Genomic DNA, 144,179 nt, shown 5'->3' on the forward strand with positions numbered 1-144,179 from the left:
TTTTTCTTTTTTATGCTTAGTCATTTTTATTGGATATTTTACTTATTTGCATTTCAAATGTTATCCCTTTTCATGATCCCCACCCCCAGAAACCACCTATCCCATCCCCCCTCCTCCTGCTTCTATGAGGGTGTGCCCCCACCCACCCACCCACTCCTGCCTCACCACCCTCACATTCCCCTTCACTGGGGCATCAAGCCTTCATGGGACCAAGGGCCCCTCCTCCAATAATGCCTGACAAGGCCATCCTCTGCTACATATACAGCTGGAGCCATGGGTCCCTCCATGTGTACTCCTTGGTTGGCGGTTTATACCCTGGGAGCTCTGGTTGTCTGGTTGGTTGATATTGTTGTTCTTCCTATGGGGTTGCAAACCCCTTCAGTTCCTTCAGTTTTTTCTCTAACTCCTCCATTGGGGACCCCATGATCTTTATTTCTATCCAATAAACACTGCTTAAATTTTTTTCAGTAGGGGTAAAATGTTAATATATAAAATTACCAAAAATATAAGATAGCTCCAAAAGACCATTCTCAAAGCCCTGTAACCACAGAAGTTAATTCAGTTTTATGCGAATGCAGTCTTAAATAGGATGGGGGTGGATTTTATAATTTCAACCTTGGAAGCAGTTTCCTAAAATTAACAACATGAAGAACTAATTCTTTTCGCACTTTTGAAATTAAGACACTACAATAGAGTTCAAGACATGTCCACTATCTCATGGTGAAGAAATCAGCTACAGGCTAGTGAAATCAGACCAGAGCTAATAAACTGACTTATAAATGTTTTCCCTTAATTTTCCCTGCACTAGCTACTGGTATAATGCTTAACACATATTAAATTTGATTTTTTTTTTAACTGGTTCCTTTCCCCACAGGGGATAAAATGTTTTAAGTGTAAAAGAGAAGGCGGGGGCGAGGGAAACACTGCAACTTTCTGAATCACCTTACAAGTGTAACATAGAGAACTTTGGCATGTATTATATGACTCCCTCCTTCTGTTTCTGATGCATAAAGCCTAATGTGATGAGGTAAAGGCAGATTCAATACTGAGTCACCTGATGTCACTAACAATTCAAATTATAAGAGACACTTGCTGCTACTGCAGAATGCAAAGCTGAAAGGCCCACAGATCACCTGCAATCCAGTTTTTAAAAACAGTATGAATACTGGCCCATAACAAGGCTTCAGAGAGTCTCATTAAAGGAAAGTTGTTCAAAAATTGAAGTGTGTTGCTGTTATGCACCTATAAAGCAGCTAAAGGAACAGAAGAAAAATATTAAAGAGGGTTCTAAGGCCAATTATTCATCAAAGTCCTATTTGTGACTAATACTTTATTCAAATGATTATAGAAAATTTGAAAAGTTTATTTTTCATTAGGTGGTATAAAGTCTACATTAGTCGATTACAAACTAGAATCTAACTTTTCTTAAGGTAAGAAAGTCTCTAAATAATGTCAGTTATAAATTTACTGACATTATAAGCTTATGGATAGTTGCGAACAAGCACCCCAGTGACCATATTAGAAGACAGACTACTGTCTGACTTTATAAAAAGCTGATATTATCACAGTAAATTTGCAAGAAGGCAGATATATATGTGAGTCATTACAAATTAATGACATTTCTAAATGTAAAATATCATAGGTATTGGTAACAAAATAAGGAAAGAACTAGAATTGAAAAACTCAAGATGTATCTTTCAGAATAAATGAAAGCAAAAAAGATTGCTTTAAATGGATTCCCAAAGAAAATAACAAATACAAGAAATAGAAATGTAGAATTTAATACCCCATTTGCAGCCGTTACTACAGACTGAGCCTTTTCCCAGTCTATGAGATATCCCATAAAATGTAATAAATTCCCCTTATTGCTTAGCCTGCTTCAGTTGGTTTTCTGACCCTTGAAATAAAAGTAGTGAGCATTAATAAAATCTATTTATCTCTCTGGAGAATTTTAAGAGTGTTGATTCCGGAAACATTTAAGCTTTGCCAGACACTATTATGTCCAAATGAAGTTTAAGACTGTAAACAGTATTTTAAAAAACACTTGTCTGTTTCACAGAAAGAAATTAATATTATTCTTTTAATAACCAAAGTATGTGTGTTTAGTATGCACTGGCAGAGAAGCACCCACATATAACTACTCAGAATCTACCTCCTAAGGTCTCCTATTGTCCCCCTCCCCAGGGTCTTCTCCAATCAAACCCAGCAGAGAAAAAAAAAGGCAGAAAAAAATCATGAAAAGTTTACTGGGGTGAGCCTAGAACAGAAGTTCATTCCGTCTCTCAAATGTATACGACAAGGCTTCATGGAACCAGGAGCAGGTCTGGGCCGAGTCTCACTGGAAAACCATGCAGACACAGACCACAAGATCCCCAGTGACATCTCCTGTCTCAGAAAAGAGACCGGCCGTTTCTGGCAGAGAGCCACCGATTTCACAACAAAAGCTGCTTTGTCTTTTGTGAAGTACACATACTGAATATAAGTTGCAACTGAATATTAAATAAATTCTAGCATTTCAAGAATATATGAAAGATGTATATGCATCAGCATTTCAGATATTAATAATCTTGATTCGTTATTGGCATCTGTATGTTCAGTAACCTATCCCAAGTTTTTTAAGAACCTAGAAATTGAAAGTCCTAATACTTTAACCTTAAAAAAAAAGAACCTGAAGATGTGTTTGGTGGTGAACAATTGTATACCAGCACTAGAGTCTGACACAGGAGAATGACCATGAATTTGAGACCAGCATGTATTGCATAGCAAGTACCAAACTTTGTCTATAAATAAACTAATTAATTAATAAGGGAATAAATAGCATCCAGGCCTAAACATATCATTTATTCATATAAATTTTCCCTTTTCCACTCAGCTAAATGCAGATACCATATATACAATGGAATATTAATAAAAATTTAATGAGCTTTTTCTGCATAAAGCTGTTTCTGTTCTCTTGGCAAAAAGAGATAAGTATAATTAGGGGGTTATGGATATCCTGAAGATCAAAAATTCAATTCAAGCTAGCACCTAAGCACACCCCCAGAAGCCGGTGGGAAGAGATGGTTTCCACATGAAACTCGGATTCCAGCTATCTGCCCTTTCACAAAAAGCAATAGGATCTTTCTGTAAATGATTTAGCAACAATTATCAATATTAACATATCTTCATTACAAATATCCATGTGATCCCAAAACTATAAACATGAATATTATCATTTCCTTAAATAAAACTATCTGTATTTACTGCACTAAAAATACCAACACTATAAAGCAGAAATACATAGAATATAAAATTGATGGGAGGGCCTTATGATACACAAAAATGAATATAAAAAGGAGAAAACAGCTATGACACAACCTTTCTTTCTGTTTTTTTTTTCTTTTTCTTTTTTTCTTTATGTGAAGCGAGGTTTCTCTGTGTAGCTTGTCTGGCTGTCCTGGAACTCACTCTGTAGATCAGGCTGGCCTCGAACCCCCTACCTCTGCCTCCTGGGTGCTGAGATTAAGGATCTGTGTCAGCACCACCTTTATAACTGGCACTATGATGCTTATTAATGGATTTGAAGATGAGCTGTAGCCAGGAGTCAGTGACATTCAACTGAAGACAAGTTGCTGTCTTCAGTTGCTGTGCTAAGTGCTTTAAACTGTAAACCATTATTATTGACAGTTTACAATCAAGGAAGCTGAGCTACACATCCTGCCCAAGATCACCTTACTGGGAAGCAGAGGAGGGAGAACTAAGCACAGATCTATTTGATGTGGACTCTGAACTCCTTTTGTTGCACAAGCTTCCCCTTACCTATCAGCGCTTCCTGCTCCGGAGTAAGCACAGAGTAAAGAGAGATTTATTACAAACGCAACAGGCCAACTAGTACAGGAATAGACGACAAGGTCACAAATACATCTAGGTGTTTCCATATGAATGACCCCACTGGATATTTTTAAATGATCTAAATGATCGCTCTAAAACACGAACTGTTGTTTTCCTTTCCTGTGGCGCAGTTGCGACTGTGATGCTGGATGGTGTGTGCAATGACAATGCGGAGGAGGAGCAGGCCGGCGCCTTCGCCTTGGCTTCCTGGACCTGCGCCATTGCTCCTTCTGCTTATCATGAGTCATCTACGACACGCCGCGTTCTCACTGACTATCTTTGTTCGTTCCTAATAAGCCAGTTTACCTTGTCTTCAGCTGGGTAATTAGTGAATATATAAGTTCTCACTGGCTCCAAAAACAAAGTAAACAATCACAAAAAGTGTTGTTCTAGTGCACAATTAAAATGATTGTCAAGAGCCGGTGGCGGTGGTGCACGCCTTTAATCCCAGCACTTGGGAGGCAGAGGCAGGCGGATTTCTGAGTTCAAGGCCAGCCTGGTCTACAGAGTAAAATGACTGTCAAAATATAAGCGTCCGTCCTTGAAATAATGACTTCTATTAATCTACTTTCTTTTAATGTGTTTTATTGGTTATTCTGTTGGCATACGAAAATAATTTTTCCTTGAGATCTTTTCAGACCCGTGTTTAACTGAACTTTTCGTATGCCTTTGCCTACAACCCTCCCTAAAATAAAGCAGTGGGAAGAGCAAGGAAGCAGAGTGAAAGCCGGAGCCCCGCGTCTCCCCATCTCATTTATGGTGGAAAGATGGAAAAATGAAACAAACAAGACATCGTGCCAACAGTAGAGGCAACAGCAAGGGCGGCTCCCTGACCTCGACTGGGGTGGGTGGTGAGCATGGTCCTAGAAACACCTGCTCCGAGCACAGTGTGCTGGCTGCACATCGTGTGACGTGAGCTAAAGGGGAAACACGCTAGCAAGGCAGCAACTTCAGGAAGGAGTAAAGATGGAGGGCAGCTTGCTCAGCAGTGATGACACAATTACTCATCCATGTCGGATGGGAGAACGGACACAAAGAACTCTCGGCATCACACCTTCAATGACAGAAGATGGGAGAATAATTTTTAAACTTTTCATTGACAAGGAAGCTTAAAAGCTAAAGGCAGTCATTGAGAGAACATGTGAGAAAGCTACCAAGTAAAAACAAACATTAAGTGTTGTAAGAGTAATGAGAATTCACAATATAAGAAATAACAAAGTAAATCAATACTGAAATGGGTGCTTGTATTCTAAATTTTGATATGAAATTAGACAATTAAAATTAAAACAATTTTAAATAAGAGTGCTGTTAAAAGGAAACAAGGCCTGACTTGAGCCTCATCCTGCGGGCGAGAGCCAACCCCTGACGTTATCAGTGATGCTCTGTTATCCTTGCCTTCGGGAACCTAGAGCTGTCTCCCGGGATGCGTCACCCAGCAGCAGATGGAGAGACGCACAGCCACACATCAGGCAGAGCTCAGGGAATTTCGGAAGGATTGGGGATAGACTTGAGCAAGCCCAAGAGTCAGAGAAACCACATGAAGACCTAGACAGTCAACCAACCTTGGCCCACTGGGATTCACAGAGACTGAATCACCAACCAAATAGCATGCACAGTATGGACACAGCCCCTCCCCCGGGCCCCCACATTTGCAGCTTGGTCTTCATGTGGGTCCCCTAACAATTGGAGCAGGGACTGTCTCTGACACTGTTGGCTACCCTTGGATTCACTTCTCCTTCCTGGACTTCCTGGTTGGGCTTCAGTGGGAGAGGAGATACATAATCCTGTTGAGACTGGATGCCCCTGGGTGGAATGGTACCCAGGTGCGGGCATGGGCTTCCTCTGAAGAGCAGGGGAGGGGTAATAGGAGAGAGATTTTCAGGGGCAGAAGTAGGAGGACGGGAGGGAAAGGGGATATGATTGTGATTTAATGTTAAAAAAAATTATGGGGAAAAAGGAGAAAAAACTGTGTAGCACGAGCACCTATTTATCATTTCATCTTTTTTAAAATATAATAGCCAAATGTACAGCCAGGAATACACTCACACATCAGCAAACAGAAGAAAATCAAAAATTAAGAATGATGAAACAGGGGCTAGTGAGATGGCTCAGCGGTTAAGAGCACTGACTGCTCTTCCAAAGGTCCTGAGTTCAAATCCCAGCAACCACACGGTGGCTCACAACCGTGTGTAATGAGATCTGACGCCCTTTTCTGATGTGTCTGAAGACAGCTACAGTGAACTTACATATAATAATAAATAAATCTTTAAAAAAAATAAAAAAGAATGATGAAACAGATGAACACATTTTTACTGTTATGTATAACATGTTCACATATTTTACCAACAAACAACGATAAACTCTAAAAAATGTAACTTGTTAATACTTGCTGCGTTGTTTTCCCGGACAACTGGGCAGCAGAAATGTCACCTGATCCAGGCTTGAGTTCTTGAGAGAGCCAAAGACATAATGGGTTTTAAAACACCTTCTCCCGCTGGTATCACCAACGCTTCCTGGCTGATTCTGTTGGACAACAGAGACAAAGCAAGCCCTGTAATTACATCCCAACTTGATCTAAGCTTACAGTCGTGTAATTAATACTTCCTCTGTAAAGCAATGGAATAATTTAAAGAGCAGATATTTGTCTTTTAAAAAAAAAGAAAAGAAAAACAAGAGGGGAATACATGTACATTTTAACTTCGTGCAGGCACTTCTGGGACCCCGTCTGCTAAAGGCTATTGTAACTGGACTCTCGGAGCTTTCGTGGTACCAGGAGATGAAAGTGATACTTCCTTCCTGCTGAAGGCAGTAGTGTGGAGTAGAGAAAGGGTGCTCGGAGCCTGTATGTATTCCATGTGGGTTTATGAAAATGGCAAACAATCTCAGCTCTGGCTACCTGAGCCACCCTGCTACACTGCCAACTGCGTTTTCAGTTTCAGCCAGGAAATTGGTGCAGAAATCTGGCACCAAAGGTTAGACCTCAGCTTACTCAGTAGAAATAAAACCCTACACTCCAACAGCATGACTTCTCAAATCTATTTACAGTTGCTAAGACTATTTATATAGAGACATTCAAAAAGTAAATGTAGATGCTGCAGAACTTAAAAATCCTATAAAATTGCTTTGTGATCCAACAATAGAAAATACAGTAAGAATATAAATTACTAACATAGACTTTATTACTCATTTCAAAACTTAATCCAGTTTTAAGCGTTTTGACTTTTTAAAAATTTATATAATGTCTAGCAAAATTTAATATTTTAAAAAAATCACTCTCTGTTCCCAATTAATTAAAAAAATAGCATTACCTCTTCTTTTTCAATTGTTTCTACTGAATATTTAAAATATGCAACAATGTTATAATATACAAAAAAACAATCAGATGGCCATTTCCTATTCTTGCCCTGACTTCTCATAACTAGACTACTTCATTCTTGACAAAAATAACAGATTTAAAAGGAAATCTTTCCTGATTGTACTTCAGTCTTCCCACATTATCCTGCAGGTATCCAATATAATACCTAATAATTTTGAATGTTCTGCTTATAAACTTGTCATAGATCATGTAAACTTGTGAGAATAATAAAGAATTTGAGTAGGCACATATATTCAGTCCACAAATCTTCACAAAATTTAGTCCTCTCTATAATAATACAGAACAAACTGCTTGATGATGTAATTGGACTACTCTAATTATCCCAGAGATAAGCTGTCCTTTTCTATAAGAACACAATTCCTATCTGCTAATATCTACTTCCAAAACAACCTACTTGACTCGGGTATCTTCATTCTGGTGCCTTGACTGATTCCAGTTTATATTTATGAAGTGAACTGGTTTACCATAAATTAGAGAAGGTTGTAATTCTAATCTATAAATTATGACAACAAACCATGAAGATGTTGACATATAAATCTGCATGAATATTTAAAGGCAATAAATGCAACTCATGTTCCTTTAAGCATAAAAATAATCTTAACAAAAGAACAAAATTATTGGTAGGATACATTATGACCACCTTTTTGGCAGTGGTTCTGAGCTCATATATAAATAACTTGTTTTGCAGAAAAACTCGAAAGAGGGAGTCCCTCTCCACTGGAGATCATTCTGTTTTTCCACTAGAAAAGAGCATATGTAGTTTTTAATATATTTTTGGCTTGGGAACTCTGAAATTCAATATGTGCTTCAATTTACAAAAAAAAAAAAAAAACTAGAAGCACAAAACTGAGCAATGGCCCAATTCCAAGTGCACTCAATTTTCCAGAGTTACAAACTAAAGTGTGATGAGAACACTAAGAAAAGTCTCACTGAATTTACTGAGGTCAGAGATACAGAAAGTCAACACTTTATTCACTCAAAGCATCACTTTTTATTTCATTTAATTATCAGTCTCACCTCAAAGATTAAATTCACTTTAAAATTATGAGAACTGTTATAGAATTAATGTAGAAGTGAATAGTTGCCTCCCTGTGCATATAGTAAACATGTTTATTTGAATAAACTTCCTAAGAGTGATGTTAACAGACCAATAAACATAGGAAGCCATCTTTAGTTATATCATGTATGTGTTTGACAAGCTGTGTCCAGAACAACATAGTCCAACCTACATCTAAACATGGTTTTTTACAGAAACAACTAACTATGGGCTAATATAAAAATGTTGAGTCAAGTGTACACAGAGAGAGAATATTTTTGAGGGCTTGGAAGTTACTTTCTAGCTGGAATTGTAGAGCACTGGCTTATTATGTGTTAAGACCTAGTTTAGATTCCCCAGCCGTGGACTGGGAAAAGAAATTAGTCTGTACATGGTAGAACATACCTGCAATCCCAAACCTTAAGATGCTAAAGTCTGGAAATCACACATGAGGGAGCTATAGGTAAGCCTGTACTCATATAGAACTGTCTCAAAAGGATGGAGAGAATAGAAAGAGAAGTAAAAACAAATTTGTATTTATAGATATTTTCCAGATAATAACAGTGAAATGTGAACATTTCATGGGCATTGCAAGTGGCTGCAGAAAACTCTCTATACACGAAAAGGAATGATGTTAAAACTCAGCCTGCCTTGGGTAACCTTCAGGAGCCTATAGCCACCCTATTCAAAGGCAGGTTCGGATCATAGTGAAGCGCCACTGTGATAAAATTCCCAACAGAGACATTGAACAAATCCTCTGATTTTGCATCCCGCTTGTAGCTACATTATGCCATACAATTATCACATGCAAAGGCTTATGCAATCCCCTAATGCATTCCACATTTTCTCTAACCTTCCATGACACTTTTGGTTTTGTATTAGTTTTTTTCTATCTTCTCTACAGCATATTCCATGCTTTACCTCTTTAAATACTGGAATCCTGTTCGCTAAAATTCCATCATATAATCTAGATCCACAGGCTCCATTTGAGTTCCAAGTGAAGCATTTAGTTCTTTATTGGATAGCTCCTTTTGGATTAGAATGGACAGGAAACTACCATCATCTGTGCCTTCAGATCCTACTAGGTTTCCTACTGCCCTGCTCTGTAAGCCATATTCCTGACCATCCACAGACACTGAACCAGAAATCTGCAGAAACGTCTCATTTATTTTCTTCCTTTCATATTCCTAAGAGAGGTCAGGTGAATAAAAATTCTCCTTCATTCCTCAGAAGCATTACTTAAATGTTCATATCTTTATTGAAATGGATTTTACAACCAATTGTCTAATATTTAAGTGAGTTATTTTTGAAAAACAAAATCTTTTGACTGTAGAAATTGCTCAGTAGTTAAGAGTGTTTGCTACTCTTCCAGAGAACCGGAGACTAGTTCCTACCATGAGGTACCTGTAATTCTGACTACAGGGGATTTGACATCTCCTGGGCTCTGAAATCACCCACAAATCTTCATATACACAGAAATACATATAAATGTTTTAAACTCACCCTTTAAAGTAAAAATATTTTTTTGAAAAACATGAAGATCTCATTATTGGGAGAAAGATATGGACAATGCAATACCCTTACTTATAAATGATGGCATCCTTTCTCAAACCATCCCAAGCTTTTTCTATCAATCTTTGATAACTATTTTCTAAGGATAATCCAACCAATCTATTGAAAAATCCTCAAATATATCAACTGGAGATCCCCGAAAGGGATATAAATTTACTTATGGGGTGTGTGTGTGTGTGTGTGTGTGTGATTTTGGAAACTGACTTTAATATTTTCCTAAGAAAACTAAGAAATAAATAACATGTAAACTGCAGTTGCTTTGAGATTTCAACCCTGAAGACAGGAAGGAGAAATGTTAGAGTTGGGATAAGCCAGTGCCAAAAACTGAGGATAATGGAATGTGCCATAGATATAGGTTGGTAGAAACAACACAAGACAGAACAAATCTGGAAAGAGCCAGAACTCCAGGAGCAAGAGACTTTGTAGAGCTAGCAACTGATGAAGGAAAGCTAGACATTGTGTGGGACTTGAATGCTATAAACAAGTATCCGGGTACATTTCTCTGCAAGCATAGTGGCCATCTTTCCAATACCTGACCTCTCTCTCTCCTCCTTCTTCACCCTACCTTCTTCCCCCAACACAGACACACAGACACACAGACACACACACACACACACACACCTACCTTATGGGTTTTGTGGCAACATGTAAGTTTTTTCAGCTACTGCTCCAACACCATACCTGCCTGTCTGCCTGTCTGCCTGTCTGCCTCAGTGCTTCCTGCCATGATGGTCACCACTTCACCCTCTCAAACTGTAAGCAAGCACCCAATTAAATGCTTTCTTTTATAACTTGCTTTGGTCAGGGTGCCTTGTCATAGTAGTAGCAACTAAGACACTTGTGTTAAAGAGACAATATTCTGCCTCTGTTTTTTTATGCTCACAAAATAAACTGCATAGCCATTGTAATTAAAAGTAGTTAAAAATATATTAACTAAATAAGTACGAATTGCTGACCAGATCTGTATTTCTAGCTACTAAAGAGAATGGAACAGTAGCATCATTATTTCAAGGCCTACCTGACCTACAGTTTTATCAAAACCAGTTTAAGAAATCTGGCAAGATATTACCTCAAAATACAAAAAAAAAAAAAAAATAAATAAAAAATAAAAATAAATTTAAAAAAACCCTGTAAAGGGCACAGGACATAACTCAATGATAGTATACTTGCCTGATAATGTTCAAGATTCTGTGCTCAATTTCCAGTACCAAAAGGAAAATTTTCTAGACCTAGTAAGTCTTATTTACCAGTATTCCAAATGGTGACCAAGTCAGGAAAAGGCTACTGGAAATCTCAAAAGTTATTGGTTCACTGTTCTTAAATCCCTATAATAAGCTGCATATTTTTCAAGTGATATTCAGTATTATGGAAACGCCTTTTAATTAATTTCCTCATTAAGTAGTTTGCAGTGCTCAGAGTGTGTTTTCATGCCAACACTGAGAACATTGCATTTTATAACAAAGGTCCATACAAATCAAATGTTCTTAAAAGAAGGCTGCAGTGGAGGTCGTGTTTCTAATAACTTACTTCAAAAGTAGTGAAACCTTTGTAGAAACATATGGAAAGTTTATTTTGACAACTAAGTAATTCCATCAAAATATTGAAAAAACAGTAGGACTATTTAAGTTTCTATGAGGAAAACTCTGTAAGCAAGCTTCATCAACACATTTTACAGTTGTGATCCATCCCACTGAAGAAAACCCAAGTTTCAACATCTGACAGTTCTAACAGTGTTTCGGATTACTTCACATTTCAAAGCATTTACTTGGGGCTTGCTTACAGTTTGAGAGGGCGAACCTATGGTCATGGCGGCAGAAGCACCAGAGCATACAGGCAGACAGGCGAGCACAGCGCTGGAGCAGTAGCTGAGAAAACTTACATTTTGATTTGGTTTTTGACAAAGCCAATAAAAGTTTCTTTTCCATTTGTAATCCTTAAAAAAATAACCAAAATAATTATAATTTTATGACAGTCTATAGAATTGCAGAATTCCAGTAACTGAAGTCCTGTGGATATCTTTTTCTAGTGAGAATTACCTATATGAACCCCAGTACACATTATTTTAAAGGAACACTCACGTGCTTTATCAAAGAATTCAAGGAATTTAAAGAAGACAAAGAAAAAACTACATGAAATTAAGGAGAAAGCTTAAGTAGCATAAACTCCTGAGTGATGTCCACTAAAACACATACCTACAGGCTGATGGAAATGACTACCACAATCCAACACTAGATAGTGGAATTCAATAAGAAGATAAAAACCTAGACAAGGACTCAAGCTGAAGATGGAATTAAAAAAATTCCAGTAACTCAAAGGAATACTTCACAAGTGGAATAAATCAAGTAAAAGATATAAGGACTCAAGAGCTAAACCAAATAAGGAATATGAGAAAATTTAACCACATGGAAAACAAACACAGAAGAATATTGAACATCATAAAACATATAACCTTCAAATTATAGACACAGATGAGGGAAAACAATATGAAGACAATGGCATAGACCAGATGTTCAACAAGATCATAGAAGAAAATGTCCCCAAATAAGAAAATATAGTCATATAAATACAAGAAGCTCATAGAACATCAACTAGACAAGACCGGAAAGAAAACTCCCACAGCATATTATAGTTAAAACACTAAGTATATGTAAGAAAGAACGAGTATTGAAAACTATAAGAGAAAAACTACCAGTCACATATCAAGAAAAACCCATCCGAATAACAGATGATTTATCAATGGAAACTTGGAATCCTTATAATCCTAGAGCAATGCTTTCCAGATCCTAAAAGACTATGACAGCCAACCTAGTTTAATATGCCTAGAAAAAAATGTCTATCATAACTGGAAAAAGAAAAACATTGCACAGTAAAGAAAACCTTAAAAATCCAATAAACAAAACCAAAAAATATGCAGAAAACAATCCTTCATACTAAAGAGGAATGGTCACAGCAGAAAGATTATATGGAAAGAAATATCAAACCATAATTATTAAAACACAAATTACGTCTAAGAACAAAAAACCCAAAAGATCAACATGATAACACAATTAACATGCCGATTGAATGGACTAAGAAATGAAATGCTTCTATTCTCTGGAAGGAACATATCTCACTTTTAAATATGGAAACTGCTATAAGTAACAGAATAGACAAAAGTAAAAGTACTTCAGTCAAATGGGACCAGAAATCAAGCACAAGCCTCCATCCTCTATGTAACAAACTTCAAACTAAAAGTAATCAAAGAGATAAGGGGGATATTTCATCCTAATCGTGGGAGCAGTGAACCAAGACTGTTTCTCACCATGTCAATGGACTAAACCTCTCAAACTGTAAACCTCAGAGCAAGATCCCACCAACTAAGCTTCCATCTTGTAAAAAGAAATTAAAAAATGGTTTAGGTTCGGGCATGGTGGTACACAACCTTATTCCCAGAACTCAGGAGATATCTAAATTCAAGGTCAAACTGGTCTACAAAGCAAGTTCTAGGACAGTGAGGCTTAGGCAGTGAAGGTGAAGAGATAACTGAGCAAGGAGGCCATGTTCCAGCCCTAGCAAGCAGCAGAACATGGCAGCTGTGGCCATGTGGTTCTGACTTTAGGGTCAAGAATACTCTATGACTCATGAGTTAAGAATCATGGCAGCATGCAGGCAGACACAGTGCTAGAGCAGGAGCTGGGAGTTCGACACTTTAATCAAGAGCAGAAGACTGTGTGCCATACTGGATGTAACTTGATGGTATCAGACATACAATATATCAAAAAATGGTTCTGGAAAAACTGTATATCCTCATGTTGAAGTACAAAATTAAGCACATTATCTCTCTCTTTGATGTCTTAAGCATGGTCCCTTGAATTCATATATTTGTGCTTCTGCCATAGTTAGTGGAATTTTGAGGGAAGAATTAGGAGGTATGGCCTTACTGGAGATTTCAAAAAATCTCTTTCGAGATTTCAAAAAATCGATTTCAAAAGCCCATGCTATACCAAATTAGCTCTCTATCTCTGCCTTGTGGTTATAAAACAGATATAATCTGTTACTTTTTTGTCATTTTTATTTTTGTCAATAATTTTTATTTGTCATTCCTACTTGCACGTATGCCTAGTGCCCATGTACCCTGTGCCCTCTGAAAGCCCCCCAATTAAATGTTTTTCTTTTAAATGTTGTCTTTATCATGGTGGCTCCTTATAGCAACTGAGAGATTGGTGCCAGGAGTGGGTATTGTGCTGACAGATATGCAAAGTTGTGGAAGACTTTAAGGCTTTGGACTAGAAAAACAGTTGAATGCTGTAAATTGTGTTTAATGGGTCATCCTGTCTGAAGCTTGGAAGACAATTGCTTGGAGCAATGTGAACTATAAAGGCCAAGTTCAAGAAGTTACAGGAGATAATGGCATTACTGACTGGGCTAGAGACCATTCTTACAATATTTAGCAAGGAACAAAGCTGCTCTTTGCCCTTGCTTAAGGCTAAAATAAAGAGTTTTAGATGAATTCTGTTGTCAGACATTTCATGACAGGATAAATGTTGACTCTATCCTGTAGTTGTTAGTCACTATTCTTATGCAGATCTAAAATGGAAAGAAAAAGAACCTACTGAGCAAAAAGAAATACAAAATACACAGTTTGAGGAGAATAAAAGCACCAGGCAATGTAACGTTGGAGCCTTGGTTGTGCTTAAAGAGAAATGGGACAATGAAAATGGTGCCCTTGGGTGAGATTCCACCCATCTAATCCCACAATTTGTGAAAAGCCCTAAGGAATTATCTGTTCCTAAAGAGCAAGAACAAAGGAAATCTTATGTAAATGTAGTTGAAGGAGGGAGCCAGTTTCTCTCCCAATCTGGCAGTTATATTTGGCAGCATTGGCCATGTGGTTCTAACTTTAGAGTCATGAAGAATATAGGAATAAAGGAGTTGCAGATTCTTCTTCTGCAGTTCAGAAAAAGCCTGTGAGGCCAGCTATGTGCCGTGGAGGCCACGAGAAGCCATTTCATGAAGCTGTGAAGATGAAGCCTAAATTGTTTTTGGAGAATTCAAGATGCTGGAGATGCCAGAGTTGTGATATGTCTGTTTTCTAGAAGAGAGGAGCCATCTACACCCTTGGACATCAGACAGAGTTGCAAGATGTAGAGTGTGGTTTGCTCTATGTTCAATGAGTGTGGATGTTCAATCTTGCTTTGGTCCAGTATTTCACTATTATGCCTGCTTTTCTCCCCTTTTGAAATAGTAATTTACAGTCTATGCCACTGTATATGGAAAGGATGTGATTTACTGTTTGATTTTAAGGGTATGACAGTTCAGAGATTGTACTGATCCTACAAAAACTTTGGATTTTTTAATGTGTAATCATACTGAAAAGACTGTGGGTACTTTTAAAGTTGGACTAAGTGCAATTTGCGTTACGATATAGCTGCAAGCCGATGGGGTTCAGAGAATGGAATGTCATAGTTTGAATGAGAATGACCCCATCCATAGGCTCATACATTTGAGTGCTTATGACACAGATAGACTTGTTTGGGATGGATTAAGATCTCTGTCCTTGTTGAAAGAGGTGTTTCACTTGCATGGGCCTTGAGCTCAGCTACCTTTCCAGCACCATGTCTGCATGCCTGATTGGTTGCTGCCAATATACAAATATACTCCCTGCCATCATGGTCATGGACTAACCCTCTGAAACTTAAGCAAGCCCCCAATTAAATGACTTCTAAGTTGGTCTTGCCATGGTGTCTCCTTATAGAAATAGAAAAATAACTACAGCATTCACCTGGCATAAAATCTACTCCAAACAGATCAAAAGACCTAAATATAAAACTCAAAACACTGAAACTCCTAGAAAAAAAACATAGGTAGTATCCTATGTATGTGTAGGAAAAGATTTTTTGAATAGAACTTCTCAAGTATTTTCCCAAGTATTTCCCCAAGTATTAAGGCCAACAAGTGTAACTAACAAGTAACACTTCACAAAACTGAAAAACTTCTGCACAGCTAAAGAAACAATCAAACAAGAGGATCCCCAGAAAATGGGAACAAATCTCTACAAAGTAAACATCTGATAAAAGATTATTATTAAAAATATACAAAGAACTCATAACTCACCCCCAAAAAAGTAACCATTGAAAAATGGATCTAGAACATATCCTGGAATAACTGAAACCAGAAAAATAAAAATGTTGGGCATTATCATGATAGGGAGTTGGGAAGCTATAAAATGGAGAACAGCAAAGTATAGATTATCCAATCCAGGATATGAAGGAAAAAAAATATTCTAATTAGAGGGGGAGGGAAATAAATACAGAAAAAGGAGAGATGAAGATAGTGATGACACCTGAAAAAGTCATAAGGAATCAGAATCACAGTTAACTACTTACCTAAGAATGAATGAATGAATATATACATATATATACATATATATTCTTTATATAGAATATATAAAGAATATATATAAAAGAATATTTATATTCTTTATATAGAATATATATAAAAGAATATATATATATATACGTATATATATATATATATTCTTTATCATTAAATTTCCTCATCTGAGCCAACAATCCTCCTTCCAAGAGCCAACGACTGACTACCTAACAAAACCCTCAACATCAGATTTGAGAAAACCGTGAATTGTCAGTCAAGGTTCTACCAGAGACTCACAAAACACACAGGCTATTGCTATTGCCTTTGCTGGACCTGCCCTAAGAGGCCGAAAGTAAGTTCCTATTGCTGAAGATGCTAAGTTTTACACAAAGGGCCCAGAAACCCCTGAGCTGAACTTACTTAAATGTCTGCTCCCTGAAGACTGGCATTCATGGTACCACAAGACACCATGTAAGCTGCTAAAGGAAGGAAGAAACCAACAGTCCTAAGCAACTCTAACTAGACTTAAGACCAGTTTAACCAGGGGGAGATCATGCCTTGAACTAGAAACCTAGCAAACTACCCAAAGCTAGTGAAGTCATGGATCATGGAGGAGAATCTACAATCACTTTATAAAACTAGCATAATCCTGAACTAAGGGTATACTAAGGGTGTACACTAAGAATGTGTCTTTATTTCAACCAGATCATATTGTAATCCAGAGTATGTCTGGATTCCAGCTGGATTATGTACACCTAGAAGGCCCTTGTCAGAGCAGCCATGTGGCTAGTTTAGAATTCCTCTACAATCAATCAAAATGCAGACTTGTAGAATGCAGTCCCAATGGCTCCATTTATAAAACAGTTCCTGCACGTAAGTTTCAGGGAATATTGTAGAAAAGGGGACAGAAAAAGTTAAGAGCCAGAGAATCAGGAAATTTACTGTGAGACTATGTCTCTTGGTAACATCAGAAGCTGCAACTTCAATTCTCATCAGCGTAAGTGCCTAAATATCAGCTGATCACGAACACCAACAAGCATGCCAAAGATGAAAGGGACTATAAGACAATGAGGCCTCAATTCTACACAAGAAACTGCAGGCAAATAAGGTAAGTGTGGAGAGTGTTAGAAATAAGTCTTCCCTTGAGAAAAGTACTCTAACTGGTTATCCAATTCCAAGTGGTCAGCTCAAAAACATATACAAGTAATATTATACAGACTGAGGGGGTTATATATACATAATACACATATATACACACATGTAACAACAATTAATGAAGAAGAGGCCATGAATTTAAAGAACAAAGAAGAAGCATGGGGAGAGCTTTAAAGGAGGAAAGGAAATGGAGAAATTATGTAATTACATAATCTTAAAACTAAAGCAAAAATAGTTTTTGATTCAGAGTCATGATTCAGTATCACCAAGGAAGTAAAACAGAACAAAACAAAGCAAACTAACAAAAAAGGTATAAACCCTGACCTGCAAAATGCATGAAAGAGCTGATAAAATAAATCAGAGCCAACTTTAAAATACGTGTAACATTTTAACAGGAATATATATATTCCTATTAAAATATATATATAAATGTATTTATTTATTTATATATATATATATATATATATATATATATATATATATATATATATATATATCTTAGGCCAGTTGTGTGGTGTGCCTATAATTCCAGCAATAATGGGGGAGAGGAGGAGAATATTAAGTTCAAGATCATCCTTAATTATATAGCCAATTTGAGTCCAGTTTAGCTTAATTGAGACCCTGATCAAAAAACTAAGTACAGCATTAAAAGGTAGAGAAAGCACCTGTACTACTAAAACAAAAAATTGTTATACTTTTAAGGGGAAAAAAATCAATCCATCCCCAAATCCAAAGAGGAAAAAACAAAGGCCAGCCATGCACAATCCATCCATTACTGTTTCATTAAAAATCTCTTCATCTACCTCCCTTTCTCTCTTCTCCTCTTCCATCTCTCTAAGCAATCTCCCTTCCCAAAATAGAGAACTACAGAAGGAAACAGTAGCACTTCCCTCTCTTAAAGTCAGTTATGAAAAAGCTTTCTCTCTCCACATTACACTTATTATCAGCAACCAAACTGTTTATAATTCACCTTAACATATTGTATCTAATTTGGTTAAGCCTTTCTAAAATTCTAAAAGCATACTATATAAAATATTATAAATTTCAGAAATTATTTCCTGAGAAAACTACCTTTGCCTGTCTTTTGATAAAATCATTTCCTCCAATATTAAAAAGTACTAAAGGGAATGTGATACAGAATCAATGTTTCTACCTTTCAGAGATGGTAACATTCTGAGTCTATTTGTTACATTGAAAAAGAAAATGGACACCATCAATCAGATGTTTAGATCATGTTTTAATCAGATCCTATTCAGGGAAACAGACTAAAGAGCCAGAACTCTGAACTCCCTAGCACAAATGGTCTTTTTCTAACTGACTTGCAGCCAACAGAGGAAGAACAAATTCTCGAAATGCTTTCTACTTAATTTGGTATAAACTCATAAAACAAATTGCCCAGATAACTAGACATGTCTTCAATACTATACTACATTTTCCATAGATATAAACTAGATTTATAACTTAGAAGTGAAGCAATAAATGAGCACTGCTTATAATAGTTTTGTGCCAAGTCTTATGTCAAAGTGAAATAAAAAATGAGACAGACTACTTTGAGTAATTAAATCTGTCAGCTCATTTAACTCCTTTAAAGTGTTGATGAGAAACTTTAAGGTCTGCAAAAAAGTTCATTATTTTTAGTAATACAAAACTATGTAAGTTATTACACGTAACTTATTTGAAAGAGTTTCCTTAAAAATATACTTATCCTAAATCTTATTTTGCAGGTTTTTTCTAATATTCATTTTTCTTCTTTGGAGAATTCAAAACTCACTTACACATGGAAACTACTATCTTGAAACTAAATTCCCATTTCCCTCTAAGGAATTTCTCCACCCCCACTAAATTCAGAGTTGGCAATTACACTTTTCTAGACTAGATCGTCTGGTCACCATTTGCTTAGTCCTTGGTGCAAAAGGAAAAAAAATGGAGGTTAATATGATCTATGTTGGGAAGCACAAAGTGGTTTTTATGCACATCTGGTCATCCTGTGATAACAAAATAAACCTAGTTCTTATAAACAAAGCTTAAATCTACAAGTATCCTTATTTCTTCCTGTCTGTAGTCAAGAAATGGAGAAAAATTGTAACAGTACTAAGATGAAGAAAGCAGAATTTCCATCTGCAAAAGACTTTGCTGTCTATATATTTCTTAATGCTATTTGCCAAAGGCACCAGTCCAGGCACAGTAAGCTTTAATAATGCTCATTCCAGGAACAAGAAAATAAGATGTATAAACTATATGACAATCAACTAGTACTAGTAACACACTTCCACTACTTGTTTTAGAAAGATCATTAAATTTAGAGTAATAACCATTTTTAAAAGAGTCTCACTATGTATTTAAAATTATTTTTACTCTACATGCTCAAACACAAACAAGAAATTTACTACATTCACTGGAGAAATTTACTACATTCCCTCTGCTTGGTCTTTTTCCCTCTTTATTGGCGGAATAAAGATAAAGTCCATAATTTAGTCAAACTAGAAACAAAGTTTTGACTCAGTTTTTCTTCCTTATCTCTGAACACAACTTATGGCTGCAGTTTGATACCCATATTATTTCTTAAAGCTAATCCAGTTCCTACTCCCTTTTCTCTCAGCATGCTATGTTAAGCAGACCAGTTTTGGACAACAGGAATGCACTGGTTGTTTTTGTGTCAAAAACACAAGTTTGAGCCATCAGAGAGGAAGCCTCAGTTGAAGAAATGTCTCCATGAGATCCATCCAGCTGCAAACCATTTACTCAACTAATCGTCAATGGGGGAAGGCCAAGCCCAGCATGGGTTTTGAGCAAGCCAGAGGAAGCAGGCCAATAAAGAGCACTCCTCCGTGACCTCTATATCAGCTCCCACCTCCAGGTTCCTGCTGTGTTCCTTATTCTGACTTCCTTTGGTGATGAACAGCAATGTGGAAGTATAAGCTGAATAAACTGTTTCCTACCCTACTTGATTTTTGGTCATAGTGTTTTGTCCCAGCAATAGAAACCCTAAGACAAGTTGGTAACAGCATAGTTGGGTATTGCTGTGACAGACCTGGCCATGTTTTGTGGAGGATTGTGGAGGGGCTTTGGAACTTTGGCCTAGAAGAGCCATTAAATGTTAAGAGCTCAGTGGGATGTTATTCAGAAGCTTGAACATTAAGAATATTGAGAACAGTGCAGATCATGGAGGCCCGACTTAAGTTTCAGAGGGAAGTTTAAAGTTTCTATGAGGACTGTTTGCTATTTTCAATTAAGACTCTGTCGTTCTAGTCAACTGGGGCTGGAGTCAGCTGAGATTAACAAGGGACCAGAATCACTGAAGTAAAACCTTTGCGTTACTGGGACAATTGATGTTGATTAGCTGTAGCTAAGAAATTAGTGGTGACTGAAAGGAGACTAGCATCATTGAGTTAAAATCTTTCAAGCAGTGTTTCATCAAAGTCAGCAAATGACCAAGGTTGTACCTTCTGCTGTCAGCCAGACTTGGTAATATGTAAGAGTCATTCAGGTATTACTGGTTTTGAACATATGAACTTGTCTGGGAGAACTGCCAAGGCTTGGCCCCATAACATGCCAACCAAGAGCAGCAGATGAAGCCAAATGAAGCTTCACTGGAGAAGTAACCCAAGCACTTTGGAGGAGTCCAGAAGATGGTGCGTGGATCCCAGATATTGGGATGATTGCAATTTGACTGTGCTTTGTGACTGTGCCCTAATTTTTCCCTCTTGGAGTAAGAAAAAAAATTTTGAGACCACAATTGAGTTTGGATTTTAAAATACTGTATTTGGGGGGAAAATGGCTATTTAAAGGGACTGAAATTGTAATGTTTGAATTTTAAAGACTATGGGTTTAAGGTGTTTGGAGATAAGAAAGGGTTGTGATGTGTGCTAGTGTATCAAGTTCACAAGGGTTCAGTTGCACTAGCTAGTTTTGGGTCATCCTGACAAACTAGAACTATTAGAGACAAGGAGCCTCAGTTAAGGAAATGCCTTCATAAGGTCCAGCTGTAAAGCATTATCTCAATTAGTGATCAGTGCAAGAGTGCTCAGCCCATTGTCGGTAGCACCATTCCTGAGTTCTAGAAGAAAGCAGGCTGTGCTGCAGCACTCAAGGAGAGCAGGCCCTGTATTTCATTCACCTAAGAAGTTAGAGCTGGCCCTTGCTGGCATGGAAATGGGTGAGATGGCCCCAGGGCATTAGAGAAGAAGAGATAGGTCTGCCCCTTGACAGCTGCATTGGGTGAGCTAACTGGGACAATACTGAAGGGCTCACCATGATGTAGGTTCAAGAGAGCCAACATGTTCACCAGCTCAACCAGCCCAGATCCAAAGCTTTGAGTTAGCCCACAACATCTACCAAATCAGTGAACTGAAGCATGTGAAGGGCTGATCCTGCAGATCCAAAGTTGAAGGATCTCCATGACATACAGCAACAATGGGATATCTGGGAGTAGTCCCATTAAGGATCCAGTATTGATAAGAGTTGCAGAAGCCAGAGGCCTCAAATAAGACCAATGACTCATAGCAATTAACATTTGCAAATAAAGTAATATTGACAGAATGATATACTGTGGGACACACTGTCACACACTACAACTTCCACTTTTTTTTCTTTTGTGTGGGGGGGAGGAGTTGCAAGGGCAGAGACTGGTATGAAGGGACAGAAAATGAGTGGAACTGGGGTGTATGATGTGTAATTAGCAAAAAATAGTTTTTTAAAAGTGTGTTTGTGTGTATGAGACACACTGGGGTGAAGCATGGAAAACAAACTGGTAAGCCGAACTCCTCCATGGCTTCTGCATCAGCTCCTATCTCCAGGATCCTGTGTTGTCTGAGTTCCTGTCCTGACTTCCTTTAGTAATGAAGAGCAGTGTGGAAGTATAAGTTGAATAAAATCTTCCCTCCCCTATTTGCTTTTGTTTTTTGGTCATAGTGTTTTGTTCTAACAATAGGAACCCTAAGACAAAGGACCAATTTTAACAAATTGCTAAAGTACATTAGCTTTCACTTGACAATGGACTCAGGAAAGAACACAATAGATTCAATTTGCCTAGCACAGCATAACATCTTTATAATTGGATCTGTGTAGTGCTTATGTAGTATTTTAACTGTTTTTCATTTTTAGTTTTTAAAACTCAGAACTGGATATAACTGCAAGATTTTATTTCCTTTTATTCGAAAGTATATATGAAGTGCTTAATGTTTTCCAACAAGGAAGAGCATGGATATGTTACATTTTCATTTCTTAGCTTAATTTTAGAAAATCTAACTTTCCCATTCTCTGAGCATTTTTTGCTGTTTTTGTTTGCTATGCATTGTGGTTTGAGTGCAAGTGTTGTTGGGTGTGTTGAAGGCTTGGTTCCCAGCTAATAATGCATATAACCCTTTAACCTTATCCCTCAGAATTCATAAGCTCCCTATAAAAACAGTGATGTGATCTTTTCTTACATTGAAATGAAGTTCCAGAATTGTTTTTAGTTATTGTCTTAGTTAAGGTTTCATTGCTGTGATGAAGGCAACTCTTATAAACAACATTTAATTTGGGCTGGCTCACAGTTTCAGAGGTTCAGTCCATTATCAAGGCAGGAAGCATGACAGCATCTAGACAGACATGGCACTGGAAGAGACAAAAGTTGATCTAAAGACAACCAGAAGACTCTTCTGCAGACAACAGGAGGATCATCTCCTCTACCCTGGGTGGAACTTAAGTGTAAGACCTTGAAGCCCACTCTCCTAACAGTGAACAACTTCCTCCAACAAGACCACATTGTTTAATAGTACCAATTCCCATGGCCAAGCATATTCAAACCTTCACAGGAATGGAGGCCATTCTAATTTAGATAGTAGTTACTCTTCTTCAGGCATACTATTTGTAGGCTCTAACCGCATTAGATTTTTTTGATCTTGTCTTCAATATTTACTATAATGTCTTCTTTCAACATTTATTCTTTTAAATTAAATTTTCATTCAATCTCTTTAAAATTTTAAAATAACTTTATTCAGATAATAAAAGCATGTCACTGTGAAACTTAAATTTTTCTTTATTGGATACTGTATAAAACACAATAAAACTTAGTCACTTTTAACAAGGCATTAACACTTTCCATTTAAAACAAAGGAAAAAGTAAAAACAAATGTAAGAAAACTGAAAAATAAATGCAATGCACATCTGCATTTACAATTTATACACAAGTTTCTCTTTAATTTCTAGTGCAAACAATCAGACTTATCTAAATTCCAGTCTTTTCTAACCCATTCAGTAAAAACTGGACAAGGTAAAACACATTTATCCTCTTAAAGCTATTACATACAGATTTTTAACTTGTTACAGACCACCAAAAAAGTATTTCTGAATAGTCTAGGTTTTTTTTTCCTTGAAATAGCATTGATGAGGGGGACTACACAGGAAAAGGAGGCTCTAAAGGGAAGGAGGATGGGGTTGCAAGAAAGGGCAATGGTGAAAAACATATTTCTCCTTTAGAATTCAGGCTTTGTAATTTTTTGTATCTGACATCAAGTGATATGAATAGAAAATAATTGGGAGAAAAGTACAACAGAGGAGCAAATATGAGCAAAGTACAATGATACACAAGTATAAAACTCTCATAATAAAATCCATTATTTTGTATATTAACTAAAATTTAAAGATATAATATTTACAAATCTTAAATTTGGTTCTGGGTCTACAAAATTAGGCTTTTTTTTATTAGATTCTCCTAACATACATGCTGGTTTTGGCAAGTTTTGCTTTAAATACTTCACAATGAAAATATTATTTGCCTATTGCCATTTCAGGGTCAGTCCATTTCAATGTAAAAATTTAGCCAAAAGTTTTAATTTTCAAAGTTTCATTATTTTCAGTTTCATAATTTTGATTGGTTCCCTAATGTTAGAATTGTTGTCCAAAAGCTGAATCCTAATGCTGGAATTGTCCAAAAGCTGAATGCAGTTCTCTTTAATGACCAAGGAATACTGAAAGAGCTCCACATCTTCAAAAGCAAACATGAACTAAGTATATTCTTCCTTAGTTTATGATGACAGAAAACTTGAAGATTTCCAAAGCAATCCAGACAGCACAGTGTAACCTGACAACTTTTCAACTTTTGCTAATACTCTAAGTATGACATTACTATGAAACTTCAACACATATTCCTATAAAGTATGTTCCCAAATCAACTTGGAACAACCTCAAAAATATTCTTAGTAGTCAAATACCTGGCTCATGAAAATATTCAGTTCTGAAAGCCTAATTTTGAAGCTAAGCAAAGCAGTTTTCCTTGTTCCCATAAGTAAATTCTCTGCTAATAGCAACAAAGGACTAATATTTCCCAAAACTGAAGCTTGATAGTCATTAATTCAAAACAAATTGGAAAGGGGACGGGAGAGCACATGCTAAGCAAACAGTCATTCTGCTACTGAGCTACATACCCAACTACTCTATTTCTGATTTAAAACTGCAGGCACTGATTAAGTTTAGAGTTTTTAATTTCTCCCCGAAACTGGGGTAGCACTCCTTGTTTTCTTTAAGTTCTTCATCCAATGGCACCACACTGTTATTTATGTGGTGCCAGCAACCTAGACGCACCCTACAGATGGGCTCTTTTTTCCACCTCACTGAAGAGATCCGGGGTTTCCTCACACGCTTTGCTGATTTCACGGGGTATGGCCAATCTGGCGAATGATACGCACCATGTTGGCAAGCTGCAAATTGGGTCGAAAACTGCGACTTGGGAAAGTCCTTCGGCACTGCGGGCAGCTGAAGACCTGCGGCATGGGGCGAGGCGGAGAACGGACGCGGACTTCCGGATAGAGCTGCCTACGCACGGGCGGATGTGGGGGACCGTGGTGGAAGACGGGGCGGTGACGGTAGCGCCCAAGGTGATGGTACTGGTGGCCGTCGTGGGGGCGTTCACCTCTTCTCTCTTCTTGTGGAAACACCCTAATCCTCAGGTCCTGGACCAATCCTTGTAAACTGTTCCAGTCTTCTTCCTCGTCATCCCACCCAGGGTCAGCGTTGCCTCGATGCCGTCTCCGTCTATGACCCTCCCGGTGGTGGTGGTTGTGGTTGTGGTTGTGGTTGTGGTTGTGGTGGTGGTGGTGGTGGCGACGGGCGTGCGCTCTGTACTCAAACGCCTCCCGCTCTGCGTACCTATGAACCAAAACCTCTCGAACCACGTGACCCGCTAGGGCAGGCTGTTCCCGGTCCAGTTCGTCGTCCTTGCCCCACAGCTGGGTCACACACCCTCGGCAGAAGTTGTGTCCACAGCCGATGGACACGGGCTCCTTAAAATAATCCAGGCAGATGGCACACACCGCTTCTTCCCGAAGTGACTGCATAGGGCTGGGAGGCCCTGTAAGGGCGGCCATCTTTGAGCACAAAGGTCCTCAGAAGCTCAGAGGCCCTCAGCTGCCCTGACAAGAAGCACAAAGCACGAAACTACAAGCGGAAGGTCTAGCCTTGACCATCCAAGAGCACAACGGTGATAGGACGTCCTTCCCTGCCAAGGGGTCCAGAGGCCCAAAGTCTCCCTGCGCGGCCAAGGGGCAAGCTAAGGCCGGAGCTAGGGCCGCAAGGCCTGGCTGTGCCTCGCCACACAGGCGACGGGCGCCGAGCACTGAAGCCTCGTCGCTGCCCGGCTGAGGGGCGCCGAGGACTGAGGCCTCGTCGCTGCCCGGCTGAGGGGCGCCGAGGACTGAGGACTCGTCGCTGCCCGGCTGAGGGGCGCCGAGGACTGAGGCCTCTTCGCTGCCCTGCAGAGGGGCGCCGAGGACTGAGGCCTCGTCGCTGCCCGGCTGAGGGGCGCCGAGGACTGAGGCCTCGTCGCTGCCCGGCTGAGGGGCGCCGAGGACTGAGGACTCGTCGCTGCCCAGCTAAAGGGCGCCAAGGACTGAGGCCTCTTCGCTGCCCTGCAGAGGGGCGCCGAGGACTGAGGCCTCGTCGCTGCCCGGCTGAGGGGCGCCGAGGACTGAGGCCTCGTCGCTGCCCGGCTGAGGGGCGCCGAGGACTGAGGACTCGTCACTGCCCTGCAGAGGGGCGCCGAGGACTAAGGCCTCTTCGCTGCCCAGCTGAGGCAGGCGACTCCAGCAGGTGTTGCGGCCCAGCTACAACCTGCGGCCACCGCCCTCGGCACCGGCTTTCCAGAGTCCACTCTGACCAACTCACGGCACAGCAGCCCTCGCTCCGGAAGCCACCGGCGCAGGACCACGCAGCTGACTGGAGCCTCCGAGAACCCTCGCGTGCGGCAGCGAGCAGCCTCACCCGGTGTCTGCCTCACGTGCACGCGTGCGCCGCTCCTCAATAAGAAGTAACCGGAAATGACATCAGCGTGCTCCCATCTAGGGTTTTCCTGGGGGTTAGGGGACGCTCTGGGCTATTGGAGGACCTCTGTCTTAATGGTATTCAAGTGAGGGGCTTTACATGATGGGAAAAGACTAGTGAAAGCTACAGAGTGCTAGAGAGCATGGCTATAATCATAACAGGTCAGGGCTGGAGAGATGGCTCAGCAGTTAAGAGCGCTGACTGCTTTTCCGAAGGTCCTGAGTTCAAAACCCAGCAAAAATCGTAACAGGTCGGCCGGGAAAGGTCAGGAGTTCAAGACACACTCAGCCGCATTGAAGCCTCTCTTAATAGATAGCCAAAAGTTCAAGACACTCTCAGCCGCATTGACGCCTCTCTTAATAAATAGCCAAAGGAACAGAAACATAAAAATAAAAATAAACTGGTGGGCCCAGAAAATATGGACGCATTTTTCAAAAGCTCTGTGGTGGTCACAACTGCTTCTCCTCACAGCTAAATACCATTTCCCATCAAAATTCATATTAGGACTCCACACTAAGAAGTGTCTGTTATCTTCCCCCACACAGAAAAAGGGTTTTGCGACGTTGATAAATATAGTTAAGTCATGCTGGAAAGAATGTTCCAGCACTGGGAATATGCAGCTGCAGTGAGGAGATATTTTGGCACTACCTGCATTATAGAAAGCTAAAATGAGTAATAAGTATGGAACTGGTCTCCCGAGAATATTGCAATATTCCTTCAGGATTATTAAGAGGCATAGTAAGTACATAACAATAGAAGTAGATTATCTGTTACAAAGGAGTTACTTTTAACACTTTTAGTAGTTTAAGTTGTTTGGGGGTTTTATTTTTGTTTTGGGGTTGTTTTGTTTTGTTTTTTTATCAATTTTGCAAAACATTCAGCATTGTTATTTCCATACTTAAGTCAGCATTTTAAAATGATCACGTTTTATTAATATGAAAACAGATATTCCAAAGGGTCTAAATTATTTATACTTTACAAATGAAGCACACTCTTGTTTCTTTCTAATATCTTACTTATATAAATATCCAGATTTTATTAAATCACAGATTTAATAAAATTAATAATTAAATAAAATTAAAAATTGAGCCAGATGTATTAAATCACAAATAACAAGCGCCACCCCAAGAAAGATAACAGCCACACTAATTTATAAGCTAGATAACTGCAGCTAAAGAAAGGCAAATAACAGTAAAAATATATATTTTTTAAAAAGTAATAAAAACAACCACAAAAACATTTCAAGAGTTAATAGAAAGTCACAATACCACAACAAGGGTGAAGAAAAAATGCGTAAAACTCACACATGGACAAATTAATGGAATGAAGTGACATTATAATTTCTGGAATGGTAGATTACAGACATCCGCAGAGCAACAAGATTCTAAAACACCCACTGACAAACCAAGCTATCCATAACAAAAGAGTTGAACTTCCACTAGCAAAGAAATACATACATAATGACATCACAGCTAATGCTTTGTTTTCCTAAGTAAAAAACTGGGTTTACCTACTATAGAGGATGAATCAGAGGAAAGTACAGAAAATGCAGGGCACACAGGAGAATTCTCTCACCAGATACGCACTGAAACATGAGAACTCCCCAACCTTTTTTTCCTAACTCTAATGCCAGCAAACAGTGACAGACTCTCCTGGAAGGAAATGGGTTTAATTTTTCTCTAAAGAATCTAAATAGATTAAAAGAAAAGATCTAGGTGGAAAAATAATACCAAACATGGTCAAGTAGTTCACTTACCAAACACGGAACTAGGTAGGAAGCAGCTTCTATCCCACAAGTTAGATAGTTAATGACTGATTTTCACACATTTATTGACAGTCAAAATTCTCTAGGTATCTGAAAAATGTTTCTAACAAAAAGCAGAATTTTTTTAAGAAAAGAAACAATTCTGGATAAAATAATGACATTGGGGGAAAAAATCACGTGTGCACATGTATATGTGGTTATATCGAACTCCTAACCCACAGATACTGATTTCACTAAATAAAACTAACTTATTTAAAAGGCACAGAAGGTAGAGAGCATAACAGTTAAAATCACATACTGCTCTTGCAGAGAACTTGAATAGTTCCCAGCAACCACATCAAACAGCTCACCACCACCTGTGATTCTAGTTCCTGAAGATGAACACCCTCTTCTGACTCATGTGCACATACCCACAAACAATACACACACTCATCATTTTAAATTTAAATCGTAAACTAAATATTAAATATTAGAACAAATTTAAATTTTAAAAAAGTAAGTCAATCTTTTAAAAAACATACAAGCAAGCAATGAAAATAAAAACAGAATAGAAAAATGAAAATAACAAATAGGCAATGATACACACCCAATTAAAATAAAAGATAAGGGAAACTAACTACTTAAAAAATATGGGTCACCAGCACAAAAGGGAGATGACAGAAGAACTAAAATAAGAATCGCAGACATAATTCAACAAAATGTTCCAAAATTGAAATTTTTTTATTTGATATATTCTTTGTTTACATTTCAAATGATTTTCCCTTTCCTGGATCCCCCCTCCCCAAAAGTCCCATAAGCCCTCTTCCCTCCCCCTGCTCCACAATCCAACCCTTCCCACTTCCCTGTCCTGGTATTCCCCTACACTGCTGCACTGAGCTTTTCAAGGACCAGGGGCCTCTCCTTCCTTCTTCTTGGACATCATTTGATATGTGGATTATGACTTGGGTAATCCAAGTTTCTAGGCTAATATCCACTTATCAGTGAGTGCATAACATGAGTGTTCTTTTGAGACTGGGTTGCCTCACTTAGGATGATGTTCTCCAGTTCCATCCATTTGCCTAAGAATTTCATGAATTCATTGTTTCTAATGGCTGAATAGTACTCCATTGTGTATATATACCACATTTTCTGTATCCATTCCTCCGCTGAGGGACATCTGGGTTCTTTCCAGCTTCTGGCTATTATAAATAGGGCTGCTATGAACATAGTGGAGCATGTATCCTTATTACATGCTGGGGAATCCTCTGGGTATATACCCCAGGAATGGTATAGCAGGGTCCTCCGGAAGTATCATTCCCAGTTTTCTGAGGAACCGCCAGACTGACTTCCAGAGTGGTTGTACCAGCTTGCAACCCCACCAACAGTGGAGGAGTGTTCCTCTTTCTCCACATCCTCACCAGCACTTGTTTTCTCCCAACTTTTTGATCTTAGCCGTTCTGACTGATGTGTGGTGAAATCTCAGGGTTGTTTTAATTTGCATTTTCCTGATGACTAAGGCTGTTGAACATTTCTTTAGGTGCTTCTCGATATTCCTCAGGTATAATAAAATAAAGGTAAAATAAGAATTGCAGAAATAATTCAACAAAATGTTCCAAAATTGAAATTAAGGAAGAAAAATAAAAAAAATGCTCAGCCCAGGGAGGTACAGGAGAGGCCTACTTCAAGGCTTATTGCTTTAAACCTTATGACATGAAGACAGTTTCCAAAGAGAAAATATCATAATGACACGGTGGAGCAGTGATACTAGGTACCAAATTAAATAAATAAAAGTATGAATGAATATTGTTCCCATCCCATACTTAATGACAGCCGAATTGGAAATGCTGTGTTGGGAGTAAAGACATTTGCATGCTTACAAACTAGTGTCAATTTGATCTCCCATGAAACTGTTACTCAAAAGTTGATAGAAGCCACAGCACCACAACAAGGGTGAAGAAAATAAAAGTGTAAAACTCACACATGGACAAATTAACAGAATGAAATGACATTATAATTTCTGGGATGGTGGATTAGGGAGATTGCAGAACAACAAGTGACCGACCTACAAATGGACCAGCTGAATAATAAGTATGGAGCGGGTAAGAAGAAAACCTCTCCCAGAGGGATGGCTTCAAAAACATGAAATCAATAGGTATCTCTGTAAGTTTATGATGCTGAAGACATATGCACTTCAGTAGACAGCTTAAGGGTGACTTACTGATAGCTGCATACAAACTAAAGCAGTCACAGCATATGCAGACGAGAGATGCTAACTCAAATTTTAAAAATTTGACGAAGAAGACTTCTATTGGAAAACAGGAATATAACAACTTTGGATCATCTCTGAAAGAAATATTTAAGCACTCAGAACAATGTAGGGCCTATTTACTAGTCATTATTTTAAATAAACATATTTGGAAAATATAAGAGTAAAATAAGCAAAACAAGTAAATATATCACATCCAAAACTAGAAAGGCATGGTAATAAATTACGTTAAAAAAATTTAAGTAATGTATTGTTAAAAGCCAAAGAAACAGACAAAGGTTAATCAGGATAGATTTAAGAAAGTAAACAACAGCAACATTTTTTATTAAAAACAAAAACAATCAAAAAACCAACAACCTCTGTAGATGTTGTTTCACTTCACTAATTAGGCTGTATTCTACCTTTCCCAGCAGGGCTTCCTCTTCTTGGCCTGATCTGAGGAAACCAACCCATACTCGACTTGGGGAATATCACACAACCCCTGGTGAAATGACAGGCTCAACTTCCTGGAATTCCTCTTCATGCAAATGAGGTATTCCCCAAAGCTTACACCTCAGCCAATGAAACTTTATCCTAAGGAAAAAACCCCTTCCCACTCTCCAAGGTTCACTCAGATTAAACTGTATGTGTACAAGTCCACGCCAAACAAACACAAGCTAAGATCATCCTAGAGAGCTGCTTCATTGATGATCATTAGCCAAGGCCCTCATCTAAAGGAGCTTAACAAGAGGTTAGCTTCTCTGAGGTCCTCAGAGAAGACCTTCATTCCCCTTCCCCACCCTCATAACAATTGACTCCCGACCCAATGGGAATCCTGCAGAACTCTACCTGTTCCACGGTCCATCCTTCTCACCCAGTTTGCAGTGGTGTCTGGACACCCTGAGAGGGAGGAAATGGAGGGTACAGCACCACAGCTGAACCCTAAAACACATACTGCAGAAGGGTTAGAATGGAAATCTTTATCAGAATTACACTTTTCCTTAGTCTACTTGCTACTATATGAATTCATTTTAACATCAGTTTTATGAAATAAGCTTACCAGGAAGCCAAGCCGGGTGGTGCATGCCTAAAAACTCAGCCCCAGAAAAGGAGGGGAACGGGAAATTCAAGATCACCCAAGGTACGTGGCAAGATATAAGACGTATGGGAGGGGAAAGTGGACAGAGGGCCAGGAAGTCTTATCAGCATGGAGTCTGGTTTTTTTCTTATGAGTAATGTGCTCATGTAGAACAAACTTAAAACAATCTTCACTTAAAAATTAGTCAGGTCCTCTGGTTTGCGTCTCGCTTGCTAAGATAAAACATTGACACGTTCCTCCCAAGTGGAAAAGGTTTATCAGGGTACAAAATTAAGGAAAACCAAGAAAGGAGTCTAAGGAGGAACCTGAAGGGAGAATAAAAGACCAGGGAGAAATGATAAGTACTGGCTTGCTTCCTGGGCCTTGCCTAACTACTTCTCTTATATACCCGAGACCTACCACCCCTGGGATGACACCATTCACAGAGGGCTGGACCCATTTACAACAATTATTTAAATTAGCATTATTTGAAAATGCCCCCACCAACCAGCCAATCTGATGGAGGCAATTCTTCAGTCAAGGTTCTTTCTTACAGGTGACTCTCATTTGTGCCAAGTTGACAAAAACTAACCACCACCACTCCAGGTCTGATACAGTTGAACATTGATGAGTAAGTAACAGGCAGCATACACATGTAACCAAAGCCAGGATCAATGCAAATGATTTCTTTTTCAGATGAATGATTTCTGATGCCAAGAAAATAATCAGGGGCAAAGAGACAAAGTTAAAGCTCTAAAAAGACAAAAGTAAGAATATTGAATTAGTATTAATCACGCTGTGTATGATAAGCATTTTTGTATATAACCTCACAGACTGCTCCCAGAAATTGATTTTAAACAGGATTAGTTTTTATTACACTTTTTCTCCATTTTCTTTTTTTTTTCTTCGTTTTCATGTGTGTGTGGTATGCATGTCTGCATGGGTGTAGACATATGTGTCTAGTTGCACATTGCGTGTGTGTGTGTGTGTGTGTGTGTGTGTGTGTGTGTGTGTAGTTGTAGAAGCCCGAGGTTAATGATGGGAATCATCTTTATGATCTTCTACCTTATTTATTGAGCCAGGGTCTTTCAATCAAACCTAGGGATCACTGCTATGGTTAGTTTCACTAGAGATCACTGCTATTGATTAGTTTCACTAGAGATCACTGCTATGGTTAGTTTCACTAGAGATCACTGCTATGGTTAGTTTCACTAGAGATCACTGCTATGGTTAGTTTCACTAGCTAACTAGCCCTGGAGCTCCCCTGTGTCCCTTGTCTCTGCCTTCCAAGGCTGATTAGGGTTAAAACTCTGATAGGAATTAGTTTAGGAATATAGATCATCACACCCACCTGGCTTTTATGTACGCCCTGGGGATCTGACTCTAGTCCTGGGGTGGCATGGCTAGCACTTCAACTCCTGACCCACTTCTCCCAGACCTTTTTGAACTTATCACAAGAGAAATTTGCCTGTTTGCCTTTCTACCTTCTCTTAGCTAAATTTTAATGTTGATACAGATTTAGCCCAGCAGACATTATGCTGTCTGCGTGGTTTGGCTCTGTTGTTGCTTGCTGGAAGTTACTAAGACATAAAAGCATTTGGAATGGCTTTCCAATTTTATGTGTTAATAGATTAACCAAGAAAGCCAGGCTCCCCTTCATGCACACCCATTCCTACAGCACACGCCACACTGGGGATAGCCTTCCAGAAAGCTTTAAATGACTTCTAAATAATCAATATTTTATTGAGAAATGTAGTCCTTAATAGCACTTTGTATTAAAGTTTTCTTGGGGGGGGGGGATATTTGGTTGTTTGGTTGGTTTGGTTGGTTTGTGTGTTTCTGATTTTGTTTTTTCTGTGCCATGGTTATATGATATCCATGTCATAGATTAGGTAACTTAAGTATCTTTTCATGTGGCAATCTGGAAACCAACTTACTAGGAAAAAGCTGCTGTGTTCTGTACAGTGTCTTTTTCTCTTCCTTTCATATTTATTTGCTTATTTGTGTATGAATGACTTCCCTCTGTGTATCTATGTGCCTTTCTGGTGCTCCTGGAGGTCAGAAGAGGACATCAGATACCCTAGCACTGCAGTTATAGAGGTTTGAAGCCACCGTGTGGGTGCTAGGAACCAAACACAGGTCTTCTGTAAAAGGATCAAATGCTTTCAACCACTAAACCATCTCTACAACCTTTATAACATAGTTATCTATTGATGTTAAAATTTAAAAGCGAGTAGTAGAAGGAGGTATAGTTATTTTAGCAGAAATGGGAGTGACAGGAAATAGTGCATAATGGGTGATGTTGAATGACTAAAAGACTTAAGAACTGCCAGTGGCTGGCAGAATAATAGATACTGTTGGATAACAAATAATATTACAGAGAGTAAAAGGGGAATGTATCCCACATACAAAACAAGCCAAGTAAGGTTCCAACTGGCTAAGCTGCAGCTGAGAGATTGCCATATGGTGTATTTTGAAATTATTCCATCATCACAGATGGCCATACACATTTCACAGCCTGGACTATGTAATAGATTATGAAATACAAGCATTATAACATTTCAACTATTTTATTATCAGAGAGCTTCACAATTTTACATTGGAGATACACAGTCAACTTAGTGAAGAAAAGACATAAATCCCCAACTCATACTTTTTCCTGCATGAGCTCTAGCTCCTTTGAGGTTTTCTCAGTTTATTTTTAGGTAGGTTTAAGTTTCCACCATGAGGTCTTGCTTCTATAATGCCCAGTTCACATTCTTCTTTTCTGACTCCCCTGTTTTGCCATCTCCATACATACGTATTAAAGTTGAAGGTGACATCAGACATAGCAAACTTCAATACCAGAGAGAGAGAGATGGCAAGAAATGGAATAATAGCTACAGGAATTCAAGAACGATGGGGATCTTGTTATAGATGTCATACAATAAGAAAAAAATTGACAGAATATATTAGACAAAAGGTCTTTTCAAGAGTGTCAAAATATACATTAAGAAAAAAATCTCGAAAAACCAAAAAAAGGGAAAAAAAAAGAAAAAATCTCTAACAAATAGTGCCAGGAAACCAGATGTCTACATGCAACATAATGAAATTTATATATATAGATATATATATCACCTTGCAGAAAAATATTCATGATATATCAAAGATCTTAGTGTATGATGCAAAATTCTGAGACTGCTAGAGGAAAGCACAGACAAGGCATTTGAAGACACTCAGGGGAGGACTCGAGTTGAACAGGAAACAATCCTAAGAATTAAAAATTAATTAACTTCTTCCTTCTCAAAGGAAGAAACACAAATGACCAATAAATATTTGGAGAAGTGTGACTAGGGAGATGGTTCGAGTGATGAAGTATTTGACATACAACTGTGAGGACTGGATTTAATGCCCCTGAGCCCACATTCATTCAAAACGTATATTTCTAGTGATGGAGAGTCAGGACACAAAAATACTTAAGGGGTTCTTAGCAAGTTTGGAAAAATTAATGAGCACAAGTTTTTACCTATCACAAAAGTAAACAAACAAGTACCAAAACTAATGGAGACTGAAGATAAATGACACACAATTCGATGTCGTTCTCTAGTATCCACATGTAAACTCTCTCTTTCTCTCTCTCTCTCTCTCTCTCTCTCTCTCTCTCTCTCTCTCTCTCACACACACACACACACACACACACACAGACACACACATACACACACGCACGTGAACACACACATGCACATGCAGTCATACACATACGCATGCTTGAAGTGTTTAGCATATAAATTGAGATTCTAATTTGCTCAAGTCAGAAACGTTGCCATCAAGAATAGAGAGGCAACAGTCAGGTGGAATATTCTTATAATCAAAGGATGATAGGGAAGAGTCCAAGGTTAGTTGTACCTACATAATTACTTTGAGACCAAGCTAGACTGTGAGATCCTATTTCCAGAAAGGAAGGAAAGAAGGGGGTAAAAGAAAGAGAGAGAGGAAGGGAGGAAGAGAGACAGGAAAGGAAGAAGACAAATACTAGAGACAATGTGTCTGAGAATGAGAATATGAACTGTATAAACTGCTACAGTTGGCCCACAGAATGACTCAGCAGCAAACGTACTTACTGCCAAGGCTGACGACCTTGAGGTCAATACTAAGACCTGCATGGTGGAAAGAGAGATCCAACCCCCAAAAAGCATCCTCTGACCTCCACGTGCAGATCGTGGCCCGTGTATAATCCTAACACACAACACACAATTAATTGTTCAAATAATGTAATCGAATGTTAATACAATAAAAATGATCAGTTTGTAAAATTAAACTATGACTGCTAGTATGGAAATCAGTACCACACTTCCTCAAAAAACTTTTAACAGAATTACCATGTGATCCTGCTGTATCATTCCAAAGAACTCTAAATCAGCAAAGCTACACATCTACATTTACTTAAGCAACGTTAACAACAACCAAGATAAGAATCAGCCTAGACATCCACCAAACAGGTGAATTAATCAGAAAAGCAGTAGTACACACACACATACACACACACACACACACACACACACACACACACACACACACACACGATGCTGGAGAGATGGCTCAGCGATTAAGAGCACTGACTGCTCTTCCAGAGGTCCTGAGTTCAGTTCCCAGCAACCACGTGGTGGCTCACAACCATCTGTAATGAGATCCGATGCACACTTCTGGTGTATCTGAAGACAGCGATAGTATACTCACATAAATAAAAATAAATAAGATTTTAAAAAATAAAATAAAATAGAATTACAGAACTGACAAAAAAGGGATGGCACTAGAAATAATTATGTTAAGCATAATAGGACAGCCTTAAAATAAAAAATATTTTTTCTCATATGTGGAGTCTAGACTTACATGTGTGTGTTTGCATGTGTGTGTAACAGAACAGAAATGAGCTATAAAAGGAGAAAGTGGGGACGAGACCAAAAGTGAAATGGAATCCTTTGGGACATAAACAAAGAGTCAAGGACCACTTAGCAAAAGGACAGGGACTGTGTAAGACAGGGAGGCAGGCAGAGCATGGATGGGCAAGTAGGAAGATAGAATTAATACAGATATAACATGTCAGAATTAAACCCACTACTTTGTATGCTACCTAAAACTTTAATAGAAAAGCAATAGTATTTTCAAAGACTATCTTGGACTTACAATACCTAATAGATGGAAAAATAAAAAATAATTTAAAAAATACTTGGTATAAGGAGAGGGCAGACATTGAAGCAACAACGTTCACAATCTTGAATCTAAAATGTTGCTATAGGACCCTAAAGGTAAAAGAGTAAAAATGCTAACCTGCGATGTTCCCAGGCTATGTGTGAAGCTGTATTACTGCTCAGCATCCAAACAACCTGTATAAAAAATTTCAATTATGATCACATTTATTACACAGTGATTGTATCATTCAGATATACTGGTTTGAATAAAATATGCCAGGAAAATTAGCAATGTCAGTTTCTTTGCCCTTTTAATTAATGTGGCTGTTGAAATCTCATGGCACCTTTTTTTATATTATGTATCTTCTGAGTATTACTAGCTAAAAAATAAATAGAAAGGCTGAACATAAAATTTGTTAGACATTTTAGGCAGTTTTTCACTTATTCTTAGAGTCATCACAACTACAAATCATTCCAGCAGCTATTCTTCTTGTGTCCTAGAGCTCACAGAACCTGCATAATGTCTTCCACTGGATATTGTAGGGCTGTGGAGATGGATGGCTCAGTGGATCAGAGTACTAGTCCCTCTGATGCAGGACTCGGATTCTGTTTCCAGCACCAAGCTTACGATTGTCTCTATCAGCCATTCCAGGAGATCCAAAACCCTCATCCGGCCTCTGAGGGCACAAGAAACACACATGGTACATATACATATACATGTAGTCCAACAGTATTATACTTAAAATAAAAAAGTAAAGGAATCTTTTTTAAAATTAAGACAAATAAAGTTAATTATAATTTTATCTAAAAATTTAACTCCTAATGTAAACATTTACTGTCATTCTGAAACAGGGGGATAAATCCAAGGCCTTCTAAGTAATGAAGATTATACCGTCAGTTGTTAAGGTCTAGAAAGTTTTCAGATGGTATATCTATCAACCACTCCAGGGCAGGCCTCATGTTCAGGAATAGTTCACCAACGTATAAAGGACTCCACAGGTTTGGTTTTTTTTTTTCCTGCTTCTATTTGCTTGTAGTTTGATAGTTTGGTTTTGGTTTTTAGTTTTTGCTTTTCTGTTTGAGTATTGATTTATTTTGTTTTCTTGTCTTTTGAAGGTTTTTTTGTTGTATTGAGTTTCTGTTTATTTATTTTGAGAAAGAACTTAAAGTTCAGTGGGTAGGGAAACGAAGAGGAACTGGAAGGACTTGGGGGAGGGGAAGAATCTGATCAAACTATGTTTAAATTTTAAAATTGTTTTAAATAATCAAGAAGATATTTTTTTTAAAGTATATTCTGAATGAAGTGAGGTCTTTAACGTTCTAATCATAAACAAAGGGAAAATTTCAGCAATCGATGGACGAATCTTTCCGTGTTGATCATTACCTAATAACTCTATAAACTAAAAATATCACATTACAATTCAAAAATACGTGCCTTCGTTACATGTTAAGCAAAATGTAAGTAAAACAAGATGGAGAACTGAGCAAAGTTGCACGGGGTTCTGCAAAGCTGCTCTTTTGTTATCCCCTCTGCTGACTGCACTGAGATAGCCTGTAGACAGCCGACGTCCCGCCCGCCCTTCCCGGATTTGTCTAACTGGCCAGCTCTCTGTCTTTCACTACTGTATCTTATTTCTAGCAGTATCTTTAAAAGAAGCAAGTGTTCTTTCACCTTGAAAGCTGAAATGCTTCTTCCTGATAACAATCAGATGCTTTCCAACCCCTTTTAAAGGAAAGGAAATTGCTTCCCTGGCTTCCAGCCACCACGCGGCTGAGAGCACGGCTCTCACCGAAGGGAAGGTTCCCGAATGAATGACTTCCTTCTGAAAACGAGACAGCCCCGACGCTTACGCGGTACAGACTGCTGTTATTGAGACACTAATGGAAAAAAACAAAGATAGATAAAGAAGGCATAGCTTCCCCTGTGTACCTGTCAGAGGAGCAAAGATAGAAAGCTATTTCCAATCGACCAAAGGGTGAAATTTAATTATTTACAGGAAACTGACCCAAACCTCTTTGTAACAATTCAATTCTTTTCTTTCATGCATGACTCGCCTCTCCTCAGCACAGGAGGAAGGGGCCGGGATGCTCTCATCACCCACACATCCTTTTTGAAATCTATTTTATTCCAAAAATATCTTCCTTCCATTACATTACTTGTCATGAAAAAACAAAAAAACGTGGATATTATTTGGTCTGTTGGTGTCACATTTTTTTCTAAAATGTCATTTAATATGTTACCTCGTCATCTTATTTTTCTTTCATTATAGATGGTAAGGACAAGTTGAGTAGGGTACACGCTGTCATTCCCATACCATTTTTATTGCTTTATTTCATCTTACTTATTTTACTCTAAAATCCAAAACACACTTTAGAACAATGCCATGAGCAGCCTTAGGCCTGCTGGGGTTAACTTTCCGTGTTCTTCATCCGTCCATTGCTTGTCTTCCGAACAGCTTCTCTGTTGTGACAGTGACTGTCTCTGAGGCTGATGACAGGACCTAGCTGTGACCAACACTGAGGAGAGTTGAGGGGGGCTTGGAGACTTACAAGAACAGCTACCATGGCCTTGTGTGATCCAGCCACTCGTGCAATGCCATGAATTCAACTATCAAGTCACAACAAAGCGGCCTTTCAAAATCACACCGACAGTTGCAGAACGTTATCAAGTTCATCTTGAGATATTTTCTAGAGACATACAAGGCGGAATTAATTCTGTTACAGCTGTTGTGTAACCAGAAGATTGCTCTGTGGAGAAACACCAAAACAATGCGTTCTGTATGATGCTGCCCCTGAAAAACATGAGGTCAAACGCAACAATGGAGCCCTGGTACTTACTGCTGCACACGGTCCCACTCCACTCTCACTAGCTCCAAGCAACCCCCACGGTATTATTCACAACCTTCCAGATAAGGAACAGGATCAAGGTTCATAAGACATATCTCATCTCTTGTTCTGTAGAGTGTTGGTGAGAGCACGTAACAAGGGCTGGATGAACCCTACAAGGTATTCTTACAGTTCTGGGGCTTAGATTCTTGTCCTTCTCTGTATAGCATGTCTACTTGATGGACTATATCTACGTTTTATCATTTGGTAGTTCAGACTAAGCCTTTTTCCAAGGATGCAAGTGGAAACTTCAAGACTTCTTCAGGCCAGGAGCTACACATTGTATCCCTGGTGTGCTCTGTGGCAAATCCGGGATCTCAGGATGCGCATATACGAATAGGAAGGGAAGGAGGCTTGCCACTTGATAAAGACAGTTGTAAGGTCACCTCACTGTGGGCAGGGCTAACTAACTGTAGCTAGCTTTTTCCTTTTAGCACATAAAGTGGTGGTTCTCAACTGTGCGTCGCAACCCCTAAGACTAATAGTAGCAAAATTAGTTATGAAGTAGGAACGAAAATAATTTTATGGTTTCGGGTCACCACAACATGAGGAACTGTATTAAAGGGTCACAACATTAGGAAGGTTACAAACCGCTGGTATAGAGTAACACACTTCCTTACGACATTTACATTAACATGTGGTTTGGGGGACTGTCCTCCCTGTTTGTCCCACCATTCTCCCTGTCCCTCATGTCATCTGCACTGTTCTGCTCTTCTGTTCTGTCACATGTATTCTACCATCCTTTCCACAGGCCTCCCTTAAGGATGCATGGATAAGAACCAGGAGCTAATGTGCACATCACATATTACAGAGCCTAAATCACCTCACAGAATAGACTATGCTCCAACACCACCAATTTTCCTGCCAATTCCATTTTATTTATGACTGAATAAAATTTCATCGTTTGTGTATACCTCTCTTTTCATTCTCTGTTCATCGGTTGTATCTGTCTTTTGATATCTTGCCAAGAACTTTCAAAAGTAGTAAGATTAAAAAAGCTAAAGAATGGATACTTCAATACACATTAATAAAGACAGGCAAAAAAAATTTAAGGAGATTGAAGGAATATGTAGTGCATGTAGTAAATATGTGTAATAAAAATTTTTCATGTAATATGTCTTGTCAACAATAAAACCTTTTTAAAAGGAACTGTGAAATAGGCAAGCATTGATGTATCAGAAATGTGTACAAAGTCCCTTCTGCACATGTTTACTTATAAATTGACACACTGGAAGTACAGTACACTAGCAAAGAAATTGCTTAACATGCACAAATCCTCAGGACTGAGGGGAAAAATTGAAAAGGCAAAGGGAAGGAAGTGTATCACAAATGAATAATCTGCTTGTCATAGAGAAATGTACAACACATGAAGTAATTTGACTTCTTTATATGAAGATCTTGATAGTGTTGAACTAGAAACTTCAGTTTTCCCAAGAAATACTCAAGAGACTTCTAAGAGATGAATTCTATGGACACACTTTGAGGGGCATGTGTTTGTTCTTCGTGTGGCAATGACACAAGAGTCTTCAGAACATGAGACGACACAATGAGGGTAAAATTTCTAGGTATTTCCTGACAAATAATTGTAGGATTTTCCTTCTCTTTGATGATCTGGAGACAAGGAAAAATCAGAGGAGCCACTTTGGGAGTGGTTTGTCCTCAAGAGGTTTGTGTGTTTCAAGTTTGGACCTCGGTTTGCCAGTGTTTACATAGTAGAACCCTTAAAAAAAAAATAGGGCCTTTATGGAAAGTGAAGTAACTGAGTCATCGGCATGCTCCTCTCTTGGGTGCTTAGATGCTGTGTCTCAAGTCCAGAAATGAGGGTAGCAGCTTTCTCAAGAGAAGGTTGTTATAAAAAGAGGAAACCTTGACACACCTCATTCTTTTGCGACACTTTTTCACCATGTGAACAATCCCTCTAACATGGGCTCCCACCATAATGTCATCTTAACTATTTTATAATGTAGCCAGAAAGCCTTCAACGGAGCCAATAAGCAACTAACAGAATGTTTTCGGTCCTCTAAAACTATGAATGAAACCTGTTTGTTGCATAAAATTCCAAGCTTTGGATATTTTGTTAGAGTCACACATAAATAGATGAAGATACCCAGAATATATAATTAAGTATAAGGATTATTAAAGCCGATTTCCAGCTGAACACATTCTCCTTCTTGACTAGTATTATGCAAGAAATAAATCATTGTATTTTTCAATCTATTATGGGTAAAGGTTTGAAAATAGTAAAATACACATAATTAACTACTACACATAAGCCCTGATGTCATCATCCATCTAAATAGGTAAACTTAAAAAAAAAAATCATTCACTTAAGAGAGATAGAAACTTGGAAGTTGTAACGGCTGACATCGTCCTCGGCCTGCAGCCCCATGGTTTCAAAGTCCAAAGCTGGAGTCTGTAGCAGTGATTCTACTGCTTTAACAATGCAACTCCAGTAGCTTCCCAATATTTTCAATCCGTTCTTCAGGGCACTTGTAATTATGAGAGTGGTAATTTGGCTAGTTCCATTACAAGCAATAAAACAATGGATCCAATTCCATAAAAGACAAGAAATTAATTTTTTCTCAAACAAGAAATGTTTTAACACCTTTAAAAATCCTATAGCGCATTCCAACCAGGGAAGCAAGCAGGTTTACTTAGGATTTTCACTTCTCTTTCTGTTCTTCTAAAACCAATGCCCAATCTTATCCCCAGTTCTCTGGAAACTATATGCTGCCACCCCGTCAAGTAGATTGCATAGATCTCCAGAAGCTCCTCCCCATACTCCCTGCTTTATCCGATCCCAATTTCAGCCCACAATACCTATAATACCTACAGGCTATTCTGACCAGGAAAGCAAATGGGCTATCTAAAGATCCTCACTTATCCATCTTCATCCCCAAATCCAGTCGCCCAACCTCATCCCTACCTACTGGGTAGCTAACTGCAGATCCTTACTTCTCCCTCCGTTACTCCAAATCCAACCCACCATTCTCATTCCCAGTTATGTAGTGGGACCTTATGCTGGGACCTTATGGGTCTTTACTACATTGTGAAAGAAAACATTATTAGTATAAAAAACACAATTAATAACAAAATAAACAAATAACCTAATTTAGATCAGACAGTGGACATGGGTAGAGATTTCTCCAAAGAAGTCGCACAAACAATGAGCAAGGATATGAGAAAAATACTCAAAAATGCAAATCAAAATCCCAAGTTACCATTTCACACCTCATTATTAAACACAAAAACAATTGAGTTAGGATTCATGGCAGGCACGATAATCCAGGCACTCAGAGGGTGGACAGGAAGGTTATCACACTCAAACACATCCTAGTCTACATAGGAAGAGCCCCCTCTCAAAACAAAAAAATAACAAAAAGACAACAAATGAAAAATGTTGTCAAAATGTAAAAAAGAAGAACTTTAATACTTTGTCAGTAGAAGCATAAATTGAATTTAGATATTACATAAAAGAGTATGAAGTTTCCTGAAAAATTATACAATTAAACATGATCCATCAATTCAACGTATATAATATGCCTTAGTCAACGTTCTATTGCTGAGAAGAGACACCATGACCATGGCAACTCTTATAAAGGAAATTCTTACAAATGCTTGTGAAGGAAAGAATTTAATTTGCTTACAATTTCAGAGGTAGAACATCATCAACATGGCAGAAAGCATGTTGGCATGCAGCTGGAGAAGCAGCTGAGTGTTCTACATCCAAATCTGCAGGCAGCAGGGAGAGAGAGAGCCTTTGGGCCTGGAATGGTCGTTTTGAAGCCTCAAAGCCTACCACTAGTGTCTCACTTCCTCCAACAAGATCACACTTCATATTCCTTTCAAGTAGTGCCACTCCCTGGTGACCAAGTATACAAATTTATGAGCCTATGGGGCTCATTCTTATTCAAACTACCACAATATCCATGTGTGTGTGTGTGTGTGTGTGTGTGTGTGTGTGGATTATACACACACAGATATAATCCAAAGTAAATAAAACAGTGATGTTGACATATGAATTCATATAAGCACCTCCACTCTCACTGTAACATTATCTACATCAATGAAGGTTTAAAAAACATGCATAACAATGTCTAAATAGGTTTTCTTTTTGTTGGTAAGTCTTTTTTTAATAGCTGTGTGGGTTTATTTCAACGCACATGGAATATTCCTTACTGAATGGAGTTTGCACAGTGTCTAGATGAAGAACATTGGTATTGAGAAGCCTTAGTGTTCATACAAAGGAATTAGGCAGGTCATTCTTTAGCACATGTTCTAGAAGCACTTCATAGACATGAAGAGTAACTGTAGTTTGATGATAACTTAAAAGATGGGCAACCATATGGAAAGGCAAGCAAAGAGGAGTGGGCAGATAGACAACCAAAATGCAAATAAGAAATAAAACTCTCTTATGAGAGTTACACACAGAGAGTAGGAAATGGTTTAGCAGAAATTAGTACTCTAGACAACACCTGAATGACATGGGACATATTATACTTTCTTTGAGAAAAAGACATTTGTTTTCACAAATCAGAAAGGTCAGACTGTGTTTGTGTGAACTATTTTAAGGATATATCAAGATACCAGGAATTTGAGAGAGATAGTAGTGCTCCAAAGTTGAAATCCACAGGAATTACTCCAGGAGAGCTTTCAGAATGCAGCCTCTCTTCCTGCTCTACAGACACACATTTCCATACATTTCTGACTGTGTTTTGCAACTGCTCCATTTGTCTGTCTCTTTTCCGTGGATTCCTTCCTGCTTCAGTTTGCCCCCTCTACACAATAGCAACTCTTCATGTACACTTTGAATACATGTCCCCAAGGTTAACTGCCTTAGGCAGGTCTGTTTCCAAATTCTAAATTCCAAAGAGATGGATCTGATTGGCTATTTTCCCAAAAAAAAAATAAATAAATAAAAAATAAAAAAAACTTTTTTTGAGCCAGGCAATGCAAGCCATAGGTTTCTTGCCTTGCTGAAACATAGCCTTCGGGTAGATGCAGCTCCCTGGTCCAATAACCATCAGCCAGATGGTGTAAGTCACAGGGTGCCTCACCATAACAAATCTACTCATTAGTTAGCAAGGGCCCCAGCAGCTGCCCTTCGAAGGGGCTGTGGAAATAGCAAGCCATTATAAACAAGTCTAGTACAGCTTTGATAATTTTGCTCAACTGAGAAACCATTTTCAGCTCAAGATACTAATCAAGAAACAATTCTTTCTGCCAAAAGCAGTATAATGAAATACGCTTGCAATTGCTGTAGTGGGGAGGAAGACAGAGGCAGCTGGCCAGAGCACATGGAGTGAAACCCTGGGGTTTGCAGAGAGACATGAAATACCAACAGGGGAAGAACTCTATATTAGACACATTCATCTAGTTTCAGCATAAAAAAACTTGTTCTGGCCAGTTCTTATTTTTAAAAAAGATAATTCATTAGATGGGTATATGGGGAATACTCAGAACTATGAAAAAAATCCAGCGAGCAATTGGGACACTTTCAAGTAACTAAGTTAGGAGGGACAACTTAATCCAGGTGTGAGACATCTAGGATGAGCTGGTTCAACCATTTTCAGCTCATTCGGGCAACAATTCAAATCTCAGGATCCTGGGAATGCTCATACGAGGAGAGAAAGCCACTTGATTGAAAAACTATGTGAAGTAAAAAGAAAATGCCACATAGGAAATTTGAAGGGTGTGTGAGTGTGCAAGCATGTGTGTGGTATACGGTGAAGAAGAAGAATTCACATGTGTGTGTTTATGCAATTTTATGTACATGCATGTGGATGTCAGAGGTTGAGATTTTGCTCAACCCTGTATTTTGAGACAGTCTCTTCCTGAACCTGAACTCACTGATTCACATAAACTGGCCTGGGCAGTGATGTCTAGTCCTCCCTGCACTGGGATTACAGGCATGAAGCACTTTGCCTTGCTTTTTTGTGGGTACTGAGATTCCAAACTCAAGTCCTCTTGCTCACTGAACCATTACCTCATCTCTCCCATCGAGGAGCCTGTGAGAGATTCAGTAGAGAAGAGTATTTGTGAGGATCCAGAGCTGGATCTCCAGGACCCTGTACAGTAGAAAGAAAATTGACCCCTCAAGTTGTTCTCTAGACACACTCTCTAGACACACACACACACACACAAAGTCAAAAAACTTTTACAAATAACATGAAGTGTCTGGTGGGCAGGAAAATGTACAGTGTGTATTACAGAAGCTATCCCTTGAATAATAGGCAATTAGTAGATGAAGTCGACAGAATACACTATTGAAAACACCCTTCTTAAGAATACTATCATAAACACTGGTTAGTAACATAAAATCTGAATCAATGCAGATGAAATGGAATCAAGTCTCCTACTTGAAAAGAAAAGGCTAACAGCTAAGAAAAACAAACCACTTCTTAGGTGACAGAAGCCCTCCCTAACACTGTATACTTTTTAACTCCTTTATTCTGCACATCCACATCAAACTCACCAGGTGAGGCCAATTTACATGAGTAAATGTGATTTACATGAAAATCTACTGGGGAAGTAGCTGTGCTGGAATCAAATCCCTGGCCTCAGGTTCCTTCACCTTCTTCTGTAGAGCAAAGACTGGAATGCGCCTAGCAAACTTCATACAAAGCAAAAAAGAAACTAAGACTAGGAAAAAGCAATAGCTCCCTACCAGTGCCACGTTAAAGAGTCCACAGATATTCTAAGTAATAGAATACAGGCAACTTTTGAAAAGTGAATCTATGGCATGTTGCTAGCATTTTCTCAGCTCTGGAGATTCTGAGGTTAATTACATAGTGGACTTTTTATTCCAACTGGTAAAATCAGACCTTCCCCAATCATTGTGTTCAACACTTCCCTAAGGGTTGGTACAGATTATTGAAGTGATGAGTAAAGTTTGGATGCTTTTTGTTTATGCTGTCACATAAGGAAAACATTTTGTCTGGCTTTAAATAACAAGGAAAAAACCCTACTGACTTGATTAGTCACATTTTTATCTGTGTCCAGGAATTAAAGAGTTAATGGAAAATGGAAAGCAGAATAGCACTGGTGAGCACCTGGATATAATGGTCCACAGCCCATCACTGGTCAGTTGTTTATGTAGCAAAGTTTTAAGCATTCCAATTCTTTCCCTTCCTGTTCGTCTTCATGGATAAATCCAACGGAATCCAAATTACAACTGTTTGTAAACAACTGAAGAGTATTTGGTTGGTAGGAAAAACTTGTCTACAATTTTAGATAAACTTAAGTCATGTTTACTAGGGGAAAAAAGCCAAAGTTTGTTCTAAACTAACAAATGCACCATGTTTTAATCTCCCACTCAGGTTTGATGCTTATAGTATGGCTAATTGCCCACTAATAGTAGACTAAACTGTGTACAGTTGGGGAATTCCACTAGCAATACACACTTAACCATATGGCAAATGGGAGTGGGAATTTTAATGTGTTCTGTTCCCTAATCCTTCTTCTTTCTTTGTTTCTGACTTTCTTTATACAAGTGAGAAAACAAATGAAAACCTACTACTATAGAAATTTCTGAATATATGTAGAAATTAAATTTACCCTTCAACAAGTTAAAGTTTCCCTATAACAAGGTCACAACACCTCGACCAGACATTGTAGGCTAACAAATATAACGCCTACTGCTAGAAGCAGGTTACCTCTTTTGCAGTTGTTAGCCAGGAAGGTCACATAGACCCCCCCAGCCCAAATATTAGACTATTGCAAATGATAACTACACTCCAACACTTGATGATAATACCTTATTCCTGAAGTCGACACATAATTGAGCTATAGAACATAAAGAAACCAAGCTGATACTCACCTGTAAGCTTCATCCCAATGGTTAGCTGTCATGGTACAGAACATGCTACCTATACTAACTGAGGAGGAAAATAATGAGGAGTATCACCAAGCTGTGAGTCTTGCAAGGTACTATGACTGGCCTGGCAAAACATACCCACTAAAACAAAAATAGCATGACCGTCGTGGGAGCAATCAACAACTGTCTAATTGGATTTAAGGCAACTCCACAAGATGAAGCTATCACTGGCATTATTATTATCAGGACAAAAATTTGTGGCTAGATAGGTCCTATGTGAGACCCTACTATTATTACTCTGCTAATAAAAATGGCATTAAACTGATTCTTTGTGACTTATTGTTATACCCATAGATTAATACATCCCTCAAGATTCATCAGAGAAGCTACAATTTTCAGGAGACAGTGATTAACACAGAGACACCAAGACAACTGGTCAAGGTGCAACAAACTAGAGACTATAAGTTCTTGGTCCTAAATGGAACATCTATACCACACCCACTTCTCTCAAAACTCATGGATCATTGAGGAAGAAGGGACAGTGGATGACTTAGGAAACAGCATCTTCTGAACACAGCATGGCAGCTGCACATATGAACTCAGAGCGTTTATAGCATTAGCCACAAGACCGGTGTACATGCTACCCAGACAAAACTCTAGTATGGTGAGGAAAAATGAGCACGGAGTCCCACACCTAGTTGGGAAGCCAGTGGCAGCAACAACTGCTAGAAGAGGGAGAGTCAGTTCTTTAAGAATATGAAGAATATAAGAATATAAATCCAAGAATATAAGAAGAGGACTAACGGGAATTGATTGGTCCAAATGAAAGAAAAAGAACAAAAGAATATTTGCTGAGTAGAAAGGGGTGGTTAAACTTGGAATTGAGGTTAGGTGGATATAATCAAAATACATGAAATTCTGAAAGAACTGATAAAGATGAGAACAAAACAATTGAAAGAGACAACAAATCAAGCCGAGGACAAAGAGGAAATCGGCCTTCTAAGCATTGTCTTTACTTGTATACTCTGAGGCTTCTTCTTAAAAAATAAATTACTACCTCTACCAAAAAACAAAAAAACAAAAACAAAAACAAACAAACAAAAAGAACACCTGAACTAGAACTGTAAATAAGAAGAATTTAGAGGCCCTAAAACATCAAATTTAAAAACTGTCATTAAATCTTAACCCCTTTTATTTCTTCATGTTTTTCTTTTTTTGAGGAGCTATTTATTTCCAGTGATGACAACTCTCAGCATCCCAGAAAAATTGTCTACCCAGCAGCACACAGTCACCACACTCTCCTAAGAACCAGAGAGGGCAACTGAAACCAAGGAAGAAAACACCCACTCAACAAAGACAAGAGCAGATATCAGTACTTAGAATTACAATCTTCCCACACCCTGAGGCATTTAGATGCAGCATAAAAACACAATCAATAACAGGCAGAAAATGTCTCTGTTAGAGCCCAGCAACCCTAGCCCAGCAACCCTAGGATTGTTACAAAACTGAAGCTCAGAACAAAGGCTGTAGATTTGGAAATGAGAGGGGTACTTAGAGAAGAGATTAATAAATCCTTTAAGCAAATCTATGAAAACACAATTAAATAGAGAAAGAAAATGAATAAAACAATTCAAGACATGTAAGTAGAAACACAATCAAAGGAAGCCCAATAAAGGAAGCCCAAACTGAGGGAAATCTGCAAAGAAAAATGTAGAAACTAGAACAGGAACCCCAAAGGCAAGACTCACTAAAAACTACAAGAGATAGAAGAGAAATTCTCAAATGTTGAAGTCACTATAGAAAAAATAGATACCTCAGTCAAGGAAAATGTAAAATTTAAAAAAATTCCTGCCCCCCCTCCAAAAAAATCCAGAAAATTGGAATAAAAAGACCAAATCTAAGAATAATAAGAATAGGGAAAGAGGAGAAAATATTTTTAACAAAATCATAGAAGAAATTTTCTCTGACCTAAAAAAAGACATCTATCAAAGTGCAAGAAGTATCCAGGACAACACATAGACTTTACCAAAAATAGAAAAAAATAGTCCCATCTGAACATAATAATCAAAGTGCCAAATGAACAAAACACCGAAAGAATATTAAAGACTGCAAGGGAAAAAGATCAAGTAACACACAGAGGGAGACCTATTAAAATAACACCCAACTTCTCAAATGAGATTTTAAAAGCCAGAAGAGCATGGACAGATGTTCTACAGACAGAAGAAACCATAGATATCAGCCAATAGTATTATACCAACCAAAACTTTCAATTACAATAGATTTGGAAAATAAGGCATTTCACGAGAAAATCAAATTTAAGAAATATTGCTCTGCAAATACAGACATACAGCATGTCTGGACAACTACAATGTAAAGAGGTTAAGCACACCCAATGAAACATGGGGAATAGATGTCCCACACCAGAAAATGAAAGAGAACACACACACACACACACACACACACACGAAAAAAGTCATCAAAAACACTATTTAATAACATCCCTCAATAACAATGGTATCAATTTCCTGCCCCCCCCCCAAAAAAGGCAGGCTAGCAGAATAGATGTGAAAAGAAGATCTATCCTTCCGCTGGACAGGAGAAACACACTTTAACATAAAGGATAGACTTCACCTTAGGGTAAAGGATGGAAAAAGATATTCCAAGTAAGTGGAACTAAGAAGCAAGCTGGGGTAGTCATTTTACTATGTGAAGAAAAAAGACTTCATGTCAAATCACAAGAGTAAGGGAAGCACACTACATACTCAACAAAAGAAAACTCTAGCAAGAGGGCACTGTATTCACTGAATTCTCAACATTTATGATCCTGATACAAGGTCACCCAAGTTTGTAAAAGAAACACCTTAAATCTGACCCTCACACACTGATAGTAGAAGATGTCAACACCACACTCTCATCAATAGGTAGGTCATCTAGACACAAATCTAAATAGAGAAAGCCTGGAGACAATTGACACTATAAACTAATGGGTCTAACAGATATTTTCATAACATTTCACTCAAACACCAAATAATATACCTTCTCTGCACTTCATATAACTTTATTCAAAATTTATCACACTCTTGAACACAAAGGAAGTCTCAATGGACAGAAGAAAATTGAAATAACAGCCTGCATCCTATTTGAACACCATAGATAAAAGACTGGTGTTTTATCACCAACAATTGAAAGCTTGCAAACTCAAGGAAACTGAAAAACTGAATAAAAAATGAGTCAAGAAAGAGTCACCTACAGTAGACAGACAGAGCCTCAAGCAGAGAGGCAGGGTTACTAACCCACAGTCAAATTTTCTGACCCAGAATTGTACCTGTCTAAAAGAAATACAGGGACAAAAATGGAGACGAGACTGAGGGAAAGGAGGTCCAATGAACAGCCCAATTTGGGATCCACCTCATGGGGGAGCACCAAGTCTTGACACTATTACTGATGCTATGATATGCTTACAGACAGGAGCAGATTACAGTGTCAGGGATTAGTGCTTGCCCATGGGATGGGTCTTGAGTTGAACACCTGATTTTTGATAAAGAATCCAGAAATGCCCACTGGGGGGGGGGGGGGGAAGACATCATCTTCCACAAATGATACAGGATGGTTGCATGTAGATCCATACATATCACCCTCCACAAAACTCAACTCCAAAATGGATCAAAGTCCTCAACATAAAACAAGATACACTGAATCTGATAGACGAGAAAGTGGGGAACAGCCTAGAATTCACCATGATATAAATAGACTTTCTAAATAGAATATCGCTAGCACAGGCACAAAAATCAACAATTGATAAATGGGACCTCATGAAACTGAAAAGCTTTTTGTATGGCTAAAACCACCATCAGCTGGACTACAAAATGGAAAAAGATTTTTCCCAACTCCACATCCGATAGAAGGCTTATACCAAAAATATAAAGAGCTAAAAACAAACAAATGAAAAAACTAGACATCAAGAAAACAAATAGTCTAATTTTAAAGTGGGGTAGAAATCTAAACAGTAATTTCTCGAAAGAGGAAATTCTTTATAGAAAACTCAAGAAACACAGAAATGATAAACATCCTTAGTTATTAAGGAAATGTAAATTAAGCTACTTTGGGGTTTCGTCTTACACCTGTCAGAATAGCCAAGGTCAAAAAACAAATGACAGCTCGTGCTGACAAAGCTGTGGACTAAGGGAAGCCTTCACCCATTGCTAGTGAGAGGGAAAATGTGTACCACCACTGTGGAATAGGTGTGGCGATTTTCAGGCAGATGGGACTTGATCGACCTCAAGATCAAGCTATACCACTCCTGGGCATATATTCACAAAGGAACTTTAAGCATGGGACAAGATTTGAACTAATTAAATTAAGTTAAAATAAATGATAAATGGATAGATTTATATGTTAGAGATGATAAATGTTAAATATATATATTGATAAGTAGTAGATGACAGCTTGATTAAATAGAAAGAGACAGGTTGATAGGGGTAGTAGATCATTGATAGTTATAGAAGATTTATAGATTAAAATGGCAGATGATAAATAGGTAACCACTAGATATAAACAGATGATGGATGATAAATATATAAGTGATATATGCTGGATTAATCATAAATAAATTATTGATATATGGCAGATGAATTAGATGGTAGACAAGCAAATAAATTTATTGAATGCTTTACTGATAGGTTGTATATAGATAACAGATAAATGTGTTTATAGGAGAACAAAGATGCGTCTCATTGTAGCTCTTGGCTGGCAGGTAGAATAAAGAGAGCAAGAAATGCAAAAACCTCACAAAATGTTCTCACAGTTCCCCAGGCAAGAGCTGCTCATGACTTTGATGGGTAAGTAGTGAGAAAAGGTTGTTTTGTAGTAACATCTGTTTCTTAGCAATATGGATTGTGCCCATGACCTGAGAAACATGCAAAGAGAAATGAAAAAAGAGAGGTGTAGTTCATCTTTACCATGATGGTGTGACCCGGAAGAATTCACTTAACCTTCCTAACCCTTAAGCATAAAACTAAATTGAAAGATTAATAATCTTCTGTGGCTATTCACACAGTAGACTCCCTGTGTCATAACTCCCTGTAATACCTTAGGGGACAAAAACGACTAATACCTATTGCATTTTAACTGAAAGGTTCAAGAAGGCAGAGACATGAAGCTGTATCATTAGCAGCTGTGACTAATCATGGCAAGTCTGTCTGTGTTGTACCACCTTGTAAAGATGCCATCGTCAGATACATCTTGTTCCTGTCTCATTCATGAACTGTCACCACTATTTCTATTAGTGACCCTCCACTTCACCTCCTCCAAGGAAATTACCTCCTGACTATAAGGACATTTACAACGTCAAGAACTGCGAGATCACTACATGACCTCCTACAAAGTCAATTGCACTTTGTTCAGAAGACTGAACTTTAAACTATTTTTTAAAAATTTACAATAAACTGTCTTGTCTCTAGTTATTCTCCAAATAAACCTCAATGTGTAATAAAATTAATACTGTGAGTTATATACAAACTCACAGTTATGCTATTGACACAGAAAGTCATCTATATAAAAATGATATAGACTGGAAAATTAACTTTAAGCATAAGTTGATATTGTTTAATCATGTTTAAACTGTAATGAAAACAGCAATGATGACATATTAAGTTCTAACACCCTATTCTTCAGGCTTACTAAAACTTGACAGATGAGATCTGCTTTTTAATTGAAGAGTCAACTAGTTCCTTCTTTTTTTGTGTGCTAAAATTCTATCTTAATAATTCCTTAAATGTTAAGGAATTAAATATATTCAAGGTAAATAGAAAAATATAAAAAGCAAAAACATAACAGTAAAAGATAGTACAGAAGAACAAGTAATAACTTTAGATCTGGCAAAGACCGTATAATTAAAATATAAACAAAAAATTTACCAAAAAAATGTTAAAATTTGTCACATTGTAACCTTTTTATGTACCAAGACAGCATAAAAGGTTACTTTGGAAAAAGAAAGAATAAATGGAGAAAATCAAGTGCATAACTTCCAGGCTCTTATATATAATTCAGTAAGATATGATTAACCTGCCTCAGTAGCAAAAAATATGGGCTAGAAAATGTGAAATAGAGGAATATAAATTCCAATAGACCCTCGAAGAATATTAGCTAGGAGTAATAAGTAGGAGACAGAAATAAAATACATCTTTTTCATGCATTTGACTGAAAGATCTTTTTAAGTGAAAATAACTTTTCAATGAAAATATATGAAAAAAGATAGTTTCATATACTATAGATGAAAGAGTTAAAGAATAATACATGGATGGTGATTAGACAGACTGAGACAAGCATGATGATGTACACGTTTACTTTCCAGCACTCAGGAGGCAAAGGCAGGAGGATGGCCCCCTTAGGGACAGAGCTCACACTTGAGGTACAGCTGAAAGGACTCTGTGGGGAAAGACACAGGCTGTGTAAGCCTGACAACCCGAATGCCCTGACACTTGAGCTTCTCCGCCACACAGCATGCACACACACATGAACACACATTCTTTTCTACCCAGGAATATATGGTAATCAATACGCTATAGGAAAACCCACAACTTCATAAGATGATATATTAATTTCTTCAAAACAAAAAAAATCACAATTTCTTTCATTTGTGGATTTTAAATTTATATATGTGTGTGTGTGTGTGTATACATATATGTGTGTGTGTGTGTGTGTGTGTGTGTGTGTGTGTATGTATGTTTTAGAGCAGCCGATATATATATTTATATCGGCTGCTCTAAAACATGCATCTGATAATGTAGAATGTTAGATGATGTAAATGCCATCAATAACTGAAGGATCACACAAACTGTAACAAAGTAGTGATTTTTAGGACATGAAAATGTAGAAGGACTTCCACAAGACACTAATTATAAAGAGAACATTGCAAGTCAGTATGTGAAAGAGCATTTACATTGAAAAACTTTTTTATATGTACACATGTATAGCATGAAATGTCTTAAAGGTTTTCATATATATATGGCATAATTATTGTTAACACTGAAAAGTAAAATGAGATTAGAATGCAGGGATTATACAGAGTTCTATTGCATGGATCTTGGGATTACCCTAATGGGGACAATAGAGAAGGAAGAAATGACATATACATAGACAAACGGGAAAGCTGGGACTGAGGAATCTGGGCATACAAATAGAGAAACAGCAGCACCGTGGAAGCTCGGAGTGTTTATTATATACAGCCGAGAAGGAAGAAGGGGCTATTGCACACAGCAGAACAAAGAGGCAGTGTTGTCATAATCAAATAAACCAGGAGGCAGGGTTAGTACATAGCACTGAACTAGGAGGCAGGTTTGGATAACCTCAGGAGGAGCGATCTCTATAAGGCAGCAGTCTTCAGGCCATAAGCTTCCAGAGCAGAAAGCTATGGTAGACATTTTAGCACATGCTGTCAGCATTCACACTTGGACCAGAGGAAAACTTTGTCACTCCCGTGAGTCTGAGGCCCTGAGGTCCTTGACACAGCTCTGCCCATTTCAACCACTACCCAATTACTCGGAACTCCACTCACTCCCTACAAGAATTTCAAATTAAATGAACATTTATATTCAAAACCGAACATGAATTATCAAAATATCACTATTTATAGAATAGGTCAAACTTAAAACGTTAGCCTCAGAAAAGAAACATTTATAAATGACTTTAATCTTTATTTTTATTGGTATTGTTAACTCTGATAACATCTATTTATATTCATTATAAAATATATGTCAAAATATTAATGGCATGATATCTACTATTCCCCATGGAAGAGATAATGATTAGATATTTTAGAATTGGAAAATGGCACCTGACATGGTCACAAGTGGTACGGCTACTTGCAAAGAAGTCATCCTGCTGCAGAGGATAATAATTCTTTCATTTGATTCAGGAGCAAAAAGGAACTCTTCTGAGTTGAATGTGGGGGTGTATCACTTAGGGTGTCTTCCAAATGGCAAACTGGAGATTCAAAGTTTAATATTAATCTAAAGTTTCCATGAAATGCAAAAGGCTAAATCCTTAGAGATACTAAGGAAGATGAAGAGTTAAAGCAGCGAAAAGGCCTCGTGCATTTTTAAGACCTCAACTACTTACACGCACATCATACAAGCGTCCCCTGAGATTGAAAGAAAAAGAACATCCCAAGAATACACTATTACCAGGAGACAGTTTGTCCATATTTAATAGTAAGAGAAAACCACCTGAGTATTTCTAAGTCATCCAAAATCTTAATATTATAATAAATAATTTATTAGAGCTGCTGCTTATTGAACTAAGTGCTATGTACAGACTTGAGAGAGTCTGGAAAGTGATCACCGTACATTATGAAATATTATCCAAGCAAGGCCTGGGGCATACATAAACTAAGGAAGGAAAGATTGCATAGGACACGCTTGGTAGGAGCTTAAATGTTAAAAAGAAGGTAGGCTTAAAGCAGCCACCGCAAGAATAACTGATCAGTGGACTGTCTTGTACAGAGAGAATGGGTAGTCACACTTATTCAGAACATTACAACATAAAAAAAATGAAGTCGGCAAAGGATCCCAAATAAAACTACGTGTCCCCAATCTCCTCCCTCTCCACTCCTGACAACCTCATCCACTCCCCCAGAAATTCTCACTTGCATCTTGATAGCACGCGCACGCGCGCGCACACACACACACACACACACATACACACGCACAATTTTTATCTATATAAAAATCTAAAATCCAGACATTGTGATGTTTGTTTTGAAGGAATTAATAAACCTGCGTATAAAGTTGCAGGTTCTCATTTAGGATTGTTCTGCGTATGTCATTTTGGTTGATTCCCACCCACAGCTCTCTGTCCTGTCCCTCCCTGTCCTAGCTGTAGGAAACTTCCCCGTTTGCTCCCACCAGCACCCATCCTGTCAATTTTCTTCCTTTCTGTTTTCTCTATTGTGCCCCCACTAATTCATTAAAATTTCCTTTTTTCCTTCCTTGTCTCTTGACATTTAGCCATGTTTGCTCCCACCTGGACATAAATATTTGGAGGCTACCATCCGAGTATGAAAGCAGTTATAACCACTTGTATTTGTGGACCTAAGCTGCCTCAGTTAAAGTGAGTTTTCCAGCAAAATTCTTTTTTTGCCTCTTTGACTTTTGAGCATTCCACACATATACACAGCGTGCTGTGATTGCATTCAACCCCTTCTGTTCTCTGGAATCTCCCTTCATTTCAGTCTAACAATGGTGTTCTTATCTAGTCTCCTGGTGGCTGCACGGGCCATCAGAGAGGTGACACCCCTCCTCCAGCCACCCTTAGACTTATTTGCCCCTCAGCTAGGGAGGGTGCTTCCTTGGCACTTCTTCTCTTCTTGCTGGAAAGTGAGAAGACACCATCTTGTGTAGAGACCTAAAGGTGCTATGTACTCAGGTCACCACAGCAGTATACCCAGAGGGCAGTGTTTGGTGCCGCTTTTCCTCATCTCTACTCTCTTTTTTTAATGATTTTTTATTCGATACATTTTTTATTTACATTTCAAATGATTTCCCTTTTCTGGCTCCCCAATACCTGAAAATCCCATAAGCCCTCTTTCCTCCCCCTATTCCCCATTCACCCCTTCCCACTTCCCTGTTCTGATATTTCCCTAAACTGCTGCACTGAGTCTATCCAGAACCAGGGGCCACTCCTCCATTCCTCTTGGACATCATTTGATATGTGGATTATGTCGTGGGTATTCCAAGTTTCTAGGCTAATATCCACTTATCAGTGAGCGCAGACCATGATTGATCTTTTGAGACTGGGTTGCCTCACTTAGTATGATGTTCTCCAGCTCCATCCATTTGTCTAAGAATTTCATGAATTCATTGTTTCTAATGGCTGAATTGTACTCTGTTGTGTAAATATACCACATTTTTTGTATCCATTCCTCCGTTGAGGGACACCTAGGTTCTTTCCAGCTTCTGGCTATTATAAATAGGGCTGGTATGAACATAGTGGAGCATGTGTCCTTATTGCATGCCGGGGAATCCTCTGGGTATATGCCCAGGAATGGTATAGCAGGGTCCTCCGGAAGTGTCATGCCCAGATTTCTGAGGAACCGCCAGACTGATTTCCAAAGTGGTTGTACCATCTTGCAATCCCACCAACAGTGGAGGAGTGTTCCTATTTCTCCACACCCTCCCCAACACCTGCTGTCTCCTGAGTTTTTAACCTTAGCCATTCTGACTGGTGTGAGGTGAAATCTCAGGGTTGTTTTGATTTGCATTTCCCTAATGACTAATGATGTTGAACATTTCTTAAAGTGCTTCTCAGCCATCCAAAGTTCTTTTTTTGGTATTTTTTTTTAATATTTTTATTTTCTACATTCTTTGTTTACATTCCAAATGATTTCCCCTTTCCCGGATGCCCCCTCCCCATATGTCCCATAAACCTTCTTCTCTCTATCCATTCTCCAATCACCTCCCTCCTTTTTCTCTGTCCTTATATTCCCCTCCAATGCTAGATCAATCCTTTCCAGGATCAGGACCCTCTCCATACTCCTTCATGGGAGTCTTTTGTTATGCAATTTGTGCCTTGGGTATTCAGGGCTTCTGGGCTAATTAATATCCACTTATCAGAGATTGCATTCCATGTGTATTCTTTTGTGACTGGGTTACCTCACTTAGGATGATATTTTCCAGATCAAACCATTTGTCTAAAAATTTTGTGAATTCATTGTTTCTAATTGCTGAGTAGTATTCCATTGTATAAATATACCACATTTTCTGTATCCATTCCTCCTTTGAGGGGCATCTGGGTTCTTTCCAGCTTCTGGCTATTATAAATAAGGCTGCTATGAACATAATGGAGCATGTGTCTTTATTGCATGCCGGGGAATCCTTTGGGTATATGCCCAGGAGAGGTATAGCAGGGTCCTCTGGAAGTCTCATGTCCAGTTTTCTGAGGAACCTCCAGACTGTTTTCCACAGTGGTTCTACCATCTTACAGCCTCACCAGCAGTGGAGGAGTGTTCCTCTTTCTCCACATCCTCGCCAACACCTGCCGTCTCCTGAGTTTTTGACCTTAGCCATTCTGACTGGTGTAAGGTGAAATCTCAGGGTTGTTTTGATTTGCATTTCCCTAATGACTAATGATGTTGAGCACTTCTTAAGGTGCCTCTAGGCCATCCAAATTTCTTCAGGTGAAAATTCTTTGTTTAGATCTGTACCCCATTTTTAATAGGGTTATTTGGTTCCCTGGGGTCTAACTTCTTGAGTTCTTTGTATATATTGGATATTAGACCTCTATCAGATGTAGGGTTGGTGAATATCCTTTCCCAATTTGATGGTTGCCATTTTTGTCCTTTTAACAGTGTCCTTTGCCTTACAGAAACTTTGTAATTTTATGAGGCCCCATTTGTCAATTCTTGATCTTAGAGCATAAGCTATTGGTGATCTGTTCAGGAACTTTTCCCCTGTGCCCATGTCCTCAAGGGTCTTCCCCAGTTTCTTTTCTATTAGTTTCAGTGTGTCTGGTTTTACACGGAAGTCCTTGATCCACTTGGAGTGAAGTTTAGTACATGGAGATAAGAATGGATCAATTCGCATTCTTCTGCATGCTGACCTCCACTTGTACCAGCACCATTTGTTAAAAAGTCTATCTTTTTTCCACTGGATGTTTTCGGCTCCTTTGTCGAAGATCAAGTGACCGTAGGTGTGTGGATCCATTTCTGGATCTTCAATTCTCTTCCATTGGTCCACTTGTCTGTCACTGTGCCAGTACCATGCAGTTTTTAACACTATTGCTCCGCAGTATTACTTGAAGTCAGAGATAGTGATTCCCCCAGAATTTCTTTTGTTGTTGAGAATAGTTTTAGCTATCCTGGGTTTTTTGTTATTCCAGATGAATTTGAGAATAGCTTTTTCTAACTCTGTAAAAAACTGAGTTGGTATTTTGATGGGAATTGCATTGAATCTGTAGATCGCTTTTGGCAAGATAGCCATTTTAACTATATTAATCCTGCCAATCCACGAGCATGGCAGATTTTTCCATTTTCTGAGGTCTTCCTCGATTTCCTTCTTCAGAGACCTGAAGTTTGTTTAGCTCTGTACCCCATTTTTAATAGGGTTATTTGGTTCTCTGGGGTCTACCTTCTTGAGTTCTTTGTATATATTAGATATTAGCCCTTTGTCAGATTTAGGGTTGGTGAAGATCCTTTCCCAATCTGTTGGTTGACGTTTTGTCCTTTTGACAGTGTCCTTTGCCTTAAAGAAACTTTCATCTCTACTCTCTTATCCTTCCTTTCCTTTCTTTCTTTTTTTTTTATTTTTTATTGGATGTTTTATTTATTTACATTTCAAATGTTATCCCTTTTCCCAGTTTCCTCTCCGCAAACCCCTTACCCCATCCCCCCTCCCCCTGCTTCTATGAGGGTGCTCCTCCACAGTCCTACCCACTCTCACCTCATCGCCCTGTCATTCCCCTACACTGCAGCATCGAGCCTCCACAGAACAAAAGGCCTCTTCTCCCATTGATGCCAGATTAGGCCAACCTCAGCTACACATGCGGCTGGAGCCACGGGTCCCACCATGTGTACTCTTTGATTGGTGGTTTAGTCTTTGGGAGCTCTGGGGGATCTGGTTGGTTGATATTGTTGTTCTTCCTATGGGATTGCAAACCCCTTCAGTTCCTCCAATTCTTGCCCTAACTCTTCCAGTGGGGTCCCCTTGCTCAGTCCTCGGTTGGTTGTGAGCATCTGCATCTGTATTGGTCAGGCTCTGGGCGTCTGCCGTGTTTCCTAGGCCTTATGGGGCAAGGAGCTAATACTGTCATCCTATAATCTGAGCACTCGTCGGTAATTTATTACCAGCATTTTGATGAGATATGCATTAACCATCACCATCGCCAAAAAGGAGTTTCTCCACTCCGGGTGAGAGCTGTTTTAGTCTATGGGTATCGGCAGAAATGTTTAGAAGGCAGGTGGACAGCACATTCATTTGGGAAAACGAGAAAGTAGTGTGCCCCATCTTAGACTCATGTCCTACATAAATATAGACTTTTAATAGGTCAACATTCAGTCTTGATTCTTTTGCTTAATGTGATACGTCCCATTTTCACCAAGTTTTCTGCAAATGCCAGCAATTCATCCATCTTTATAGTATACGTGGGTGTCGAGAATGATTAAGAGTTTGACCCCTTCCATCAGACAGGCACCAGGGATAGAACTCAGGTCATCAGGCTTGGCAACAAGAGTATTTATCCACTGAGACATCTCACCAGCTCAAGACTCTGTGCTTGTAAAACTCAACCAGGAATCATTGTACAGGTTTATAACTCACCAGTGCTCTTACATGAAGAAACCGGTACCCGCATTAGTAGACGGTAGGAGGACAGCAGACAAATGGTTTTCCCAGCACCCAAATTAGAGTAAGTGGCTCAGCTGGGCCAATAGTGCTCAGAATGATGGAAAGATTCGCGTGATTAGCAAGAAAGTACAGTGAAAATTTTTGTATGTGGACATATGGGGGGGAAAGCCTTGTCCAGGGACTATAAAGAGGGCGGGCTGTCCGCTAAGCATCGCCACGACTTCCGGCAACCCGAGCGCCTTCTTGTCCCTTACCCTACAGCTCCAGCTTCACCAGATCTCGGAATGGCCCCCGACTGCTCCTGGTCCAGCAGTGGTTCAAGAACTGCAAGTGCACCCCCTGCAAGGAGATCCGCTGCTCCTGCTACTCACAGGCTTCTCCAAGTGTGCCCAGGGCTGTGCCTCAAAGGCGCCTCGGAAAAGCGCTCGTGCTGTGCCTGATGTGAGGACAATGCTGCCCCCACGTGTAAATAGCAGTGGTAGACCAACGCACGGTCTTCCCATACAGTTCCACCCTGTTTACTAAACCCTGTTGTCTACCGGGTATGTGAATAATAAAAGTCTGTTTGATTCTAAGAAAAGAAAGAGAGAGAGAGCGAGAGAGAGAGAGAGAGAGAGAGAGAGAGAGAGAGAGAGAGAGAGAGAGAGGAGAGAGAGAGAGAGAGAGAAAGAGAGAGAGAAAGAAAGAAAGAAAGAAAGAAGAAAGAAAGAAAGAAGGAAGGAAGAAAGAAAGAAAGAAAGAAAGAAAGAAAGAAAGAAAGAAAGAAAGAAAGAAAGAAAGAAAGAAAGAAAGAAAGAAAGAAAGAAAGAAAGAAAGAAAGAAAGAAAGAAGGAAGGAAGGAAGGAAAGAAAGAAGGAAGGAAAGAAAGAAGAAAGAAAGAAAGAAAATCGTGTCCAGAATGTCTCACAGACATTGGACAAGAACAGGAGAAACCTCTCTAAGAATTCTTCCTAAGGTTTAAACATACCTAAATCCTTGAAAGAATCTTGTGATCTTTCCTCGGAGCCGTGGACATGAACATTAGCTACCTGCGAGAATGCCAAAACACATCTTCAAACCTGAGAACCTGAGAATCGTGGTAGTGCTCACCTGCGATCCCAGATCTACCCTCTACACTGAGGATAGGGAACCCAGAAAGAGATGACAGACAACTAGGCACACGTGCCAGAGCCCTGTCTCTAAAATCATCAGCGAAGAAGTGGCCCCAAGCTGAAGGTAGATGGGAAATCGCCGTCTGGGAAGACCACAGATATGACAGTAACCTCAGCCCTGCAAAAACCATATTTAATTACAAATGTCAAATGAAAGTGTGTGTGTGTGTGTGTGAGAGAGAGAGAGAGAGAGACAGAGAGACAGAGAGACAGAGAAATATACAGAGGAAAAATGTGTGTGTCCGTGGAATAGAGAAACAGAGACGCAAAGAAAGAAATGTTTACTATTGTGTACATCTGTGCAGCACATCTGGGCTCCTTTACCACCTGTATCCTTTCTCTATGCTATACCTCAACCCCTCCCAACCCAAATATCTTGTTAGTTTGGTGATACTGCCCCCCTCATACTCCTTAGGAATACAGCTTAAAAGAGAGTTCTTATGCCTCTAGGAGTTATCCTTTGTCCTGCAGTTAATCTCTTAATAAGACCAATTTAGCTGTAATATAAATGGTAATTCATAGTGTTCTATTTATTTCCTGCACAGCTCTCAACTTGCTCAGAGATTGCCTCTGAATAGCCTGGCCTTACCCACAGGCAGAGTCACTTAAGAGATGTTTTCGGAACCCTAGGGAAGACTCCAATGTTTTACCCTGCTAAATATTCTGGGAAGAGGTATCATTAAGACTTTATAGGTCCTTAAAGTCTGTAATATGTATAAGAGCTGCATTCCACAGAGTCTGCTCCTAAAACCTCAGTGTCACAGGACTTAAGTATGTGTAAAACACAAAGCAGTAACAGGGCTGCAAACAAGCAAATCAACATGGGAAAAGACAGTTTAATAATAACTAGTCACATATGAGTGAGATGTGTGGTGGGGTGTATATATAATTATAATATTTCATTGTAACTTTGGGCTTGTATGGCTATGTGTTGATTTTTAACAGAATCACATTAATATTACTGGAACAACTTCATTCGCTACTGATGAGGGCCCTGCCCTTTGGAATGATCTTCCCTTTTTCTGCCATAAAAGCAGAATTCGCAGTAGTATCATTCTACGTTCTCTTAAGGATTTAAAGTGTCAATAGTTTTTAACTTACACTAGTCAAGGGTTATTTGCCAAGGTCCTACCTGATGCCAACTTTTGTTCCCTCTCCACAAATGTTTATTAATACAATGGTGCACAAAACTCCTGCATGGATTGAATATGCCACAGAAGATATCTGTTTTTGTCTTTCTCTATGCCCATATTTAAACATATTATATAAATATGTCCACACCTAAATCTGCCCCATCTTGTTGATCCATTTTTAAAATTCACACCCTGTCTTGTATAAACGCAACCCAACCATGAATATAACTTGCTCATGAGTCATAGCCTTACAAACAGTGAAGTAATCGTAAAAAGCATTTCTCGTTAGTTTACAATTGGAGTATTAAGTTCAATATCATGCTTATTATATTTTTAGGGAAAAGTCATAAAGGGTTTTATTTCTTAATGCTCAATAACATTTAATTGTTAACATATACAAATATAAAGCTAAGTCTATATCCATGTAAACACCTACAAAAATAATTAATTTTCCTAGGTATGTTTTGGCAGGTGTTTCAGTTCTGTTTTGTTTTCATTTTAAAGGATATGCTATAAGTATATGCAACCTGGTGCCCATACACCTATAGGTATAGAATATATGGTAAAAAAAAAAATCTTCTGCTTGCTCAAAACAATGGTTTTAAATTAAGTTCCCATAGGGAAAATTATCTGTTGATTAACTATGATTATCACTCCAGTGTGCTCCGGAGTTCATTGGTACAATATATCTATTTTAAAGAAGTAGAATTCTGAAAAGAATTCATATTATATATATATATATATGTTAAATCCTGTTGATCTATGCTATAATTGAACTCTGACTATTTTTGCTGAGTTTTAGCTTGGAAGGCCTGTCAAAGGATATAAGTGGAATATAACATTTTCCACTTTTATCCCTTTGGCTGCTTATGTTATTAAATGAATTAGGAACATAACTCAGTACATAATATTTATAATTATTATATCTTGTTGATGAATTGTTCCCTTATTAAAATGTTGCAACCTTGCTGTGGCCAGGAAAGCAGGCAAACTAGCTACAGATCTTCTCTTCTTCCTCTTCTCCTCTAAACCCAAGCCTACAGTTTCATCCCCAACTCAGTAGCAGACTCCCAGACGAGCCTTTCCTCACTCTGTCACTATATCAAGGGGACTAAAGAGATTCCATGGGACACCTTGTTTCTTCTTTTCTGTGGACCCCTTGGACCCCTCAGCCTTCCTCTCCAAGCCCATCTCATTCCTAAGCACCAGCCCCCAATACCTGGGAACACTTTTACCCAGAACCCTCAAGGGCCACATCTTTCCAGATGGGCACTTAAAAAATGGTAAATCTTTTTTTAAAAAAATCCTGAAAACAGGAAATCTGGGATACTATGAAAAGATCAATTCTAAGAATAATAGAAACACAGAAATGAGAAGCCAAGGGTACATAAAATATTTTCAAAAAATCATAGGAAGAAAACTAAAGAAGAAAGTGCTAGAGTTGAACTCTGAACATTTTCATTGAGTTTTAGTGTGGAAGTCCTATCAAAGAATGAATGTACAAGAACAAGAAGCATACAGAACAGAAAGACTAGAGCAGAAAAGAAATGACCCTCAACGTATAATAGTCAAAACACTAAAAGTATAGAACAAATGAATACTATTAGAACCTGTAAGGGAAAAAGACAAAGTAACATATAAAGATAGATTTTTTTTTTATAATAGGGCCTGCTTCTTGATGGATACTTTAAAAAGCACAAAGGGAGCAGACAGATCTATTCTACTGATTCTTAAGAGACCCCAGATGCCACACAAAATTACTATACCCAGTGTGCTGAATGTTTTATGTCAACTTGACACAAGTTAAAGTGACCTGAGAAGAGAGTTAAGAAAATGCTTCCATAATATCAGCCTTTAGGTAACCTAATAGGGTATTCTTTTAATTAGTGACCAATGGGTGAGAGTCCAGCCCATTGTGGCTTCTATAAGAAAGCAGACTGAGGAAGCCATGAAGGGATCCAGTCAGCAGCAACCCTCCATGGCCTCTGCATCCGTTCTTACCTCCAGATGCTGGCGCTGTTTCAGTTTCTGTTCTGAATTTCTTCAATGGCAGACTAAGATGTGGAAATACATGACAAATAAACCCTTTCCTTCCCAAGATGCTTTGGTCACAGTGTGTCATCACAACAATAATAACACTAACTAATACACCCAATAAAACTTCCAGTCACAATAAATGGAGAAAATAAGACATTCCATGATAAAATTAAATTTAAGCAACATCTGTCTACAAATTCAGGCATACAGAATGAGTTATATTGAAAACTCCAATCTAAAGAAACAATCTAAAAATTAAAAAAAAAAAAGTATACACACACAAGGAATAAATAATCTCAGACCAGCAAATAAAGACAGGATACACAGACATGCACACATACACACATATGCACATGCATGTACATGCACACATACACAACAATAACAACAACAACCTCTTCTTTTCTGTAGTTTTTTGTTATATTGTTTTGAAACAGGGTCTCACAACTTAGCCCTGACAGGTCCAGACTTGTTATATAAACCAGGCAAGCTGTCCTTAAACTCTCAAAGATCAGTGTCTTAGTCAGGGTTTCTATTCCTGCACAAACATCATGACCAAGAAGCAAGTTGGGGAGGAAAGGATTTATTGAGCTTACACTTCCACACTGCTGTTCATCACTAAAGGAAGTCAGGACTGGAACTCAAGCAGGTCAGGAAGCAGAAGCTGATGCAGAGGCCATGGAGAGATGTTTCTTAATGGCTTGCTTCCCCTGACTTGCTCAGCCTGCTCTCTTATAGAACCCAAGTCTACTAGCCCAGGGATGGCACCACCCACAAGGGGCCCTCCCCACTTGATCACTAATTGAGAAACTGTCTCACAGTTGGATCTCATGGAGGCACTTCCCCAACTGAAGCTCCTTTCTCTGTGATAACTCCAGCCTGTGTCTAGTAGACACACAAACCAGCCAGTACAATCAGCCTGCCCCACAATCCCAAAGAATGGTTTGAAGGCCTGCACCATCACATCTAGATGTTGTGACCTTCTTTATCTCTTGACAAGAGCGGCGTCAGGGAGGAACAGTTTATCCTGGCTCACAGATCCAAGGCAGCAGGAGGGTAAGGCGGTTGATCATACTGCATCTGCCATGAGGAAACAGAGGTGGAATCCATGGTTGAGCTCAGCTCTGTCTCCATTTCGCCTATCACAGGACCCAAGCCTGATGGGATGGAGCTCCTGCCATTCAGAGAGGCCTTCACTGCTCTGTTACATCTTTCCGAAAACACCTTCAGCAGTAACGGTACACCCAACCAAATTGACAATGAAGATTAACTATTGCATCTTTCCTGAGTGGTTTTGGTTTACATTTTGATAATGTCTACTTTATCAGCTATGAAAATCCCTGTGCCCACTTATTTATGGTGACTACTTGCTTAGTAGGTTGAATCACATCATTTGAACTCTCAAGCAGAGTATCTTTGCTAGTGAGGTACTTTCCTTCATGTCTAGAGAGATTAGCAATGTTACAAAGACTATATAATCCAGATGAAAATTTATAAAGGGAAATATACAATTATTTAGTAAGCACTGAAGGTGTCTTTCTACTTCACAAATGAAGAAGGCTAACACCTAGAAAATTCTAGAATTCTGTATTATAGCTTAGGACTTTACAAGGTCCACATTATCTTTCAAGACTGTCCTAATCTTGCTAGACCACACATGACAATTAGAGACTTTCTTTGTATGTATGTTTATGATACATGTATATGCATGCTAATATGTGTGCACATGTATGTGTGTGTGCACTCAAAACTTACCTCCGATATTTTCCTCCATTTCTTCCCACCTGACTTTTTGAGAAAGGGTTTTTCCTATATCTATAACTAATTCTGCTAGACTGGCTGGCCAGTGAACTTTCTGTATTTGCATGCATCTGCCCTTGACCTCTTCCTCTCCAGTGACTGGGTCACTGTGCGAGGGTGTTGCACTCAACCTTTTACAGGGTTCAAATTCAAGGCCTTGTGTTTGCATAGCAAAGATGTTTACGACTGAGCCATCTTCCTAGGCCCCCACTAGACAATCTCTTAACAGAGGAAACTTCCCCCTTCTGTGTTTATCAGCTCACGTAATGATAGCCATCACTTATTTCTCCTTCACTGAGCATTCATATTATACATCATCTCCTATGTCACTAACATGTCCCCAATTGAACTTAACATTGGGGTCATTTATCAAAAGACTTCCTAGCTTCCCAGTAGCCTCAAGTTTAATTCCAATTCATTTGCCACACATTCAAACACAAATCTAATCATGCCATTATTACTTAAAATATTTAATCACCTCCTCAATAATTCCATGACTCTTCCTTTAGCAAAGGAACTTCACATTTCACTGCTGTCAAAGCTCATTTTTCCTGATATTTTGCACCTACACTGAGACACATGCTCTTCCAATGTCTCAAGATTCTCATTCTCAGTTTCCTCTGGAGGTTTCTCATAAGGCATGAACTAAAGGAATCTGGGATGTGTTTAAATGCTTGCCCTGTAAAGCAGCTGGTATTTGTAAGTTCTGGAAACTATTCGTACTTCTCCTGCTAATTGTATGATCAGCAAAGGGTGACTGATCTCTATGCATTTACAGTCCACCATACCTAATTTTCCTAAACTGATCCCAAGGCAAAGAAGAAGCAGCCCTGTTCTATGGATAAGAGATTCTTAATACTCAGGTTGTGAGACTCTGCAAGCTTACTGACTGTGACAACGACTATTATGTCAACTTGACACAAGTTAGTGGGAAACTCTGTGGTACCTCCTGTTTGTTAGTGCTCAGTGTGAGAAAGCCCAGCCTGTTGTGAATAGTGCCCAGCCTGTTGTGAATGGTGCCCAGCCTGGTGTGGATGGGATACCCCGACCCCTGGGCTGGTGGTACTAGCTGGCACTACTTGCAGATGAAATGCATCTGCATTAAAAAATGAACACAATTTCTTCTTGACAGTCCCTAAATAATACAGTGTAGTTGCTATCTATAATCTATAGCTTCTTATATATGATATTTATTTACAAAAGAATTGAGGTATATAAGAGGCCATATATATATTAGTATGCAAATAATACTCATTTGTTTTTAACACCTGTGACAAGGACACCTATGGATGCAGATGGCCCAGTGCATACTCATAGATATACATTTTTTTGGTATAAAAACAGCCTGTATATCCACAGTAGTGCTTAGTCCACACTAATCTGATGAGGATGTATTGTTCTATCTTTTCCTGAGCTGCTTTTCTGTTCTGTCCCTTCACCTTAGAATAAATTGCCTACTCCTTCGGAACCCATAAATACAACAATTATTCACCTCTTCTGATATACATAATGTATACCAGGAAGGATACAAGGCAGATAGTCTATAATGCTGTTTGGTTTTTGCATAATTCCAGGAGGGGCTTCTGCAGAAGCACTTTATAGCTCAGGATATGTCAGCAGAGAAGTTGAATCCTTGGCACAACAACACTCCTAAGCACAATATTGTTGTATAGGCACATATAGCAGGACAAGTCAGAATTAAATACAGGAAAATAGCAATTTATGTGTGCTTAAAGCTTTGAGAGAGAGAGGGTTAAACAGGGAAAACAGATAACAAATTGGGGGGCAAGATTCAAAGAGCCTTAGAGACTAATCACTGTACAGCAGGCATATGACATGGCTTCTCATGACATGAGACAGAGACCCCACCCTCCCAGCCATGCCTTCCCACCATATCTTGAGAGTACCACCTCAAGCCTGAAAAGCCTAGGTTCTCACAACAGCCTTTCCTGCTGTCCAAACAATCAGAACTGTACTTTGCACAGAGGAGAGACCAGGTCTCTCAGTCCCACATGACAGAGAACAAAGATGTCAGAGTCTGGGAAGATAGGGGATAGGATCAGAACCTGGTGATGGGAGTTGGCTGCTTTACTCAGAGTTTTACAAAATAACATCTATTTTGGGGAAGAAATTTTAAAAGACCTTCTATATTAGTATAAACAGTACTCTGAGAACAGAATCTTAAAAAAAGTTAACAAGCTGGAGAGATGGATCAGTGGGCAAGGACTCTTGCGTGCAATTAACCAATTATGAAGACCTGAGTTCTAATCCCAACACCTTCATAAAAATCTACATAAAAAGCTACACATACATGTAACTCTATGCCAGGTCAGGTAGGGTACTGGGACTTGCTGGCCACCACCTTAGCACCAGGTCCAGTAAGAGACCTCATCTCAAGGGAATGAGGGTAAACTGAAACTGGTAGACCAAGGCACCCTACGATGTCCTTCTCTGGTCTTGGTGGGGTAGGGTGGGTAATGAGCAGAGAGGGGGGGAAAGGGAGGGAGGGAGGGAGGGGGAGAGGGAGAGGAGAGGGGAGAGAGAGAGAGAGAGAGAGAGAGAGAGAGAGAGAGAGAGAGAGAGAGAGAGAAACTGTGAGAACAGTTAACTGTATGCAGGAAGCCCTATCAAATATTGGGAAGGAGGGGGGGAGGAATAGAATTGTCTCCTTTAAGGTTAGAGCCTTGAGCTCCATTCCTCTTTCAATCAATCACAGAAAATTCTACAGTACAGAAAAACTGTTTTTCTTCTTGTTTTCTCTTCAAGTTTAGCCACTTGTCTTTATAGCTTTATAGAAACACTTGTGTAAACCAATCTAGTCAAGGAATTCTAGCCCAAGCAAGACAACTGCTGCCTGCCCAAACCAGCCTGACAGCATGGGCGAAGGTACTCCTGAAAATGGAGGAATGTGTCTTACTGTTAAAGAGCCCGTGCCATGCCTGTCACCTTCTTCCAAGACACAAACTGCTTTGAGTGTCTCTTAACTATATTTCTACGACACGAGAAAATGGCATCATTAAACTACCTATGCCACAGTTTTCTACAGCAGATAGAATCCTCTATCCTGCTATGACCTTCCTCTAAATCGTTACTTTTCTTCTGCAAAATGTAGCTCAGGAAGTTTATTAGTTTGATGATGGATGAAATACATCATAACACTTGAGATACAAAGTACATCTGACTATTGTATTGAACTAAACTTGGGTATGCTGGAGTCTGAATACAAGAAAGAAAGAAAGAAAGAAAGAAAGAAAGAAAGAAAGAAAGAAAGAAAGAAAGAAAGAAAGAAAGAAAGAAAGAAAGAAAGAAAGAAAGAAAGAAAGAAAGAGAGAGAGAGAGAGAGAGAGAGAGAGAGAGAGAGAGAGAGAGAGAGAGAGAGAGAGAGAGAGAGAGAGACTGAGAAGCTGAAAGTGCTCTGAGACCAGAGAGAAGCTTCCTAATTTTCTTCAGTTCAGATGATTCTAAGGGTGAAAAACAACAACTTGATCTGAGAAAGAATAAGTTTCCATCCAACAGGAAAGATGATTCCAAGTTGCTGAAGTGTCTCTCTGCTAACAACAAGCTGAGATAATCAATCCACTTAAAAGACACTTTTAGGTCATGCACATTCTTTGCTTTGGAGAAATTTCCAAGTCAAACAGGCCTGGCTGAGTCGGTGTAGCCATGATTGCTAAACTCAGGTAGGAAAATTATACTTAAAGGAAAAAGGCCACAAATGCAAATGTCAATGCCTCACTAAATATGAGGTTGGAGGGTATAGTTATAGTTTATATAATGGTAAAATAAGGTTTAAAACATGGTACATTTTTCTTTCATGGAGGGAAACTTCAATACAAATGAATCAACTTTGCACCAAGAATTGGATCTGAATGCTCACCTAACTCTGTGTCATCAGTGATGGGATCCTCACTCCTCCACTGTTGGTAGGGTTGCAAATTGGTACAACCACTCTGGAAATCAGTCTGGTGGTTCCTCAGAAAACTGGGCATGTCACTTCTGAAAGATCCTGCTATACCACTCCTGGGCGTATACCCAGAGGATTCCCCCAGCATGTAATAAGGATATATGCTCCACTATGTTCATAGCAGCCCTATTTATAATAGCCAGAAGCTGGAAAGAACCCAGGTATCCCTCAACAGAAGAGTGGATGCAAAAAAATGTGGTATATATACACAATGGTGTACTATTCAGCCATTAGAAACAATGAATTCATGAAATTCTTAGGCAAATGGATGGAGCTGGAAACATCATACTAAGTGAGGTAATACAAACTCAAAAGGTGAATCATGGTATGCACTCACTAATAAGTGGATATTAGCCTGGAAAACTGGAATATGCAAAACATAATCCACACATCAAATGAGGTACAAGGAGAACAGAGGAGTGGCCCCTGGTTTTGGAAAGACTCAATGTAGCAGTATAAGACAAAACCAGAACAGGGAAGTGGGAAGGGATGGGTGGGAAGGGGGAGGGAAGGGGGCTTATATGACTTTCGGTAGTGGGGGACCAGAAAAGAGGAAATCATTTGAAATGTAAATAAAAAATATATCGAATAAAATTAAAAAATAAATTAATAAATAAAACTTAAGAATAAGGATTAGTTTGTACTTAAGCTGCATGCCATGATGGTTGTATAAAATTACAGAAAGATCTTAGGTAAAAAAAATGTTTGACAACACTAGCAAATACTAAGTATGGGCAAATGAATCAGAACAAAAATGAAGGCACTGTGAAATGGGCATAAAGAGAAAACAGGTCCATGAAACTAGAAAGGGACCATGGCAAAGGAAGGGAAAGAAAGACCTTAGGAGAGGGACAAGTACTATGAAGAGGGTATGGTAACAGAGAAGCGGGTTAGGAAAGAAATAAATAACACTTAGGGTGTTTTTTAAAGCCACATGGAGCTTACTTTTTAACAAGCTTCCTATAATATATGTGTGTATGTGTGTTTGACATATGTTTTATATGTGTGTGTTTATGTATGTGTGTGCTTTATATACATATATATTACAATTGTTAATCAAAGTTATGCTACATGGAGATTGTGTTCATTCTATACCATAGATTGCCAGAGAAAAGTGCAGGGGCAAGTTTACCTTGTGGATTACCTCCTCTAGCTGTTGGTCAGCAGTACCCCAAAGACAGATACCAAAACAATACATGCTAGCACCATTGCTCTTGGCTTCCCACTAGAACTTGGTTGTCAGATCCTATTACTGAAGATAACATACACTCTGGTCACAGGTCATGGAGAAATTTCACACTGCCCAGGAAACTTCATCCTCGATGGCTAATTTCCATAGTATCAGAGGCGCTATGCGGGCTACTGGGAGGAAAATCAGTCATCATCAGTCCTACCTAGGTGGGAGTCCTACGAACTACAATAACAAGCAGCAAGAAAGTTATATCCATTGGCACAATAGTGGTATAAATATTATGGTGGTAACCAATGACTCTATGCTTGGATTTAAGGCCTACTTACCTCACAGAAAGAAATGCGTAGATAGTACTGTACTGAGCAAGAACCCATGGGTGGGCAGCTCATAGGCCCAGAAGGGAAGCTACTACTATTATTTTGCTATCAGACTCACTTTCTGATTTCATATTTCATACCCATAAATTTCATATTTCTATACCTATAAATTGGTACAGCTATTAACTCTCATCAAAAAAGTTTCTTAGTGCAGTAAATGTTGACTAACACACAAATCACAATTGGTCAAAGTATAGAGAATATGCAACTATAGAGTATTCAAGAACAGATGGAATATGTGTGTGCGTGCGTGTGTGTGTGTGTGTGTGTGTGTGTGTGTGTGTATTCCCCTTCCCAAGGCTCAGGAACAGTGACAGAGAGGATACATAAAGATTTTAAGAGACAAAGTCTGGAAGGATTTAGATAAAGCAGTATCCTCTGCATATAACCAAACTTGATTGCACAGCAACTATGAATGCCTGCAAGAGACTCACTAGGGACCAAGCCAAACAGCATTCTGGTATGGATCTGGAAAGGGTCTGAAAATCACTAATTAAGAAGCTATGGATGATGGTTTTTGGAGGAGGGAAAGTCAATTTTCTCTAAGGATATGGCTCCAGATAGGTTGACCATTTTCCAGTGAATGACCCCTTGCTCATAAGTTCATGAAAAACACAAATTGATATTGGAGAGTTATTAAATTAGAAAAAAAAAGAAAAGAGGGTACTTGAATTTGAGTGAAGAAGGGGCAGTGAGTGTGGCTCTCAGAGAGGTCAAAAGAAAGAATTTGTGGTCAACATGATCAAAATATGTTGGATAAAAGTCTCAAAGAATCAATAAAAATATTTTAAAAAAGAAAAATAGGGCAAAGAAAATAGGAGCAAAATATGCAAAATCAGGAGGTAGGGATCTAAAACTAGTAGAAAGTCTAGAGCAGAGAAAAGTCAATACTTATAAATTAGAGAAGAGGAAAGTATAATAATAAAATAAATTAAGAGGGGAAGCTTCCTTCCTTAACTGTTCCCTGGTGCCTACCTACTTCCCAGGAGACCCTGCATAGGAAGAAAAGTGTCTTCACACAGTCAAAAGTCACAGAACTCCATACTTGAGCATATTGAGGGGGGGTTCACTCTTTTCCAACATTTGATATGACAGAATGGAACACAAAGCCCTAAAAATGCAAAGATACAAGCAGGAAGAGATATAAAAAAGTGAGTGATTGCTCATATAAGAGTTGCAAAACTTTAACCAAATAGACATGGACATATTTCCAAGACACATTTTTGCAGTGATTCAAATGTCAGGGTCATATGATGTAAGTTTTGGAAACAGTACACTGATTTATTTGGGGAAAAGAATCAGAAATGCAAGCCGAAATTTATAATAGCATTCTTAATGGAAGCCAAAAATAAATAGCGTTTACATTTTATATTGGAAGTAAAGTATCTGCTGCAGACAACAGCTTTTTGTGTTCAAAAATTACTGCAGTGTTAGAATCCACTAAATAACCTAATGAACTCATTTGAAGTCAGCACAAAACAACACCCAAAACTCAGGGAAAACTGAATCATAGGGTGGCTAAAATAAGCCGGCAGTGCAGATACATTCTTGATCCTTTGACCACATAAATCTCTCAAGAAAACAGAGTCAGGGAGAGGAACAACAGCTTGCAAGACTGGCGGAATAAACAGCTGCTCCACTGATTTCTTTTCCAGGTGGCTCTCTTTGTTATGCAGATTTATATCCTCAGAATCAAAAGATGGAGAGGTGGAGGCAAGAGATTCTTTTGGAATGCATGGTAGTTTCTAGCAGCATTGTAATCTCTACCTTAGTCAGAAATTGTGTAAGGCTTCCGCGTATTGGGGAAAAAGAATAACAATTTCAAAATACTCTAGTGGGAGTTTGATGGTCATATTACAAAATGGGAAGTAGTCTCATACTTGAGAGGTATAATATTGATAAAGATACAGCAAATGGCGAAGAAATAAATGGAGCAATGATTCAGTTTAAATACTCTAATATTTGTCTGTTAGCATCACAAAATCAAGAGAAGCCATATGGAAAACTTAGAAGAAGGAAAGAGGGGCCCAAAAGCAGATGAATCACCCCAAGCTTTTACAGCCTCAGAGAATGCATAGAATGCTATGCTGACCACAAGCAAAATTCCTCAAGGATTGTCTTAGTTACGCTTTTACTGCTGTGAAGAGACCCCATGACAGAGGCAACTAACAACATTCAATTGGGGCTGGCTTACAGGTTCAGAGGTTCAGTCCATTATCATCAAGGTGGGAGCATGGCAGCATCTAGGCAGGCATGGTGCAGGAAGAGCTGAGTGTTCTACATCTTGTTCAAAAGACAGAAGACTAAGCCTACTCCCACAATGACCAACTTCCTCCAACGAGGCCACACCTACTCCAACAAGGCTGTCCCTCCTAAAAGTACCACTCTCTGAGCCAAGCATATTCAAACCACCACAAGGGCCCTTTAGATAAAAGTTGACTATGAAACTCAACTGTACAATCTTGTAATGAAACATACTCATTGAATGCTCTAAACTTCAATTTCCACATTAGGAAATGAGGAGAGTATAATCTTGCAGTGATTCAAGGTTTAAAGGTCACTTTTTTTCTGTGACACTACAATTGTTTGCATGGGTCTCATGTTTCCATCAACAGCCATGTCTTTAGACCCTCCCACAAACTAATATAGTTCACCTTTATCACTTACCTGCCATGTACCCTTGCGCATGCCAATCTTATCACTTATAAATGTAGAATTTAAATAAGACACAGCTCAAAGAGAGATTTGTTAAAACGATTCATGCATTAATATGAGTAACACATTGAAGGAAAATAATATTTGATAGGAATTGGAGAAAAAGTAAATGTCAACTTAATTTTTAGCTATTTTTCTCCTACGTTCTTCCATCTCCTTTATCTTCTTTCTCTACTTGTCACTGTACTGATGTCAGGCACTCTATTAGGGAATACCTTGTTAGCACATGGAGACCTTTGCTCATTGTATGGTGATATCAAGTATACATACATTTATCAAATGCCAGTTCCCATTAACACAATAATTTGTTTGTAAAGGAAAAGAACTCAACCTGTGATGGCTTGTATGTGCTCAGTCCAGAGTGTGGAACTATTAGAAGGTGTGGCCCTGTTGGAGTGGGTGTGTCACTATGGGTTTGGGGCTTTAAGACCCTCATCTTAGCTGCCTGGAAGCCAGTATCTGATAGCAGCCTTTAGATGAAGATGTAGAACTCTCAGCATCTTCTGAATCATGCCCGTCTGGAAGCTGCCATGCTCCTGCCTTGATGATACTGGACTGCACCTCTGAGCCTGTGAGCCAGCCCCAATTAAATATTGTCCTTTATAAGACTTGACTTGGTCATGGTGTCTGTTCATAGCAGTAAAGCCCAAACTAAGTCACAACCCAAACTACCTTTAGTCCAAAGGAGATTCTTTTGGCAAATCAAGTGATCAGGCTGGTTTCAAATCTGTATGGACAGGCTCCAAGTTGACCAAGACATTTGTCTTCCCAAGTTCCTACCCATGCTCCATCCAGAGCACAGGCTCCATCCCCTCCTTTGGTAAACAGCTTCCTCTGTGAGGCACTGATCATCGACTTGGAAATTTTTGACTCGTTGTTCATTCGTTTATTTGGCTTTTTGTGTTTCTTTTGTCTTCCAGTGGCCTTGCTGCAAGAGGGTGCTAAGGTTAGTTTGCTGGTGGATAAGAGTTGTATGGCAGTCTAGTGACTCTCACGCCAGTTGAGAGCTGGTGATATAAATGAGCCAAGAATAAGAAAATGAACCGCTCAGTCGAGCCAAGACTAAAGCATTAACCTTTAGTCTTACAAGCTAAATAAACATTATTTTATGCTATTTTATTATGATCATAAAAATTTAATAGTTTCATTTACGCATAACTTAAGCCATACCTGTATCAATGCTATGTCCTCGTGGTTGATCACCCTATACTCTGTCAAGCTTGTCTCATTGTTTTTCATAGATAACTCTCGCAAGGCTGGTCGAAATACCTGCCAAGCCGCTTGTGTTCTCCATCTGGTCCTTCTGGTCCATTTGAGAATACGATGCTAAATATTGAAACAAACACTCTGCCATGAGCAGCATTGTGTGCTTTAGTGACTTGGCAGGCTGCTGCAAGGAAGAGGCCTGGAATGTCGAAGAATTCATAGAAACTTGTCAGCTTGACCAAACATGGGCAAAATTGAACTTAGAACTACCAGGAACTAACAAAATGAGACTGTGAATAATTCTTTAATAGTTACATAAACTGTCGCAGACCTTGAATAAGAGATGTATTTTTTATTATAATAGCTGAAATCCTTATTCTTTAACATCTTATTGGCCATTTTGTTTCCAGATAGCATTGAGGTTGCAAAAATCCACATCCCAAATATCTTTGTGCATATGCGTACATGCTTGAATACGTGTGTGTGTGTGTGTGTGTGTGTGTGTGTGTGTGTTATACATATGAGAAGGGAGCATGCATTCACAGAGTCCAGAGGGTCTGAATCCACCACTCTCTTGTTCCCCTGAGACAAGGTCTCTCAGGAACCTAAAGCTAGGCTAGAGTGGCAGGCAAGCCCAGACAATCCTCCTATCTCCCTCTCCCACAGAGCTAGGCTCTCATGCCCATAGCTGTGACTTTTCAGATGGATTCTGAGATCCAAGCTCAGGTCCTCATGCTTACCCAGAAAGCACTCCCACCCATTAAGCCATGTCTACCTTTAATCAGGAAGTTTTAGAAATTATCATCATGCTTTTCCTGACTGGAGATTTTACATCCAAGGAAGCCACACTTGAAACAAACTCGTGGTTTTTGTTGTTGTTGTTGTTGTTGTTGTGTTGTTTTGTTTTTTATTTTTTCATTAAAAAATCAAAGTAAAGCGTAGAGTTTGAGGCTAAAGTTAGCATGGGGTAATAAAGATCTCAAGAGACTGTACAAGGAAAGTGCCTTTCAAATATGCTGTAGCCTTCCCCACATTAAGGTGTCTTAGATAAAGGATAAAAATCTGGCAATCCAGTGGCAACACATCTTTATCTTTCTGGCAGTTCTTCAGGATCTCCATCTTAGTACAACATTGGAATCACTCACCTGCTTATTTGGGGCTGGCTTTGCTTAAAGCTAAAGCTGTCAGCTAAGGAAGTTTGAGGAAAGCGTGGTAACACTTGACTGCCTCCAGAAAGGCATGTGATGGTCCTGTAGAGGTAGAAGCATTGTCTTTCATACATTGTATTCTACAATCATAACATTCCTTAACAAGTAGTTGCTGACAGCTGTCACCTGGAGGCTCTGCTAGTGCATGACAAATACAGAGGGGGGACACTCTCAGCCAGCCATGTTTATCTTTCTAAATAGCTTGTTTAACCTCTTGTCCTTCCAGATAGCTCATATTTTACCTCTTTAAATCTCTAGCAGCTGAAATTAGACTGCTGTGATGTCTAACTGCTCATTTTATATTTGTACTTAACATTCATAATTTTAACAATCTTTATTTCTAAACTACACATATATTTAGACAAGCTGTTTTAAAATTCAGTCCATAAGCAGTTACCCATTTTTAAAATTTTAGCCCCCAAAAAGCAGATAAACAGATTCTAAAGTGAGGTGGTTTGAATAAGAATGGCCCAATTAGCCCATACTGTTTGAATACTTAGTACCAGTTGGTAAGTAGAACTGTTTGGGAAGGATTAGATGTATGGCTTTGTTGAAAAAGGTGTGTTACTAGATGTTCAGATTTCTAAAGCCCACATCATTCCCATTCCCAGTTAGTGTTCTCCCTCTCCCTCTCCCTCTCCCTCTCCCTCTCCCTCTCCCTCTCCCTCTCCCTCTCCCTCTCCCTCTCCCTCTCCCTCTCCCTCTCCCTCTCCCTCTCCCTCTCCCTCTCCCTCTCCCTCTCCCTCTCCCTCTCCCTCTCCCTCTCCCTCTCCCTCTCCCTCTCCCTCTTCCCCTCCCCCTCCCTTTCCCTCTCTGTCTCTACTTCCAGCTTGTGGATTAGATGAAAGCTCTCAACTACTTCTCCAATACAGTGCCTACCTGCCTGTTGCCTGCCTGCTGCCTGCCTGCTGCCTGCTGCCTGCTGCCTGCCTGCCTGTCTGCTGCCTGCCTGCCTGCTTGCCTGCCTGCCTGCTGCCTGCTGCCTGCCTGCCTGCTTGCCTGCCTGCCTGCTGCCTGCCTGGCTGCTTGCCTCCCTGCCTGCCTGCCTGCCTGCTGCCTGCCTGCCTGGCTGCTTGCCTGCCTGCCTGCTGCCTGCCTGGCTGCTTGCCTCCCTGCCTACCTGCTGCCTGCCTGCTGCCTGCCTGCCTGCTGCCTACCTGCCTGCCTGCTGCCTGCCTGCCTGTCTGCTGCCTGCCTGCTGCCTACCTGCCTACCTGCCGCCTGCCTGCCTGCCTGCCTGCTGCCTGCCTGCTGTCTGCCTCCTGCCTGCTGTCTGCTGCCTGCCTGCTGCCTGCCTGCCTGCTGCTTGCCGCCTGCCTGCCATCATCCCCTTGCCATGGTGGACATGAATTCTAACCCTCTGAAACCATGAGCCCCCAAATTAAAAGGTTTCTTTCGTAAGATGTATTGGCCATGGATTTTGCCACAGTAAGAGAAAAGTAACTAAGATACATGTTTACCATGGAAAAAAAATAACATCATTCCAAGCCAAGCCTCTCTACCAATGGTTCTCAACCTGAGGGGTCAAGACCACTTTGGGGGTCAAATATCCCTTTCACAGAAGTCACCTAAGACCATTGAGAAACACAGATATTTACATCAGTATTCACAACAGTAGCAAAATTATATTTACAAACTAGCAAGAAAAATAACTTTATGGTTGGAGGTCACCATAGCATAAGGAAGTGTATTACAGGGTCACAGCATTAGAAAAGTTAAGAACCACTGCTTTAAACAGTGATCTTCCCTGTCCCTGAGTTCCTGTTGCCAATTATGATGTAAAGATTGGACTTACATGGACACTATCTTTTGATGTTTTTCTATTCTTTTCAAACTATCGAAATCTATTTAGCATGTCTTTATACCTCATTTACTTATGACATTTCTAATATGTGATTATTCTAATATAATAATGGCATAATCTTTGTGCCCGTTTTCAATAACTTCGATCAAATACTTCACCACAAGCAGCTCATGAGAAGAAGACTTAGTTTGGCTGGCAATTGGAGGTCACGGTTCCTTATGGTGGAGCTCTGGGAGCAGGAGGCTGCTTGCTCATGTCTGCGCAGATCCGGAAGTAGAGACGGGAAAGTGGGGCAGGCTACAAAACCAAAAGACCCACGTCCAAGGCTCTACCTCACCAAGGTTCTGTATCTTCCCCAATAGCACCAGCAGCTGGGACTCAACTCTACACATGTGAGGCCACCAAAGATGCCTCCCACTCAAACCATGGCAACTCAGTGGGAGACAAATACCTTTAGGTGATTCATAGATATTGACTTGTCCCATTATGTTTAAAGCATATAAGAGATTTTTTTTCCTTACATAACAAGCACAACAGTAAGAAACATAAGAGGCTCAGTAGTAAAAGCAGGGACTGCTTCTGCAGAAAACCTGAAGTTAGCTCCCAACACTCACTTCTGGTAGCTCACAACCACCCATAACTTTACTTACAAGGGATTTTATGCCCTCTTTTGGCTTCCATTGGTACCTGTATCATATGCACACACGTGTGTTTTCTCTCTCTCTCTCTCTCTCTCTCTCTCTCTCACTCTCTCTCTCTCTCTTTCTCTCTCTTTCTCTCTCTCTCTCTCACACACACATACACACACACACACACACACACTTTAAATCTAAATAAACATTTGTTTCTAAAATGAAAGAAAGATACCTAAATCTGTCCTGATTTTCTTAAATGAAATAAGTACAAGAAAAAGAAAAATAGAAAGATGTTCAAAAATAGAACATTAATCACAGGGTTCTATTCATGATGAAACTAGCAACTCTCTTAAATATATTACTTTTTTCTTTTTTATTATCTGATTTTTGATAAGCCCCTAGTGTTTAGAAAACAATGCCTCAAATGTGCTATAAACCCAAAGCTGACCTTGAACTTCTAATCTTTCTGCTTCTGTTATCTGAGTGCATGTGTTACTGAGTGCAGTTACTTACACTGGGGCCTAACTATTTTTGTTTTAATGTCACTTCTATGTTAATATTTATTTTTAGTTTGTGTGAAATGATTATTTCTGAAATTTAACTTCTTTGAGCTCAGCTGCTAATTAAGTGCAAGTGTGGTTTTTAAAAATGTGATTCAATGTTTCCCACCACTAAACAGCTTACAGCACCTACACAACTTGGAATGGAAGAAATAGTACTTTTTCTTCAAAAAAAAAATTGGAAGAAATACGTTATTTCAAACCTTATCAGTAATCAGAGACAGTCCCTGCCTTAGTTAGGGTTTCCATTGCTGTGAACAGACACCGTGACCAAGGCAACTCTTATAAAGGACAATATTTGATTGGGCTGGCTGACAGGCTCAGAGGTTCAGGCCATGATCATCAAGGCAGGAAGCATGGCAGCGTCCATGCAGACATGAGGTAGGGAAGGAGCTGAGAGTTCTACCTCTTCATCCAAAGGCAGCCAAGAGAAGACTGTCTTCCAGACAGCTAGGAGGAGGGTCTCAAAGCCTACCTACAGTGACAAACTTCCTCCAACAAGGCCACGCCTCCTAACAGTGCCACTCCTGAGCCAAGCATATTTAAATATCCACAGCCCCTTTGAAGTTTTAGCTGTATGTGGATTTTTTTTATTTTTTTCACTTGCAATTTTGACTGTGGAAGCTAAGGGAAAAGACTATCATTAACAACATAACTTTATATTTGCTAGAAATATCAAATTAATCAAAATAAAAATTATTTAGATTTAATGAAATAAAAATACAGCCATTTGAGTTCAAGCCAATATTTTAAAAAAAAATCCCACCTGGACACACTTTTAGTCCCAGTACTCAGTGGGCAGAGGCAAGCTGTGAGTTCTAGGCCAGCCTGACTTATAGAAACCTAGTTCTAGGACAGGCAGAGCTACATAAAGAAACCCTGTCTAGAAAAAATAAAAATTTCCCAGTGACTAATAGATATCGTAATACCTCTGATTGGTATTCTATTGTTATCAGCATTTTCAATACTATGGTGACTTTGAATCACTTATAGAAAATAAGAAACAGGATGGTGAAATGGCTCAGAAGAGATACCGGCCACCAGTTCTGACTATCTGAGCTCTCTCCCCAGGACTCTGATGACAGAGGAAGAGAACTGACTTCTGTAACTTGTCATGGACCACGACATGACACTCATGAGGATGTCAAAGGACAGCTTGTTAAAATGAGTTCTCTTCTTCTACCATGTCAGTCTTAGGGCATGAACCAGGCTTGGTGGCAGATGCCTTTTCTAGATGTGCCATTTTAATTGTCCAGATACAATACATCTTTTAGTTATCAAAATGAACTCTGTTTTTAAGTTCCAGTACAGTTGTGAGGAAAGGGGAGTTAGGTGTGGATAGGCCATGCTGAGCTGCTTTTGAAGTATAGTAAGAGAAAACACAACTTTATAACAGAAAAGAAATCTTGTAAACATCACCTTGATTAGGTGATCACAATTGTCAATGTGTTGAGTAATGCTGATACCAAATGTCAGAACATCGTCTATCAGCATACTTGTAAAGGAAGAACAGCCTGGTCTAAGTGTGACCTACTGAGGGAAATCCATTCTATAAAACAGCTGTCCAGTGGTGCGCACAACTGTCGACAACTGAAAAACCACAGAAGCTTGGAAAATTGTAATAGCACAAAGTAAACCAGAACACAAGATAAGTAAATGTGTCCTGGCTTGGATCCTAAGGCAAAAACACAACACTGATGTAAAAACTAGTGATGTCTGAAGTGTATTTGCTGGAAAATACTAATGATATTTTCATCATTTTGAAAAGAACAGTAAATTAAGACTATTATCCCCAGGGGAGAACTGGATACAGGAAATATAGAAACTATGAATTATTTTTGCAATTCTTCTCTCTAAGTCTAAAATCATGTAAAGCTCTAAGTATCTAAGTATTTCTGGACAGCTGTTTTATAGAATGGGTTTCTCTCAGTAGGTCACACTTAGACCAATCCAAAGTAAAATGTTTTTAAAGGGTGCTGAAAGGGGTAATGGTGTGCAAAACACAGACATTTTAAGATAAAATAAAATCTTGATATGTGTGGCTAATGGGAAAAAACATAAGTAATTAAATATTATACATGAGAAATTAGCCTAGCTCCATATAAGAATCTTTTAAAAATGATCATTTTCTTTTTTTTTTAACACTGCTCAATATTTTATTGAGCGAAATATTTAGATACTTAGAGCTTTACATTGAGTGGCAGGTTTACATTATCTAACATAACATTAAGATCAGGCTTTTGTTGTTTGTGATCAACTTGCTCCGTAACCCAAGCTCAAACTCACATCATTCCTCTAGCCCCAGCTTCCTAAGTGCTAGGGTTTAGGTGTCAGGACCACACCCTGTCTGGATACTGAGATTTCAAACTCTCATTTTATTAATGAACATTGACAATAGAAATCCTGAAATTACAGTTTCTCATTGTTAAGAGTAACCTTAAATACACAGTATTTAATCTTCTGTCATATAGTGTGATTCATCTGGTCTTCTATGAATGGGAGACTTTGATCAAGAGACTAATTGCAGAATTCACTGCAGAAAGATATCGTAATTACAGCCATTGGAATGTTTAACTCCAGAAAGTGTCGGTATTTACTGTAATGAGCAAATTCAAAGGAACATCACTTCTCTGGGATACAAAGCAATGGCCACATTGATGAAAACAGCGTTGGACCACAGTGAGGACAACCTCATTTGAGTAAACCAAGTAATTCTCAGTAGACCATCCCTCCGCAGGAGGTGTTCCACTGTGGGATCTGTTGCTCCTGGTGATGTGCTCATCGTCCATGTCCCCTCATGGTGGCTTCCTCTCTCCTCTTGTTCTTCCATCTTCCAAGAATGATCATTTTCTTCTAGTTTCTTACATTATAATCTAAGCTATGGAATAAATTTCAGTTTGAACACTAACATGTTATTTTATATGAAATAGAAGATAGACTATAATAAGCAAAAACATGTCTGTAGTCAATTACCCAGATATAGCTGGAATTTATGGTTTAATGCCTCTTTCATTCTTTGACATCAGTCAATTCTGTCCAAAAGTTTTTAACTGATAGGAAAGCTTGCTCTTTGTTTTCTTTTTATTCCTTTGATGTGCTCGGCATTAAAGCCAAGCCTTTCACGTGCTGAGTAAAGTTTTCTACCATTAAGGTTTACCCACAACTCTGGGTTCTGGATTGGCTGAAAGTTGTGCCTCTGCCTCCCATGGACCATAATGCCTAGCTTTCAAGTCTTATTAAATAAGAAGTCTCAATCTCCAGTGACTCTTACGGCATCACAAGCATCATACCCTATGCCTAGGGGTCCATGACTGTGCAATCACCACAGCCTGCACTCCACTGGGCAACAGCAACCTTGTGTCTTTGTGACTCCGGGTACATGTTCCTAGTCAAGATGATCAGCTCCTTTGTTTCCCCATGTCTTCTATAGTATGGAGAACTCAAAACGAAAGGGGGTTAGTTCCAACACCAGAGTTACTCAGCACTCTTCATATCCTGCTGAAGCATTCCTCCGTTGGCGCTAAACTGTTTAAACCATCAAAATTGAACTGTCAAGGAATTCAAAGTGGGCAATTCAATCCAAATGTTAGGAGTACTGTCTCTGTTTATGATCCTTGGTTTCCAGGTCTCCATTTTATTTTTTAAAATCACAAAGAAACATCACTACATAAAAAAAATGTTTCCAAGAAAGTCAGGTTATCTTACAAGTGTTCAGGCCCTTCCATATGGCCAACTACTTCTGAGAGATGGAATGCATAATCATACATGGGATTCTTTGATAGTTGGCTTATTGTTTTCACTCGATATAAAAGTCTTTAATCAGAAGTAATGTTATGCTTGACATCATAAGAGTGAAGAAGACATTCATCAAGGTCATAAAAATAGCCCTGGAAGTACAAATCATGAGAACAGCAGCAGTACACCCCAAAAGTCTGTCCATCTGTTACAGAAAATGCCTCAGAATCAGTTTCCAAAGCTTTAATAGCCTTTCCAGGAAATGATTAAGAATTAGGATGCCCTCTTATGAAGAGACCTTTTCAGTCCCTCCAATACATCCCTCAGACTCATTTGTTGTAAAACGGGTCCTCTGTCATCTGCTTTATTCTGAAAACAAAGCAAAATAGCCCACCACACTCTGAGTCATCTCTTTGCGTGAATCCTCTCTAGAGATTATGATGCATACCATAGGAGTCGGTGTATAGGAGTCTGTTGCTTCTTCATAATTCCCTTGTGTCTTTGGAATCTGATGAATCTTCATTCTCATTGGTCAGTTTAATTTGCTGATACTGAACAGCTCAACATAGCTGACTATGTGCTAGAAAACAGCCATGCCTGCAGAGTCCTGTTACAGTCCCCAGCTCGTGTTTTACTCACGACCAGTAACAAACTGAAGATGACATGAGCTCGCGGAAACATCTGATGTCCACTATCGCTCTCTTAGCTTGACTTCACCCTATTCTATACAACTTGCCAATCTAGCAAAGGTATCACACTCCACTGGCTCTATCGATTCACAAGGAGCAAATTAAGGACTGCTGTTGTATAGCTAGAATGGTTTTCTTCTTTGAGTTTCATTATTTTAAAAAGTTCTATAAACACTTCACTTTATAAGCGTGCTAGAACAACATACTCACATGCATCCTATTAGGAGAGACCTATTAGAAAGATTTGTGTGTGTGTGTGTGGGCTGGAGAGATGGCTCAGTGGTTAAGAGCACTGACTGCTCTTCCAGAGGTCCTGAGTACAAATCCCAGCAACCACATGGTGGCTCACAACCATCCGTAATGAGATTTGACGCCCTCTTCTGGTGAGTCTAAAGACAGCTACAGTGTACTTATACATAATAATAAATAAATCTTTAAAAAAAAAAGAAAAAGAAAAAAGATCTTGTTGTGAAGCACTAGCTCATGAGCATTTCATGGAGAAATTTCTGTGAAAATACATGAAATTTTAGAGAGATGCTGTATTTCTGAGTTTAAGTAGCATGTTTTCCATCCTCTAACACATTAGGAATTAGCAGGAATTATTTATTTTACTATTACTGTTGCATTGGTTTATATAACCATAGAAGCATGATTGAGGTAAATGTTGTAACACCAGGGATAATAAGACAATTGTAATCCCTCACAGATGAGTTACAACAACAAATGTCAGACATTGGCAATATTGTTTGTTAAAGCAGAATTCTTTTAACCTTAATTTTTTGTTAATATTTTTTCAACTTAACACAAACTTAACAATGATCTGAGAAGAAAGAATGGCGTTTAAGAAAATTGTGCTGTCAGATTTGCCTTCAAGTAAGACTCTAGGCATTTTCTTGATGGGGCTGTGGGCCGGCCTGTAAAGCAGTGCTTCTCAACCCTCCTAATGCCGCGACCCTTCAATACAGTTCCTCATGTTGTAGCAAGCCCTACCTATAAAATTATTTTTTGTTGTTACTCCATAACTGTTGTAATTTTGCGACTATTATGAGTCGCAATGTAAATGTTTTCAGAGATAGAGGTTTGCCAAAGGGGTTGCAACCTACAGGCTGAAAACCACAGCTATGGAGCATTTTCTTAATTACTGATGGGGGAGGAGGCAAAACCCACTGTGAGTAGTTCCTACCCTAGCCTGGTAGTCTTAGGTTCTATAAGAAATAAGGTTGAGAAATCCATGAAGAGCAAGCCAGTAAGCGGCGCCCTTCTATGGCCTCTGCATCAGCTCCTGCCCTGTTTGAGTTCCTTTCCTGACTTCCTTTGATAATGGCAATTATAATTAACATATAAATCAAATAAACCCTTTTTTTTTTCACCAAGTTATTTAGGTCATGGCATTCCATTGAAACAATAGAACACCTAAGACAGCAGCTACGGAGGGAAATTGTAACAGGAGTCTGGGGACAAATTGAATTGAACTTGAGATAGTCTTGAAACAAAATGTATTAAATCCTCTGGCATCCACCTGACCAGTGATTCATAATGACTTCTAGTTCCCAAGGACTAATCACAGGCTCAATTTATATCCAGTAATTCTCATCCAGATATTTCACTTTGCTTTTCGGTAAGCAATATCCATCAATCTTTTTATGGACCTCTAGAAGAAAGATTTAAGCAAGTGTGAGGCAATACTCACAAGCTTTGCCTGATTTCAAGCCAGATGGGATGCGATCTCTGAGAAGGAAGAAGTGGGCATGGGGCCCCACCCCTAACCAAGAAACTACTTGGAACTGATGCATAGGGAAAGTAAGTTTTCACTATTCGACTCTTATTGGGTGTTTTCCCCATACTCCATGCCCAGGAGTAGTCGATCAACACAAAATAAACTAAATGGGGATTGTGTGTGTGTGTGTGTGTGTGTGTGTGTACTTTTTGTTTCATAATGGCATTTTTGTGTAATTGATCTTTTCATGTTTGTTTTGAATTTTGGTTTTTTTTTATGGGTTTTCCCTTTTGGTAGGGAGAGAGAACTTATAGAGCCCACATCCAGTAAAAAGACAGGGCATCAAGTAAGGGATGGGGTTACCATCCCACAGTCAAAACTCTAACCCATAATTGTTCCCATCTGAAAGAACTGCAGGGATGGAAATGGAGAGGAGCCTGAGGAAAAGAAGGTCCAGTGACAGGCCCAAAGTGGAATCCGCTCAAGGGGAGGTCCCAAGGTCTGACACTAGTACTGAGGCTATGGAGCGCTCACAAAAAGGGACCTAGCATGACTGCCCTCTAAAAGACCCAACAAGCAGCTGAAAGAGTCAGATGCAGATATTTGCACCCAATCAATGGACAGAAGCTGTTGACCCCTGCGATTTAATTACAGAAGGCTGAAAGAAGCTGAGGAGGAGGGCAACCCTGTAGGAGGAGCAGCAGTCTCAATTAACCTGGACTCCCAAGATCTCTCAGACACTGGACCACCAACCAGGCAGCATACACCAGCTGATATGAGGCCCCCAACACATGTACAGTAGAGGACTGCTGAGTCTGGGTTTAGTCAGAGAAGATGCACCTCACCCCCAAAAGATGAAGTCCCCAGGGAGTTTCTAGATTTGGTTAGGTGGGGGTTAGGGGATGGGGGCATCCTCGTGGAGACAGGGGGTGGTGAGGAGGTATGGGATGTGGAACAGTGGGAGGCTGGACAGGGTAGCGGGTGCATGGGGAAATAAAATCTGGAGTGTAAAAAAAAAATAAATAAAAGACAAAAAAAGAAAATAAATTAGGATCCATTCCCTAGTTTTTCATGAAATATACACATGAAAGAACTGCAGGGATGGAAATGGAGAGGAGCCTGAGGAAAAGGTCCTCTCCTTTTATATACAATTTTATATATATATATATTATATAAGATATCTATATATTATAATTATATATAAGATATATAATTATATTTTTATGTAATTGCTATTAAAAATAACAGAATAAATAAACATGTTATATTCACGGAATTTCGATTTTCCAAGAGTGTCCCTCTTAGGCAAACGTGATGATGCATGGCCTTAGTTCCAGCACCTAAAGGGCAGAGGCAGGGGAATCTCTGAGTCTGAGGCCAGTCTGGTGCACACAGCCAGGGCTACACAGAGAAACCCTTTATCAGGGGAACAAAGGCGTGATCATCTTATTCAGGAAGGTCCGTCTCTGTGAGAAGACTCAAGGTTGAATGTCAAGCTTCTCTCCAGCAAGCCTAGAATGTATATGGTTCCAACCGAGGGCAAAGGGATTCCAGGAACCCTGGTAGTTAGTTTTAATCTCGAGACCTCATGCCCACCAAGTTGTCATCAAAGGTAAGAGTGAGCTGGCTACTTCCTAGCATAATTAAGTGCATCCACATTGTCTCTGGCATCTGTGTGATGCTGGCCACTTTGCCCCTACAGTGTCTCAACGTCCTCCCTGGATTCAGGTAGTCTGTTGCCATGATAGCTTCACCTAATGCACCTATCCACCTAATATCATGCTTTTCAGAGAATCCTGACCTGGGTGTTGCATTCTGTGTGTAATAATAACTGAATGAAAACGGTATTATCTAGTCTTCAGATGACTGAACAGTTACAGATAATAAAATAGTCTGACATTCTTATCTTTCTTTAACTTTTATTTTCATTTCATATCAAAGAGTTTCTGACATCTCTATATTTTTAGCATAGATTAGCACTAAATTCACTTCCTAACAGGAAACCATTTGCAATGTAAAATTCTTTATCCTACAAAAATTCCATCTCGTTTAAGGAGTAAACACAAAACTGAGCAGATGCACAAGTATCAACAAAGTCAGATCTATGAACTCGTGTTCAGAAAATTGCTGTAAATATCTTCCATGAAAATAAAACTAAAATGGATGTTCTACCAAAAAGGGACCAACCTATATTATAAAGAAAATACTTGTTCTGATAGTGAGGGTGCAGATCAAAAGAGAACAGCCAGATATGAGACATAGAGGATCACTCACCCCAATAACAGTGGGCCAGAACACTTTAAAAGATTTCTGCAAGAACCTAATGTGAAAATGCCGTTGGATATTTGATAGTCATCTGGGTTTTCTATTAGGAATAAGTACATAGAAAATTACATCGAACTGAGTAAATGAGATATTTGATAACTCCAAAGAAAATAACAATTCACTATTGTAAAGAAAAAGAATTACAGAATATTTTGAGTATCACCTCTGTGTTTTGTGTTTGTATAATGTAAATTCTAAATATCAATCTAAAAAAGACTACCTTGTAGCTATGAGGATGGAGCAGGAGAGGAGAGAGTGTGGGTAATAAGACAAACTTTGTTCACATCTTCCATATCAACTTAAAACCATTATACTGACCGACAGGAAAAGAAAGGTTTTTTTTTTTTTTTTTTAAGGTGACTGGAAGATTTTTAATACTTTAAAAGTTCAAAGTGTGGTTCCCCACAGTAGGAGGGTTAGCAAAAATGATTTTTAAAAAAATGTAAGCCGCAAGCAAAACTCGCACGTATAAAATGTGGATACCTCGAACAGGAAGACACTTGATAAGAGCCAGTTTCCTTTTGCTTAAGGAAAAAATTATCTCAAACAGGCAGAGTACGGCTAGCTACAATATGGTGCTAGGCAAATTTCATTTCTTCTAATCTGACAAGAACTGTGAAATGAGCATAATTTCCACATGACACCTGAGAGGGTGGGCACTGAGTGAGTTTGGGCCCTCATCTGGTTTGTAGTGGATCCACAGACTGAACCATCTAGTTCCAAAATACTTGTTCCACCTGTTTCACTTGTACTACCCACAGTAAAATGTCTTTATGATCAAAAAAGCAGTGCTAGGGTTGGCATACAGTAAATGGCCTTGAAATGTTTGCAAAACCAAAGAATAAAATGCTGCAGTATGGGCAGCAAAAGGAAGAAGGCGGTGTGCAGAGTGCGGCTGATGTGAGCTGGCCTGTCTGCTGTAAGACTGTGCTACAAAACAGGAACGATTGATGCCGTCTGCCCTTGATGGAGAACTGGACAAAGAAATTCTTCATTGATATCAGGATGTAGAAGAGAATAAAGAACACACTTTGGCTACTATGATACTTCTTTTATGAATTAGATTATTTTCGCAAACAAGAAACACGTATCTAGAAAATCCTTATGTCTTAATAACAGATGTCTGAATCTCACACACACACACACACACACACACACACACACAAAACTGTTAAAACAGCAGCATTGCTTTCAGCTGGCATAAGCAGGAACACTTTGCTTCATGGGCAGAGCCAAGGACACAAACCTTAGATAGCAAGGGTTGTTCAGCTCCATGCAGTAAACATAACTTTGATGGAACAGAAGAGAAAAACAGAAACACAAATGGGAACAAACACACTTATCACATCCTCCAGAAGCTCTAACCACAATGTAAGCCACTGGCTTTTTAACAAAACATCCTCATAAAATGTATTTTAGGGTTTATGAAAAACCAAAATTTGAGTTCTTTACAAAAGAAACTATAGTCTTAGAATTATTTAACGTACTACTTTTCTCAAGACTTATTGGCCTTTTTTGGCTTCTTTGATATCATCATATTTAGGGGAAAAATTCTCTGTTACTGTGAACTTAATCTATACTGTTTAAGATAACACTCCTTGTGAGTACACTTTATAAAGTTATATTTCTTTTTCATATTTCACATAACTGTAATTTAAAAAGTATAATGATGCATTTTATGAAAATGTCATAATTAAACTCATTACTAAAAACCATATTTCAATTTCTTCAGATAACTATAATGTAAAAAAGTATAATGGTTCATTTGTACAAAAATTTTATAATGAAACTCATTAATTTAGATGCTAAGTTAAAACTTAATAAAAGAAAAATACTAAAAATGTATTGTCGTTGACAGAGCACGATCAAACTAGATTGCATTGAAGAGAAAAAAGCAAAGGGACCATCAGTCATTTAAGTATTGTTATAATAGATCTCTAATGTCTTGGATAGTTAGGTTAATAATATGCTGAAAGAACACATATGTTTTTTTTATGTTTATATGAGTTGCTACTTTAAAGTTCTTGTAGTACGGTGACAGTTTGCATGCCAAATTGGAACATATTATTCAAAATTTTGCCTGTGGCCAAGTTTTAGAGTGCTTATGATTCCATTTATTTGATCAGATGAGAAGTCCAAATGTTTACCCATGAGATGCCCTAAGTAAGCTGTCAACTAGAAGCTCAAATTGAATGGAAATTATCTATGCTAGCTGAAAATAAATCATAATTCTATATATAGCAGTATGTATGAAATCATAACTCAGCCTAAATAACTATTCAGGAAAGGTATATTTGTACATTGTGTTTCTAATAGAAGCAGCTTAAGTGTGAACTTATGTCACCCCGGCAGTTCCACAAGAGCTCAAATGTGCTCTGAGGAACTAAACACAATGCCAAAGTCACTCAAGAAACAAAGGTTAAAGTACCCTAGGAGAACTCTTGCAGCCGTGTAGCAGAACTGGTCCAGGATCTCTTCCTTCTAACCATTCCAGACATCATACAAAAACTAGAACATAGTGGGCAGAGTCACATTCCAGTCTTGCAAAGTAGTCTCTGACTCACCAAGAGGTTCAAAGCTGTTTTAATTTTCCACACCCATACATACACCACTCATTGGCTTCTCCTAACGATATGTTAATCAGGCTCTTGGAGATGACAAGAAACAGAGATATGACAAGTGTTCCCTGAGTGATGGGTGTTTGTATAAGAAGACATGCAAAAAATAGGTCAAAACAACAACAAAAACTTCTGAGCAATCACAGGGATTTCTACTATTATTAGTCTCCTTGAGTTTCTAAGAAATCCACTATGTGATTAATGTAGTTCATAATTCTTTTCAAGAAAATGCCAGATTTGGTCAATTGGACAGACCTCATTGATAACATTCACTACATGAAACTATCTGGATCTATGGCACCTTCCAAGTCAACAAACCATGAGAAAATAATTGCCTAAAATATTGAGTGTCCTGATTCCCAAATACTGTGACATAAAGCCTAAGTCACTTTAACGGTGAGCCCTGTTTTCAAGTGGTCTGAATTAAATCATGAATTTACTACATCTAGTGTCAGTTAGTCAACATTATTTGATCTCCCTGAGGCTCTACCAAAGAAGCCCACTGTATTGTGTGTGTCTATCTGGCAGTGTAGATTAAATTATATAATCCACCAGAGCACATAGCCCCGAGATGAGATGGTATCATGGCTTTAAAAAAAGTCATGAGATCGTACATGACTATTAGTCATCTGAATAACCATTTGCATACCATTAAAAATATCAGGAGTACACGTATTTACCATATAATCTAGCAGTGAGCGCCTTAATGTTTGTTCAAGTGGTTGAAATTTTATTTTCACACAAAAACCTAACCATAGATATTCATAGCAGCTTCCTTCATAATTGCAAAACTTAGAAGTATATACGATATGTGGACAAACTTTGGTATAGCTCACCAACAGAATAGTATTCAGAAGTAAAAAGAAATGAGTTAAGAAACCATAAAAAGATGTAGAGAAAAAGTCAAATTATTGTTTCTGCAAAGGACTTTGGTTTGGAAAGCTAAAGCATGACCTTCATTATATAACGTTCTGGATGAGAAAGAACATTGTAAATCAAATAAATATAAATTGAAGAGAATCAAAAGGGTGAACAGCATACTTGTGATGGATCAGCAGAGAACGGGTGCATAAGTAGAGGGCAGAGGGTGTGGTAGATGGTGATGATCCTTTGGAGGATGCGATATCGGTCCATCCATGTCTGATACATGCAGACCATTGAACTTGTTCATCAAGAGTGAACATTGATGTAAACTTTGAGTTCATGATGCATGGTCCCAATAGTTAGAAATACCCCACTCTGATAGGAGATGACAACAGAAGGTTATACATGAGTGACACTGCAGAACATAGAGCAACTCTCTGTGCCTGAACCACAAAATAGTCTCTATAAGTAAAATAAAATGAAATAAACAGCTGGCTTTAAAGAATTGGGTTTTAAAAAATGAACTTTTACAAAATATCCATGTGAAGTGGTTAATTCTGCTCCCAGACATTATGGATTTTAAAAACAAAATACTACTGCTAGCTTTGGGATGCTTCCATATGAGTTGCTGGGCCAGGTAGACCTGAGAGGTCTCCAAAACAAAACAAGTTGTTGCCACGGCCCTTGGTTACCTCTTAGTTATGGTTTCTAATGTTGTGATGAAGCGTCATGACCAAAGCAAATTAATGAAGAAAGGGCTTATGCGGTTTACAATTTCATATCAGCAAAGGAAATTAAGACTGGGACTCAAGCAGGGCTGGAACCCAGAGGCAGGAACTGATGCAGAGGTCACGGAGGAGTGTTGGTTACTAGATTGCCACCCATGCTTTCTTAAAGACCCCAGGACCACCAGCCCAGGGATGGCACCACCCACAGTGGGATGAGTCCTCCCCCATCTATCACTAAAAAAAAGTTCCACAGGTTTGCCTACAGCTGGATCTTATGGAGAGATTTTTCTCAATTGAAAGGCCCTCCTCCCCAATGACTCTAGCATGTGTCAAGTTAACACAAACGAGCCATCACAGTTGCCAACAAGAACTAGATACAAAGACCCTACTATCAAAAACACAAAACACAGGACACACACGCACATACACACACAAACCTATCTGAATCTACGCTGGAAGCTTCCCTCCTGCTGAAAGTTGTTGCACAGACTGTTGAGGAAAATAATTGTCAAAAATCACAACTGATTCTAGATTCTGACTGTTGTAATAGTGAACTACCTGGCAAGATCTGCCCAATGTTGCAATGTTAACATGAATATTCTGTGGTTAACTAATTTGCTTCCTGATTGGATTTTGAGGCTTGTTGCAAGTAGATACGTGTCTGTTAGTATGGAACTAGTCAAAAGACCATAGTTATGGAAGTCACAGGCCCTCACAGGAGAAATTCACTACTGATGCTTTCATAAGTGAGCATATAGTTAAACTGCCTTCTAAAAATTTGCTTTTATACTTGTAGAATAACTCAGATCTCAGCCTTTCTCTGGTAGTGAGTAATGGCAAAAAGTGGGGACCTTGGACTAGTTAGAGTGCTGAAAAAAAATAACGTCTAAGTGCTTTGTTCAAAATGGGACATTCCAGGAGATGTGAGAAACCAAAGGCTGTGAGAACCAAAGTGTAAAAAGGAACAGAGTTGGGTAAGATCTACTGGCTGAAACACAGTCATTTAAGTATGAAGCACAACAACTGTGACTGCTTTCATGGGGAAGAAGAAACAAAAAAAGGAAGGGGAAGAGAGGGAGGGAGGGGGAGAGGAAGGAAGAAACAAAAGGAAGGAAAGACGGAAGGGAGGGAGGAAGGGAAGAAGGGTAAGAATGGTAGGAACAACAGGAGGGAGGGAGAGAGGAAAGGAGGGAAGTCCATTAGAAAGAAGGGATTGATGAGGGTTAGAAGCGGATGAGACAGAGTAATCGTGGAATAATATAATCACAGTACACCACATACATGATATCATCAAAAGTGAAAAGCAAAAAATACCATGGTCGACTAGTTAGCCCCATAGCTTTTCACTATCTCAGAAGAAATACTACAAATAATGACCTTGAAATCCTTGTGAATCCTTTTGCTAAATGAAGCATTGCTCTATTTGAGGATGAGTTTATTTGAGGTTCCATATGGAATTCTTGTTCAGAAATACTGAGCTTACTGAAAATAGGGGTATAGTGCAGTAAGTGTAAGTGCTTCATGGATTTATAAGCCAAAGATTTTTTTAAAAAGTAATGCGAAACACACATGGTTGTTCACACCCGATCATCATGTAGGAAGTCACATCCTCCAATATTGTTTGTTGTGCTTAGAGACTCTTGCCTCTGGGGCAACCCAAGTAAATAAGAGGCCTGAGAGTGGGTCTGAGAGTCCAAGGGAGATGCTACTTAGCCCTTGCTCCAACACAGCATAAGGGATCCATAAACAAAATGGATCAGCATGGGCCTTGGTGTCACTCTGAACGAGTTCCATCCCTATCTATTATGTATCATTAAAGAAATTATTCAATGTTGAAAAGTCTCAAGAAATGGGAAAGGAGAGAAATGAAGAGGGAAAAACAGACGGGGAGAGAGGGAAGGGAAAAAAGTAAGGCTAAGGGTGTTTCTGAAAGCCATGGGGAAGCCTATTTACAAGCGTGCTGTGTGTGTGTGTGTGTGTGTGTGTGTGTGTGTGTGTGTGTGAACTCTGGCTAGCTGGTTCAACTCAGCTAGTCTGGCTTAAACTCCTCTCTGAGCTGACTGATTCAATCTGGCTTCTCAGCTTCTTATTGAATTGCTCTGCGTGGCCTCAAACAAACTCTGACAATTTGTTCTAAACTTCTGGCTCCTTCTGGCTTCAACTGCCTTTGCACTGAGTGGAACTGAACTAAACTGCACTGCACTGCCTCCTGCACTGACTGACAGAATGGCATTCCCTCTCTCTGCACTCTCTCTTAAACTACCTCTCCTCACTGTATCCTCTTGTGAGAACTGGGCATATCCTATCTCTGACTCATCCTGCCCAATCTTTGTCTAATTCATCACTGTGTCTGCCCCTCAATTAGATGTCAGTTTCAAATATGGCTGCTTTCTTCTATAAACTAACCTTACCTTCATTGTTTGGGATTAAGGTCTGTACTAAGGGCATGTCTGTACTCCAGTCAGCCAGGCTATCCACGTTGATGGATTAAAATTCCTCTTCAGTTTTCTTTAGAAACGATCTCATGCTTCACAACGTGCAGAACTAGATTTTCGGACCTTAAGAAAGGAAAAAAGGAAGATATAAAAATTATATCAATATATGGCAAATGATGACAATGATACATTGTAGTCGTGTGAAAGTCTATAAAAAGTAAAAATTAAAAGCAAACAAACAAACGCATCTGAACTTCTGCTGACTTATTAACACATGCCTTCTTGGATGGAACCCAATTAACACATTTTACACTCCGAAGTGAGTCTAATGTTAAGTCAAGTTTCGAAGCTGATGTTTCCCAGTCATCAAAATGTGCCACTGTTGTTTACTTGGAGGCTTTGGTAAACCCAGCTTCTGCACTGACCTGACAGGGTGTCTACAGTGAGGTACAGGCTTAGCATCCTGATATATTCTATGTGATTCCCAGGAACTGCACATAGAGAACCAGAGCTGCGGTTTCAGAAATGGCTTGTCCTCTGATGTGACATCTTTATGTCTGCAACCACACCCTGCCTCAATTCATCACCAGAAATCCATGCTCTCTTCATTTCCCAACCCAGTCTCAACCTCTATCAAAGTCTGCTGAATTAACATTCTCTATCCTCATCGGATCTTATCAGAATAATTATTTCCATTACACAACCAAAGTCTGTGCCACATAGTATTTATTCATAACTCCTGTTACACCCAGCCTCTAAATTCTCCAAAGTCAAAAATCACATTCTGTTCTTGTTTTGTCTCCCTAAGCTTTGAGCATTAAACCTGGTATGTAAGGAGAGAACAAGTGTTTTATTGAATGAAACAATCCTCAGGCCAAACGGAAGCAGGGTCATTTCTCTGAAAAAGACCAGCTTGAAACACCCATGGCTCCACGCTATCATTCTCTTGTCACCACACACCGAGACCTTCCTGTTTGTTAAAGAAATGCATACAGTGTTTTGCTTTGTTCTAAAAGACATTTGTTTATAGCCTCAATCTTGCGAACGTTTTTATGCCCCTGAACCTCTGTCTGACCACAGTCCTCTTCCACTTGCCTACACACACTAGCCCTGATAACCACAAACGTCTAACTCCTATTGCATGGCAACCAAAAATATTTAATTTTCCATCTGAAGGTTTCTCGCTTTTTACACAGTGCGAAAATAGAAAACAGGAAAGTGAAAAGGTTTACCCTATACAGCACAGCAATCTGAGAAACACACAGACTGGAAAACACCCAGAGACGGTCTGAACAAACCTCAGAGGTGCTACTGATGTCACTGGGCCATATCATTAGAGCTTTCTCAGGGCCATGGAGGCCAGCGACACTGTTTGCTGCCCTTGAGTCTCAGGTTCTGTTTGTAATTTCATTCTCATTAATCTGTGGACTCTTTACTGGAAGCTCCATTACCGCTGCTACAGCATGGTTTCCAAGGCGCTTATCTGCTATGCTGCCCTTCCTTTGAGCGGACATTATGACCAGGGAATTAAAGGAATAAAAGCATGATTAAAAATAATTTTAAAAAATGGACAGCAAGAAAATAAATGATCCAATTTTAAAATGGGGTACAGACTAAAAGCGAGAATTGTCGAAAGAGGAAATACAAGTGGACGAGAAACACTTAAGAAAATGCTCACTCATTAGGGAAACGCAGAGCAAATGCAAAGCAAATGGCTAAGCCCACTAAGACGGTGACAGTTCATGCTGGTGAGGACCTGGAACAAGGGCAATGCTCATCCATTAGTGTGAGAGAGAAACTGGCAAGAGAGTGGACTGCCACTGTGGAAATCAGGGTGATCTCTACCAACATCCAGCTAGACCACTCCTGGGTGGATCCCCAAAGGATTCCTCATCCTATCACAGTGACACTCGCTCAAACATGCTCATTGATACTGCAGTGATAATAGGCAGCAATTGGAAATGACATAGATGTCCCTCAACGGAAGAATGGATAAAGAAAATATGGTATGTTTATACAATGGAATATTATTTAACTGTTTAAAAAGAAATCATGAAATTCACAGGTAAATGGATGAAACTTGGGAAAAAAAAAAAAAAACCACCCTGGCTGAAGTAACCCAGACTCAGAAAGACAAATTGAGTATGTATTCACTTATATATGAATGTTACCTAGTAAGTCAATGGTAACCAAGCTTCAATTTATATAACAACAAAGGTTAGATGCAGAGTAAGGAACCAGTGGGATAGTAATAGATTTCTCTAGGGATGAATAAGAGCATAGATAGCCATGACTGGATAAGATTGGGGAATAGAATGAGATGACCAAATGTAGAGGGGGAGGGTAAAAGAGGGTAAGAGAAGGAATATGGGAAGGGACAGCAGAAACTAAGATCATATAAAAAATAATATAGGCAAACTGACTTTAAATGTGTACATATATGAAAGAAATATAAACTGGGGTGACCAAACAACAGGGGAGGAAAAAGTCCCAATTAGACACCTCTCACCACCAAATGAAACCTCCAGTTCCGGGAACAGGTCACATCTAATTGTGTTTGTGGCCAAAGGGAGCCCCATGGAAACCCCCAAACAATACAGTTTACTGCCAAAACTATTGGTTGTTCTCTACAAACTGACAGTAATGCCCTACTGCTGAAGACAACTCAACTCAATGGACATGGAGTAGTCAAGCCAGTTCCTACTTAAACCTTCACCCTTCGTGGAACTAGAAAGCACTCTGCACACAACCAAAGGAGAAAAGTAATGCCAACCCAACTACAAACTCTTTGATCTCAAAGGTGGCCTGCCAGAGTCAACTAACCTGGGCCCATGGGGGCTCCCAGGGTCTGAACCACCAACCAAAGGGCATGCGGGGGCTGGACCCAGGGCCCCTATACATTTTTAGCAGATGTGCAGCTTGGCCTTCATGTGGCTCCCCTAAGTAGAGAACCAATGCTTCACATAGTGCCCAATCTCAATCGACACATTCACAACACAGCCCGCAAACCTAAGACTCAGGGAATGCCATGGAAGAAGGAGTAGGAAGATTCTCAGAGAGAGAGAGAGGCCTGGGAAAGCTGATATAAGATGAGGCCTCCTAAAGTGATAGAAAAGCTTCACACATGATGCTTCACACATATGGCTGCCTAAACAAAACCTGAAGGAAAGAGGCTATGATTCAGAAAAGGAGTAAGGGAGGAGAGGATGGGAGGGGCTGGAGGAGAACAGGAAAGAAGGATAATGATGTAATCATATGTGATCAAGAAAGAAAGGGGGGATGGCGTTTTTATTCCAAAGTGTAAGAAGTTGAGAAAAGCATCAGAAATGGGAAAGTGCCTCAGATAAAGTGCTGGGTCAGCAAAGAAATCCATGAGCAGAGTCCTAGTGTTCAGCGAAGTAGGGAAAACTCACATTTCCCTCCAGATTCGGGGGGGGGCGGGGGGAGAGAATTCATTTCCCTAGTTCCTGCAGCTGCTTGAAGCTCTGTCTACTAACACTCTTCCTACAGAGCTCTGTTCTATATACCTACTGCATTCACTATTGAAATTAGAGAAGCACACAGTCATACAATCACATGCATGCACACTCACACAAACTTACATTAACACACGTGCACACACATATAGATACATGCATGCATGCTCACATATACTCACATACACACATACACACACACTTACACACATGCATACTCACATGCACAGACATGCATACTCACATGCACAGACATGCATACTCACATACACACATATATGTGTACCAAAATGCACACACAAACATACTCATACATGTATGCATAGACCCACTCGCATACACACACATACATATACAAACATACACTGATACCTATGCATACACAAACAAACACATGCAAATGCACATAAACACATACACATGCATTCAATTTGGTCTCTCTCCTCTAACATTTTTCAGGTTAAAAAATAACTAGTATTTAAATGTTTTGTATTAAAATCTAGACCATCATCATTAAGATGAAGATTCGAACTGATGACGGAAACGAGCATGTCTCTTGCTTTCGAACACTGGGAGAAGAGTAGAGACCCGGAAGGACCGGTGCTGTCAATAACTGCCATTTCTCTAAGGCCACCATGGATGTGTCATCACTTCCATGTCAGCCCTTCACAGGAGGTTTCAGAAGCATCAGTACAGCTGGTAAGAACAGGAATTTAAATTACTATGTTAGAGTCAGTTGAGGTGAAAATTTCAGGAAATCTTTCTACAGGTATTTTTACTGACTGGTTTTGTGTGTCAACTTGACACCAGCTGGAGTTATCACAGAGAAAGAAACTTCAATTGGGGAAATGCCTCCATGAGATCCAGCTGTAAGGCATTTTCTCAGTAATTAAGGGGGGAGGGTCCTTATGGGTGGCACCATCTCTGGGCTGGTGCTCTTGGGTTCTATAAGAGAGCAGGCTGAGCAAGCCAGGAGAAGCAAGCCAGTAAGGAACATCCCTCCATGGCCTCTGCATCAGCTCCTGCTTCCTGACCTGCTTGAGTTCCAGTCCTGACTTCCTTTGGTGATGAACAGCAGTGTGGAAGTGTAAGCTCAATAAACCCTTTCCTCCCCAACTTGTTTCTTGGTCATGGTGTTTGTGCTGGAATAGGAACCCTGACTAAGACAGTGTTCTTTATTTTCTTTTTGATTTCATTTAATTTTTAATTATTTTGTATGTGGGCATCTTGGCTGCATTTATGTCTGTGCACCAGCTGCATGGCTGCTGCCAGAAGAGACCAGAGGATGGCATCAGATTCTCTAGAACTGGAATCACTGACATTTGTGAGCCTCCGTAGGAGTGGTATTGATCCCAGGTCTAGTGGAGAAGCAGCCAGTGCTCCTAACCACAGAGCCATCTCTCCAGCCCTGCTCTTTATGGCCTTGATACAAGTCAGGATAAAATATTAGAGAATTAATTGCTAGGTATTTTTGGAGAATATACTACTCATATTTCATTGCTGGGCAGGAAACAGGAATAAATGTCTCTCTCCTCACTGGACACAAAGACGAGTCTTTTTAAAGGGTAAGTTTCTTAACCACAAATTGCAGTGCTGCCAACGCGTTTAAATCACATCATATACACAAGTACTGCTGAAAATACGACGTTCTGCTCCCTGAAGCTCACCTGAGGTCACACTTGTCTTCCTCAACTCTGAGCATGTGTTGGGATACTCGTGTTTTCAGTGTCAGAGCATGCATGCACACTTAACCCTGATTGTTATGTCCGACATGTTTAGTCTAGTAATATTTTAGTTGTAGCCAAAACTCAATCTACTGTACCCCAACATGCTGTGTATTGAAATAGATCATGCTATGCATAGCAAATAGTCAAGGGTGCTTTTTATCAAACATAGCAAAATATGTCTCACTGTTATTTTGGGGTATCTCAAAAACATGCCTCTAAGCTCTAGGCTGGGGCTTGATTAATGTGTGACTTCCTCCTTAAAATTGGAAGCAGGAATCAAGAGTACAGCTCAGGGTTTTTCATTGGCTCTTCTTTTATAAGCATCGAAATTAAATCTTGCTCCTAAGACTTGATTAAGTAAGTCCTACATCTGACTGCAGTTTGCAGCGATTCCTGCAAGGCAGGAACTCAAGCTGGTTTTGCTGGAATGGGGGCAATCCGGAGGGAACAGGAAGCTGAGACTGCTGTGAAGACAGAGTTCCTTGGTTTGGGTCCTGTCCTGTGGCCACGAAGAATGCAATGGCAGTAATGACCAACAAATGTCAAAAGGACTTCCTGGGCCAAGGTTTTTAAAGTTATTGAGGATTCACAGAGCCCCGACAGAAAGATCCTGGTTACTACTGGGTTTTGTTTGCTTGGTTTGTTTTGTTGTTTTTTGTCTTTGAATTCCTTAGCAGCCTAGCATAAATGTAGTACAGACTTTCCCTAAAGCAGAAGACTATAATAGTTTTATGGCCAACCAAAGCTATACACTAAGTATCAGGCCAGTAGGACTCCATAGCAAAGATCCTGTTCTCCACTCCTCCACATACAGGTGAAAGAAAATAACAAGTAAGAGTGCATAAGGTTTCTTACCCAATGTGTTTAATCTCAGGCTCATCCTTACCATAAAATCAATCTGATATATATATATATATATATATATATATATATATATATATATACACACACACATATACATATATATACATATACATATATACATACATCATACACATATACATACACATATATATACACATATATACATATATCATACACATATACATATATGTATACATATACATATACATCATATACACATACATATACATCATATACACATACATATACACATACACATACATATACATCATATACGCATACATATACATATATATCATATACACATACATCATATACATATACACATACATCATATACACATATATCATATACATATACACATACATAATATACATATACATCATATACATATACACATACACATACATATACATATATGTGTACATATATTTATTATACACAGATGCACACAGACACAGATACACAATCACACACACACACACACACACTATTTTTATGGAGATTAAAAGCAGACCTCTGCAGATGCTAAAAAACCATGACCACATAGCTACATGTCCAGTACTGAAGTGGATTCTGATGGTGTTTACACAGAAGCATATTAAAGATAATAATTGCCAACCATACACATTTTCAAATTTGTTTTCTAATTTAAAACCAATACCTGTGAATTATTTAGAGATATTAAAGATATCTGGCTATTTAGAAATAGGCAACAGCAGAATACCACCTTGCAACCCAGGAATGTAAAGCAATCCTCCCATTATGAAAATCATGTAAGGGTAAACATGGTTTTTTGAAGGCCATGGGAAGGCCTCCCTCCTCCATTTTTTTTAATTTCTTTTTATTCGATATAATTTATTTACATTTCAAATTATTTCCCCTTTTTTAGCCCCCCCCACTCCCCGAAAGTCCCGTAAGCCCCCTTCTCTTCCCCTGTCCTCCCACCCACCCCTTCCCACTTCCCCGTTCTGGTTTTGCCGAATACTGTTTCACTGAGTCTTTCCAGAACCAGGGACCGCTCCTCCTTTCTTCTTGTACCTCATTTGATGTGTGGATTATGCTTTGGGTAATCCAGTTTTCTAGGTTAATAACCACTTATTAGTGAGTGCATACCATGAGTCACCTTTTGAGACTGGGTTGCCTCACTTAGTATGATGTTCTCTAGCTCCATCCATTTGCCTAAGAATTTCATGAATTCATTGTTTCTAATGGCTGAATAGTACTCCATTGTGTATATATACCACATTTTTTGCATCCACTCTTCTGTTGAGGGACACCTGGGTTCTTTCCAACTTCTGGCAATTATAAATAGGGCTGCTATGAACATAGTAGAGCATGTATCCTTATTACATGGTGGGGAATCCTCTGGGTATATGCCCATCCCTCCTCCATTTTTAAGCTATCTTTTCCTCTGCTGAGGCAGTGCCAGGATGGAGACTATTATGTATTTAACTGAAAGTGGGGAAAACTGACACATAGAAAACTAGGGTTTTCTGGTTCTGGAAAGACTCAGTGAAACAGTATTCAGCAAAACCAGAACGGGGAAGTGGGAAGGGGTGGATGGGAGGACAGGGGAAGAGAAGGGGGCTTACGGGACTTTCGGGGAGTGGGGGGGCTAGAAAAGGGGAAATCATTTGAAATGTAAATAAATTATATCGAATAAAAAAAATGCTCAAAAAAAAAAGAAAGAAAACTAGGGTTTTTTTTTCTCCCTATAAGTTACCATAGAATTTCTCTTAACATAGACTAATAACTATATTAGACAGCTTACTTATATCGAGTAATTGTGAAGGTATCTGAGTCATTCAGGAACCATGGGCTATCACTCTGCATTCAGTGAGACCCTCCCTCTTCTCTGCACTTCACATGCATGGAGGAGTGGCCTTGTTCTGTCTTCAGTGTCATCTGGGTTACATTAGGGCCTGGTTTAAAAAACTCTGCTATCTCCAGACCAGTCACCAGTGACACCGAAGGCTCCCTCCGCGCCTGTCACTGAGCCTTTCTGGAAAGACTTTCCCATTGTTCTCTTGTTTATCCCCATCCAAGGCAGGTTTTTAATCACTGCTAGACTCTGTGGAACTTCTAACTCCAATTCGGTAAGGTTGGAGCGGTTCCTGGAGTTCTGAGGTGATGTCGTCACTTGTAAACAAACAATATATAGAGAAATAAAAATGTAGGTACCTATTCACATTTGTGAAATGGAAATTCTGCTCTCAACAAGAGACCATAAGGGGGGCTGTTGATTCAGTCTGTTGATTCATTAGTAAATGTAGTACAACACAACTGGAACATTTCTTTTTAATCTTCCAAAGTGTTTGGATGCTTTATTAAACTAAAACTAGCCCAAGCAGAACAGACAAACTTTGAATACTGCACCTCTGTCCTCTGGGGCTGTGCAACTCATGTGTATTTGCTTTCTCACAGTCCCTGCTCTCCTGCCTCCAGTGATCCCTACGCTGGCTTCTCTCCATCTGCCCTACTACCTGCAGCCTGGCATGTGGGCGTGATTAGTCACTCTGGCCGTTTGTAGAGCTAAAATAGCACACTTAGCAAATCCTGGTAGTTCTGGTGCCATGCATGTGCTTCCATAGACAATCAGCGTCCTTTTTTTAAGATTTATTTATTTATTTTATGTATATGAGTACACTTTAGCTGTACTGATGGTTGTGAGCCATCATGTGGTTGCTGGGAATCTGCTCCCTCCGGTCGCCCTGCTCTCTCTCTCTCCCCGGCCAAAATATTTGCTGTCTTCAGATGCACCAGAAGAGGGTGCCTTGTTACGGAGGGTTGTGAGCCATCATGTGGTTTCTGGGATTTGAACTCGAGACCTTCAGATGAGCAGTCAGTGCTCTTGGCCGCTGAGCCATCTCTCCAGCCCACAATAGGTGTGTCTTAAGATGTCTTTTGTTCATGGCAGTGTGGTGATGAAGATCTGACAGAAGAACAACCCTAATGCGACCACGGTGACAGCTCTCTTTTTTGGGTTCCTGCCACACCACCCCACCCCACCCCGAGACAGGGTTTCTCTGTGTAGTCCTGGCTGTCCTGGAACTCACTCTGTAGACCAGGCTGGCCTCGAACTCAGAAATCTGCCTCCCTCTGCCTCCCAAGTGCTGGGATTAAAGGTGTGCGCCACCACTGCCTCTTGTTTTCTGTTGAGGAGCTCTTGAGGAGAACTGCAGAGTAAAGCGGTTTCACATGCTACACTGCACATTGAGCAGCCTTAGTCCCTTACTAATTTCATATATAAGTTTAAAATTGGAATCCCCTAAACTCTGAGGAACCAAAAAGGCCCTTAATCCTGTGAAACATAGATTTCACACCTCTTGTGGAAGTAAGACTTCCACAAATATAAACCAGATTTTTAAAAATTAAAATCACATGAATAGGATAAATATTGTCAAAAACTCATTTAACCTTAGCACTCATTTTTCAGTGTGCATTCGTACATTGTTTTGAAAAACACAAATTGATCTACAATAGCGCCATAATAGACCTTCAACCTTAGGCTAACTTGAACTCCATGAAACTTAATTCCAAGAGTGGATATGTCAATGAAATAAACTAATCAAGTGCTACATAAACTCCAGGAAGAGAAATTCTCTTTCCAATTTCCCTTGCAATTTAGAAAAAGTATATTAGAGAAAGGGAAAGGCGTACTGAAAGGGCAGAGAGTGGGTGCTATGGAGGGAAGGCGAGAAAATTCCCTGCCGTTAGGATCTTTCCATGGAGAACACATACACAGACAGACAGACAGACCCACGCACACACTCACGCACGCACTCACGCACACAAACACACGTGCGTGCACACATGCATTTATGTGTATCTGATGCAGTGCTGAAATCAAACCTAGGCAATTACTCATAGTACGTTACTTCTGAGAGATACCCTTAGGTCCCTAATTCCAGCAGCATTTATTCCTGTGAATTGCCCTGGGTATACCTTTCAAAACAGAAAACAAGAGAGCAGTCTTTTTTCGGATAATCGAGTTCAAGTCACACAGATAGGATTAACATGCCACAGGAGTTTAGCATATGTTCACTACCTTTTAGGAGGTTCATTCCTTTTTTTTTTTTTAACTTGGAGGCTTGAAGTGGGAGGGGAGGCGCTTTATGTTTTTTTATGAAACTGCTGTAGTTTTCTGCACCTGTCCAGTTCCGTTTAGAAGGACAAGGTTTGGGCATTTCTATCTCATCATCTTTCTCTACGGACTTAGACGTATTTGATACCATGAATCCATTATATTTTGGTTTGGGAAAAGAAAATAGAAGCTTTTAATGCACGCAGTTAAATAATATCTCATCATATTCCCTCTTTCCATATTGTATTTGAAGCTAAGAGAAGGAAACAATATCTTTATTTTCCCCTCCCAAATGCTGGTAAGGATTTGCCAATAGGGAACCCCGAATAGTTGGCAAACCAATGTGTGAGAGCGTCCCCGAATCAAAAGGTTTAAGTCGTTGTCAATGTCTTATTGCATTGAACAACTTAAGTTGAAGGCAGTTGGCGGAATACACTTGCAAGTTCCTCTGAGCCTTCTTGGTGAAAATTATAAACTCCAAATGAATGAGGAATTCCAAGATTACTACTTTTGTTGAGATAAGTCACTCAAATCAGAGCCCCTGCGTATACCACACTGTAGGACAAGTGGACTGTGGCACCAGATAGCCCGAAGAACTGGCGAGGCTGAGTGAGCTCAGACCCTGGGAATCTCGCAGATCGGAGACCAGTGTGAATAGCACCCATCCCTACCTGTCTCTATACACTACAACCAAAACCTCCCAATGGGAGGTCCACAGGCGGTCGGTCCTATTAGCACCAGAATCCTTTCCCAAGCAAACAGAGCATGAGTAACACGCTCAACTCAGCCTATCGGAAACACCTGTTCCCTAAGTCCCACCCCACTCCTCAATGCTTGTCCACTGACGAGGATCGTCCGGCTGTCTTACTGAGCAGTAATGCTTGGGGAAGAGCTCTCCTGAAGCATTCATCGCTGGGCCTTCACAGGCTGCTGCTGCTGTTGCTGCTTCCACCAAGTCTTCCGTCTTCAGGTGCCTACCTGACAAGAGGCGGGAACCCGGCTGCCTGCCCCACTACACCACGGCCACTCAGCGGGCCAGACGGAAGCCCAGGGAACCTATTTGTCCCAGGCTCAGCTTTGCCTTCCTTGGTCTGGTTTGGTGCAGAGGTGCTGGGCACTCCAGAGGGCAGACACACGTAGAAGAACAGCAGGCAACACCATACATAGAAGAAAAGCAACAGAGCGTGCTGGGATGTTTAATCCAAGAAAGCAACTCCATAGTTAAGGACATTTAAGCACAGAAGCCTTTGCTAGGAAAAAGAGGTTCGTTGTAGTGAGAGGTTGTTTTAATTTGGGCAAAACTGGGTAGTTGACTCTAAAATGCATCTCCAACAAAGTGTGGAGCAGAGACTGGAGGAGACCGTCCGGAGCCATCCGGAGACCGCCCCACCTGGGGATCCAACCCGTATACAGCCACCAAATCTGGATGCTATTGTGGACACCGGGAAGTGGACAGGAGCCTGATATGGCTGTCTCCTGAGAGGCTCTGCCAGAGCCTGACAAATACAGGGGGGGGGGGGGGTATAGAATAGGGCGTTTCCAAAGGGGAGACCTGGAAAGGGGAAAATATTTTAAATGTAAATAAAGAAAAGATTCAAGGGGAAAAAAAAAGACGTATCTCCAAAACACGGATAGATTTCCTTCCTTGGAGCTGCTCCCAGTGTCTGCTCTCTTAGAGCAGCTCCACAGACTTAGACAATTCTCTAAGGACAAGGCCACTTCTATCTCCATTCTCTCTGAGAGAAAGCGAATCTTCATCGATTCAAGGCAGACATGGCAGTCCTGACCCTTCCAGGCAGAGTCTGCCTCTGTCAGTGGATCCCAGGTTGGCATCGTATTCTGCAGACATTCTGAGTTCTCTCTTGGTCCAGCTCTCTCTCTCTCTCTCTCTCTCTCTCTCTCTGTCTCTCTCTCCAAAAAAATAGTAAGGACTGAGAGATGTGAGTGGTTAAGAACACTTGTTCTTGTAGAAGAGGACCCAGATTCTATCCCTAGGACCCACACAGTGATTCACAACCATCTGTAAGCACAGTTCCGGGGATCCAGTGCCCTCTTCTGACCTCTGTGCTCACCAAAAATGCAAGTGGTGCACGAACACACGTGCAGGCAAAACAGTCACACATTAAAAAAAATAATAATAATGAAATAAAATAAAGCTAGGTCCTTTGAGGTTATTCTAACAACATTTAAAAAAGGAAAAAAGAAAAAAAAGGCATTAAACCTAATTCAAGAAGGGTTTGCCCTCTCTCTCTCTCTCTCTCTCTCTCTCTCTCTCTCTCTCTCTCTCTCTCTCTCTCTCTTTTTTTTCTGAGACAGGGTTTTTCTGTGTGGCCCTGGCTGTCCTGACTCACTCTGTAGACCAGGCTGGCCTCGAACTCAGAAATTTGCCTGCCTCTGCCTCCCAAGTGCTGGGATTAAAGGCATGTGCCACCACCGCCCGTCGAAAGGCTTGATCTCTGGCTCTACCATGAAGTATAGTTGGTTTTTAGTTGAGAGAAAAGAACATGATGGTCTGATCCTCCTGGGGTAAAGTTCAACCTTTACCTCTGGGTAAAGCTAGTAGTAGTCCAGAATTAGGAGACAAACATATGGAAGTTTCTAATTTTGTATACCTAATGTAATTTTAATGGTAGCTCTATCTTTAAGAGAAGAAAGAGAGGGAGGGAAGAAGAATGGAAGGACAGAAGGATAGAAGGAAGGAAAAGGCAAAGAGAGTCTGTAGGCGTCGCTAAGCCACGCAAGCTCTTTCCTAGCATGCACAAAGCACTGGGTCCTATCCACCACATAAAATAGGGTGATTCACACCCATAATCTCAGCATGTGGGAGACAGAGGCAGGAAGACCAGAAATTCAAAGTCACTCTTGACTACACGCTGGGAAGGAGACTAGTCTGAGCTGCATGAAACTTTGTCTCAATCAGTCAATCAATCAATCAATTAATAAATGGGAGGAAGAAGAAAATAGATGACTTTCACGAAAGTGAAGACATTACATCAAGATTCACTACCCTACTAAATTCCACGGGAAGTAACATTTGTCACAGTGAGAAAGACAGACGGTGAAAGAAGAGAGAAAATAAAACCTTTAGAACTAAAACTGAGCATGAGGTGCCAGTGACATTAGACTTCCCTCTAATGCGCTCCTGTACGAGGCTGTAGCCTCCAAAGCACCCCCTTTCCTTCTTATACACATGCCTTCTAGCCAACAGTATTTCATAGACCTTCTAAAGTAGGATGTGTGGGGAGTTGGGGTGGGGGGTGTTCTTGTGAGGATGAGTGTGTGCTTGTGAGTGGGGGGTGAGAACAGGAACAGTAAGGGTCATTCAAACCATGAGACAGGCAGCGCGGACCCAGGACACTTCGACAGCCGTGGTGATTCATCTTCCGCTCGGGCGCAAGGACGCCAAGACCTCTCTGTTTTGTTCTCAGTTCACATTTGTGCACATTAAACCAGTGAGTCATACATTGGAAATATGTATGAAATAAGCAAGAATATGTCACTGAGTTATTTCTGGTGGTTCAAGACACACATCCAAGGACATCACGTGTTTGAAAGGCAAATTTTTAAATGTGAGGGGTTTATACATAGCAGACACAGTTGTTGTCTTTCTGTAAAGGAAAAAAAAAAAAAAAAAACTGGTGTAAGAAGAAATGGATCCTGGTAAAACGATTAAGTTTAGGGGAAAGGGATAAAATATTTCTTCCTGCTCTCAAAAGAACAGTTTTCTTCAGAGGAAATTGCATACATTCTTAGTCACTTTAATAATCTTAGTCAAGATTAGCATAGAAGTATTCTTTCAGAAGTTCAGTGTTGATAAACAAAGAGTATTCGGTCTCTTGCCCCACGATCCCAGCTTTGTGGCAAATGTGAGCTTTATATTTAGATGCAAACAAAATCCTTCCTGTTTTAAATTGTATTATTGCTTGGAGGCGGGGTCTTGTTGTGTAGCACAGGCTGGTCTTGAGTTCATGGGTATCCTTCTGTCTTAGCCTCCCCAGAGCTGGGATTAACAACTGTGAGCCTCCACACTCTGAAATTCTTCCTTTCTCGGGACTTCTTAACACCATGCTTTCACGTTTACCATGCGCTGTGTGTAAATGTCTTGTACACTAAGGAAGTAGCAGGGCACACAGCTAACCCCATCCCTATGTGATGTAACAGGCTGGTACTCATTCACTGGCTGAAGCATGACGTCATATAACAAATGATAAATAACGTCTATGATAATGCAGGGCATGGAGTTCAGCAGAGGCAGGAGTCATTCTTGTCTGAGGTGAGGGAAATGCGTGACAGGGAAGATTTGAAGTTCGGATGATACCAAGAAGCGGCAGGAGAAGAAGGTGGTGGCAAAAATTCATTCAAGTGAAGGGTACATGGTTACAAGGACTGGGCTGGAAGAAGAACAGGGTTTCTGGGAAGCTGGCCAAGAAGTACAACTGGAACACCAAGAATGCGAGAAAAGCACAGCAGTCGTGGATCTGTAGTGAAGCTATCCTGGATAATAGGTGCCTTCTCCAATAATTATTAAATTAAAATATTATTAAATCACTGTGAGCCAGAGCAAGGCACAATCGGGTAGATGTTTTTAACAATAGTTATTAAAGTGTTGTGTACCAATTTCTTTCATTTTAAACATTCCACCCTGCAGGACCCTCCATGAACAGGAAGGTTAACAACTCAGAATAGCTTCAGGAAGTTCCTGAAACTGACCAAAATCACTAGACATGCCCCCCCCCCTTGCCAGAGTAAGAAAAGCTGAGAGTCCTTCTCAGATTCAAGGAAGCAAACTTTTTCTCAGGAAAGGAGAAAGCAGGCGCCCTGCCCAGAAGAGGTTTAGATCAGCTGAGGCACTGCAAAGTACACTCTGCAGTCTGTTTAGCTACCAGCAGGCGGTGCAGCTTCGTCGAGGTCCTCAGCCTTGTGAGATTGATTTTGCTGGGATGGGCTTTGGTTGAGGCATTTCTCCTCCTGTAGGTAACCCCTCACTATCATTCCTATAAGCAACTCCAATAAAACTCACGGACTCACCAAGTTGGACATTGGTGATACCTATAGTTTTGTCTGCTGTGCACTTCTGTCTGGGGTGAGTGGATGTGTGTGTTGTGTTGCCCCAGGAAAAGTGTTCTCTGTCATACAACATACAGGAAGGATTTCATACGAAGAAAAAGAGAAAAAAATGTCTTGAAGCTATTGATACTCTCTGCCATGTTTATGGGGGAAAGGAATGCAGAGCAGGTTGGGATGACTTGTAAACGGTGTACCAATATGTCAGAGGCTATTTCCAAACAAGTGTGCAGCAGAGGGATGGAAGGGAGAACACAGAATGGGAATCTGTGGGTCATAAGTAATTAGAATGCAAGTATATACATATTTTCAAAAAAATTTATAAACTCAAGATTTTAAAAACTCTTCATTATATATGTATAATAGTCACATATATAACATTTCTTTCTATTATAAATGTATATGCATATATACATTAATTACTTCTACAGCTCAGATTTCCTACTCGTTTGGTTCTTGTGTCTATGCTTGGTTGTCAACTTGACCATCTGGAATTAACTAAAACCCAAGTGTTTAAGAACACCAATGAGGGATTTTTTTTTCTTAATTAAATATTTCAAGTGGGAAGACCCACACTTAATCTGTATCTTTTGAGGTGAGAAGATACAGTTTTTATCCGGGCTACAGCTTCGGCCAGTAGCTTGTATAAAGAACATGAAAGCTTCCTCTCTCTGCGTGCTTGCACCCCCTCTTTCTGGCAAGCCCCCCTCTCACTAGCAGTAGACATACTTATTTGGAATTCTGGCAGGTGCTGAAGACCAGTTAAGACATCCAGCCTTTTGGACTGAACAACTACTAAATTCATGGACTTTGCTTTAGTAGACAGCCATTTTTGAACTTGCTGAACCACAGCCTGTAAGCCATTCTAGTATAAATTTCCTTTATAGATGATAGATAAATAGATGATAGATAACTGCATAGATAGATAGGTAGATAGATAGATAGATAGATAGATAGATAGATAGATAGATAGATAGATAGATAGATAGGCAGGCAAGCAGACAGACAGACAGACAGACAGACAGACAGATAGAGATAGATAGATAGATAGATAGATAGATAGATAGATAGATAGATAGATAGATAGATAGATGACAGATTCATTTTATAAGCTCTGCTGTTTTAGGAAACCCTGACTAACACAGTTCCTGTTCCTCTATGCTTTTGTATTAAGTACAACAAAATAGAATCTATAATCAAAAGACTTTCTACTTAGGGTCATGGCTGAACAAAAAATCGCTGATATTACTCAGAAAATATGACTAAGATAAAAACAGTAGAGAGAAACAAGGTCAGTTTCTCTCTGTTTTGCTAGGATGATAGTGTAACCTTAGTTTTATATGGAATAATCGTATTATGATGCATAGAAGTAATTTTCTTTTAGAAGCATAAGAGTAGAAAATTTGTTGCTTTTAGGCAATGAAGAGGTAGAATATACCTTGGATTTATCTGCCTTTGAATCCACCTAGTATCCACCCTTCTGAACATTTTTTTTTACTTTTTTATTAGATATTTTCTTTATTTACATTTCAAATTACCTTTCCTATTTCCCCTCTGAAAACCCCCTATTCACATCTCCCCTCCCTCTACCCCATTCACTAACCCACCCACTCTGGCTTCTCTGACCTGCATCCCCCTATCCTGGGGCAATGAGCCTTCACAGGTCCAAGGGCCTCTCCTCTCATTGATGTCTGACCAGGCCATCCTCTGCTACCTATATGGCTAGAGCCATGGGTCCTTCCATGTGTACTCTTTGGTTGGTGGTTAAGTCCCTGGGAGCTCTCAGGGTACTGGTTGGTTCATATTGTTGTTCCTCCTATGGGACTGTAAACCCCTTCAGCTCCTACCTCCTCTGCTGGGGACACTGTGCTCAGTTCAATGATTGGCTGAGAGCATCCACCCCTGTTATTTATCAGGCATTGGCAGGGCCTCTCTGGAAACAGCTATATCAGGCTCCTGTCAGCAAGCACTTGTTGGCATTCCTAGTACTGTCTGGGTTTGGTCACTGTGTGTGGGATGGATCCCCAGGTGGGGCAGTTTCTGAATGGTCTTTCCTTCAGTCTCTGCTCCACACTTTGTCTCTGTATCTCCTCCCATGGGGATTTTGTACCCTATCTAAGAAGGACTGAAGTATCCACACTTTGGTCTTCCTTCTTAAGCTTTATGTGGTCTGTGAATTAGATCTTGGGTATTCCAAGTTTCTGGACTAATTTCCACTTATCAGGGAGTACATACCATGTCTGTTCCTTTGTGATTGGGTTACCCTAACTAAAGATGATATTTTCTAGTTCTATCCATTTGCCAAAGAATTTCATGAATTCATTGTTTTTAATAGCTGAGTACTCCATTGTATAAATGTAACACATTTTCTGTATCCATTCTTCTGTTGAGGCACATCTGGATTCTTTCCACCTTCTGGCTATTATAAATAGGACTGCTATGAACATAGTGAAGCATGTGTCCTTATTACATGTTGGAGCATCTTCTGGGTATATGCCCAGGAGTTGTATAGCTGATTCCTCAGGTAATACTATGTCCAATTTTCTCATGTACCACCAAACTGATTTCGAGAGTGGGTTGTACCATCCCACCAACAGTGAAGGAGTGGTACTCTTTCTCCACATCCTCTCCAGCATCTGTTGTCACCTGAGTTTTTTATCTTAGCCATTCTGACTGGTTGAGGTGGTATCTACAGGGTTGTTTTGATTTGCATTTCCCTGATGACTAAGGATGTCGACCATTTCTTTAGGTGCTTCTCCGTATAGTATCAAAATCGTCAAATCTTGGTAGGAAAAAAAACGTCCTATGTAAGCATGACGATGTCAAATATTCACCACCCACAGACATTCTGTAGAGAGTGGAAAAAGTACATTTCTAAGGCTGAATCAACCAGATGTACCCAGTTTGTATTACAAATCAGGACTTAGTGGTGAGTGTGTGTGTGTGTGTATGTGTGTGTATGTGTGTGTATGTGTATATGTGTGTATATGTGTATGTGTGTATGTGTATATGTATATGTGTGTATGTGTGTATGTATATGTGTGTATGTGTATGTGTGCGTGTGTGTATGTGTGTGTATGTGTATGTGTGTGTATGTGTGTGTATGTGTATGTGTGTGTATGTGTATGTGTGTGTGTATGTGTGTGTATGTGTATATGTGTGTATATGTGTCTGTGTGTACGTGTGTGTATGTATATGTGTGTATGTGTGTGTGTATGTATATATATATATATGTGTGTGTATGTGTGTATGTATGGGGGGTGTAAAATGACAGCCAAAATTGTGCTTCAGTGTTAGCATGGCATCAGCATCCACTTTGGGGACCAGCAGAACCTGCAACAGCAGCAGCAGCAGCAGCAGCCACACCCAGGCGTCACCAGCACTGCTGTGGGAGAGGAGGTGCTCTGAACTTGTGGCAATTGTGTTTTCTCCAGAGCAGTGATAGGATATGTTTAGGGCTTTGATTCTTGCTGCATCAAGACTCTCTGGTATGCCTTCTTCATAATTTTAGACCACGGGATATCCTCTCAATTGATTCATTCATACGCATATAGCCTCTAAATTAAGTCTTTGATAATATCACTACATTTAAGCAACAAAGGATGAGCCAGTGAGGGAATGTTAGTAGTTGTGTGACCAAACGAGGCAAAGGTGGAAGGCAGCCAGGATATCTCTTAAACAAAATCCATAAGATAGGACGCAATCAGGATCACATGTTGGGGACCTCAGTGCTTTAGCTTTCTCTTTGTCTCAGAGAAAACTATTCTTCTTGGGTGTAAGGAAGGGATTGTGTTCAAAAGATAACAGTTGTCTTTGTATAATTTAGATAGAACCAATCCTAACTCCTAGTTACTGGAACATATGCATACCTAAGCTAATCAAGCCAGTAAACAATGCAGAGGATTTCAGGTAAGGAAGTTTTAAATCACAAGGATGATTGATACTGTTGGAATGTCGAAACCACGAAAGACACCTAAATTTATGGCCTCTCTCTTTGAGGTACAGTTGCTAAAGATGTCAAATTTCCAATTAGAATCTTGAGGAAGAGGTAAAGAATCACAACTATTCCCTTTCTGATAACCAAATTTCTTAGGCTGAAAAGATCATTGAGAGATGTTGGTCAAGTACATTGTTTCTGTTAGGAAAAAAATTTCAAATTATTTTGAAACTTGACAGTAGTTACCAGAGCCTTTCATAATGTGATTTCCACAACAGCAGACTGACCTTATTCACCCTGTAAGACTAACTCATTAAATTATGAGCAATATCAAAATGTCACATAACACTTTCTCCTTCCAATTTTTAGCTTGCTTTTTTTTAATCTACCAAACTTTTTTACATTTCAAGTACGGGGGTTTGAACCTATGGCCTCTCATACATGCTAGGCAAGCACTGTACCCCTGAGCTATCTACCCAAATCAAAGGGTTATTCAATAGTTCATACTGAAGTTATTAATCAATGTACATATTTCTGACTGAAGGTTAACAACTACTTACACAACTTTATGGATGTTCTTTGTGAAGAAACTAGTCCAAAGTTCATACTGGGACTCAAAATACTCAGATTTACATAATTGGCCCTCGAGTATCTTCTTTCATTAAATCATTGTTATTTAACATCTCTACACAGTTACGAATCTCCATCATATAATATTTAACATTTTTTCATTAAAGAATTTAAAAAACTGAAGAACAGCTAGTGGAGGCAGCAGTTGGCTTCTCTGTATTTTATGTAGTTGGCATGGTCACCTTTCTTAGGAAACTGATTATCTTCCTTTAGACATTTGATGTATTACTGAGTCTTATCGATTTAAATTTACAAAGCCATGACTTTTCTTACCAAAATACACATGCACCATTGTTGCCGATGATGAGAAAAGGCATGACTTCAAACTCCAATATTCTTTGTGATTCTTGGAGCAGGCATCTCCATGACATTCGTGTCAATGGGCATGCTACTGTTCACACAAGACGACACAGAAACTGGACCTTGTTACACTTGCCAGAACAGAGTAGACACAACATCTAGAAGGATTCCCATCAAGAGGAACTCAAGAAGGACGCTGTGGTTTGTATGTGTAATATTCCCCAAAGTATCTGTGTTTTAAAGGCTTAGCTCTTAGAATGGCACTATTAGAAATAGGGCCTTGGGGAGTGAGGGGGGGGGCTTCCAATTTTTGAAGGATGATCCCAAATGATTTTTGGACCCTATTATTTCCTTTCCTCCCTCCCAACATTTCAGCATCCTTCTTACTTGCTGGCCACAAAATAACTAGTTAGCTCTTCTTTGTATTTTGTGCTATTGCTGTGGGTACCTCCTCCAGAGGCCCAAGTGATGGTTCTACCTGATCATGGAAAATCTGAATTCCTAAACTGTACGTCAACATGAACCTTATATCTACTTATACCTCTGGTATTTTGTCAGAGTGATGGAAAGTTGACTAACATCAGTAATAAGTGAGAAAACTTAATATTACCACAACTCAAACCGTAGAAGTAAAATTGCATAATTCCAAACGCCAACACCATGTATTCCTCATGTGATAGAACTCCTCTTTTGATGTAATCTAAACATCAGTCCGAGAATCATGCTAACACTGCTACCATGTGTGTGATAAGCCAGGCTGCCTCCAGCAGAACCTTGCTTTGTTGGTCATTTCATTCTCCTGCCCCCTTCTCAGCAGGACCGCCACTAAAATGACGCAGCAATATTCCATGGCAAAGTTTCCACTCTTTGAAAGGAGACCTCACTTTGCGCAACCAAATCAATTTCATTTTCTCGGGGACTAGAAAGTTTCTGATAGTCCGTTCGTTTCTGCTTCTAACACCACTGGTCGAGCTCCACAGTGACTTAGTGGCACTGTCACTGTGGATAACTTAGCATTGCTGGAGATCCTGGCGGGAACCAGAGCAAACGTAGAGTCACTGCATTACACGGGGCCGTCCTACTGCAGGACGCGTGCACAGCAACAGGGCTACGATGTGTTCATCCATTTCTAAGCTCCACATAGGCCTCGAGCTCTCATCCTAGGTAAGTCTATTTCCACGACTTAACAGAGCATCCGATCATATTCCTAGCATGGATCTCCCTCCCACCTTTCTTCCTGTGGAGACACACTGCCCCTTGCTCTTCTTATATATCCCAGCTAATGTTCTACTTTAAGCCAGAACCTATAACCTTCTCTTCAGTCAAGAACCCCAGTGATGTCTGCATCACACTCCTTCCTCATTGACTTACTTTCTACCCACCCTGCTTTCTTCTTCTTCTTGCCATTTTCCTACATTTTTTTTGTTTGTTTCTTTCCGTGCATATTTTCTGTTGACTCCAACTAGACTAGACTTCATTTAAACCACTTCTGTTTATTTGGTCGCCGCCATGTCACTCATTGTACTTCTGTCAAGACCATTCTCGGAGTGAAGGAAGAAAAGAAAGGAGGAAGGGAAGGAAGAACTCAGGAAGGGGATAATTGTAAAAATCATAAATTATAAAAAGCATAATTTAGAGAAAATGAAAATCAGAGAAGCTTGATAAAGATCCTGAGTAGCCTCCAAAAGCAAGGCGATTAAAACAATTAAGTGTTAACATCACAGAGTCCAAAGGAAGCAGCTATTTTAAGCCAAGTGGTTAACACCGCAAAATGCTACAAAGGAGAGGCCAGCCAAGTGTGAGAGGAGAGAAGGTTGAAGAATAGAACCCTGGCCCAGACAGTGGCTTTGCTGAGCACAATGTCAGCCGCTAAAGGAGTCTACTCAGAGCCAGCGGTGGCTGAGCTTGTAAAGCAGAGATTGCAAACTCTCTGTTTCTGTGCACTGTTGGCAATAGAACAGTACTGCAGCAAACACAAGAAACTACAAGGAAAGAAAGGATGTAACGAGGCTTTACAATTCTTGAAGGAAACCTTCAATAGAAACAGAAAGTAAGACCGTGGAACTAGAGTGTGGAGTTATCTTGGACATCTTTTTAACTTATTTTAATATTGTCGATACTGTATAGGCATATGTCCTGCAACATGCATGTGGACAATGTTTAGAAATCATTTTCTGCTTCCTCCATGGAGCCCAGGATTGAAGTCGGGTAACCAGGCTGGCCCGGCCAGCACTCTGACGTACTGAGGCATTGCTGCGAGCTGTTTGTTTTTCCAACACAAGAGATAACACCATCTTCATCTTTGTGGGTGACTGAGAGTAATGAGAATGTGGAAAATTCATCGTGCAGGGAAATGTAATAGTAACACATATAAATATATATCTATGCATACATACACATAGATACATGAGTATTGGATTCCATTTCTTTTTGCTACCTCAAAGACATCATCCTTGATTCTTGTTCCTATACCATTTTTGAAGATCACTGCTTTTTTTAACAAACTAAAATTTCAAACTTTACATTCTACTTTGTAATCACCTTTTTCTTCACCACGTTTGTAAGTAATAAGTACTTTATACAATCAGATATGATCAATGACCCTGTTTGTACCAGGAGCATATGCTAAGCTTGCTCACATATTACCACATATTACATACCACATATTACATAACAAATAAATGCTCCTGGTAGCAGCTTCATTGTTCCATAATATGTTAAAAGGTCATGAGTAAAGACAGCAGCCCAGGGCGTGATGGGAACAAGGGGGTATATTGCATGAGAAAAAGATCTTTGCAATAAGAAGAACTGGAATTTGATGAGTCCGGAGAGTGGAAATACCTTCATAGACACAGACTGAAATCCCTTACAGTTTGACAGGGTTAATGTTATGACAAGAGAACCAAGTGTTAAATCTTTACTAACTGATGCAACATGGTCTATTGCCCTAGGTCCAAGGCTACCCCTAGAAGCATGAAAGGTGGAAAGCCTACTTTTCTGACGTCATTTTAACTGGGCATTCAGACTTTGCGTACCTGCTCATGCCAGATCCCCGTGACACCCGTCGGTTTAAAGACATCTAACCATCCCCACAAGTATCGAAAGCATATTTCCAATGATAGGCCGTCCTCCAAATCCCAGAATCACACAACCTCCTACTTATATATCTTCATGAAACGTTTATGAGTATAAATTATATACATCCAAATGTTAAATTTTTCTCACAGTATATTACTAGACAAGGAAGGATCAACACCGGTTTCAATTGTGCTAGCTCATCCCATGATTCTATAAATTGAATATCTGTTGTCTCTACTTTCTATTTTCAAATTGCATTTATGTATGTATGTATATGTATTTTCATATATATTTATACATATTTATGCATGCGTTTATTTATTCATTTATTCACTGTGTGTGTGTGTGTGTGTGTGTGTGTGTGTGTGTGTGTGTGTGTGAGTGTGAATAATTACGGGTGCATGCGAACTGTGGCATGTCTGAAAATGGCCAGGTACAACTTTTAGGCACAAGTTTTTAGGCACTGTTGCTTCTGTTGTCCAACATCCTCCAGCTTAACCGGCCTGAGAGCTTCCTTCCCTACTAGTGCTGGTCTCCACCTCCCACATCACCATATGAGCCTGGCATTAAACCCGCACATCACCACACTGTTTTGTTTTAAATGTACCTAGCTTTTTCTTTTTTGACCTGGGTCCAAGAAACAAACTCAGGTCACCAGGCTTGAGGAACAAGCGCTTTTACCTGCTGAGCCTTCTCCCCAATGCTTGTTTCTATTTTCTACTCTTAGATTTGCCTATTCCCTCAAGCGCACACTCTTTATAAAAGTTTACTTTAGATTTCTAGCATGAATCGTACCATCAGTTCTCTCTCTTTGTCTCTCTCTGTCTCTCTTTCTCTCTCTCTCTCTTTCTCTCTCTCTGTGTCTCTCTCTCTCTCTCTTTCTCTCTGTCTCTCTCTCTCTGGCTTAAGAATCATTTATTTATTTTATGTGAGTACATTGTCTCTGTCTTCAGAGACACCATAAAAGGACATCAGATCCCATTACAGATGGTTGTGAGCCACCATGTGGTTGCTGGGAATTGAATTCAGGACCCCGGGAAGAACAGTCAGTGCTATTAACCACTGAGTCATCTCTCCAGTTCTTACCAACAGTTTTCTAACTAGTTCTTTTTTTGTCTTTCTTCCCCTGATTTCTTTGTTAAAGAGTGATTAAAGCAGAAATGACTGAATGACTAGAAGAAGATAATAGTAAATTACTACTACTGCTGCTGCTGCTGCTGCTGCTGCTACCACCACCACTACTTACTTTACAGTATTTCCAGTTAAGAGAAATTGTGGGCATATGAAGTTTCAGCAAAGTAGATGCCATTGTCCATCATGACAACTCAAAAAGAACAAGGATTTTTTTTCCCCTATCTAGTAATATCTATGATATTACCATATCTTATCAAACTGTCAGAATGGTACTTTCAACTCAGGACTTTCGACCTTGAAAAGGTAGTATAGAAGGGCTTCTGGTTATGCTGCTCAACAACAACACAGCCCAGGGTACCTCTCAGGACACAGATGACTGACGCATGCTGTAGTGGGGGTATACTCTGCATATTGTCTGACCCACTACCTTGACTGTGACTCTAGCTGACTACATGCCATTGTTTCTCACAGATACTCTGATTCTGTTTCTACCTTTCTGCTTAGAGAAATATTTCCACCTGCTTATAGAAATATTTCTCAATATGAGGAAAATCATACTAAGTTAATGTCATGTTGTACTGGTGACGTTACAAATGCTAATTATCACAGGTCAGTAAAGAGATCATTATCGTCGTTTAGAGCAAAATAGTAGGGGCTGTAACCAAAACCAAAATGTGACAGAAAGGAAAGGGTTATTTCTTGGGAAAGGGTTAAAGTTCATACGGATTTGTTGTTAATTAGGATTTTAAAATATCTAATATGATGTTTTATAGCCTGGCTTTAGCACATAAAAACACAATAAACAAGAGAGGAATAATATGAATAAAATGTTAAGCAGAAGGCTAGCCTGGTTGAGATTTGTGGTCGAGAGGATAATTGCTGTTTTATGGGAGTTGACTGAGGGTTTTAAGATAATTCTATGAGAGCCGTGGAGTAGACAGATGGATGACTCTGTGTGTAATGTCAAGGATAAAGATAGAGGGCTGAGTCATCAGGAACTAAAATCTGAGAGGAAATGAGGTCACTCTCAGAGGGTCCACAGCGTGAGAACAGTGGGTCGAGGATGGACATCTGGAGGATGCCATAATTTAAGAGATGAATTAAGGAAGCGAGGTCTAGAAAATAAATCACATCGTTCTGGACCAGTTTCTTTCCTGATGAGATGGTTTGACTTTAATTATTCTGTCTCGTTCCTGCGGACATGCTGTGCTATTTGAAAATCATTTCCCTTTCTTCAGGGTCTCCTTCCCTTTGGGCAGTGATTTTGGATGGTTATTATCTACCTAAGATTCAACCCCCACATTCTTTTCTCCATACCTCTATGAATAATAAATCTCTCTACCTGTCAGAGAGGAAATCTCCAAAGGTAATACAATGAAAAGACTTGCCTGAGTCTAAGACCCCCAAATGAATCCTTGTATTTCTGGATTCTCTGCTTTCCCCAGGGCCATGCAAAACATACTTATGAGAAATACAGTCCTAATTCAGAAAGCAGTAAAGATGATTTGAGTCACAAGGGACATTACCAGTAATTCCCTAAACATCCAGCAGTATATTTTTGTCTGTTGTCTATATCAGACAAATGTTGTTAGCCAAAAAATGAACATTGTGTTGAAGTGAAACTTTTTCATCTGCTCTCTAGAATTACTTGCTGCTTTAGAATATGCATCTCCAGTTGTCAAATAAGAAATTAGTTTTTTAAAAACAATTTTATTTTTTTGGTCTTGGGGTTGGAAGAGGATTGGAGAGATTACATATTCCAGAGTCTCACAATAAAACAGACAATTCCTCACGAATGCAACAAGTTAGGAAAAGAAGGACAGTGCTGACAGACATTCAGATAAAGAACACATCTGGAAAAGAAAAATTTTCTACCAGAGATGAAAGTCCTCTATAGCCACAAAGTTCTACTCAAAAAAAAGCCTGATGGGGCTGGAGAAATGGGTCAGCAGTTAGAGTACTAATGCTCTTCCTGATGACACAGGCTTCGTTCCCAGGATCCACATGGAGCTCATAACCATCTGTAACTATAGTTCCAGGGAATCCAATGCCCTTCTCTGATCTTTCCAGATACCAGGCATTCATGTAGTACAATGACATAAATATAGGTAAAATACCCATACATATAAAGTAATAAAATTTTAAATAATTGGTGGAAAAGTCGGGCAATTTCTTAGGATTATCAGTAACAGAGGAGCTCTTTACAATTTATAGAACATTTTACAGTAAAAATTGCTTCACTTAAAGTCAGAAGTAAAGGGAAATAGCATAGGTGAAACTTGGAGAAACATAAAGGAACAAAGAGATCAAACAAAAACATTTAAGAATTGATTAAGCATCCCTGAAACAAGGTCTGGCTGGTTTTGTGTGTCAACTTGACACAAGCCGGAGTTATCATAGAGAAAGGAGCCTCCCTTGAGGAAATACCTCCACAAGATCCAGCTATGGGGCATTTTCTCAATTAGTGATCAAGGGGGAGGGCCCATTGTGGGTGGTGCCATCCCTGGACTGGTAGTCTTGAGTTCTATAAGAGAGCAGGCTGAGCAAACCAGGGGAAGCAAGCCAGTAAGAAACATCCCTCCATGGCCTCTGTATCAGTTCCTGCTTCCTGACCTGCTTGAGTTCCAGTCTTAACTCCCTTTGGTGATGAACAGCAGTGTGGACATGTAAGCTGAATAAACCCTTTCCTCTTCAACTTGCATCTTGGTCATGATGTTTTGTGCAAGATTACAAACCCTGACTAAGACAGTCTGGAAAGTGAAGGTATTACAGGTCAACAGGTCAAAAGGAGTTTGTGTCAACTGACGCCAATGGAGATGGAGTCAGACGTGAACTGCAGTATAATGGCTGGTGAGGGTATCATCTAGCCATTTAAGACCATGGCAATAGCTGTTTCTATACAGTGGTGAGGGAGGACAGCAGAATATGCTGTGTTGTTGAAAAACTGAGAGAACAGAAATTATAGGAATTAATCAAACCCTTTGCTTATAAGACAAAGCGTGAAGGTTTCATTTTGTTTGTTTTGTATTTAGGAAGAGATCTGAGCATTGTATTTATGTGATTGGTGTAAAAATCCTCCTTGAGCCAGGCGGTTGTGGCACATGACTTTAATCCCAGCACTTGGGAGGCAGAGGCAGGCAGATTTCTGAGTTCGAGGCCAGCCTAGTCTACAGAGTGAGTTCCAGGACAGCCAGGGCTACACAGAGAAACCCTGTCTCGAAACTGCCCCCCCCAAAAAAAAATCCTCTTTGAGTTGTGAAATAAATGGAAGAGTATGTTGAGTCTAGAAAGCCAATTTATCTAGAATCTTAGGGATACTATAAAAGTTTCACTTTCCCAGTGAGACTTGTTCACAGGTTAGTGGTAAGGTAGACTTCCCAAAGAATTCACATTTTCTTCACTTGGCAACCGTTAGTTGAATAAAGGAAACAGCTGTGGTAGAGGATGAAACCATTAACAGGGGATTTCACAAAATTGTCTTCAGTATCTACTTTCTAAACATAAGCCTATGTCTACTTGAAATACACTCCCTCCCCGCAAATGCAATGAACTCAAAATGCGTAATGATTTCTACTTGGAAGACAAGCCCAGCGTTCTGCACTCCATCTCGGGTATAGTTTTTAACTATCACTCTCTCCAACAGCCAGTGTACTTTGGTGGGAGAAAACAGTACAGCCATAACGAATCCTTATAGGTGAGACAAAACAGAATTGAACTCAGAAGTGTTCTCTAGTCATTTCCAGTGAAACTGTTCCTGGGGAAACTTTCAAGAAGGGTGACAACAGTCTATCCCCCCTCCATTGCATATATGAGATGAGACGAGGTCTGGCTTTGTCGTCTACATTAGCAGTCAGTTTTCTGACAAGTGTAGGATAAGATAGATCAAAGACTTGAAGAGATACGCTAATTTTAGCCAGGCATGGTTGGGCATGGTTGGCAATACTCTTTACTTTAAAACTGTAAAATTCATACTAAAAAGTCAGTTTGGTTGACTAGAAAATTGAGTTTGGTTCCTAGGACTCACGTTGGGCAGCTTAACACAGTTTGGAACTCCATCTCCAGGGTACTGACACCGTCTTCTGGCCTCTAAGAGCACCTAGACATGTTTAGCATATATTAATGTATATGAATACCCATAAACGTATTTTTAATTATGAAAGATTTTGCTTCCACCCTATATCAAGAGCTAGTAGCTAACGGTGTAACCCTTAATAAAGTTGTATATGACTTGTCAACAAAACTTAACCTGGAAATTTCGAATTTCTTAGCATCTCAGCTACACTACCATTCCACCCATGCCTCCAGCCCATGTCCCATGGCTTCCACACAAAACCATATGGTTTGTAAATAGAGCACGCATTTTGTCTGTCGTCTGAATTCAGTGTTTCAGCAAGATGTCAATAACTACCTTTTTACAGAAAGAGGAATAGGATTTGAAACTCAGGATCTTCTTGCATGTTAACTTTATCTTTCACTAAGTCTCCTTAATTTTACCTTTGTTAACTTCAGCTTGTGGTCTGGAACTGGAACTCACTCTGTAGACCAGATTGGCACCACCCGCCTCTGCCTCCCACATACTGGGATTAAAGGAGTGCACCACCACTTCCCAGCAGGAATTTCACATTGCTAAGCCTATAGAAAAAGCAGAAAGCTATATTTCAAGTCATGTGTGATAATGATCTATAGGCAAAATATCCTTTTTTAACAAAATATGTATCCTGAAGTGTGCTTAATTTCAAATGTAACATATCCCTTTATCATAGGGCATTCGTGAACATTAAGAAAAAAGTCCTCTGAAGTTCCTCATACTATCCAGCTTATGGAGCTCACGGGGCCAAAGTTGGCGAAGCTCCTTGTAATTAAAATTAACGAGGTCTAATTTCCAGGAGAGGACCGAGCAATTCTGTGCAGCCTTTACTTCTTTCTTGGCTCAGGCAGGTCTACATTTTCACTCTCAACACCATCTCTGTTGCTGAGCTCACCAGCAGACCGGCTCAGTAAGATTCTCATATTATGCTAATAAAGGTAGGAAATATTTGGGGTTGGTTTGTGTTTACCTCATATGTTTAAAAAACCTTAGAGCCTGTGTGCGTAGCTCTAGTTAAGTTTGGACAGGGCTCCAGATGGGACTGCTCATCCCCGACACTCTCCATCCCTGGCTGAGACTCTTCTGTGGAGTTTTTATGTCTGCAAACTGCAGAGACCTTGAATTCCCCCAATATTTGCTGGAATTCAGTTGGATCTGTGATCGTTACATATCTACAACTAAGCCAATCTCTGGGTCAGAGAGAGAATATGAGCTCAGAGCGCACACTTCATCAACATTCCTCCGAGCTAAGTTCATCCTCTCAAGAGCCACCTGGATTCTCAAAATGAAAAACCAGAAGCTGTGGGAAGTTGTAATGAAACAATAAATTTGAGGAATAATTACCAACGGCACAATATTGTCTTGTGGAAACTAACACAGAAATTATTGAAAAAAAGAAGAAGACTCTGTAATTGAGGCTTCTCTTTAACCAGGAGTGTGCATCACACTGTAACCTATTAATAATCCAAAATGTATGTTTTTTTTTACTGTCACTACTTCCTGCCTTTCCAAACAGAATTCTATTGAGAAATAGACCTCACTTGAATTTTCTTTAAAGAAAAACTATTTTTGCAATAACTGGTAAGTTTATAAACATTTTTTTAAAAAACCCAGGGGTCAGCCTGATTGCTCAGTGGTAATGACACTTGTTGCAAAGGCTGATAACCAGAGTTTGAGAGCCCACATGGTGGGAGGAACTGACTCACACAAGTTTTTGTCTGACTGTCTTCCACAAAGTATGCAGTGACAAACACAGAGGGAGAGACAGAGACAGAAAGACAGAGAGACAGGGAGACACACAGAGAGAGAATAAATACAAAAAAATTTAAATAACCCAGGGAGATGAACTCTATGCTTTATTCAGTATTACCCATTACTAACATTTTATTTTATTTTATTTTATTTTATTTTATTTTATTTTATTTTATTTTATTTTATTTTATTTTATTTTATTTTGTATTTTGGTGAGATTCTTCTAAAATATAGCGATCAAGATATAGACATTCATGAAATCACCACTTCTTTTGGATGTCAAAAATTTAAATACAGAAGAATTGAAACATTCTAACCACACACTAGACAGTAAAAGCATAAAAGTTTAGTTAAGCACAAGTTTTTGTCTGACAGTATCTATTTCTTTTGAGGAAAAAATACCATTTTTAGGTCATGAATTATAAGAAGAAAATATTTGGAAAAATTGGTGAGACTGAGAAATATCTTTGAAAATGGATTGTGGGGGCTGGAGAGATGGCTTAGCGATTAAGAGCACTGACTACTCTTCTGAAGATCCTGAGTTCAAATCCCACACAGTGGCTCACAACCATCTGTAATGAGACCAGATGCCCTCGGGTGTGTCTGAAGACAGCTACAGTGTACTTACAATAAATAAATAAATAAATAAATAAATAAATAAATAAATAAATAATTTTTTTTAAAAAGGAAATGGAATGTGTTTAATACCTGTTATTTCTACATGAAACTCCTGTCCTTTTCTCTGTCTGCATTTACCTGCATCTGAGGTTTTGAACGGATGCATCATCTTTGAACAGAATGTGCAGGCAGATTGTCAGTTCTGTGCCAGCTGCAGCTCTGAGAGGCAATTGTGTGTACCTCTTCCCAGCCCCACACTCAGTTGTATTGTAGATTGAAATTGAGGTTGGCCAAAATATTTACACCACAGCCTGTTATGAATTATGGGTTTTTCCTTTCAGGAGCCAAGTGTCCCCAGCAAACCATGGGTATAAACTACCACTAGGAATGTGCGGACATCCCATTGTCATTCATCTGAGACATGCCTAGGACACAAAGAATAATTTGTCCATGAACCAGCTACAAGAAAAGCCTACCTCTGGAACTTAAAAAGTCAGAAGCGACTGTCACCATGTCAAATGATGGGCCGGCATGGTCAGTGGTCGGGTGCTCGCTCATGACTGGAAGTGAGAAAGATTCCTGAGCCCCACTGCACCATGATCAGTCCCCGCTGTAGTTTAACACGCAGCATGCTTTGTCTTGTACACATGGATGTAAATGTGTGTGCAGGTGTATGTGGAAACCAGAAGTCAGCCTTCAGGCTCACACATTCCATTTTCAAAGAAGAGAGAGCATCCTAGGCTCGAAGTGCTCTTAATGTTTGATACGGGGAATCATCATCATCATCCTGGAACATTGGTCCCACCCATCTCCAGGCCAATCATCATCATCCTGGAACACTGGTCCCACCCATCTCCAGGCCAATCATCATCATCCTGGAACACTGGTCCCACCCATCTCCAGGCCAATCATCATCATCCTGGAATACTGGTCCCACCCATCTGCGGACCAATCATCATCATCCTGGAATACTGGTCCCACCCGTCTCCGGGCAGCACTGAATACCACAGGTATTTCCGGGTACTATTAAAAATTGATACTGAGCAGGTTAGCAGCGCTATGGTACTAGGTGAGCAATCAAGGCTACATCATGACACCTTGATCTCCCTGTCAATTTTTTCTATTAATAAATGTATTGATTAAGAAGGGACCTCTTACTATAATGCAAGCTGATATTGATCTCACAGCACTGTGCTTTACGCCTCTTGGATTCTCATACCAGGTACCAAACCAAAAACAAAAGAAAAGAAAAGAAAAGAAAACAAACAAACAAGAAAAAACCAAAAAAAAAGCAGTAACACCATTTTTTTTAAGATCTATTTATTTATATGAATACACTGTAGCATCGCGGATTCCATTGCAGATGCCCCACCAATATTTTTCAATAAAGTACTTCTTCACATGATAGTTTACTTTATGATACTCATCAGCTTTTATTTAAACATATATACCCACTGTGATCTTCCGGAAATAAGCCCTATATAAGAGAGAACAGCTCTGTTGGGAAGGATTAGGAGGTGTGGCCTTGTTGGAGAAAGTATGGCCCAGAAGTATGCTTGTAGGTTTCAAAGGCACACACAGGGCCCACTGTGTGCTTCCTTGTGCGCGCTCTCTCACTCTCTCTCTGTCTCTCTCTCTCTCTGTCTCTCTGTCTCTCTCTCTCTCTCTCTCTCTCTCTCTCTCTCTCTCCTCACTCTCCCTCCTGCTTATGGATCAGGATGTAAATAAAGTTTTCAGCTACTTCTCTAGCACCACATCCTACTTACCATGATGATCATGAACTAACTCTTTAAAATGGTAGGATAGCTCTATAAAATTGTAAAAACTGTAAAATTTTAATAACAATGATAGGCTTTTTTAAAATCCGAGTTGTCTTGGTCATGGTGTCTCTTCACACCAAAGACCAGGAACTAAAGCAGAGATTGGTAACAGGGAGTAGTGTATTGCTGGGAGAGGCCCGGCCATGCTGTGGTTTGGAGAAATATGGATGACCTTGGAGCTTTGGACTAGAAAGGTGTGGGCCTTAATGGTCCATCTTACTGAAACATGGAAGACAGTAGTGATGATAATGATTTGAATTATGGAAGCCCAACTCAACATGCTTCTGAGTAGAGCAGTATTAACACAGCTGGCCTAGAGACCAGCCTTGTGATAATTTGACAAAGAATATGGCTGCATTTTGCCCTTGTCCTAAGAATCTGCCCGAGTCTAGATTGAAAAACTTTAGATTAATCCAGTTGGCAGAGGAGATTTCAAGACACCTAGTATTTGCTGTGTCTTGTGACTATTAGTAATCACTGTAATACAAATGTACAATAAAAAAAAGAACAAAAACAAACTGAGCACAAAGAAATACAGAATGCACAGTTTGAGGAAACAGGGAAGCATCAGAAAGTGTATGGAGCTAAGTCCAGTGATCCAGGACATAAAATGTTTAAAGAAAAGCCTGGTGGTAAATGTAATAAAGGGAGTGGTGCCCTCAGGGCAAGACCCCACTCAGCTAAGCATCCAACTTGTGGAAGGAATTAAAGGGACTCTTAAGCAGTAAAGGAAACCATCAACAACAGAGCATATGCAAATGTAACTCAAGGAGACCTGGTTCCAGTCCCAGCAAGCAGAAGAACTTGGCAGCTTCAGTTCCATGGTTCTGGCTTTAGATTCAAGGTTACAGGCCAGGGGCTATGAAATCTAACTCCATGATTAAGAAGAAGTTCCTCCTGCACAAAAACTTGAAGAGGCCTTGTATGAAAGTGTGAAGGTAAAGTCAGGTTGGTTGGAGGCCTCAAAATGCTGGCAATGCCAGAGTTGTAGAATATCTGTCAAGGGGATACTGCCAAGCTGCTAACAGGGTGTAGAACCAGACAAAGAGAGAAAGGGAGAAGGAGAGGGAGAGAGGGAGGAAGAAAGAGGTAGGGAGAGGGGGAAGGGAGGGAGAGGGGGAGGGAGAGACAGAGAAAGAGGGGGGAAAGGAGAGAAACAGAGAGGGAGAGAGGGTAGAGGGAGGGAGAGATGAGAGGGAGGGAGGGAAGGAGAGAGGGGGGGAAAGGGAGAGGGAGAAGGAAGAGGGAGGGAGGGATGGGGGAGAGGGGTAGGGAGAGACAGAGAAGGAGAGAGGGGGGAGAGAAACAGAGGGAGAAAGGGGAGAGGGAGGGAGAGAGGAGGTAGGAGGGAGGGGGAGGGAAGGAGATATGACAAAGAAGGAGAGGGAGAGAGGGGAGGAAGGAGAGAGAGAGAGAGAGAGAGAGAGGGAGAGAGAGGTGTGCTGAGACAGGGTTTCTCTGTATAGCCCTGACTGTCCTGGTATTCACTCTGTAGACCTGGCTGGCCTCAAACTCAGAAATCTGCCTGCCTCTGCCTCCCAAAGTGCTGGGATTACAGGTGTGCACCACCACTGCCAGGTGAGACTATGAAAGACAATGGAGACTTTCAAAGTTAGAATAAATGTGTTTTGCATTGTGATGTGGCTATAAGCTTCTGAGGATGCCCCCCTCTCATTTATATGAATGCATGGTCACTGTGAAGCTAAACTATGTGGACAGATTAGAGTTGCCTTGGCCATGGTCTCTCTTCACAGCTGGAGCACAGCTGGACACAGGTGGAGAAAGGAAGTTAACCTGCTTATCAGACTGTGTGACCCCCCAACATCATGAGTTTAGAGGTCATTTCAAAATCAATTTTATTTGGCCAAAGAATATTTGTTGAGATCTACTTGAAGGCTGTAACTATTTTAAAATATAACACTTTCTCCCCCAACACACATGTATTATGCATAGATGGGAAAAGAAAGACATAAAGGTTTAAGGAAAAAATTATCTTCCTCAAATTTTCTATCTGTTTGTACACCTGCATCCCAGAAGAGGGCATCAGATTCCATTACAGATGGTTGTGAGCCACCACAGGGTAGCTGGGAATTAAACTCAGAACCCCTGGAAGAGCAGACTGGGCTCTTAACCACTGAGCCTGAACTCACTGTTTATGTGGATATGGAGACTACAAATCCTCTCCTGTAATGACAGCATCAGCCCACCCATCAGTTCTTATCTGTCTCTCCTCCTAACACAGTGATGTTTGGGCTTAAGAATCTAACATGTAACTCATGTGACATAGGTAAACTATCAAGTTCAGCTCTGGAAAAAGCTGAAAAAAGACTCAGTTGCAGCAAATTGTTGATCTTAAATCTTTTCTCCCTCAAAGCAAGTGCCTTTCAGGGACTCAAAAGAGAGCAAACTGGGTAGAAGAGATGGCTCAGAGGTTAAGAACACTTGCTGCTCTCAAAAAAAGGACCCAGGTTAAATTCCCAGCACCTACACAGTGGCGCACAATCATCCTTAACTCTAGTTTCAGGGACTCTGACTCTCTTTTGAGCTCCCTAGGCACCACACACTCACATGACACATGTACATGTGCACAGTCAAACATTCATACACATACTATAAATCAATCTGTACATTTTTAAAGAAAAAAATCGCTTTCTGAGCTGCCTCCATTGTTGGAAGATTGCAGCTGCAAGACTTTTGTCAACCTGCTTCTGCAAAGTCTATCATGGTGAGAAAGTCCAACAAGACAGGGGGCCCCTGCTGTTCCCGCCACACTTGCCACTTTCCATGAACACCTAAAACAAGTTTTCCACCATTGTCCTACCAAATGTCTCCATGGCCTTGATTCCCCAATACCAAAAACTTACAGGTTGACTTTTCAGGTCTCACCACAAAGTTTCAGGAAAGTTCTCAGACCATTGTGTTTGGGTAATTAAAACTACACTATGACCTGGCAGTTAGCAATTTGTAAAATAACATCATTAGAAAAACCATAGCCTCAGGGAGATTATAAAAAAATGTGCATCCTCATAACTAAAGAAATGTGGAAAATACATTTCTTATTTGGTATAATCATCACGTTTAGGAAGCACATGACAACTGTTCCAAAAGTGATTTTTTTATTACTACCTAGTAAATGCTTAAAATAAAGGGATAAAATGGAAATATTAAATGTGATATTGTAAATTTAATCCTCTGCCTGAAGGATTTCCAAAATTTTCAGTTCATAAAAAGTTTCATGTTTCAATCAAGACATATTTTAAATGTCAAGTCGTAATGGTATAATCACATGAATACAACTCTTGCAAAAAATAAAAATAAAACCTTGCTCTCCTGTGCTGTCGGTAATGACCTGGTCCCAGAAGTGAAAACACAGGGAGAGAGTTAGGTAAGCCATAGTCTATGAAACTTGCATTTGATTCCAAAGGAGTAGATTAGACTGGAGCTGTGAATGATACGTTTGTTCTTGAAAATCATTCTCACATATAAGCAGAACATCTGCAAGCACTTTTCAATAATGAAAATACTTTAATTGTGGTTAGATTTTAAACTAACTAAAATGATAATTTTAAAATTATCATTTTAAACTTTTATTTACCACATTTAATGCCAATTTTCTGATCAAGTTATTTCTCTATTCATTCTAAAGTCACTTGAGAACACTTGTAAGTGCTAGGGGCAAATATGATTCATTTTGTAATTCATTTTGCATGCCTCTTTGATATAAAAAGCAAAAATACTTCACATGTGTCCTGGTTGGCAAACCATTACTAGCACCCTGTATTTATAAATAAAGTTTTATAGTAATGTGGCCTTACCCATTTGTTTACAGATTATTGGGGGCCACTCCACCACTTCAAGAGCAGTGCTGAGTTTCAGTTGAGATTGTAAGCCCAACTAGCTATCAAAATATTTATTATCTAATTATTTAATGAGGAAAAAAAAAGCCAAATAGCCAACCTCTGTTCTAGAACAAGTTGATGGCTTTATGCATCTCTTCCTCTACTTGTACATTATAGTTCACCATCAAGACAACACATTTCCATTCTAGTAAAGAGAAAAATTAGGCAGCCACTTGACAGTAATACATTATAGATGCTATCTCATGAGCTAATATACAGAGAAAACAATCTTCAAGTGTTCCTCACAGTAGAAGGGGAACTAATGTCAAAATTATAGTTTTCTCACATATCAGCCCAAGAACTAAAAATACCGCTCCCTTGTAATTTACAACTAAATCTTCCTCCCAATAATACAACTAAAATCTGCTTGGTATATTCAGCTCTATCTCCATTGGTGACAGTTTCTAAACGTGGCCTCTTTTCTAATGGGTGCCTGAGAAAGAGGTGGATGTTTCCAGTGTGTCTTGTTTCTATCTACTCTGTGCAACTATTTTCACTCTGTGGACCATGACCTTGGCCTCAGAGCCAGGGATGGGATTACAAAACAGACTGGGCTCGTTACAATGACTGCAGTGCCCAGAGTACAGATTCCAAATGAGGCGAAGGCCCACGGCCAAACACAGTACTTTCCTGAACAGTGGAGTTAGAATAGCAAGTAGTCCTTTTCTCCCTTCCTTTTCTTTCTGTATCAGAGCCATAACTGAGACCGAAAATGTTATCTACCCAGGGATAGAGGGTTAGGTGGAGGATGAAGAAGAAAAAAAGGAGAAGAAACAGAAGAGAAAGAAGAAGAGCGAGAAGAAAATGACAAGGAGGAGTAGCTCTAATGATAGGTTATTTCTCCACCAGTGAAATAAACCAACTCAAACCAGATTAGATTATATTAAAGGCAAGTGTTTTAGGGAAGGTGCTCACTGGTGAGTTCACTAGCCCCAAGAGTCGAGGCCAGGGGAGAAGTCATGGACAGGGAGAGGGAGAGAAAGAAAGAAAGAAAGAAAGAAAGAAAGAAAGAAAGAAAGAAAGAAAGAAAGAAAGAAAGAAAGAAAGAAAGAAAGAAAGAAAGAAAGAAAGAAAGAAAGAAAGAAAGAAAGGAAGAGAGAGAGAGAGAGAGAGAGAGAGAGAGAGAGAGAGAGAAAGGAAGGAAGGAAGGAAGGAAGGAAGGAAGGAAGGAAGGAAGGAAGGAAGAAAGAAAGAAAGAAAGAAAGAAAGAAAGAAAGAAAGAAAGAAAGAAAGAAAGAAAGAAAGAAAGAAAGGGCACTCTGGCAGAGAAGGAAGGAGGTGGAGAGACCAAAACATCTGGATTATATAGGGAAGAACCTCTGGGACGTAGAGGCTGCAAAGTTCAGGGTATGCCAGGTAGGGACTAAGGGATTATGGGAGAACCTAGAGGCCAGTTCTACTTTGATATGTAGAATATGCACCTCTCGTCCCTTTTCTTGGGGTCTGAAGCCAAACGCCTAACTCTAGGCATCCATGAAGATGCCTTTCCTCTCATCCTTCCTAAGGTTAAGGATGAGATGACTTGGAAGCAAGATTTCTCATTAATAGGAACAAACCCACTTCAGTGAAGGCAGGAACAGCAGCTACTTGGCAGAAGTGACACCAGTAAATCTCAGAGGTAGTAATGGGGGTGGGCAGGAGGTAAGACCTGAAATAACAGTCTCTTGATAGGAGCTTTCTCTTTCTTCCAGCAGTGGACGAAACAAACAATTGTGGGGAGTTGCGGGGTGGGGGGGGGACCTGTCCATGGGGGAGGGGGGTAAGTATTAGCACAACAATTCTTAGCTCAATTTAACAAACTGTAATTTAATCCGCCGGCTCTTCAAAGCAGATTAATCACACAGCCACTCACTTTCCGATCTTTCTGTCTCAGCTTCACTTCTCATTGAATTTTTATGTCCGAAAGTTTAAAAAGCAATTTTTAAGACCTGCTCTAAACATTAGTTTGAGTTTTAGTAGATCAAATTCATGTCCACGCAGTTAGATATGGAAGCGTTTAACCTTTCTTTCATTCTGTGTAAGGAAAAGCTGTAAACTGATGCAGAAAGTAGTACACATAAGAACCAAGCTCTTTTTTTTTTTAAAAAACTTAGCTGCTCCTGCCCTGCTGTGTGAACTAAGGCTGTGCCTCTGAGAATAGAACTTATTAGCAATCCTGAAGTAAAAGAGGACAGGATATTTTTCAACAAGGGTCTGAGCTTTGCCAAACATCCCAGGGTTTGTCTCTAAGGACTTAAAAAGAAAGGAAAGAATGAGGACCGGAAACCATAAAGCACGCAGCCCGGCTATCAGCTAATTACCGGATGAATGGTACAGTTGTTTTGTCTGATTGCACCGAGCTAGTTATCCGCTACTAGCTTCATTGACAGAATGGGAATCTACACAAATTATAGGGAAATTCAAGCACTAAAGGAATGTTTTGGTTCAGAGGTTTGCAATGACTATTGGCTCCGCTTCTTGGCAAAGGCTGCCCTGGCTGTATGAACTCAGCTGTGCTGGGTCAGCTTGAAGCTTTCCCAAAAGCCTGGAAGAGGACAGACTTCCTCGTCATCTGTATCCCATCAATAAATTAAAATGATGTTCTCGAGCGCGTGTTTGTTTCTTGGCAGGCTAATCTACAATCAGAGAAAGAGAGGCCTTTCATTTGTCCTCCGCAGCTAGAGGAAGGAAGCTTTTGTATGTGGATCTGCTGGAGACCAAAATATTAAAAAGTGGAAGAGGAAAACCATATGTGGCCGATCTCTCATAGACAGGCAGCTCCACGGCCTCCTGAAGGAGGTAAAGGGGAAACCAAAAGCGACACAGATACACTTGGTCACAAACTTCAACGTTTGGAAGTTTATTCTTTCAGTTTACATGCATGTTTATAACATATTTTTATGATATATAATCCCTGTTTTCTCCCTCTTGTCCCCCTCTTTTCTGTATCTACCCCACAGAGTCTAATCAGCGCTGCCCAAATGACCACGGATGTGGGAGCCTGGGCAATCTACCAGTATGCACAGCCCGAGGAAACGACATCCCCTCCCTCCCTCAGCAGCCGGAAACTGCCAATCTCTCTCACCTAGGCCTGGGCCCCTGACCAACCCTGACATTTTAAATGGTGTTTGGTTTTCCTTAACCTTTCTTTTTTTTCCCCCTTCAAGTCAAAAGAAGCTCAGAAGTCAAAAGAAGTCAAATTAGAAATTAAAAAGAAACTTGACATTTTTGATGATTTTTAGCACAATGCCTTAGATTTTTTTCAGTTTAAGAAGGAATTGAGAAATTGAAAATAATAGACACAAAGATAGTTGTCAGAAACTCGTTGCTCCTTTTCTAAGTAGACTTAAATGAGATGAGACGTCGTGGTTGCAACAGCTGGATACAGATAAAAGTAAAGCAGAGACATCACCAAAATGATTGTCTATATCCTACTTCATTGTGAAATAAATATCGTTCGGCTGACAAGGGGATTTCTGTGACCTTGCGTCCTTTGTAAGCAAGCACATTAATCAGCAGGACTGGCGTTCTTCTAACCCTCTATCATGCGTTGTATCACCACATCTGTGTTAGGTTTCCTTTATATCTCTCTGAAGCAGACAAGAATAAATTCTATTTTACCACATATATTGTTTATAGACTACGGCTCAAGCATGAGCTAAGTGCTTTATGGCCTCGTATGCCAATGGCCCAGTTCCTCACAAAGTGAACTGACATTATTCCTCCTTTGTAATGGAGTTGCATACATTCAGTGGGAGATTTAATGCAGGAAGCGGGTAAGAACTGTGAAAGTTCTCAGAATCCGACTGGCTGTGTCAACTGTAATGGAATAACTACATGACTGAATGAAGTGGGGTATGTGTATAAAAGATTCCTTCTGAGTCTGTTACAATGTAGCCGTCTGCAGGAGAATGGGTTCCTCCTGGTCCCCAGTTGGAGGAACTGTTTGGGAAGGATAAAAAGGTGTAGCCTTGATGGAGGAAAGCGGTCACTGGGGGCAGGCCTTGAGGTTTCCAAAGTCTAGGCCTTTCCCAGTGTATCTCTTGGCCTCCTATTCACAGAACCAGGTGTGCGCTCTTAGAAGTTCCTGCCTCTGTGCTTCTGCCTTGCCATTGTGGACTGTAACCCTCTGAAACCATAAGGCCAATGAAACACCTTCTTTTACATGTTGCCTTGGTCGTGTTGTTTTGTCACAGCAATAGAAAATCAACTAAGACAGTGACTACCACAAAACTACATTCGAAATGACAATCCAGTACGAAGACCACAGGTTGGCCCTACAGCCCTTACTGCGGCAGCAAGGGAATGAAGATAGGACAGATGTACACTCAGAAAACCTGGGATTGGATGGGCTGTACTTGCCCTGATAGAGCGTGCCTACAACGAAACAAGCAACACCTCTAAGCAGCATCCTGGACCCTCAGTGCATTTATTATGTAATGCAGGAGAAGTTAGGCGTGTCCGTTGGAGATCTCGGCGGCAGAGCAGCTCAGACAGACATCAGAGAGCAGTGTGATGCTTTCTGTACACTCTGCCAATATCAGCACACAGAGCAGAGGAAGCATTTGCCAGTGCTCATGTTTCTGTGGCATCCATGTCAATGACACACATTCACTATGGGTTTCTTCCACTCTCCACAGACCACCACTAACTTACACAAGAACATATGTGCAGCAAGGTCTGCTTACCATCACAGGTCTGATCAAAACATCCATCTGCAAGGATGTCTGCCTATCAGCTGCCTGTTTAGCCTCACACTGGTAACATCCTTTTGATAATTCTTGTGGATAAGGATAATTGTACCAAAATTTCTTATGTAATTTTCCTACTTATACCTTAAAACTTTATTTTGTCTCAATTTCTTGGAGTACTTACAGTTTGCCATGTTATATGTAATCACATTGAACTGTCCTATCCCCGAATAAATTTAATGTTTAAAGAATCTCTCTAGTTCAAGCAGAAAATGCATACCCTATATGCATAACCTATAACCCAAGCCTTTGGGAAAGTAGAGGCTGGATGGCCACAAATTCATGGTCAACAACAGCTACATAGCCATTCTGGGCTACATTAGACCCTGTCTTAAAAGATCTTAAATTTTAAAATAAAGAGAAATCTCTGAAGTCAGGCTTGGTAGAATAGAACTTTTACATAAGTAATTAGTACATCTTACAATCCACATTGAATCATCTGATCATTCAATATTTGATCTTTCAGAGTAACTCACGGCATACAAGGCATTATGTCTACATGATCATGGGAGCTATATAAAATAGAAGTCAAAAAAAAAGAAAATGGTTGAAGCCTAAACAACACGTTTAGCTACAGGAAACAGAGCATGGGCTTGCAACGGGGAGATGGGCGTGCCCTCTATGGGAGGGTGACTGGAGAGAAATGTGTGAAGAACAGTTTGTTGCTCAGGGAACTGTCCCCAAGAGAATGGGCAGTATAGTGTTTGCTAAGGTTGTAGGGAAGGGGCTTATAGGATTGAATTCCGTTTTTTTAGACAGGAGAATTTCTGACAAGGAGAAGAAGGATCAGGAGAAGGTCACAGAGACCTTAGCTGCAAGGCCGAGACCTGGCAGGATGCTTTTGTTCACAGTGGCCAGCGTGCCAGCGTGCCAGATTCGGGTTATGTTTTCCTGAGCTTCAGTGAAGTTCTTCCTCGTCCTGCCTCCAGATAGACATATAGAGAAAAAACAGTTGTTCCTGTGCCTTTCATAGTTCTTGAGTAAGATATACTATAACTAAAACAGGTTAAGAAGAGAAAACAAATGGAAATTCAATAAAACTTTCTTATACATTCAAAGCATCTTCATTGATAACCTAGAGTAATGAACAAATATCTAGTGGATATTTCAAAGGGATGACTGAAATTTCATGATTAAATAGCACGTGTCAAGAGAGAGACTGGGGGGGGGGTGTGAAAAGCCGCAGGATTGCCAGAATTTAAGGGGTGTTCCTTTGTAGTTGCCAGATGATAATGGGGAAATCAGGGTCCTCTCTGTGGTTCTCAGACTCTAAGAACAGATCCATACGGAAGCTGATGGACAATTTTACTAGAATTTAAAGAGAAAAAAAAAAAACCCAAGACAAGCAAGCTGTAAATCTCAGCTGCTGCCAGGAGGAGGAGAGGAGGAAAATGGAAGCCACGTCCTTTCAGTTAAACCAAGGGGCCAAACCCTAACTAAGACAAACTTTAGAGAAAGATAGCACAGCAGAGAAAGCATGCTTAGGACAGAAGGAGAAGAAAGCAAAGGAACGTTCTGCTTTCTGAGTGACTCAGTGAACTTTCTGTGACTCAGGAGCACGGGCAGGCGCACTGAACCGCTTGGCTGCAGCTGTGGAAGCTAGTGTGTGCTAGCGGCAGGAGTTCTGAGAAGGAAAAGGTACCTTATCTCATTTAAGATGGAACTATCCTGCCTATCTCTTTAGTGTGGCTTCCTGGGAGTGGTCCATTCCTGAGCCTCTTACCTACCCACCAGGAATGTGGGGTCTCCACCCGGGCCAGAGATTGTATTCACTGGAACAGAAGGAATTTTTCCCTTAATAGATCTTTAATCCAACTGTGTTATCAAGATAGGTAGGATAAAGGTTAGTACTGTGGTAAAAGGCATGCCTAGAGTGTGCACGCCAGGATCTGATTCCCCAGAGAAAGAAAGGAACAGGGAAGAAGGAAGATGGAGAGGAGAAAGGCAGGAGAGAGGAAGATTGGAAGAAAAGGGAGGGAGACACACACACACACACACACACACACACACGGGGGGGGGGGGGAGAGAGAGAGGAGGGAGGGAGGGAGGGAGGAAGGGAGGGAAGAAGGGAAAGGAGAGAAGATAGAATGGCCATTAAAGGCATACAGGTCAATCAAAGGTAAAATCTGTTGTGCAGATTTAAGTCAAAGCTTTCTCTATTGATTATGAATCTCTGGGGCTTAGGGTGAGCAGCTCAGTGGTGGAAAGACCCACAAATGGAAGTTGCTTTTGTTGTTATTGATTCTTCTAATAGTAAAGTAGTTTTCTAGAATATTTTGGGATAGCGTGCTTTGGAATCCTACAAAGACACGTGCTACAGCGTAGCACCGGAGCCCTCTGATGCAAAAACTCCTCTCCTCCAGTGGACTGAGCGCAACAGCACTCACCATGATGCGATGGGGCTGTAGAAGTAGTAAGCATGACTAAGGAGAGCTTTGCTTGCGTCTGATGAAGAGGGGGTGTTCTGAGAGGACTGTTACCCTTTGAATGTGAATGTCGCTGCTGCAATGTGCCCACAAGTTCAGATGCTGAAAGCTTCATCCCAGGCTCGGGGCACTCTTCCGGGAGAAGGCAGAAGCTTTCGGAGGCAGTGCCTCGTGGAGGCACTGGAGGCAGTGGAGGAAGTGGGGTAGTTCCTGACCCTGTTTCCTAACTACCATGGGGGAAACTCTGAGCTGACAATTCTCCTCATCACGCTATTCTGCTTTGTCTCAGGACCAAAGCGATAAATACAGTTGCCTCTGCACAGAAAGCTCCGAAACCATGAAGATATCCAAACTGTGATTCAAATATCAGCAAAATAATTTTTAAAAAGAAGTCCCTATAGAGAGTGTTTTAGTTCTAAGATAACACTTGTAGAACTAAAATAAATGAAAACAGAAATAGACTAAGCACACTAAAAACATCCTTTCCAGCCTTCAGATAAGTCCTAAGAACTGACTCTTGAGCCTAGTAAAATAAACAGATCAAAGAAAAGAATGTTCTTGTGAAAAGAACATAAACAGCAATGACAAAGACGTTCCGGGAGAAGCTAACCGGAAATTCTCAAACAGAAAGCCCCGCTCTAAGACCTGCTCGATCATTCCCAACTGCAGGAAAAATGAAGAAAGAAAGTAGGTCAGGGATCGGGAGTCAGAAAGTGCCTGTTTACCATCGATTGATGTTTAGTTGGACAGCTACACAGACCTGCCCTCTGATTCACCGTATTGGATACGTCCACTTTCCCATCATGCAATGCTGAATCAAGGCGGAGCCTTCTCTAAGGAGGCAGGAGTGAAATGAAGCTGGCTCATCTATAAGGAAGAGGAATGGGGTTGACTTAAGCATTTCCATTTTTTTCTATGATAAATCACTCTATCATCATTGGATTGGGTGGGTGACGGATGGGACTCTGAACACTAAGTAAGCACACGAGCAAACGACTTAGCTCACTTTCACCAAAAGGACTCTCAGACTGTTGCGTACAGTTCCTCCACTGAATTTCCCAGTCATCCCTTCTCCAAATCGGAAAGATTCTTGAAATTACTCTATCCCCAAACCATTGCTCTACTGTTAAATTTTCAGATTGCTTTTACAGAGGACCCAGGTTCAACTCCCACATCTGGAAGTTCATGACCACCTTTAACTCCAACTCCAGGGGCACGTAAATCTTCTGGTCTCCAAGGGCACCTGCACTCGGGTATGCACACCCTCACAGGTGCATATATGTATACACATAGTAAAACAACAAAGAAATGTCTCAAAAATCAAAAAACAACACCATTGTTATATATTAGAAGGATGGGGAGGAGGATACTTAGCACTCTGGTCCTAAAAATCTGTCTGGACCAAGAAGTGGGATACAGAGACCGACTGGGGACACTGCATCTCAGTAGGTCACACTGTTCTATGCGGCTTTGGGGATTTCTGTCTTGGGATGGAGTAAGAATAGTTTATACATGAAAAGAAGCCTGAAGCAAACACTGTGTTGCACAAAGTAACTATGGAAGTTACTGGGTTGTGTTCTCTGTCCCTCTCCTTCCAGGAAGCAGCAGGATTGGATTTCTCTCCTCCGTGTTGCTTTTTTAGGCCAGTAAAATGGTAATGGCGGTGCCACATATTCCCCCCATGTGGTGGCTTCCAGCGCCAGGATGCAGTTCTTCTTCCCATCCCTTCTTTCTTCTAGTGTTCTTTGGTGATTATAGAAGAAAGTGGGTGAGGGAGCACTGGTCAAGTTATGTCCCTGAAGGCCTGCTGTGAGCGGGGCTCCTGGGCACCTCAGGGGCGTCTAATCAGCAAACAACAGGAAGACAGCTAGGGTTGAATGCCAACCACTGGGATCTCACAGTGTGATTGCTGCAGAAGCCAGCGCCTGGTGAGGCATGTGCAGTTTCCTGCAAAGAAAGAAATTAGCAGGGCGACGGTGCCAAGTTCTAGTTGATGTGTCATTTTTTTCCCTTTCAAATATGAGAAGGTTTCACTCACCTTAGTACTGAATTAGATTTAGCTTCTGTCTTGTGAAATATTATTTACTAACTTCTCCTTCCCCTCGCTCTTCCTCCCTCCCCCATCCCTCCTGTTGTTTAAGACACAGTCTCACAACCCGACCCAGGCTGACTTTGAACTCGCAGCAATCTTCCTGCCTCAACTTCCCCACAGCTCCTTGTCTGTCGGCACCTTCAGCCTTATGCCCCACTGCATGTCTCTTGTTACAGAATTTCCAAGTCAATTTCCAGCTTCCTTCCACATTTAACTAAAGAAACCATCCTTGAGTGATTTCTAATCTGAGGTAGCCACTGATATATCTTATGCCTGAGTCCTCAGAGGCCTATCCAAGAAACATAGCCACACAATGTGGAAAACCACTTACTTCTCAAGTGTGTTTTGCTCAAGGGTGTTTTCTTCCTTCTCCTCCCAGAAGAACCGCATTTACTGTGTGCCAGCCTGGTGCTGACTGCTTGTTCAGCAGAGGAGGGTGCTGATAAAGACTCTATACCTCCAAAGAACACAGTTTTTCCTCTCTATTTTTGAAAGTGTGTTCTATGTAACAGGTGGTTATTTCTGTTTAACTACTTAAAGGGGGAGAGGCTTAGGATTGAACTGTTATTTCTCATGGATATCCGCATAGGAGCTGGACCGTCTCTTTAGTCTGAGCTTGATTCCACAGCTCAGTGCTTAGATTGCTCGATGCTGTCAGTTAGCTGAAGCCCAGGAGGGAACGTGAATCAGGCTAGCTCCACTAGGATACTGTCTCCACGTCACTACCGCTTTATCTGTCAGCGCGCTACGCAAACAAGAGCTCCCCGGGAGGAGGCAGAATCACTCAAGAATCCTCTCAGACCTCGAAGTGATTCCTGTCCATTATTGTTTCCGGCAGCCGGAGAACCTCGTCGTGATGACGTTACCGAAGCGCGTGGATGCTCTTCCACGGAGGTGGAAGGAAGAGGTGGCAGGAGGCACTAGCGACAGAAACAGTATGGCTGACTGGCTGACGTATGGCACTTTAGCCAAGTGCGTAGGGCAAGCTAGGTTTACATGGAAGAAAAATAAAAACAAAAACCAAACAGTAACAACCAAAACACATCGACTCTTTAGCCTGTAAACTAAGATACTCTTAAAATCTGCTGGAGCGTGTGAAAACGTGTCTGTCCACTAGGAAGATAGTTTTTACCTTACTACTGGAATTGATGGAATTTTGTCAAGGTCTTCTTTGCCTCAATAGACTCCTGCTGGCTCCAATAAGATTTTCTCAATAATCTCAAGCATTGCTATGTTAAGGATGGCCATGTCTACATGCTCCTTATAAAAAAATGCAAACAACCAAACAACCCGTGGGCTTTTTTTTTTTAATCCTGAAATTGTTCTTTGAATCTATAAAAGCTGTGACTCACCCTACAACATTTCCACCGGCTGCCGTCACAAACCAAAGTCAAAGAGCACATCGTTGATGCCAGAAGCACTGGAAAGGTAGAGCAATCGTCATGCTTACCAAGTGTCAAAACCATCTGCCCACGTGTTAAAATCAAATGTCCAAAAGCACCCTGAAGGTTTCTGCACCTAAAATCAAGTGGATGCACCTTGAAGCCTGTTCAGGCCACCTGGACTCACAACTTAACCCCTTCCACATACCTCACTTCAGCTTGTACCTTAAGTCTGCTAAACTGGCAGATCAGTGATGTCCTATCCTGGGGATACCTCTTGCAGTTTAGAAGCTTTGCTTTTGCTTCTCTGAAGATCCCTGTAATAAAATACTCCTTTCTAAAATGATCCATGAATTTCAGGCAAATGTCTGTGAGCTTGACGCCATCCTGGTCTATAAACTGAGTTCAAGGCCTGTGAAGGTTACATACTGTCTCAGAAAAAAACAAACAACAACAAAAAAAACAGAAACAAAAACAAAGCAAACAAACAAGAGTGCTAGGTTCTCTCTTGGAGACTATGACTTAGCCAGCTATGTGGTTTTGGCTCAGTGTCTTAGTTAGGGATTCGTTGCTATGAAGAGACACCATGACCACAACAACTCTTATAAAGTAAAGCATTTCCTTGGGGCTGGTTTACCATTCAGAGGTTTAGACTATTATCATCATGGTGTGACGCACAGCAGCATGCAAGCAGACAGGGTGCTGGAGAAGGAACTGAGGGTTCTCCATCTTGGTCCACAGGTAGCAAGGAAAGACTGTGTGCCACACTGGACTCTGCTTGAGCAAAGAGGACCTTATTTTTAATCTTTATAATTGTTACTAAGTTCAAGTTGTAAGTTCTTATTTGAAACAGAATTCATTTTGATACAAAATCAAGGTTTTCATTGATAAAAGTTTCTTCTATTGACACTAAAAATTTAAAAGTACAGGGCTTAGACCCAGTCCTTCTATTGCTGCTATTATCAACAGATCTGAGATGTTTAAGCCTCTGAGTTTAGGGCCAAATAGCAAATAAAGGCTCTGAGTGTATAGTTAGGGCGTTTTCAAGATTTTAATTAGAAACAGCTGAGAGTAGTTAATGGACAACAGTCCAGACAGAATAAGCTAGCCCTTAATAATTGCTGTTTTTCAAGGTCTGTCAGAATATCCTGGGCCTGAAAGGCTGAAGACCGATGCTCTAACTTCCTGACTTAACTTTTTCTTTTAATTAAACAGAAAGGGTGAAATGTTGAAGGATTTTCCCTGTCCA

At 39.9% G+C, this 144,179-nt stretch overlaps 1 protein-coding gene across 1 annotated transcript; it reads right to left on the reverse strand.

The window, feature by feature from the left end:
* Nucleotides 1-24,994: 24,994 nt before the first annotated feature.
* LOC127691415 (E3 ubiquitin-protein ligase TRIM52-like) lies at nt 24,995-25,708 on the reverse strand. The gene has a single exon (XM_052191217.1). It carries the CDS (start codon nt 25,706-25,708, stop codon nt 24,995-24,997), a length of 714 nt encoding a protein of 237 aa, XP_052047177.1.
* Nucleotides 25,709-144,179: the final 118,471 nt, after the last annotated feature.

This window comes from Apodemus sylvaticus, chromosome 8 (genome assembly GCF_947179515.1).
Source record: "Apodemus sylvaticus chromosome 8, mApoSyl1.1, whole genome shotgun sequence".
NCBI classification, from domain to species: Eukaryota; Metazoa; Chordata; class Mammalia; order Rodentia; family Muridae; genus Apodemus; species Apodemus sylvaticus.

Coding starts and splice junctions, on each gene's coding strand:
- LOC127691415 (XM_052191217.1), bottom strand. CDS start 25,708: ATGGCCGCCCTTACAGGGCCTCCCAGCCCTATGCAGTCACTTCGGGAA.